At 35.7% G+C, this 118,838-nt stretch overlaps 4 protein-coding genes across 8 annotated transcripts; 3 read left to right on the top strand and 1 right to left on the bottom strand.

Annotated features, from left to right (window-relative positions):
• The first annotated feature begins 15,905 nt into the window (after window positions 1–15,905).
• On the top strand, window positions 15,906–59,199 carry LOC126975111 (uncharacterized). 2 transcript variants are annotated; one of them, XM_050822937.1, is made up of 3 exons: window positions 15,906–16,103; window positions 35,653–35,832; window positions 58,905–59,199. In XM_050822937.1, exon 3 carries the CDS (start codon window positions 58,984–58,986, stop codon window positions 59,197–59,199), a length of 216 nt encoding a protein of 71 aa, XP_050678894.1. In that variant the 5' UTR covers window positions 15,906–16,103; window positions 35,653–35,832; window positions 58,905–58,983. The 2 variants fall into 2 exon arrangements, with proteins under 2 accessions (XP_050678894.1, XP_050678895.1); XM_050822938.1 differs by lacking the exons at window positions 15,906–16,103; window positions 35,653–35,832 and adding an exon at window positions 48,034–48,272.
• LOC126975078 (probable inactive tRNA-specific adenosine deaminase-like protein 3) lies at window positions 16,193–19,724 on the top strand. The gene is made up of 2 exons (XM_050822888.1): window positions 16,193–16,280; window positions 17,283–19,724. Exon 2 carries the CDS (start codon window positions 17,380–17,382, stop codon window positions 18,457–18,459), a length of 1,080 nt encoding a protein of 359 aa, XP_050678845.1. The 5' UTR covers window positions 16,193–16,280; window positions 17,283–17,379; the 3' UTR covers window positions 18,460–19,724.
• Window positions 37,098–40,638, bottom strand: LOC126974850 (uncharacterized). Its single transcript, XM_050822520.1, has 3 exons — window positions 40,530–40,638; window positions 38,225–40,187; window positions 37,098–37,127 (listed from the first exon to the last, which is right to left on the bottom strand). The coding sequence occupies exons 2-3, from the start codon at window positions 40,175–40,177 to the stop codon at window positions 37,098–37,100; spliced, it is 1,983 nt and encodes a 660-aa protein (XP_050678477.1). The 5' UTR covers window positions 40,178–40,187; window positions 40,530–40,638.
• A 53-nt stretch (window positions 59,200–59,252) lies between the features above and the next one.
• On the top strand, window positions 59,253–117,044 carry LOC126975053 (transcription factor CP2). Of its 4 annotated transcripts, none has more exons than XM_050822852.1 (19): window positions 59,253–59,478; window positions 74,342–74,453; window positions 74,906–75,029; window positions 75,771–75,846; window positions 77,100–77,195; window positions 77,737–77,833; window positions 78,300–78,444; window positions 81,581–81,682; window positions 82,557–82,664; window positions 82,987–83,121; window positions 83,897–84,016; window positions 87,541–87,611; window positions 107,669–107,730; window positions 108,683–108,728; window positions 109,458–109,545; window positions 109,880–109,995; window positions 110,384–110,458; window positions 113,395–113,530; window positions 114,189–117,044. In XM_050822852.1, the coding sequence occupies exons 1-19, from the start codon at window positions 59,253–59,255 to the stop codon at window positions 114,330–114,332; spliced, it is 2,079 nt and encodes a 692-aa protein (XP_050678809.1). In that variant the 3' UTR covers window positions 114,333–117,044. The 4 variants fall into 4 exon arrangements, with proteins under 4 accessions (XP_050678809.1, XP_050678807.1, XP_050678808.1 ...); XM_050822850.1 differs by having other exon boundaries at window positions 109,455–109,545; XM_050822851.1 differs by having other exon boundaries at window positions 109,455–109,545; window positions 113,395–113,533; window positions 114,192–117,044.
• The last annotated feature ends 1,794 nt before the right edge of the window (window positions 117,045–118,838 follow it).

The following is a 118,838-nucleotide window of genomic DNA, read 5'->3' as shown; positions in this document are numbered from 1 at the left end:
ATAAACCACCATGGCAAATAAGGTTAGAAAAGGATATAGAAAAACTCAGAGCAGACTGTGGGCGACTCACCCAGTACATCAATAACAATAGATCCATCATTAAGCATGTTAAAGCAATATTTAAAACAGGAAACACACACACTAAACATGAAAATAGCAACATTAAACCGGAAGAATTCTTAGACACTTTAAAACAAAAATTAGCACTCAAAGTTCATAGACTTAAAAGATACAAAAAGGCACAGGAAAGGAAAAATGATAACACAATGTTTAGCACTAACGAAAAGAATTTCTACAGAAACTTACACAAACTAAAAACAGATACAGTAAACAATCCTAATGTGCCCACACAAGAACAACTGGAAACGTTTTGGTCAGGCATCTGGGAACAACAAGTACATCACAATGATAAAGCTGATTGGATTATAGAAGAAGAAAATAAATGGAATGCAATTGAAGAAATGGATTTCACAGAAATAACTGAGACAGACATAAATAACATTACAGCCAGATTGCATAACTGGAAATCACCAGGGATAGACAAAATTCATAACTTTTGGTATAAAAAATTATTTTCTTTACATAAAATCATGGCCAAAAATATTACAGATATCATTATTGGTAAACAGAAAATTCCAGATTTCATTGCTACTGGAATAACCTATATGCTTCCAAAATTACAGATATCTCCACTCCCTTCACAATATAGACCAATCACATGCCTACCAACTATATATAAAATATTAACATCAGCCATAACAACAAAAATCAATAAACATGTTGAACATTATAATATAATAGCGGAAGAACAAAAAGGATGCAGGCGAGGCCACATGGGATGTAAGGAACAGTTAATAATTGATTCTACTATTCACAAACATGCGACTTCAAAAAATAGAAACCTACATTGCACATATATAGACTATAAGAAAGCTTTCGATAGTATCCCACATTCTTGGTTGATTAAAATATTACAAATATATAAAATAAACCCAAAAATAATAAACTTTTTACACGATATTATGTCTAGATGGAAAACCACACTTTATTTGAATACAAATCAAAACACCATCACAACTAGAGAAATAGCCATTAGAAAGGGTATCTATCAAGGCGATTCCTTGAGTCCTCTGTGGTTTTGCCTCGCCTTAAACCCCCTGTCACATTTGCTGCGTGATTGTCGTGCAGGATATCGCCTCAAACACGATATACAAGAAACAATAGTCTCTCATCTCATATATATGGATGATATTAAGTTATATGGAAAAACAGAAATGGAAATGAAAAAATTAATAGATACTACAGCACAATTTAGCAAAGATATTAATATGGAATTTGGTTTGGATAAATGTAGAACACTTCACATAAAACGAGGCAAGATACGGCCGGGCGATTATGCAGTTAATGATATCGATATAATTAGAGCCATGGAACAAACCGAACTATATAAATACTTAGGATATAAACAACTTAGAGGATTAGATCACACAGAAATCAAAAACACTTTAACAATAGAATTTAAAAAACGAATTAATGCTCTTTGTAAAACTCAATTAACAAGCAAACACCTTATTAAGTCCCTAAATACATATGCTATCCCAATTCTAACATACTCATTTGGTATCATAAAATGGACAAAAACAGACATAGAACAAATAGAGCGGACGATTCGCACCACACTAACTAAGCACAATAATCTACACCCAAAATCTGCAATAGAAAGACTTACTATCAAAAGAGAATATGGAGGAAGGGGCCTCATTGATTTGAATCATCTCTGTCAAAAACAAGTCGGCAATTTAAAAGATTTTTTCCACTTAAAATCACAGACCAGCGAAATTCATAAAGCCATTGTTAAAAATGATATTAACTTTACTCCACTTAATTTACACGAAGACATAAGCTCTCAAAACACTCGAAGAAACGATCCCCAAATACAAAAACTTGACAGCTGGAAGCGAAAAGTGTTACATGGCCGCCATCCTCACGACCTAGAACAATCTCACATAAACACCGCCGCCTCAAACAAATGGCTTAAAATAGGAAACCTATTCCCAGAGACCGAAGGATTTATAATAGCGATACAGGACCAAGTTGTCAACACCAAAAACTACAGAAAATTCATAATCAAAGACCCCTTAATATCAAACGATAAATGCCGCAAATGCCACGTTCAACCAGAAACCATCCAACATATTACCGGAGGATGTACAACACTCACACAAACAGATTACACGCATAGACATAACCAAGTAGTCAATATCATTCACCAAAAGTTAGCACTCAAACACAAACTCATACAAAACACAAACACACCTTATTACAAATATAAACCACAAACAGTTTTAGAAAACGATACATATAAACTTTATTTTGATCGCGCGATACTTACAGACAGAACCATTCACTACAATAGACCAGATATAACGCTCAAAGATAAATTAAATGAAATAACCTACCTTATAGACATTGCTGTTCCAAACACTCATAACTTACAAAAAACAATTTCTGAAAAAATCAACAAATATACTGAACTGAAGGATGAAGTGGCTAGAATCTGGAACCAAAAAAAAGTATACGTAATTCCAATAGTCCTTTCCACCACAGGTGTTATCCCAAACCATCTGTTACATAGTCTTAAACTACTAGAACTAAAGGAAACTCTTTACATAACCTTACAAAAAGTCGCCATCTTAAATACATGCCGAATCGTTAGAAAGTTCTTACAAATTGACGAACACGACATTTCACCCTACACATAAATTTAACACACCACACGCTGCATTTACTTGGTTTCGACCCGTAAATGCAGGCAAACCAGCGAAAGGCTGAGAAAAATTATAAAAAAAAAAATAATAATAATAATAATAATAATAATAATAATAATAATAATAATAATAATAATAATAATAATAATAATAATAATAATAATAATAATAATAATAATAATAATAATAATAATAATAATAATAATAATAATAATAATAATAATAATAATAATAATAATAATAATAATAATAATAATAATAATAATAATAATAATAATAATAATAATAATAATAATAATAATAATAATAATAATAATAATAATAATAATAATAATAATAATAATAATAATAATAATAATAATAATAATAATAATAATAATAATAATAATAATAATAATAATAATAATAATAATAATAATAATAATAATAATAATAATAATAATAATAATAATAATAATAATAATAATAATAATAATAATAATAATAATAATAATAATAATAATAATAATAATAATAATAATAATAATAATAATAATAATAATAATAATAATAATAATAATAATAATAATAATAATAATAATAATAATAATAATAATAATAATAATAATAATAATAATAATAATAATAATAATAATAATAATAATAATAATAATAATAATAATAATAATAATAATAATAATAATAATAATAATAATAATAATAATAATAATAATAATAATAATAATAATAATAATAATAATAATAATAATAATAATAATAATAATAATAATAATAATAATAATAATAATAATAATAATAATAATAATAATAATAATAATAATAATAATAATAATAATAATAATAATAATAATAATAATAATAATAATAATAATAATAATAATAATAATAATAATAATAATAATAATAATAATAATATGTTTAGCACTAACGAAAAGAATTTCTACAGAAACTTACACAAACTAAAAACAGATACAGTAAACAATCCTAATGTGCCCACACAAGAACAACTGGAAACGTTTTGGTCAGGCATCTGGGAACAACACGTACATCACAATGATAAAGCTGATTGGATTATAGAAGAAGAAAATAAATGGAATGCAATTGAAGAAATGGATTTCACAGAAATAACTGAGACAGACATAAATAACATTACAGTCAGATTGCATAACTGGAAATCACCAGGGATAGACAAAATTCATAACTTTTGGTATAAAACATTATTTTCTTTACATAAAATCATGGCCAAAAATATTACAGATATCATTATTGGTAAACAGAAAATTCCAGATTTCATTGCTACTGGAATAACCTATATGCTTCCAAAATTACAGATATCTCCACTCCCTTCACAATATAGACCAATCACATGCCTACCAACTATATATAAAATATTAACATCAGCCATAACAACAAAAATCAATAAACATGTTGAACATTATAATATAATAGCGGAAGAACAAAAAGGATGCAGGCGAGGCCACATGGGATGTAAGGAACAGTTAATAATTGATTCTACTATTCACAAACATGCGACTTCAAAAAATAGAAACCTACATTGCACATATATAGACTATAAGAAAGCTTTCGATAGTATCCCACATTCTTGGTTGATTAAAATATTACAAATATATAAAATAAACCCAAAAATAATAAACTTTTTACACGATATTATGTCTAGATGGAAAACCACACTTTATTTGAATACAAATCAAAACACCATCACAACTAGAGAAATAGCCATTAGAAAGGGTATCTATCAAGGCGATTCCTTGAGTCCTCTGTGGTTTTGCCTCGCCTTAAACCCCCTGTCACATTTGCTGCGTGATTGTCGTGCAGGATATCGCCTCAAACACGATATATAAGAAACAATAGTCTCTCATCTCATATATATGGATGATATTAAGTTATATGGAAAAACAGAAATGGAAATGAAAAAATTAATAGATACTACAGCACAATTTAGCAAAGATATTAATATGGCATTTGGTTTGGATAAATGTAGAACACTTCACATAAAACGAGGCAAGATACGGCCGGGCGATTATGCAGTTAATGATATCGATATAATTAGAGCCATGGAACAAACCGAACTATATAAATACTTAGGATATAAACAACTTAGAGGATTAGATCACACAGAAATCAAAAACACTTTAACAATAGAATTTAAAAAACGAATTAATGCTCTTTGTAAAACTCAATTAACAAGCAAACACCTTATTAAGTCCCTAAATACATATGCTATCCCAATTCTAACATACTCATTTGGTATCATAAAATGGACAAAAACAGACATAGAACAAATAGAGCGGACGATTCGCACCACACTAACTAAGCACAATAATCTACACCCAAAATCTGCAATAGAAAGACTTACTATCAAAAGAGAATATGGAGGAAGGGGCCTCATTGATTTGAATCATCTCTGTCAAAAACAAGTCGGCAATTTAAAAGATTTTTTCCACTTAAAATCACAGACCAGCGAAATTCATAAAGCCATTGTTAAAAATGATATTAACTTTACTCCACTTAATTTACACGAAGACATAAGCACTCAAAACACTCGAAGAAACGATCCCCAAATACAAAAACTTGACAGCTGGAAGCGAAAAGTGTTACATGGCCGCCATCCTCACGACCTAGAACAATCCCACATAAACACCGCCGCCTCAAACAAATGGCTTAAAATAGGAAACCTATTCCCAGAGACCGAAGGATTTATAATAGCGATACAGGACCAAGTTGTCAACACCAAAAACTACAGAAAATTCATAATCAAAGACCCCTCAATATCAAACGATAAATGCCGCAAATGCCACGTTCAACCAGAAACCATCCAACATATTACCGGAGGATGTACAACACTCACACAAACAGATTACACGCATAGACATAACCAAGTAGTCAATATCATTCACCAAAAGTTAGCACTCAAACACAAACTCATACAAAACACAAACACACCTTATTACAAATATAAACCACAAACAGTTTTAGAAAACGATACATATAAACTTTATTTTGATCGCGCGATACTTACAGACAGAACCATTCACTACAATAGACCAGATATAACGCTCAAAGATAAATTAAATGAAATAACCTACCTTATAGACATTGCTGTTCCAAACACTCATAACTTACAAAAAACAATTTCTGAAAAAATCAACAAATATACTGAACTGAAGGATGAAGTGGCTAGAATCTGGAACCAAAAAAAAGTATACGTAATTCCAATAGTCCTTTCCACCACAGGTGTTATCCCAAACCATCTGTTACATAGTCTTAAACTACTAGAACTAAAGGAAACTCTTTACATAACCTTACAAAAAGTCGCCATCTTAAATACATGCCGAATCGTTAGAAAGTTCTTACAAATTGACGAACACGACATTTCACCCTACACATAAATTTAACACACCACACGCTGCATTTACTTGGTTTCGACCCGTAAATGCAGGCAAACCAGCGAAAGGCTGAGAAAAATTATAAAAAAAAAATAATAATAATAATAATAATAATAATAATAATAATAATAATAATAATAATAATAATAATAATAATAATAATAATAATAATAATAATAATAATAATAATAATAATAATAATAATAATAATAATAATAATAATAATAATAATAATAATAATAATAATAATAATAATAATAATAATAATAATAATAATAATAATAATAATAATAATAATAATAATAATAATAATAATAATAATAATAATAATAATAATAATAATAATAATAATAATAATAATAATAATAATAATAATAATAATAATAATAATAATAATAATAATAATAATAATAATAATAATAATAATAATAATAATAATAATAATAATAATAATAATAATAATAATAATAATAATAATAATAATAATAATAATAATAATAATAATAATAATAATAATAATAATAATAATAATAATAATAATAATAATAATAATAATAATAATAATAATAATAATAATAATAATAATAATAATAATAATAATAATAATAATAATAATAATAATAATAATAATAATAATAATAATAATAATAATAATAATAATAATAATAATAATAATAATAATAATAATAATAATAATAATAATAATAATAATAATAATAATAATAATAATAATAATAATAATAATAATAATAATAATAATAATAATAATAATAATAATAATAATAATAATAATAATAATAATAATAATAATAATAATAATAATAATAATAATAATAATAATAATAATAATAATAATAATAATAATAATAATAATAATAATAATAATAATAATAATAATAATAATAATAATAATAATAATAATAATAATAATAATAATAATAATAATAATAATAATAATAATAATAATAATAATAATAATAATAATAATAATAATAATAATAATAATAATAATAATAATAATAATAATAATAATAATAATAATAATAATAATAATAATAATAATAATAATAATAATAATAATAATAATAATAATAATAATAATAATAATAATAATAATAATAATAATAATAATAATAATAATAATAATAATAATAATAATAATAATAATAATAATAATAATAATAATAATAATAATAATAATAATAATAATAATAATAATAATAATAATAATAATAATAATAATAATAATAATAATAATAATAATAATAATAATAATAATAATAATAATAATAATAATAATAATAATAATAATAATAATAATAATAATAATAATGGTAACTTCATAAGAATGCGATATGCATCATTATATTGCACCCTTATGGTGCTGAAGGACGCCCTCTTGTATCGGTACCATAACTGGCAGGTATAGAAACACTGGCAGTATGCCCTGAAGAGGGTGCCCTTCACTTCACCACTGCATTTAGCAAATCTGCGCGCGAGCATGTTGCACCGAACTGACAATGACCGCCTTTCCCGCTCCATGTCGAGATCGTCCTTGCGATCGTCAGTGACAATGTGTCCAAGGTATTTGAACTGCTCAACTACCCGAACCTGTTCCATTCAAATACACTTCGGGAACTCTCTCCGGACCCTTTCCCGCTTTGAAAACAAGCATTTTCGTCTTCGTGACATTGTACTTCAGTCCGTGAGAGTTCACATAACTCTCACAGACTAACAATAACTTTCTGAGACCTTTGATCGACAGGATAAGGAGCACCATATCGTCCGCATAGCTCAGGTTGTTAAAGCAAACACCATCGATATGGCAGCCAACTCCAGTGCTCCTCAGCCCGCCTACCCGCCACCCTGACGAACCCCGCATTTTGACCTATAGGCATCAGAGGTCGTGTCGCCCCACCTCACATGATTCGTTTGTCCCCCGTACCAGTATCTCAACACCTGATACAGGAACACCTGAGGCACGCAATTTGGTCCAGAGGATTTCATAATTCACTAGATCAAAAGCGCGGCTCAGATCCAGAAAGCAAGCATAAACAGACGTGCTACGGCTCACATAATAGTCAACTGTGTGCTTGAGGCTGACGATGGCTGAGTCTGTTGAGACGCCGGGACGGAATCCAAACTCATCTATACTCACTTTCTGCAGCAGTTCGGGCTGCAACAGCCGCTCAAACAACTTGCCCACTACGGTGCCCAGAGAAATAGGCCTATACAATGATCTTCCTGAGGATCTTAGGGATCCTGATTTAATAAATTCACATTTTGTGAATGTACCTGGAAGCCAATATGTACCGCTTTCGACTCTTTATTATTATGAGAATAATAGGTATAACCGTAGTGTATTTTTTTTAAAGCCCACGAACGAAATACCTGTTTTAAAAATAACACGTTCGTTACATTCTAACGCTGTTGATCTTGATGGAATTCCACTTGATATGCTCCAATTATTGTTACCCCACGCTTTACCAGTCATCACTAGCATAATGAATACATCCATATTATCTGGTGTATTCCCTACAAGTTGGCAAACAGCTTTGGTGAAGCCCCTACCAAAAAAAGAAAATATTAATTTAATGAAAAAGTTACAACCAATCAGTATATTACCGTGCCTATCGAAAGTATTAGAAAAAATTGTTTATGATCAACTCACAGAATATTTAGAGATAAATAACATACTACCAAAATTGCAAAGGTTGATCAATGATTCAATTGGATAAATTGATTGATTTTTATTGTAGACAGCATAAAATAATGATGCATTCCATTGAATAAAGAAATTTTCTCCACTTTTTCTAAAAATTAACATTTTTGCAAAAATAATTAGTGAGGAAAAAAATTCTGAAAAAAAAACATAAAATGTTTCTTGATTTATGACTTTCCTCAATATCAAGTATGCCGTCCTCGGTTACTAATGCATTCTTGAAGCCTAGAAGGTACACTCTCCACCAGGTGTACCACTGTTTCTTGAGGAATTTGTTCCCAGCTTGATTTCAGAACGTTTATAAGCTGTCTTTCATTGTGCACGGGTTGGTTTGTGCTTCGAAGACTGCGTTTCAGTAAATCCCACGTGTGTTCAATGGGATTTAGATCCGGACTGTTTGCAGGCCTGGCCAACCCCCGTATACCAGCCTCCTCCAGGGCTTCTCTGGTGGCCCTAGCTGTATGAGCGCGAGCATTATCGTGCATCAGATGGAATCTTGCGCCGATTCTCTGTGCATATGAGGCCACATGGGGTCTTATGACCTCCTCGATGTAACGTTTAGCTGTTATTGTGCCTTCGTTTAGAATTGCCAGCTCGGTTCTGCCTGACATAGAGATTCCACCCCATACCATAACATTGCGGCCCCCAAATCTGTCACTTTCATGGATGCAAGCATCCGAAAATCGCTCACCTTCACGCCTCCACACCCTAATGCGACGGTCATCACTAAAATATTTAACTTTACACTCATCCGTAAGCAATACAGTCCTCCAATCATTCATATCCCACGCCAGATGCTGCCTTGCGAATGATAATCGGTTTGCACGATGAGCACTTGTTAATGGTATCCGCACTACACGTCTCCTGAAGAACTGCTGGTCCTCGTGTAAACGATTTCTAATAGTTTGATCACTAACACGTGTACCGGTCGCCTGTTGCAAACGGTTTTGTAACGAACGGGCTGTTATACAGCGTTCTCTACGCGCAGTCAAGCGCACGTAGCGGTCCTCCTGTGGTGTAGTTGCTCGAACTCTGTCCTCGTCCACTTCATCCCCGTCTCCTGGTTAGTCTCCCAGTCTCTTGAAAACGATTCCAAGCATTTTGGATCGCTCGCCGGGAAAAACTCTGCTGCAACGCCACAGAACGCTGCGAATGGCCTTCTTGAAGCAATGTTACGGCCCTAGTTACGGTTGGCAAGTCCATATGACTTCAAATTCTCGGCATAACTTTTTTAAAATGTTAAATCAGCCACTAGTCAAACAAAACTTACAGTGTTCCTGAGAGAATCGTCAACTTGACTGAGTTGAAATCCGTTTTAAAATCGGGTAGAATCAAGTGGTTACAATAAATTATCTAAAACTACCCACTTTAAACAATTATGCGGGTGGAATGCTCAAAAAAAGTGTGTAAACAAATAAGGTAACTCTTTAAAGTTAACTCAATAAAGTATCAGCTACTTGAGAATGCATAAAAAATAAATTATCGCTAGCGAGGCCAAAAAAATCAAGTGGCCATTATTTTGTTTTGACTAGTATATATTAGATGCCCAAGATAAGGGGGCGGGTACAACCTTGGTCTTACTAGACTTCTCGCGTGCCTTTGAAACTATAAATAGATCTTTATTAATATCTAAGTTAAAATTTTATGGCTTTAGCTTGGACACCCTTAAATTTTTTCTAAGTTACTTTGAATATCGTAAGCAAACTGTGGAGCTTACAGCAATTGATGGCAAGAAATGTTTTTCTGAATTTACTCCTGTCAATCGAGGTGTTCCACAAGGTTCCATCCTAGGCCCTATAATTTTTGCACTTTACTGCGCAGACATTGTAGAAAGTATTAGGCATTGTAAGTTCCACTTATATGCTGACGATATACAAATATATATATATCATGTAAGCCTGACGATGTTAGTAGCACTGTTATGAAACTAAATGAAGACTTACAACAGAGTGGTCAGAGTCACATACTCTATTATTAAATTCCGATAAAACGAAGTTCATGATATTAGGAACTAAAAATCAGATCGATATTATTGGCCAACAGCATCCATTACTTCAAATAAATGGGAAAGTATCGAAAGAGTTAGTGAAGCACGTAACTTGGGTTTATTAATGGACGAACAGTTAAGATTTGAGAAGCATACGCTCACTACCGTTCGAAACTGTTTCTATCGACTTAAAATTTTATATAATATTCGGAATTACTTGAATACTTGAACACGTATCAAGCTTTGTGAGAGTCTAGTTCTATCTAAATTAAATTATGCCGATGCAGTTATAAGTCACAGGCTCTTAGCAAGAACTAAAAATCTTATTCAGCGGGTACAAAATGCCTGCGCTAGATATTGTTTTAAAATCCCGCCTCGTGAACATGTCTCACCATATCTAAATAATGCTAAAATGCTTAAAATGGAATATCGGAGACAATTGCATTTCGCTACTCTTCTTTTTGAGGTTATAAAACACAAAATTCCACAATATCTTTATACCAAGTTACGATGGTCTGCTGACACTTGCAAGTATCACACTAGAGCTTCTCCTTACCTGCTCTGTGTACCACCACACCGGTCAGCGGAATTCGAAGGAGGCTTTTGTTATAATTATTATTCTAAAATATGGAATGACTTACCTCCTTTCCTTCGTAATAAATAGTGTTTATACGTTTAAAAATATATATAAAATGTTTTTTTTTACACTTCAGTTGGGCCTCTCAAAATAAATCTTAACATGTAGATAAAAAAAATTCACGCCGCAAATCTCGCAGAAAGTCACAACAGCGGAATATTCCATCAAGGAATTTTATAGGGACGCAACCTCAGCACCACCAGCCTTCTAATATCGTAAATCGTCAAAATATGTCTATACCCCCTACACCTAACTTTAAGAGAAACTTAGGTAATTTTAGGAATAGTAACAGCGCGAATTCTAGGCAATTTAATGTACCTCAAAAACAGGTAACACCTAAAATAAGTTCCGATGTTACTATGCGGTCCGTAAGAAAACCGGATACGCCCCATTATGCTGCTCAGAACGTTTTCTATACTCAAGGTCAACCAGTATTATATGGCAATGAATGCCATAGCAACTACAATGAAGGTGAGTACCCATATTATGTAGTACAGGAACCTGAAGAGGAGTACCAGCATCTTCCTCAAACACAGAAGATGCTAGACCAGACCTAGTGAAAATAAACTTGTTGGTCAGGGATGACCTCCCTTACGTAGAAATAGATTTAAGCTTACTAATTATATAAGATAGATTAGAAATTTTAGAAGACGCAATGAATTTTGCGCAATTAGGAGTAATGCACCCTAGTATTATAAGTCCATACAACCTTTTAAATGAAATTTCATTAATTCATAAAAACATAAGTTTTTGCCAGTAGCAGATATAAGTTTAAATAAGATTCATGAGTTGGAAAAATCTATAAAAGTAAAATCATATAGTACGGAACATTCTTTGACTTTTATCTTAGAAATCCCTTCCATTGATTCTAATATATATGACCTCATCCACATGTACTCCATCCCTAACTCGTCAAACCTAACTATTATTCCAAAATCCAAATACCTAGCACTTGGTAGCGATGAGTACGAATACCTGGAAGGCAAATGCAGAACAATCAACGGAAACACGCAGCTCTGCGAGATGTCCAACACAGCATCCACGAGAGCATCGGAAGATTGTATTATATCGCGAATTCAACACCGCACGTCAAACTGTACATACGCGAAAATGGAAATTAATAAAAGTATAGTGCAGAGGATCAAGGACAATACTTGGATAATTGTCCTGAGAGAAGAAACAGTCATCCACATCAAGTGTTTAGCAAAAACTACATATAAAAAGGCTTCAGTTACATTCCTACTTACCCTTACAGAGGAATGCCAAGTTGAGATACTGAACAAAATAATGAACTCAAACCCCAAAGGAATTACATTTAATGAAGTTGTTCCACTGCCTAAAAATATTGAAAAGATTGTACCAGTACAGTATCATATAAAATTGGAAAATATAGAACTGGACAACCTGCAGCACCTTCTGGAGACAGCCCAAGATATATCTGTCACAGAGGAACTACACTGGACCACCATCATGACAACACCAAGTTGGACTACCCTTATCCTATATGGCTTGCTGATTGCTGTTGGAGTCACAAGGATCATTAGCTGGAGGAAGTCGCATGCAGCCAAGGACACCGCTGTACAACACAGTGAGGACACTGTGGGAAGCTGCCGGGTCAGCTTCCAGCTTAAGGAGGGAGGAGTTACGCAGGCCCAACACGGCTAAACCTGCATACGTTGCCACCCCGTACCCCGACGTAGTGCTGATCGAGCACCCATTGTCTTTTACATTTCTTTAGTTTAATTATAATATTGTTTAATCAGTCTTGTTCCAATTTACCTGTGAGTAACATTAAATATTGTTAAATAAAGTGCTTTTTAAAAACTCAATTCCCGACGCCCGATACATAACTCACGATTTCACAAAATTATGTTTAGGCCATTATCGTTGCATAAAGCAGCAAGTTACAATAACGCATCTATGTACTCATATACATATTATCTCACCCTTATCTATGGCATCGAAAAAAGCGCGGTAACTCTTGATTGCTTAGGGCGGTCTTTTTAACTATAAAATTAAATATTTCTATTATATTGTATATAATACTCATATTTTTGAAAAGTATATAAGTATTTGTATATGTTAATCATTTAATTTGTTTAGTATAAGTAAAAGTCTATATATTTAGTGATTTAGGTTTGTGCTAAGAAATGCTGAAAAGGCGGAAAAAAACCAAGCCGGAACGAGATAAAGGTGAGTCTATTTTAGATTCCACCTCTGAAAGTAGCGAATACTCAGATTCGCGTACAGTTTTGGAAGAGGACTTACATTTGCCATATAGGGTGGCCGACTATTGTCGCCGATATCCGGAAGACGCAGGTGCCGGTCATGAATTTATAGTCTTCATAGAGAGTGTCACTGAACAGCCACTTGGTAGTCGTCACATGCTAACTCTTAGTAGCTACTAATCGCGCTTCATTAAAGGCATTAAATATCTTAAGAAACTCAACAAATATAAGATAGGAGTAGTGTTTGAACGACCCAATTTGGATAATACATTCCTAGACAACACGACATTTTTAATGGAACAAAATATTAAGGCGTCCATCCCAGCTGGTGCCACTGAATTGTCTGGAGTGATTTCCTCCGTACCCATTGATATGTCCAACAAAAAAATTTTCAAACCTTTGTCAAGTACAAAAAAAAATATTTCTGTTCGGCGTATAATGAAAAAAAAAACAAATCCGATTGTGTTATATTACAACCTACACAGGCAGTCATTATTACTTTTGCGTCATCTACTTCACTCCCAGATTACGTTCACTTAAAGATGTGGCGTCTACCAGTGCGACCTTATGTGCCGCCAGTTAAGCAGTGTTTCCGATGCCTTAGGTTTGACCATTTGGCTAAATTCTGTAAGAATGCTCAGCGTTGCTCCATCTGCACTGAAAATCATTCATATAAAGAATGTACTATACCTATTGACAAAGCAGTATGTGTGCACTGTAAAGGTAACCATCTTGCAGTATCAGGTCAATGCCCTATAAAACAAAAAAAGATATTGGATAGTAAAAATAAAAGTAATACACCATTATCAGATTTATTTAAACATCCTACAAACTTTCCATCACTCAATAAGACAGAGAACACACAAGACATCATTAATTTAATTTTATCCAATCCAGCAGCAATGAACCTAATCACAGAATCAATAATAAAAGTCATTACACTAAATAAAAATTTTACACCACAATTTGTCGGTTACGTCTGGGACATTCTCGTAGTGGTGCTCATTTATTTAGGATCGGTGTTTTAGATTCTCCAACTTGTCAATTCTGTAATTTATCCATCCAAACTCTTGATCACATTTTCTTTGACTGTCCCCAATATAATCTTCAAAGATTTACATTGATAGACTGCTTCTTAGATATTTATAAGAATGCTGAAGACATCCCGCGCTCACTTCAGCAGTTATTGAAATCTTATGACTGCTTCATGCCGATTTACAAATTTATAGTTTCAACGGTAGGCGAAATTTGAATATACGGCTTGGCTTTTGACACAATCCCTTACACAGACTTAAAACATATTCGTCCATAAATTATTATTGGACTTGTGTTTATAATGTAAATTTTAACATTTCCGCATCGGACGTGCCCGCGGGCAGTGGTAAGTCAAAAAACAATGAGAGCGGCTGTGCCGCGGGGCACTCTTTTACCTCATCCAGTTTTCACCCTTATTAGGTGTACAAGATGGTTTATTTGCCTACGCAGTTATGAACGAGTGAATTCCCAAACACATTTCGATCCGTTACAATTCAAGGCCACCAATATTCGACGTCATAGCTTTACGGACAAAGCACTTATGTGTCCACTTGTTATAAATGTAAATATTATATTTGTAGTTATACCTTAAATTAGTTTCATATTATCTTATAATTATATTCAACTAATATTCATCATTATTACTTATAATTCATGTATAATATATTTCTTATAACGTATATGAGATTTATATTTTAGTATTATATCATAAAAGTTTATTATTAATAATAAGGGGCTAAGCTTGATCTTCATTGGAACAAGAATATTATCAATAAAAGACTTGGTTTCGGCCTTTCATGCGAACCTATATGTATATGAAGAAAATGAAACATGAAGAACACGAAATACTACTTTTATGGGAAATTGTACTATTTATGTTTGAAGATGAAGATTATATAAATACTTAGCTTGACTTTGAACAAGCTGTGTAACGTGAAGAATAGAAAAATAAAAATGAAGACTTGGCTGTATGGGCTTTTGACCCCTTTGCCTGTCCAGATGGACGAACAGAACCAAAAAAAAATATCTATGGCATCGTGAAAATTGTCACTGTCAAATTATAAATTGACAGACAGATGTCTGTTATCAATTGTCTAATTGATGTTTTCAATTTCATGTTAATGTTATACAAGTAAATGGCGCATGCTTATAACAATTTGTAAGATTGTGAAATTAAAGTTAACTACGTATTATTGATACTATTGGACTACCACAAATGCATTAAATGAGTTTAGCGCATTTATCTTATTTGAAATTTGTTGTCTCAAAAATATATTGGACTGCAGTTTAAGTGAAATCTCTTCGGTCCTATTTGCACGGTAAATATAATATAATTTATTTATACTTAAGTCTTATCAATGAGACGAATTGGAAATGTGTGATTGTATTACTTGAGATAAGTTTGAAACGCTTAGACTTAAATGATGACGCTTAGAATAATATAACTAATAATTTGTATATTATCCTTAACAGTACGGTCCTGTTAGATATTTTGAGTAAAATCTAATCATTTACAATAATCTAGCGCGCTTATTAGAAAATCTAGTGCTATTGGTGTTGATAGTATAGTGAACTCCTACACAGTAGTGTAATTTAAAAAACAGTGTTTAATATGCAAAAGGTAGCTCACCCAATGGTGAGGAAGATTTAATAATAATATTGAAATTGCTAATCCAATTAGGTCTGCCTACTGAGAAAGTTTTACTAAACTAATTAAATAACATCCCTTCAATGAAACTTCTGTTTGAAACTAACAATTTGATGAAATTTTCTTTGATTTTTTTAAATGAAATTCTTCTTTAATTTATTTACTTAAAGGGTGCAATAGTAATCACTCTTATATTAATACTTAATATTCTATAGTATTTTTTACTATACACATAGTTGGATGAGACTAGCTTTTAGCCCTGACTCATTCACAGACTTTAAAATTTTTATATAGATACAGTAATAATAATATAATGTACTTTTCTGTATCCATGATAACATTTATGTGATGATTTTTAATGCTCAGTTAAATATTTAAGCTTTGAGAGTATAAGAAACTAACAATCACATTTATATTATAAACAAGTGCTGACCAACTAAACTGAATGGAATAATACCTTTGCCATAAGATGCAGCTTGTTTCGGAGATGGTTTTAGATTATGGTGATTACTTAACCTGTACCTATATTTTTACTATATTTAATTTATTGTCGTAAGACAATTCATACACTGAGAGGGTGCTTGATACTTAATTTATATGGCACAACAATGTTTACAAATTATATAATAATAAATAAATGTTTTAGAGTTAAGAGTTACATACCCAACATTTTCATAAGAAAAGCCTTACTCAAACAAACACAATTGTTTCCATTCTTCCCTTTAAATTTGACTTGCAGAGGTTCTATTGTAGTCGTTAGTATTAGTAATAAATTAAGTATAATGTACTTATTTATTTTAACTCTATCCATAATCTACTTCCTAAATTCTATATGTTACATTTGGTACAGTGATAGTGTGTTGTGAATTTGTGGCAAAATCTATTTCCAGCTTCAAAAGGCTGCTTGGATATAAAGAATATAATATTGAAATACAAACTTAAAATAAATGGAGCCGCAAGTGAAGATACCAAGACTTATGGAGTCAAATACCATGAAAATTGATTTGTATATTAAGGATATAAAAACAGAGAAACCTTTAAAGGCTGTATTGAGTGATGAAATAACACAAGCAATAAGTTTGATTAAAGTCTTCACCGGCCATTTAAGAGATGTAAAAGATATCTCAAAAACTGTTCTGCTTCTAAATGAAAAATTGCCAATCAAAGAATTGCAGCATTTAAAGAGAGTGAAACAAGGGGAAATTGTCATATGCCCAGTTTCTTATTTAGAAGATAATTGCTCTATAGAAAAATATGTGAATCTAATTGATGAGTATCTAACAAATGTATTTGATTCATTTCAAGTTGTTCAAGTTCCGCTAAGACCACCAAAGTTAAAGATGCAATATGATGATTCAAGAAAATATTGGCCATGTAATTTTCATCCGGACAAGTATTTGGAGAAGTTGGTAAGCAATGAGTTCTTTATAGAAAAAGAGATTAAATTGCATAGAAGGTATATGGAACTGACTTTTGTTATAGCAAAGTGGTATATTCATAATAATAACTTGAACGAAGAGGATTTATTAGACGGAATAAATACAACTGTTGTTGTTGATCCGAGTATCAACAGTGTTGTTGCTGTATCTTTTGATAATAGACAAAATAACCCGATTCAGCATTCTGTTATGTTGGCGATAGATAATGTATCTAAGACACAGAATGGTGGAGCATGGTCAAATAACATAGAAGTTGACAATGATACATTAATTGATTTAAAACTTCTAGAATATTTAAAAGAAATGTTTACTGATATTAGTTTTGGATATAGGAAGTTCATAAGTAAAGGTGACATAGATTTTAATATCTCAATGGAAGTTGATGGGCCGTATTTATGTACTGGATATCATGTCTACATAATTAAAGAGCCTTGTGTCATGTGTTCAATGGCATTAGTTCATGCAAGAGTTAAAAAGGTGTTCTTTTGTATTGAAAATAGAAGAGATGGTGCATTGTTGTCAAAGGCGAAGTTGCAAACATTGTCATCATTAAATCATCGTTTTGAAGTTTTTACCGGATTTTTATAGTTTAATAAATACCGCGATATTGTATATGTAGATTTTATTGAAATTAAAAGAAACAAACACTAAATATTATGTAAGCTTTGTGAGGAAGCATTGAATGTTTGCACAAAGAAACAGAAAAAAGTTCTAAATATAATTTTTGCCTTAAGCCTTGGTAACCTTAGCAAAAGATGTACCTATAGCAAGCCTCTTTCAGGCTAATACGCGCGGCAGCCTCTTCATATAGGCTATCCTAAATCCTAATTCACCGGCCCAGCTGATAATTTAGAAGTAGAGAAACATAAAAAAAGGAAATCATATTAAAGGTCATTGCTATCCAAAATTATTTTTTTAAGTTTCCTAAAGACGCTGAATCAATCTAATTTAAAGTGATTATTAGTATAATGAAAATACCTCTAATGATAGCTACCTATTTATTTCATATATTAAGTAGATTTGACTATGTTGTGGTATTTTAACTCATACATTACTATCTGCAACTAATGTAGGTTTGACAACGAAATAATATTGATATAAAATTACGATTAGGTATAGGTACCTATTTATATTATAGAAAAAACTGAGCAATTTTTTTAAGTTGACCATATACTAGGTAGGTACAGTTTTAGGTAAAGAAGACAACCCTAATGTCGTCCGAAGAAGTAAGTGTCACACGCTAGAAAGAGACACAACTTCTAAATGAATAAAAATGTATGTTAATAGTGCTGTGTGCACCTAAATATGCTAAATGCACCTTATTGAGTGGCCGCAAGAGTCCCTATTTCTTTAATTTTTTTTTGTGGAGTGAGACTTTTGTACTTGAATAATATTTCAATTCTTTGTTTTAATTTTTATTTAATATTAAAATTTTTGAACTTCTGTACTTACCCCGCCACCGCTCATTGTATGCATAAGTAAGCCTTCTTTGTCAAAGAAGCTTATATATATATATATTATATCTTCTATATATATATATAAAAGAGAATGTATGTTTGTATGTTCCCTAATAACTCCAAAACTATTCAACCGATCTTAATGAATCTTTTGTAATAGATTCTATGAAGCTCAAGGAAGGTTTACATATATAATTTATTATATACTAATATAATATATTCTAATTCTTTAATTTAAATCATTCAGTAAAGTCGGATTCAATCATTGACGTAAAGTAAACACCTAGACTCACAACCACACTAAAAATCTGTCTGAAGCAAAATCTGCCTGTTAAGCAGAGTTTTCGTTCAGTACGACCGCGCTTTTAATACAACGCCACGCAATAACAAAGTGTTCAGTGAACAACAGTGTCGTATTTCAGGTAAGCGCCCCTTTAAATTAAAAAATTGTGTAACTAACTTGACATTTTTAATCATTTTGCCAAATAATTATATTTCAATTGTTAAAACAAAATGCTTTTGCCTCGTGTTCGCATCCGTCTCGCACGTGACGTAGTTTTACTACTTCTATTAAAATTCTAAGCGTATACAATAGATTTTGTACACCAGTGCCACGACTGAATGTTTTAATGTTATGTGTATAAGTTAATTTATACGTACATACGTTTTTACGTACATATATACAACGCCGCTTGGTCATTTTTGACGACCTTTTAATAGGCGATTGGGAGTCCAGTTGTTTGTTTTACGTTAATGTATTCAATACATATTCATTCATACATATACTTACCAGCCAAAGTCATTCAAGCATTGTAAAGAGTATCAAGGCTGAAGCACTCATCTGTTAAGTTCACACAATCAATATGGCTAATTGTGTTTATTGAAAATCGTACCGACGGAAATAACAAAACGACATAAAAGTGTATGTGATTTACAGTAATAAACATTATAAAATATAGTAGAACTTCTGTTAGGTCGGGTACATCCCTACTTAATATTATAAATGTAAATGTAAGTTTGTTTAAACAATTGGTTGTTTTTTTAAGTGAAATCCCACACTTCTAGGATTAATACACAAATAAAATTTGAATACATAATTTTATGAACGATGCGGGACTAGAACCCGCGACCTCTCGCGTTCCGCGCGAGTGCTGTTCCAACTGAGCTAACCGTTCGAGTGACCTGTCGTCATAAAATCTTGTATGCTTTGTTTCTTAAGCTTTTTTGTTACGCTTTTACGCTCGAGCTACTGAACCGATTATGATGAAATTTGGTACAGCGATAGACTAGAGCTTGGAAAATGACATTTTATCCCGGAAAAATCCACGGTTCCCGCGGGATTTGTTAAAAACTGAAATTCACGTCGATGAGCTATATCTATAGGTAACAATAGTATGTTTAGTTTGCCATAGCAATCTTCCTCGAGATAAGATTCATGTATTATGTTGGGATTGGGAGCGAAAACGGAAACCGGAACTGGAACGGCACATGAGATAATTTTCAATACCAAACTTCCTTATTATTTTTTTAAGAACCCTATATATCTACGCGGTTGAAGTCGCGGGCATCAATTAGTATAAAACATAAGGACCGACGCTACGGTGAAAGAAAGAGATGTACTGAAAGCGACGTCCTATATGATGACTAACTAATTTATATATGAACAGTTTATTATTTATTACTTTCTATGATATATTTTGAACACGATGTATATATTGGATGCCCCTTACAAACTAATTTTTTTTGTATATTACAGCCATTATAAATTAATAATGTATTGATTTAAAAGAGTAGCCGTTGAGTTTGAGATAGAGTCTCTTACTGTTAGACAACCGATTTACGGCCGTTTTCAATAACCTATCTATCCTTAGTTTAACTTACGGATACATTGCTGTCACCGTTTAATGGCAAGATCTTATCTATCCATAGTTATGTCCAATATAGTTATAGTCCAATGCTATCTGTCAATAGGTTATTGAAATGTAAGTAAGCGTAAAAGGATAGATTTGTCTACGTCTAGTATGTTAAACTAAGGATAGATAGGTTATTGAAAACGGCCGTTAGTGTGCGTGACAAGTTACGTCTTACACTCGCCATTTGTACGACATTTTGTTAGTGTGCGTGAGTTGCTCCAAACAGAGGTTAGTTCTAACCTCAATTTTTCTACGTTTCCACAGCTGTCATAGTCTACCTAGACGTATGAATGATCTAAGAAAACGCTCTGCCCTGCAATCCGTCGGTAGCCTGTGTTCCTTGCGTCACTACCATTTCAATCAATTTGAATGTATGAACTTAAACTTTAAGCCGGTTTGAACAGCAAATAACCAGTTCTAAGCACAAAAAATACTGTTTTTAATTGCATAAATCAATTAAATTAGTAATCGAGCATTGATTATAAGGAGACCGAACAAAATAGTTATGATAGTAGGGTTGACATAACAAGTATGCAATATAAATTCTAGACATCAACAGAGGTGCCACGACTTTTTTTTTAATGAAAATAATGGACGAGAATAGTAGGATGTGATGATACGCCCTGCCCATTACAATGCAGAGCCGCCCACAATTATTGAAAAACCCAAAAATTCAGTAACAGCTGCAGTCGTTACCTTGAGACATAAGTTGTCTAGTCTCATTTGCCCAGTAATTTCACTAGCCTAGCCTAGCCTAGCTAGACATTACTGCTTCACGGCAGAAATAGCCGCCGTTGTGGTACCCATAATCTAGCCGGCATCCGGTGCAAAGGAGCCTCCAAATGATGACACGACTTTCGTATGTTTAAAAAAATACTTTTGTGGTTGAAATATTGAAATCCAGGTGTATATTGTAAATGTATTTGAGCATAGGTACGCCATTAGATGTTTACTTCACCTCAAAGGGTGTGAGAAATCAGACTACTTTGAGACTACTAAGTTGAGTTTTACATCATAATATGTACAGCTTGCGCGCTAGTTGAATGCAGTCGGGACTCGGGCCCCAAGGTAGCATCTCCCCCGACCTCGACCGCACCCTCGTGCCGCGCCTGCCGCGTAGTGCTGTGCCATAGTCGTCGCTTATCGTTTTATCGCGTTGATACTAAAGTTGCGATCTCTTGTTCTTTTTCTGATTTCAATACTTTTAAGGGACGATGAGCAGGACATCCAGCTGATTTCATTCATAGCCAATCACGATTAATGGCAAAAAATGTTTATGACTTGTGTGTTGAAGAAAAGTAGAACAAAAATTTGTGATTTAATTATAAATAAAATGAGGTTAAAATGGTAAACTTGAAGCATTACTTAAATATATCGACACACTCATGATATATGGTCATCAATTATAATTATTAGGTCACAGACAGCACTATCTCATTCCTGCACTCTGCATTCAACTCGCGCGATATCTGTACATATTCCTAAAAAGCCGACAGCACTCCTTTGATTCCAAGTCACTTGGACACCATAGTGTTGTTCAAGTGACCCGTACGCTCGTTTGACCTCCTCTTCCAGAAGAATAATCCTCAAAGCTTATTGCTTTTAACTAATCGATGCAGACAATACTGACATTTTGGCGCGCTTGTTGCATCATCAAATATATTGATGTAGGCGCAATTCTCAATTAATGTCTTACAAAAAAAATGTTTGACTCGTATTTAAAATTTTAATTATATATCGTATTATTTACAGTGCACATCCTCTTTGTAAAATATATTTGACTCCTATCCAAATTATATTATGGATACATTGTATTATGCAGACTGGAGCTCCTCTTTGTTACAAAATGCTCTCACTTCCTCCAAACATCAAGTTATCCATCGGCTGCACCAATTGTATTGGTCCCCTCATTGTGTCAATTTGTCTGGCCTACCCATAATCATTGTGGATTTCTGTAACGCCGCGGACGCTTGCCTCTGATTTAAAAAAAAGAAAAGTTTTTTTAAAACAAAATGGTGGTCATTTCTTTACAAGTGCGTGTCGTCGCCTTCGATGATTTTTGGTGAGTCGTTATTTTTTGGATTCATTAATTAATAATATGTACATAACTGTTTACTGGATGTTTGGCTTGTCTAATATATAAACGCCGACAGTGAATATTTATTACCTTGGTACGTATGTAAACTAATGTTTTTAAATCTTAAATTCCAATAGAGGTAATAATAATATAGTATTTAAAAAAATAATATGCTTTCAACTAAGATTGTGTTAATGAAACTGGTTTTATTATTTTATAAATTTGTTCGAAAGCCATTTGAAATTTGTAAGCAAAGAAGTAAATAAATTATTGTATGAAATATGCTTTTAATGTTTTAAGTTGGTTAGTGACTTAGTGAAGTACCTATGGGCAAGTTATAAAATACTGTAAGTGTATATGTTCTCTGTGGACTCCAAAACGGCTGGAACGATTTTAATGAAATTTTCGTACATTTTCAAATTATCATATTTTAAGGGGTTTTCTTTGAAATAATGTTGTTGGGCATGGTCTATTGTAAATGATTAAAATTAGCCTCAGTGAAGCTTGTGCGGGCTTTACTTACTTAAAATAAGTTAAATAAGTCCCCTTCTAAGAACATTGCGCGCACTGATAATGGTGAGATTTGGCATAGTAAAAGTTTACACGGAGAAGAAGTGCAGAATGAACCATAAAAATTGTATAAATTAGGTATTCAATCGTTGTTAAAGTTCTATTAACAATATCCAACAAGAGTCATAACGTCACATGACAAAATTCAATAATGAAGATAGAGTTAGAATATACTTACTAGCGTATAGATGACCTGACAGCCCGATAACGCGTGCCAATTTTGATTTTTCAATGTGTGCGTTAGCTTGTAAGTGGTTCAATATTAATTTTGTTATGGAAAATAAGGGACGAGACGAGCCGGATGTTCAGCTGATGGTAATTGATATGCCCTGCCCATTACAATGCAATGCCGCTCAGGATTCTTGAAAAAACCAAAAATCCTGAGCGGCACTACGATTGCGCTCGTCGCCTTGAGACATAAGATGATAAGTCTCATTTGCCCAGTAATTTCACTAGCTACGGCGCCCTTCAGACCGAAACACAGTAATGCTTACACATTACTGCTTCACGCCAGAAATAGGCGCCGTTGTGGTACCCATAATCTAGCCGGCATCCTGTACAAAGGAGCCTCCCACTGGTGGTTCATAATACTGAGGAGCTAATGCCAAGCGTGGCGGACTACTTCGAACTTGTCAAAATCGGTTATAGTAGGAATAGATTCGCTTTCATATTCTATCTTGCTGTCAGAGGTGTCCATATCATATAGGCAATAGGAACCTCGTTATGAACCGAAATAAATGTAGCAATAGTGTTAAAGTTAATTTAGTTTTTTTTTAAGATAAGAGACGAGACTAGCAGGACGTTCAGCTGATGGTAATTAATACACTACAATAATTGCGCTCGTCATCTTGAGACATAAGATGTTAAGTCTCAGTTGTCCCAGTAGTTTAATCTGGTTCAGTTATTTTACAACCAATCTTCTATTTAACACCCACTCATAATGTTTTTCCTTAAGCTAGATACTAAATAATGTTTTCATATTCTCAACTACGACTAGTTAGATCCACAGTACGGACTGCCTGCTATATCTACGTTACAGATGTTTCTATCATCTATGGTCCCAACTATCACTATTCACTTATCAACTCTAGTACAGTCCAAGGTTTTTTTTTTTCTTTTATGTTTCCAAACAAAAATATCTGTATCAACTGTATCAACTGTACAAAAATAAATGTAATATCTAGGTTTGGCTAGGTTGTATACTTTACATTAGTATGGATGTTGTTCTGAACATAATTTTTCATCAAGCCTGTGTATATTGCGTTCGTTTTATATTAATTTTGTAAAGAATCAGGCAATTAGTTTAAAGTATTAGGTTGCTAAACAATTTGTTGTTTTAAAGTGATAACCCTCAACTGTGGGATTTTTTACACAAATAAAATTTATGACCGATGCGGGACTCGAACCCGCGACCTCCCAGAAGGTGATCGGTGAGGGTCATCACTTTAAAACACAACAAATTGTTTAGATTTGCAAGAGCGACCATTATTGAATTTCCTAATATGCATTTTTTTTTTATGGAATAGGAGGACAAACGAGCGTATGGGTCACCTGTTGTTAAGTGATCAATTAATATTGGGGTTGAGCAGGTTATCAACTGTAAAGTAATTCCTGTAGATGAAGCCACAACCCGAGAGTTGAACAAAGCATACAACATTTTATGACGATACGTCACTCGGACGGTTAGCTCAGTTGGCAGAGCACTAGCACGCCAGACCAACCCACCCTGGGTTCGAGTCCGGAATCGTTCATAAAATTTTGTTTTCAAATTTTATTTATGTGTTAGGTTACTTAGCTTTGATACTTACTCCATTAAAAAAAAATTTTTTTTGTCGCTCTTGTTACCAATAGTATACTTACTCAGTTTATTATTTATGCTTCGAAACATTTTTAATTGTGTCATGAAACATGCGATACAAGTACTAAGCCAGCACTTTGAAAATGTCTTACGTGACGACTAGGGTTGACTCCTGTAATTCTGAAAAATAAATAAAGTACTCGAAACTTATATATTTTAAAGGATTTAAAAATACGCAATAATAATTAATTACTTTAACTGTTAACTGTAACAGTCCAATCTTCGCCGTTTAAAGGTATTGTTAATGTTATATAGCGACCTGTCAAAAGTTTCAAATAAATATTCTATATTGACTTGATAGCTTAAAATCTCACTGCTCTATTCTGCAGTTATGTGTGTTTTTGATAAAATTAATTTTAAATAGCAAACATGGCTTATCGTAAATAGTAAATATATATTTTGTATTAAAATTTAAAAAGAAACAGGTGACTGTACGCAAATAAAGAATTTGATTGATTGATTGTAAATAATCAATAGTATTAGGTATACCTGTTTCCAATAACCAAAAACCATATTTTTCAATTCCTTACATAATTTCCTTCAAACTGACTTAAAATTTATTAAAAATACATATAGTTGCAATTTGTATCAGAAAGTAATTTATACTAAAATTAACTACAGGTTTTATTACGTCCAATTTTTATAAACAATCTGTCGCATAATCCCACAACCTTCATTTAAATTTAATTTCTTAATAAAAAACACCTGCATAATCGAGCAGTGGGTTCGTGTAAAATATGGGGCACACTAACCCCCTTATTCATAAGTCTGCTAACTTAAAGCATTGCTAATTCTCACTCTGTCTTCTTCTATTGACCTAAGTCTGAATGAGAAAAAACACTCTTTAGCGTTAGCGGACCATTATGAATAAGGGGGTAAAAGTTTTGTACATCTAGCTAATCGGTACTATTTGAATTTCGAATGTTATATTTTTTGAAACGTTGTAACCTTCTTAGTAATAAAAAAAAACAAATGGCGGGAAATCATTTGTCAATTATTTTTTATCACACATCAAATTTCTACGTCCGCAACGAAAACGGAATTAAGGCGAAAAAATTTTACAGCCATGATTGTTTATTTTAAAAGTTCTCTCGCAAGACTGTGCCGCTCGTCATCAAATCTTTTGGGAGAGAAGCACCTGCTTGTGAGGCGATGCTTTGCTGAATTTGAGAGAGGTCGGGTTTCTTTACATGGCGAATTTCGTGAAGGGCGACTTTCAACTGTCGTGAACGAAAATAATGTGGCTGCTGTTAAGCGGCTAATTGAAGAAAACCCGCGGATTACCTATGAGATAATTCGAGGACTATTGGGGATTGGTATGAGCCAAATTGAGAAAATTTTACACTAAGAATTGAAAGTTCTGAAACTTTGTTGCTGTTGGATCCCTCATGAACTGACAGCGGAGCAGAAACGGGCTCGCGTGGAATGGTGCTCACAGATGCTAGTGAAGTACGACCACGGACATTCTAATGCTGCTTATGACATTGTCACAAAGAAGGCGAAACGCGGATTTATTGTTTTGAACCTGAAGAAAAACAGCAATCTTGTGAATGGGTGGTGGAAAATGAGAACAGCGGGCCTACCATGAACTCTTATTGCGCATTGAACTAAATCGCAATGATGTCAATTGAATGTCAAAAATGATATCAACTGAATCGCAAACTGATTTAGTTCGTTCATTCATTCGTACCATGGGGTGTTATTTCAACCTAAACTGGATAGCTTATTTGTCAAAGTGACCGATTCGAAAAAAGTTGCTACATCCTTAGAGGAAAGTGAATCGTGTTATTAATAACTTTTAAAAAATAGTGAAAACAGAAAAGAAAAATTTTATTGATTAAAGATGAGATAAGAATATTTTATTGGACTTTTTTGTAAAACAAAATACTGAAAATAAATACCAAAAATGAAAATAAAGACGAGGCAGTAAGGGCCCGGGCTATAGTCTGTTTGCAAGAACGAATTAAAAAAATGTACTCTGTGGTCCTATCAAATCAAACATCAATGGGGGTGCGTTCATAACTCGTTATTTTTACGAAAACAAATAAGCAAACATTTAATTTGTAATTCAAAGAACTATATTTATTTATATTACTATTATTTGGCGGACTACTTTAATTTTATTTCATTTTCTACGCAAAAAAACAGCTAAAATCGTAACATTTTAGGTTTCGTAACGCAATTTTATTTCGTTCATTCTTCATAAGCGATCCAAACGCCATTCAGTAAAAGGCACTTCATGGTACGAATTTTAGTGATTCAGTTTGGGTACCTAAACTGAACTGCATCGGATTCGCATCGCTTATTAAAAGTTGATGATAGGCCCTCTAAATTATTGCATTTTTTTTCTTAGCTCCTACATAATGACAACGCTTCTTCACACACGGCCAACAAAACTAAGTCATTTTTAGCTTCCGAAAAAGTACAACTCGTCACCCATCCTGCACATAGTCCCGACCTAGCACCCTGTGATTTCTGTTTTTCCCCAAAATCAAAGATTTGGTGAGAGGTTTCACTTTTACCAATTCCGAAGAAGCAGTGATAGCGTTCAATCAGCACGTAGACAACATGCCTTCAGATCTGTGGTCCTCCTGTTTAAAAAAATGGTTCGATCGCATGAAAAAATGTTTAAAATGTGAAGGAGAGTATTTTGAAAGGCATAGGCAGGAACATAATATATTTTTGGTTAGAACATGTTGTTATCATCGAAATCATTGCTAAAAAGGCAACAAAACCAACACTACTTTTTTCTATTTTTCAGTGATTTTGATTGGCAGCCCTAGTGATAACCGGGCCACACTAGCTGTGTTGTTTATTCTAACTCGCCAGCTAGATTTTATATCACGATACTGATTGACCAGCTCGATTATATTATATCCGTACGTGAATGTATTGATCCCCTCGGCTTGCCTCATTTCTCATCATCTCGTTTGAAATAGGAATCCTTTTTTGAGGACTAACGAACGTACGGTTAAGACAGTAGTGTGGGCGGCGGTTTTCCTGTGACATGCCAAGTTAGCTCCGTCACACCGTCCTGTGACTCCGGACGAATCACTGATGCGTTGCCGGCCTGTTATATACATAATTATATCTAATCATTTTACTAGAAACCAGCAACGGCCCACCTGCGCTTGAATTGGCCTAGAGTGAGTCTTCGCGGAAATTAATGGACACTTGAAGTGGTTATTTTATGACAATAAAGGATGAGACGAGAAGGACGTTCAAATGGTAGGAAATTGGTACACCCTACTCATTACAATGCAGTGCCAAAAATTCTGTACGGCACTACTATTGCGCTCGTCACCTTCAAACATAGTTTGTTAAGTCTCATTTGCCCAGTACTTCCACTAGCTATACGGCCCCCTTAAACCAAAACACAATAATGCTTACACATTCCTGCCTTACGGCAGAAAAAGGCGCTGTTGTGGTACCCGTAATCTAGCTGGCATACTGTGCAAAGGAGCCTCCCACTGGCTTTTCTTCATAATTTCTTGAGTCGGCATTTGCTATGCAAAAGAATTAGCCTTACTTTACGTACGTATATAGTATATGAGCTCTCAGTGAAACTTACCAAAAACGGTCCAGCGCTTTTGGATATTAGCCCACAGGCAATGGGCAAATATAAGTAAGAGATTTATGTTTAGTTTTACAATGCATTTATTAGAAAGCTTTTATTTTCCATTTTTCAACTGTCAACCATGGTTTATCGTATATGGTAAATATATAAAACTTCAATATTGTATTAAAAATACAGGTGACTGTAAATAATCAACAATAATAGGCATATTCAAATTCAAATATTTTTATTAAAAATCACTTATTGAACGTCAAAAACTACCACCCATTCAAAATAGACTGCCTCAGATCTGAGAAGAACGGGCGCATGATATACCCGTTTACACCCGGCAACCCTAATGTTGCGGCCCCACTGAGAGCTGAAAACCATATTTTTTTATTTCCTTACATAATTTCCCTTAAAATGACGTAAAATGTATTAAAAAACATATAGATGCAATTTATATCAGAAAGTAATATATACTAAGATTAATTACGTCCATTTAAAATAAGTTTTATTAAAAAGTACCTGCAGAACCGGGCGGTTGGATCTTGTACTATTATGAGCACTACTTCTTCCTGCATTTCATGAACTTCTGAGCCGTTTTTTTGTTGAAGAATGGGTAGCATGCTGTTCGATGCATCGTTTCTGATGATCTTCTTCCACTAATGTCGCTAATTTAAAAAAAAACACCTTCCATGTTTTACCATTGTCAGTATTAGTTTTGAGTTTGACGAATGCAGGATGATAAAATACTGCCAATGTACTGCCAACGGTCATCTTTTAGTCCTCCTCGCCAATTTAGTCCTTTACGCCTCGTTGAGAATTGCAGTCGATATCTCCTTTGGTACTATTTGGCACTGTAGACCATTTCACTTTTCGCCCATTTCCTTGAGTATTTCTAGATAGATAAAAGTTTCCCTGCGATGGTTCAGGAACATTTACGCTATCCTCGGACTCTTCGATCTTGTTTTCCGACTCATGGGCACTATGTACAACAATATCATTTGCAATTTCATCTTTCGAGGTATAATCCCCAACATATTACTCTTCATCCGACAACAATACCAGCCACTGCCGTATCTGTCTTTCTTGATTCGTAATTACAAGTAAAAGAGTAAAAAAAAGACAAAAATACATAAATCATAGTATGCAAAACATTAAAATACTAAAATAAGTAAAAATAATTTTTGTATCGAAGCTTTTATACCGAGCGTCTGGCCGTCATATTTTCAAACATTACACGAGAACGTTAGATTTAGGACCGTTACACGATATAAATATGCACAGTGGCAGCTGCGGTGCGCTACCCAAAGGCAAAACGTAAACAGTTTTCGGTAGGGAATGACGGTTTCGAAAACTATCGATTAAGCTTTCCACATCCACAAGACCTTTCCAATGTTTTAGAAGGTGCCAACAATGGCCATTTTGAATAACTTGGTTTGGTTACATTCTTAATCACGTGAGGGGCGAGCGGGTTGTTAATACAATACATTTTTTATGCACAACTAAACCTACTTGTCTACACAAACTTAACAATATGCGGTGCGGTAACTTTCATACAGTCCGTATATTTTTCCTGTTAACTGTTTGTCCTTCAACAAAGGCCTCCTTTAAGGTCTTCTGTTCGATACGATTTGTCGTCATTCTAGTCCACAGTGGTCCTCCTAGTTGTTTTAATTCATCCTCCCATCGTAATAACTGCCATCGTCTATTTCTCTTATATACTCGTGGATACCATTAAGTTATTATTCTAGTTTTGGTGTTTCATCTCTCATAATACCTTGTATGCTAACCGTAAGAACATGTCATTATATTAATTAAATTTGTATACCAAAGTTTTATGACGATGTGGGACTCGAACCCGCGCCTCTTGGGGTCGAAGTCCCAGCGCATGTCTCATGTCGCTTAACCCAAAAAAATCTAAGTATGTTTTATTCAACTTTCGTGTTGTGGCTCGGACGGTTGCCTTAGTCCCGATTTCACCAATGACACTTCAAACTAAGTTCAATAAAACTCAATTTTACGTAAACGAGTTCAAATGCCAGTCTTGATCTCGATTAAACACAAAGCGATTTTACCAATATCCTATCAGTATGTGGACGTAAACCGAGCTTACCTGTTATAAACAATAGAATGTATCAAATACCTGTCAAAACTGTTATCGATAAGTACGAATAAAAACATTTTTTTTAAATGTCAATGTTTCTATTACTAAAGCGACAGTGACAGCTCTTGACCGTCATCAAATATGTTGAGCGTCCAAAATTCGGCGATCAGCATTTAAAGGCTATATCTGAATCTGAGGTGAAATCAGAATTGAATCTCTTAACTCGTCTACAAGCGTAAGCTTAGTTCTAATCGTGTTTTACTGCAATGGTGAAATCGGGCTTAGTTGGTAAGATTCCTGGGACGAAACCCGAGAGGCGCGGGTTCGAATACCGCATCGTTCATAAATTCTGGTTACAAATTAAATAATAAAAAACATGTCATTAATTACAGCGCCGTTACATAATACTCCATCCTCTATCACTCAAATACCGCGCGCGTCTTGTCTTCACCAGTTCGAACCGAATGCAATAAATTCCACTTGTTTTATAATGAAGCCTCTTATGTGCGTGCGCCTTATTACCGCGCCGGAAAGTACATTTCGCCGTGGCACCGTGTAATTGAATAGTCAATTGGTAAATAAGGGTCTTCCTTTGACGTTTCAGAGACAGCGATGCTCGTGTGTGATTCCTAAACCTATATTGGACGAGGTTGTCGGAATAGTTACAATATACTAGCGTAAAGACTAGCAAAGTGTGCGAAAGAGAAGTGCATCTAAAAAATGTAAAATTTTGATTGGCAGGTCGTAAATGGTCAGCCACGCTTGGCATTACTCCTCTGTGTTTTGTATATTAAACCACACATTGAAATATCGCTAGCAAGTTGTAAGTGACGGGCTGCTGTGTCGTACGCTGTGCGGGCGGGAGACCTGCATTCTGCATGTAGACTAACAAAATTTATCAGAATTATCACTAAACATATAGGAGTAAATACATACATACACTAACACATACACTCACCTCACACTCAAACACAACCTCTCTGTATTTCTCTTCTGTAGTAGATTAAGTAAACTTGAAGAGCGAGGAATTCCGACTACAATTGTCCTTGACAGTAGTCAATACCGAGGCTTTCCAGTAGGAAAGCCTCGGTATATATAATCTGTAAGATCTATTAAAATAAAAGTGTTTCTATTTTTAAGCTATCTATATCTTTATTCTGTCCGAGCCCTCTTACCAACTGAGCCAACCGTTCGAGTGACGCATGAACCGAAATCTCGTTCAACTCTCAAGTTGTGGCTCCATTGACAGGATCCATCATCTACTTTACAGTTGATAACATGCTCAACCCCAATAATTGCATATTAGGAAATTTACTTGAGATGTCGCTCTTTCAAATCTAAACAAATTGTTAGTTTTAAAGTGATATCCCTCACTTTTAATTTAATTAAATTTGCAAGCAAAATTTATGAACGATGTGGGAGTCGAACCTGCGCCTCTAGGGTTCCGCCCGAGCGCTTTAACCAACTGAACGAACCGTCCGAGTGACGCATCGACCGAAAATTTGGCGTATTGTATTGATTGTATGACGATTTTGAGAGTATGTCGGATGATAGTGCAGTAGGTAATATGATAATTCCAGATAATATAATATATATGTATATATATATATATATATATCATGAAACTACAGTCCATTTGATTTTGTTTTGTTCACTTTGTGCTTACATAACCAACTTAAAGTACTTACAAACAAACACAATATATTCAAATTGACGAGTAAGTAGGTACAGACGTATCGAATGACAGTTGACATTCAACTAGTTAATCGAATCGATGACAGTTGAAAGGCTTCAATGTGGTTGGAATCGTATTGAACCGATATTTTGTTTTGCGGAATGGCTATCCTTGATGTAGCAGTAGATCAACACCAGGTACCTAGGACTTTGAAGATACTCCTACAGAATTTATTGACAGCTTGCCTGAGAATATCCTACTAGAGAAACCAGTAAGAGAAAATTAAAAACTAAAGTTAAGAAATATTTGTTACCAACGCTGCCTTAAAATGCGATTTTTACAATATTGGTATATTGGTTACACTCGTATTTAAAATAATGTTTATATTATAAGTGACAACGGACTTGATTCTGCAGACAAACTGTCCACAAAATAGAAAAGGGTTAAAACTTAGTATTCCCTAGCACGAATTATGAAGTAAAAAATAATGTAGTTGATAGAGCTTTAGTACACGATTATAATGATACCACTCTTATTACAAGGTTATGCACCGTTTTCAAGAAAATAACGAAAAAAATTAACAAATTAGGGAGGGGGGAGGGTAGACTTTTATTTTGGTTTTTCTTGAAAACTGTGTATTACCTTGTAATAAGAGTGGTAGCACTATAATCGTGGACCAAAGCTCTATCAACTACAATTAATTAAAATTGGGTAGGTTAAGTTATGTTAGAACAGTTAAAACAACGCATGAGCCGAGTGGAGCGTGCCGCGCCAGCGGCGATAGAACTTTGGGGATTGATGAACATGAACAATAAACCCTTTTATAAATGTTTTCCTTTTATCTAAAAATAATTATTGATGAAGCCGTCTAATCTGTCATAGACTTTTTTTTACATTTCGTTTCACTTTTTTTCATACAATTTATGGCTGTATTCGCTTGAACCCTTTGCCTGTCCTAATATTTTACGAAGAAACCAAAATCATTTTGTGACAGTTTTTAGCCTTCCGTCGCGATGTCAGCGGTCAAGACCTCTTGTAGTGTTTATTTACGTGATTTACTTGTTTTAGGTTAGAATTTTTTCCGTTATATTCTTGAAAATGGTGGATTACCTTGTAATAAGAGTGGTATGATTATAATCGAGGACTAAAGCTCTATCAACTACAATATTTTTTACATCCAAATTCGTGCTACAGGATATTTATTTACGTGATTTACAGGTAAATCAACCTGACACAGGTTTCAGGTTGATTTTTTTTTCGTTATTTTCTTGAAAACGGTGCATTACCTTGTAATAAGAGTGGTATCATTAAAATCGTGGACTAAAGCTCTATCAACTACAATATTTTGTACATCCAAATTCGTGCTACAGGATATTTATTTACGTGATTTACCTGTTTTAGGTTAGATTTTTTTTCGTTATTTTCTTGAAAACGGTGCACTACCTTGTAATAAGAGTGGTATCATTATAATCGTGGACTAAAGCTCTATCAACTACAATATTTCTTACATCCAAATTCGTGCTACAGGATATTTATTTACGTGATTTACCTGTTTTAGGTTAGAACTTTTTTTCGTTATTTTCTTGAAAATGGTGCATTACCTTGTAATACGAGTGGTATCATTATAATCGTGGACTAAAGCTCTATCAAATATAATATTTTAAACATCCCAATTCGTGCTACGGGATACTAAGTCCAACCCTAGAAAAGTCCTCGAATGCCGTCCGCCCCATAAGAATGAGTTTTCGAATTTCAAATTTATATCTAAATTTATTCGATTGTAAAGTTACTACAAAATTAAAATTACTTCTCCCTGTCATGTAATTCTATAGTGGCAAAGATTAGATAAAGACAAAAAGTTTTAATTTAGATTAACTTAACCTCGCGCTTAACATATTGTGAGATAACCTAGACACACTTGAAGAAATTCAATGCGTGTGTGAAGGTGTGCTAACTCACATCAAAAGGGCTTGAAAGCGTTTTCACTCAAAATAGGCGCATTAGCCGTCCAGTTGCAGAAAATACCCGAGTATCCTATCAATCCTATAAGTGCGGTTTTCAAGGAACTAACAAAGTACCACCAAGCTGTAGAATAAGCTTCCTTATGCAGTGTTTCCAAGACGATACGACATGGGTGCCTTCTAAATAAAAGGCTGGCAACGTTCCTGTGATTTCTCTAGTGTTGCAACGGAATGTGGGCGGCGTTATTATAATCTATTATCATTTTTTTTCATGATAATAAAGGACGAGACGAGCAGGAATTTCAGCTGATGGTAATTGATACGCCCTACCCATTACAATTCAGTGCCGCTCAGGATTCTTGAAAAACCAAAAAATTCTGAGCGGCACTACAATTGCGCTGGTCACCTTGAGACATAAGATGTTAAGTCTCATTTGCCCAGTAATTTCACTAGTTACGGCGCCCTTCAGACCGAAACACAGTAATGTTTACACATTACTGCTTCACGGCATAAATAGGCGCCGTTGCCTCCCACTGGTAAACTGTTCTTCACATCACTTAATTGTTCCATTTAAAAACCTAACCAGATCAAATTTCTTTTTCAGAGATCGAATAAATTCGGCTTGAGTGGGATACAGCCAGATAGTCCAAGAGTGAGGGACGCATATACTTCTGTCGAGGATTCTCCTTTTAAGCCTTTTTATGGGCCGCTCGCTAAGTGATGAAGGCACTCCTAAGTTACAGCTGAAATATTAAATACTTTTTGCGGCGCTTCTTAATTAATGGTAAGAAATTTTGTTTATATATTTGTAAATTTAAACTAATTGAATAGATCTCATTTAATTTGATTGAAATAGAAGATACTATTTCTCATGTATCTGGCGATCTTATTCTATTCTTCCAATTGTGGCTTCTGTGGAAGGTATACCATAAGTTCGCCAATGTAATAAAGTAGACCACCTTTTATAAGTATACGTAGAATTAATAATAATATGTACGGAACCCTCTGTGGGCAAGTCCGACTTGCACTTATGTTGAAGTGAAACTTCTTTGAGCGCATGAGGATGAAACGCAATAAAGCAACACGAAAATGTGGGACGTTTTTGTCCAAGTAGAGGGAGAGAGCTATTGAGACCGATTGAGAAAGAGTGAGAAAAGGCGAACGTAGCATGAAGCATATAGCCATAGAGCGAGAGTAGGGAGAGAGCGAGGGAGAAAGGGAGATTGAGCAAAAATACACGCTATTGGTTGATGCATTCGTTTAGTAGTTGAATATTAGAAGTATGGATGGCAATTCGATCGCATAACGTCTTGTACTACAGTCAACGAAAAGCTTTTTTTTAATCTTGCTACAGTTTAGTTTTTTACGATACCAACGATAATATAAAATTATCTTGCAACAGCTCCGCTGTGTCTTTGCCTCATAAACCACAATACATAGAGTATGGTTATTTGAGCCACTTTTGGGCAATTCTTTGAAAATGCGCATATTGCCTCATGTTAGGAGATTGCATAAAAGTTGTGACAAAACGCATTCTTTGAGTAAATTTTACATTTCTGCAAACATACACTTAAAGAAACTGTACAAGGGAACCGTTTTAATCTTTTACTTTTTAACTGACAGGCGTTTAAAATTTTCAGTGAACGGTAATGATATTTACAGTAAATGTTAATTAGAAAATGGTGAAGGTAATGAGAAATGGTAATTATAAATCAAATAGCAAGAAGATAAAAGTTTAAACTTTTATTTAAAGATATAGTAAATCCTTTTTTTAACAAACTACATATAGATATCTACTTATCAGTCGTAACAAATTATAATTTTAATTTTTTTTAGAATTGGCCGAAATGACAAAATAATCAAGATAAAAAACACAGCTTAAATAAACACATGTTTTTCTTTATATTTAAATCAGTCTTGAACATAATTTCTTACTTATTAGGTATTAAAAATGTTATAAACTTAAAAAAAACAAAATGCAATGAACTTCTTGGTAAGGCGTTGGAAGTAAGCGGTAAAAATAACAAAAAAATACACTTAATATTAATCTTAGGATTTTGTTTTAAGCAAAGGTTCATTCTGCAAAAAAATCTTATCTTACCTATTATCTATCGATTAAATCAACGAAAATCAATATAAAGAAACAAAAAACAAAAACGTCTTGGTTAGTAAATGGAAATAAGCATCCAAGCCAAAAAAAATAAACACTTTAAAAAAAATAAACCAATTAAAATACACAGAGTCACAGGACTAGCATGATTATACCTTTAAATAAAAATATTTCAAAACTAATTAATAATGAGTATCTATCATTGAGAGAATGTTCATAATTTACTTAAAATACCGTTTTTTGGCCGGAAAAATATCAAAATCATCATCAGAAGAACTCATACCATTATTTTTGTAAACAGGTGGCTTATAGTAATCTGTTTCGACCTCAAATCTTTTTTCTATATTTATTCGGAAAGTCGAGGGAGTCTGCGGGTCTAAGTAATTCTGATCATGTCTTCTCCAAAAACTCGAGCGCTGTATTGATCGTAGCTTCAAATGACTACTAGTTGTCTTTTTAGAACCTGATGACGGGATTAAATCACAATCAGCTTGGGAATTTGCTTCACTTTCAGATAATGTCTCTTTCAAGGTGCTTGTATTAACAAAGCTGGTGTTAAATGCAATTTATTGTCAGGCTGCATGTCAGAGAGCTTTGTAACATTATTATTTTCTTGTACAGGCTTGAGTATTATATTTGATGTTATTTTGATATTCTCTTGGTCATTGTTACGTCGTTGAAGAAAAGCAGTGCGCAATGGTTTACTCAGCAACATTTTCTTAGGTTCCACTCTGTGTATAAAAAAATCATCTACGTAATCACTATGACTGATTTTAAATTCAGAGCGCAATCCTGTAACATTACCTTGATTAATTCCAATCTCCTTATCTATCAGGACCCCTTCACAGGTTTCTTCATGATTAAGCTCTCCGACATGTTTCACATGACTGCAATAACCGCTCAAACAAATAAAACAGCTTACCTCTCTAAAAATCAAACTTGGGTAGTCTTTCTTCCACAATACCTGGTGCACCTTATTTGTGCCCTTTGATGGCTTTAGTTTGTCTGAAGGAATCAGTAAATCTTTTTCAAAAATATGATAATCATTAACAATTTCCAGTTTGACATTCTCCGCAGATTGTGCTACAATTGTCATAAAATCATCAATATTATCAATATCTTTACCTTTAGCCACCGCTGCGTCTGCGATTCTCTTGACGGTACCATCTACTCCATCAGCTGCTCCCTTTCCATGTCCTGCTTCACTAAAGTTCCAGGTTACCAGCTTTAAATAGGGGAAGTTCCAGTAAAGTTTGGAAATTATATAGAACATAGTTTTATTTCGATACTGACTGCTTGGTGAATCGGATAGGAAATGTAGCTGATTTACGTTTTTGTTGGTGGTCTGAATGTATTCCAGAAGCGGTACTATGTGGGCCCATATGGCGGCAGCGTCATGACGCATATTTTCACTGACCGTGCATAATGATTTAGCCGTTATTTGGTCATCTTCATTAGTTAAATATATAACTGCAGTATGTAGTGTCAATTCTTTCCTGCTACCTCCAAAATGAAATGACTGGACTTCAGAGTGATATTTATAGCCATAGTTCTCACTAAAGTCAATGTGAACTATGGCTTCACATTTCTTCAAGTTAGATTTTAGATCTTTCAAAGCAGTATATTGCCATCTTCTTGTACCTTCATGCTTCAAAAATTCTGGAATCAGACTTTCAAATATTGCAACAGCTTCTTTTGGAGGGGCAGTTACTTTTACCTTTGCGATAACTCTTTTTGTCTTTTCCACACCCTTTGTGACGTACGTCTCTTTCTTATGTTCCCATTTACTGTATGTTATTGCTTCATCTATATCTAACAAGTATTCAAGCTTTTTATCTTTACAGGTACCGCATCTACTCAACAAGCATGATGTATTGGAACAACATAGTCTATTGATAACTTCTGCAGAGTTCTTTTCTTTGATTATTTTACGAGAATGTAATACTACCAACAATAGTTCTATGTTCGCATGAGTTTTACACAAACATGTTTCTCTATCACTGACATCTGGTATGAGTACCCAAAATGGCCTTTGCTTGCAAAAATATGAATAACTAACTTTGGTATTTTCTGCTTCAAAAAGTTTATGAAGATTTTTCATAGAATCTAATAAATATCTTCGTTGTTTTTTAGTCTTGTCCCGGGATATACATTCTTTTTTTCCAGCAGTCATTCTTGAAATATCGTCTCTGTCAAAAAAGGTTACAATATCCTGCTTTAACTTTTGATAATAGTTTTTTTTTGTTTCCTCGTTTCTAATAAAGTGTTTAGTTTCAGACAAGACCTTATGCTCTTTTAGTATTGATTTTTGTTGAAGTATGTGGTCACTAAATATATTTTTTTCGTTTTTTGATTTCAGCGCCTGATAATTAGTCTCCAACGTTTTTTTCATAGCTTCACCAAACAAAACCTTTTTCTTGACGTCATTTATCTTTGACTTGTCATTTATTAGTCTCAGAGCTCTAGAATTTGGACTTTCTACTCGTTTTTTCAGTCTCTGACAAAGTTTTCTGTAGTTATTTAGTTTTTTCTGTAATTCTTGTTTTTGTAATGTATACATCTTTTCTTTTTTCTGCATCATGTACTTTAGTTTTCTTATCTTCTTATATAAATTCTGAAAAATCGAATTGGCCTCGTCATTTCTTTGTTCTCGTTCTGGGTTTGTATCGTGGTCTCGAATATCATGCTGTTCATGTTCCTCATCATTATCATTTCTTAAGGGGTCGGTTTCAGTATCACTCGGAGTATTAACATCCATAAGTTTTTCGCCTCGTTTCAGTAATAGTTTCCTTTGGTAAAATTTATTGAAATCTCTCCATTTTTTCTTTTGTAACTTTTTAGCTTTTGGTGTCAAATCTTTAATACTTAAAATTTTCTTTCTTTCTTTTCTTTTTAAGTACCTCTGCCGTTCCTTCTCTTTTTCTCGGGCGTATTTTTCTGGATCAGACTTAATTTTAGCGTATCTTTCTCTCCGAGCTAATTTAGCCTTCTCTAGTATCACTTCTTTAGTGCACGGCATTGTGAAATTCCTGTCAAAAAATAACTAATTTGTTTAAAATTTTCGCGGCTAAAACACATTGAAATATAAGAAATCATACGGTTCTAACGATTAAACGGATGCGATAGTGCACAACACAGGAATCACAATAAAAAATTATTATAATTACCATTTCTAAAATTTACTCATTACCATTTAATTTAGAGTAATGGAAAATATGGTAATTATGCAACTGGTAATTAGGATATCAAACATTTTGTTGAATAAAGAGTTATTTATAAGGATTATGAAATTTTTACCTGCTTTACCTAAAAACGGAGTTATAACAACTTAAATAAACGTATCAGTTTAAAAAATATAATCATCTACTTACCAAAAAAATTGAAAATGGCGATTAGACTATATTTCGACAAAAGCAAACCACGACGAGAAATTTTAATATGGCGCCAAAAAATGCGGTCTTTGATGCGTGTAGTTTGGTCGGGCGCCGAGCGCAAACTGGCGCAAACTTGTTAAGGCAGTTAATGGTATGAGTTCTCAAATTTTTAGGTAGTAAATTAACGCGAATATTTTTTAAACGGTAATTATAAAGTTACCCGAAGACATACTTTGAGAGCATTCTTTCTACTTAATTTATGTTATTTATGTAAAACAACTTGTGTATAGGGCTAAGGAAACTATTGCTATTTGAGAATATTGATCTATAATTACATTATTTAAAAGGGATTTAGCTATATTGAACAAAAACTTAATCAAAATGTAAAATGGGACACGAATGGTAATTAGAATCTGCATGCTTGGAACCAAATTTCTCTAAATTTAATATACAAAATATGGTTTCTAATAGTCTAGTTTAGATCTGTAGTACTTATATTCATATGTAGTTTTATCAAAATTCAAATATTTGCACTGAAGAAGATTCTTTTCCATCCGCCGCGTAATATGCACATTCTTAAAGAAATGCCCTTTTCCGAATATATTTATATTATCAACTAGCTGATACCGGTGACTTTGTCTTCATTTACCAGTTCCAATTCTGCCACATGTATATAGACAAATTAATCATATATTTCGCATCGCTAAGGCAATTGTTGCAAATCCGACTTCCACTTTTCGCGTCTTTTCATATTTTTCATACAAACGCTCGTTAGTGATTAGGGGTCATCCATAAACTACGTCTTAATCCATAAGCTTCCTTGTGCGGTGTTTCCGGGCCGATACAATATGGGTACCTTCAAAAAAAGCGCGCACACCTTCCTTAGAGGTCGGCAACACTTCTGCGATTCCTCTGGTGTGGCAAGAGAATGTGGGCGGCGGTGATCACTTAACACCAGGTGACCCATACGCTCGTATGTCCTCCTTTTCCATAAATAAAATAACGACACACGTTAAGGGAGGGGTAGGGCGTCGACCAAGTGTGACTCTGTCCTGTGTGTGACATAGTGTGACAAGGGGCAAGGAGGGGCATACCAATATTTGTAACGTCACATTATTTCAAAATATAATATTTTTTATCTAAGTCGGTATTACGACACAAAATTGAAACTATGTACAAACTGTCATAACCACCATCTATTTAGATGTTTATTTTGTTAACTTATTTTTGTTATGTAGCTAGCTGATCCGACAGACGTTGTTCTGTCAAAAAAAATAACATAATATATTTTTTAATGAAATTAGAAAGAAAGAAATATATTTATTTGTAACAAACACAATATTTACATAATATTATAATAGAAAAAAGATTTATAAAAAAATTAAGGGACAAGACGTACAGGACCTTCAGCTTATGGTAATTGATACGCCCTGCCCGTTGCAATGCAGTGCCGCTCAGGATTCTTAAAAACCCCAAAAATTCTGAGCGGCACTACAATTGCGCTAGTCACCTTGACACGTAAGATGTTAAGTCTCATTTGTCCAGTAATTTCACTTGCTACGGCGCCCTTCAGACCGAAAAACAGTAATGTTTACACATTACTACTTCACGTGCGAAGGAGCCTCCCACTGCTAATGTAAGTATTCGGGAATAATGTAGTCTAAAAGCCATCGGATGTGTAATAACGTATTTCGAAATTAAGAATTAATCCTATTTAAGATACACAATTCCACCAAACATTATTTTGTTATATCCAAAAGGGTTAAGACAGTGTTTTCGTTTAAAGCTCACAGGACGCAGACGGCTTACTTTTTTCCGAAACATTTAATAAATATCAACTAATATAAACATAACAACTTATGCACTAAAACCTTCATCGAGAACCATGCTGTGTATTGGTGAAAACAGTATGAAAATCGGTGCAGTAGTTTTTGAGTTTATCGCGAACACACAGACGCGACGGAGGACGTTTTAAAACATATAGTACCTACTGTTTGTTTTCTTATAAAATAAAATACCTAAGTACTAAAGACTACCACTACAAATTAAATATCTTAGTTGTGCTGTTTTGTGAATTTTAACTTATGAAACACTTTAAGAATGAACAAAAAAGTGATTTAGATAATATTTACAGGAAATTATATGAAGAAAAAGCAGCAGATAAAAAAACAAAATGTGCAAGAATTTTCATTCAAATAAACGCCTTATTTCGTGGCAGTTATGTTCAAGGTTAAGTCTCTGTCAAAACTCTGCCTAAGGCCCCTAGGCAGAGTTTTGCTCCAGACAATTTTTATGCGTCTAGTTGTTTATTGTATGTCAGTGCCCCAAACCTATGATTTTCGAAAGGGCTACTTATAAACGCCTTCGTCGACTTAAAAGCGTTTATCCCCAAGGAACCCTACGTACTTTAACATGTCCATAAAAAGCTTAACGACCTCAGAGTACAGAGTCTGTCGTCATACCAATTAAAGAATATGGTTTCAATGAATACGCGTGGAGTCATCGCGGGGTCTAATTGGTATTTATTGTACACAATTAAAGTGCTTCTTCTCATGTGTCTAACGATTACGCGAATTATTTTACACAAACTATAACGGTCAAGTGCGGGACTTTGATGGTTTATACGTCTTTTACCAGTGGAAATCTCCTTTGCACAGGAGCTTTCGGGCATCTTTGCCGGCTAGATTATGTATACCACAACGGCGCCTATTTCTGCCGTGAAGCAGTAATGTGTAAGCTTTGTTGTGTTTTGATCTGAAGGGCGCCGCAGCTAATGAAATTACTGGGCAAATGAGACTGAACATCTTACGTCTCAAGGTGAGGAACGCAACTGCTGAACGTCCTGCTCGTTTCGTCCCTTATTTTCATAAAAAAAAGTCTAGATAGAGCCTCTTACTGTTAGGCAACGCATGACTCCAGGCCAGATTTATAATAATATAATATTGACACACTTTGACACAAATTATCTTGCCTCAAAATAGGCATAGCCTGTACAATGGATACTAGACAATATATATAAACATCTATGACTCGGGAAAAAACACCATTATTCATCATATAAATTTTTGATCTGACCGGGATTCGAACCCGAAACCTCTAGCTCAATAGGTTTGCCAGTCACTTTGTATTAGTGTGCGTGCGTTGCTGAAAATAGAGGCGATCAGTTAGTTAATAGAAGGACCAGAAACCTTCCCAAATCAAGAGTGCCCCAGGACACTAGATTTTTCAGATACACCAAAACCGAATGTGCCGTACGGCACCCTACTTCCTTACCACGTACTTACCCTTATTTTGTGTATAACATGGTTTATTTTGCATGGCCTTATAGTTTTTTCAGATACCTTCATTCACTGAAATCATCCTAATTACAAGCAATCTAATGCTACACGTAAAATAATACGAATTGACTGCGCGAGCGATCGCGCCGATTACACAGAACCGCGCGCGGGCCAGAGAGCGCCGATCTACACAGAACCGCGCGCGGGCAAGAGAGCGCCGATCTACGCAGAACCGCGCGCGGGCCAGAGAGCGCCGATTCGCTTGGGACAGTGGTCGGCAAAGTCCGACTTCAGAACCGCATGTAGCTCCAAAAAGTGCCTAACTATATATATTTATTTTTTAAATTATTTATTGCGTTCGCCAGTCATGAGTATGTGGGTAACGTGAACCCACAAGATTTTCCCCTATCATGCCCAAAAGTGTCACCAGCGCTACCTATCCGGCACTAACTTAACTATGTTGCTGTGGGCTGAAGGTTCTCGTGTTTTAGTTGTTTTTTTATTCAAGCAGGCATAACATAATTTTATCATATTTCTTATTTACAATTCTGAGACAAACTAAGTAGTTTGTCGGCAGCAGTTTTTGTTTATCAATAATGCTACTTACATTGACACATACATTCTCTTTTATAAATGGATTACGATTTATGAACTTCTTTTCTGAAAATAATATTCAGCATAATATCATTATATTATATTTAACTAGGTTACAATACGACTTCTAAAACACTATTCCAAAACTTTAGATATAATATGCACTAAAAAGTATGAAAATAATTGCGTATTTTTATACAATCTAATTATTATAGTAACGATTATTGTTATTTTTGTACTCGGTGTCCTCTCGCCTCGGCCCCGCTTTGTTACTCAAGCACATCTCACCTATAACCAAGGGCGAGCATTTGTTTTCTATCAAGGTAGGCACTGTGGATCTAACTAGTGGTAGTCGAGCTTTGGAATAAGCAAATATTGCTTACCGTAAGTATTTAGTATCTAGCGTAAGGAATAATTCTATGAGGGGGTGTTCAATAGAAGTTTGGTACTAAAATAACGGAACCAAATTAAACTAAATTAACTTTAACACTGATACTATAGTCCATAACGAGGTAGGCACTGCCTAATTGCCTATATGATACGCACGCCACTGAGTACCTACCTTGGCTGACACCGACTAGTCACTAGACAGACACGGCGGAGGACTTTGTTTTATAAATATGTGGGGGATTAATCGCTTTCTATGTCTTCTCTTGTCGTTGACCATAAAAACTTAAAAGAATCAACACTAAAGATATTTATTTATAACATTTAAATAATTACGGATTTCCGGAACATTCCTCCTAAAAGTGTATTTATGTATTTATTTTAGATTTTTGAAGAAAAAATTCTTTAAGGCACGCTGGAAACTCTTGTGATGGGGGAAAAGTAATATGGGGGAAAATGATATATTCGTACTGTATAGATACCATACCTAATCCCAACGTATCATGTCTTTGAACATAATGATAATAATTAGAGAGTTGTTGTTAGTATGGATGTAATTGATCTGATAAACTTGATATGTACTTATCTATAAATTTTGTTGTGTTGTGTATACAGATAATAATAGCACTTTCATTAAAAACAATTTGTATAATAATATATAATAATAATTATAATTTCACGTTGATAAAAATGACAGAAATACTTCATAAAATATTAAGTAGCAGCCCTAAAATAATGTTAACAACTTGTAAAGCTAAGAAATTTTACTTCAATTATACAAGTTTTTTTTACATAAGAAGGTGAAACGGGCCAAACGTTAACTTGATGTGAAGTGGTAAGGCAACTGCCCTTGGAGATCCGCAATACCAGGGCTCAAGAGATTCAGTGCCGGTCTTTAAGTTGGGAGAGTATGATAAAACTTGAAGGTCCCTGAGTCGCTCTCGGCGGGAGCTTCTGTGGGAACAAAGTCTCGAGGTTCTCACGCTCGATAACGTGGACGCACAAGTAACTGTTGCGACAAGCTTATATTTTTAATTCTTCTTCTTCTTCGTGAAACTCTTGGCAGAGCGGTCGTGGTCATCACGAAGTAACATCTTTTGGGGCAGATGGGATTCGCCTCACAAGCATTCGCCACTTTTCTCTGCTGGCCGACAGCCTGGCACACTCGTTAAATTCGACCGCCCACGGCAGACTTAATTTGGTCGGACCATCGCATGGGCGACCTTCTTCGCCCTCTAGTGCCCTCCACTCCACGACAATGCGCTCGATGGACTCACTCTCGCGCCGGGAGACGTGTCCGAAGAACTTAAAATGCAATTCTAAGAAATAAAGCTCCAAGAAGTTCGAGGCGTTGCAGTGAGCCCTAAAGGTCGGAACGCATTACAGCGGCGCTGGACGGTACCTACCGCACTACACCTGCAGTAAGCGGCAACTCGCGTCATATCTATAGCAGTTTGCGTGCGAGCAACATTAAAAGAGGAGCGATAGTGACGAAGATTAGGTCATTATTTCTTTATTGTGTGCAGAAGAAGAACCTATTAACGGATGAGAAAAAAAAAATAAGATGTCAAAGTCAAATAAAACTTTTTCAATTAGCCTTTAACTAAGCGCTTTTGAATCGTCACTATAAATATTTCTTTTAAACTACTGAATCTACCATAATGTTTCGGAAAAAGTAGAGCTCTTGAAAAGAACATACAAGAAACACAACAGCCACTCTTTTCAATCAATAGAGTAGTTTACAATGGCTGTAATATACAAAATAAATTAGTTTATAAGTGTATGCATCCAAAATAAATGAATATAATAAAATTATTAATTTATTAAATTAAACTAATAATTAAATTATTTTTATTTAGTTATTAAAATTAATAATTTAAAAGACAAAATTCTATAAATTTAACAATTAACAGTATCCATTCTGAAGCGACGCGCCGCTCTAGTGCGACATGTTCCATACAAAATGGGTGAAATAATATTATGACCCTTAGTGCCGCGCTAATGCGTTTAGGCCTTAAAACTGTGAGAAAAAGACTGAAATCAGTGGAATAAACTCACATTTGCTTGCATACTATCAAGTTAATTTTGCACGTAATCATGAAAATTAGATCGACGAATCTTGGGAGTCAAATTCTATTCACAGATGAGTCCAGATTTTGCTAAAAGCCAGATGATAGGAGGATTAAAGTGTGGGACGCCCTGAGAAGAGGAACGCACAGTACAACATCATTGGAAAAGAGGCATATATAGTGGGGGGTCAGTTATGCTATGGGGAGGTATTTGTATAGAGGACGTATGGAACTCTGCATCATTGAGAATGGGACATTAAATGACACTTTAGAAGAAATTGTAGTACTATTAGCCCTTTTATAAAAGATATGTTTTTATGCATGATTATTCACGCCCCCATTCTGTAGGCGAAGTTGTTGAATACCTTCGTAATGTGGATATCAATGTTGTGAAGTGGCCAGCACGCTCGCCCGACTAAAACCCCATAGAGCATGTCTGGGGCAAGCTCGGGAGACAAATCAAACGAAGTAATACTACGAGAGAAGTACTCTACATGAAAAATGGACTGCAATCTCTCAAGATTTTATTTATAATTTGATAAGGGGTCAAGGAGATTGGAAACATTTCGAGGATGTATAGGAGGCAATACTAATATTAATAATATTACCTCAGCATAACTTTATTTATTTGATTCTTGATCGCCCCAGCATCAACAGCCTTCGTCTTTTACCAGTGTTACTAATTAACTTAATGAATAGTCCTCGATGTTTTCAAACTGTTCTAAATCTTAAACTTTATTAAAAGGGAATTATCATATTATTATTATAGAACATAATATTCACCCTAAGGGTCGGTGCTAAAATTAATAAAAACTAACATGTTACACACTCTTTATAACTATAGTTCTTAAATAATTTAATTGGAAATTGTCATTAATCGAAATTATGATTTCATAAATTTTGTTCTAGAAATACCGTATTATCCATATCAGGAATAATGACTGATGAGTTAAATCTTTCAATAAACGTCCAAAAACCAAGGTCAAACCAATTGATTACCAGACCAATTGTGCTGTACTGAACCGTACTCCAAACAAAAGGACCCCTGCCACATCTCAAGTCCATGTGACCTATCAACTGAACCCAATTCTGCTTACAAGCCGACGAATACGATTGGCCAGGGAATTAACGGCACTTAGTGCAACTGCCTTGGCTATCATCAATTTAGCAAGACTCCAAGACTCAAAGTCACATACGTGGTCAGAGAAATTCGCGAACGCTTGTCCATTCCGGAAGTGAGCTTTTAATGGAGCGGTATAATTTGGCCAAAATGGTGGACTGATGTATTTGAGGCCACGGTCTAATAATGGCCTCCGCGTTTATTCGCCAATATGGCCGCTGACGTGTGAATCGTGCGCTAATAGGACTTCTCTTGTGTGTTTCTATGTTTTATGGACAAGGGCTATTTAAAGGTGAGAAATGTGCTGGATTTTGCCGTAAATCTTTGAAGAACTCGTGAAGAATTTAGGAATTGTCGGGGTAGAGTAATATAGCCTAGATATTTACTGGCTATTCAGCTAAAAATTGGGTAACGCTTTTAGCTTTTTCTGGTGAGATTATTAGAGCTGTCTTTTGGGGATACTCCTCCAAATGTGGACGCGCATGTAAGGATTCAACTTATAAATTTACTACCTATATTGCGAACAAATTTGGAAGGCCTTATATATAAAATTCTCGGGGCCCGGTGCTTGTTACCAAACTCCTCCAAAACGGCCAAACCGATTTGTATGAAATTTTGTGTGCATATCGGGTAGGTCTGAGAATCGGCCAACATCTATTTTTCATACCCCTTAATGATAAGGGTGACCCCACCCCTACATATTTTTTAAAAATTTTCACAAAAGATTTTATTTTATTATGATTCATAATGTCTACGTCTACGATCACCTATATACACATTTTACACACACATATTTTTGTGTCGCGTTGTTTATTTTATTCTGTTCTATCCACAGATCCTCAATAAGGTTGCAAGATGGCAGTCGAATATAATAATTATTGTAGTGCGATAAATTTTATGTACGATATATTTGGTAGGTTGAGAATTGGTCCTCATCAATTTTTATACCCCAAAAAGTTTAATTATTGATTTTTTTTTAGTTACTTTATATGGTATTACAACGTTTGCTGGGTCAGCTAGTTATTGTATATACATATATCAATATATACTTCAGACTGGGAATGGAGCGATCGGCCTTAAGCTATTTAATTATACGTTTTATGATACTACATAATATATTGTAACTAAATTAAAGATAAAAAGGCGGCTGAGTTTCCTGCGCCCATTTTTCTCAGGTCTGAGGCTCACTATTTCGAATAGGTGATAGTTTTGGACGTTCAATAAGTGATTTTAAATCCTATTTTAGTATAATTAAATTTTAATCTGATAATTATACACATTAGAAATAAAAATTGCCATTTTAGTATTTGTTGAAAGCAGTTAGTCAGTTAGTCAAATTTCTTTTTTTTTTTAATTATTCCCAGAACTCAGAAGTGACTCATCATCACTAGAAAAATTAACAAATTGTTTAGATTTGAAATGACCGACATCAAAAGTCATTTCCTTTCCTTAATATGCAATATTTGGGGTTGAGCAGGTTATCAACTGTAAAGTAGATCCTGTAGATAAAGCCAAAACCTGAGAGTTGAACAAGATTTACGATCCATGTGTCACTCGAACGGTTGACTCAGTTGGTAAGAGCGCTCGGACTGAAACCGAGAGGTCGCGGTTTATTAAATTTTGGTTATACATTTAATTTATATAATTAATTCCATAATTGAGGGATACTACTTTAAAAAATAACTATCATTGTTGACTTTACCAAAATATTTACAAACTCAAACAGAAATATGCCGTTTACTTTTTTCTGGTTTCTATAATAGTTTGGTAGTCAGGTCTCGTTTTAGGGTTCCTCAAAAGGAAAAAATGGAACCCGTATAAGATCCCTTTGTTGTCCGTCTATCCGTTAAGAGCCTTTATCTCGGGGACGCGTCGAGGAGGAGATTGAAATTAAATCGCTATACTCAAATATACAGTCTCTTAATGCTGTGAAATAATCAAACTTCTAAAGTAACGTAAAAAAAAGATACGGCTGTTTATGCCGACAACAGAATCAAACATTTATAATGTACTTTCCGTTGACTTAGAACTATGAAAATTGGCAAGTAATAACGTCTTATACTAGACTTCTAGTACTCGTACTTATACTGACTATATTCACCTGATCGACACCAACAATTATGTTAAAAATAATTTATATTTGAGAAAAGGTAGTTACGACCTCTCAAACTTTTATAAACGTCAAGTAGCTGTGTCAATGTCTTACTACTTTAGTATAACAGCCAGGAATTTCGCTAACCAGAAAATGCACACTATTTGTTCTGAAGAGATTCGTGACAATCTCACATTGGAAGCTATCCCAAGAAATTTAAATTAGTTTATAAGACAACAGAGGATGTCTCTAGCATTAATAAGCTACAAAATAAATTATTTAAGACAACGGAATTATCCTCTAGCAACATCAAAACAAATAACAATTTATGTAATATTAGAAGTAGCAAAGAAAGAGCAATTATACCTTTAGTACATCAAAACATCCAGTGTTTAAGAGGCAAAGATTTAGAAGTAGAATTATTTTTGAACAGCAATGATATTGATATTTTATGTATTACTGAACATTGGCTAAGAGATTATGAGCAAATGTTTAATTTTAGCAATCACATAGTTGGAAGCTCGTTTAGTAAAACCAACTTTATTCATGGTGGTTCCTTGATTATAGTCAACAAACAATTTCAGTGCAAAAATCGTAAAGATATCAAAGCATTATCTGTTGAGCGTGTAGTGGAAATATCTGCAATAGAGATAAAAATAATAATAATTGTATGTGTATATAGACCGCCGCTGGCAAAGTTTGAAATATTTGAAAAAACTATGGAAGATGTGTTATCGAAACTATCTCAATCGAAAAAGAAATTAGTGGTATGTGGCGACTTTAATGTTAATATTATAAATAACTGCTGCTTAAGTGTGCGATTGCTGAATCTGTTTAAATCATTTAATCTCTCTCATTTGTTTGCGGAGCCTACTAGAATATCTGCGACTAGCACCACGTGTATACAATATATTCACTGACATTATTCCAATAAACAAATGTATTATTAGTAAATTAGACTCAGACCATTTTGGTCAACTAATAAAAATTAAAGACATCAGATCTATTCTGAAAAAACAAGTTAAATGTACTCCTGTAACAAATTATCGTTTAAATCAATTGAAAAATTGCCTCAGTTCCAATTCTCTATTCCTACCTCAACTTAACTTAGATGACAATGCAATGTACAACATATTTTTTGAATCATTTACTAAACTGTTTAACTCTATTTTGATTTCAAAATCATTTATTCCAAAAAATACTTTATCTTTTAATGACTGGGCTTCCGTCGATTTACACAAACGTAGACAAACATTGTATAACTATATAAGTTAGAAGAGAGGCGATTTAATACAAGTGCAAAATTTAAAAATTATGTAAGGTTATATTCTAAAGAATTCAAGAACGATTGTAAATTAGCTAAGTCTCACAACATAAGTTTAAAGATTAAAAATAGCAATGACAAAATAAAAACAACTTGGAAAATTATAAATGAGGAGATCGATAAAACTAATAAGATAAATAATGAATTCAAATTAAGGATTGGAAACAGAAACATAAAAACAGATTCTGAAATTGCAGATACATTTGAAAAGTTTTTTACTGATATACCGGTCTCTACGACAAAATATTTAAATTCCTCACCTATACCTGCAATGAAACTGCTACAGAAAAACGTATCTTTATGTAATACAAACTTTAAATTTAAGCATGTTGATCGCATAGAGATTATTAAAATGTTTAGACTAATTAGCGTTAAGAAAACTTAAGATCTCTGGGGAATCTCTGTTAACGTAGTGAAATCTGTAATAGAAATTGTAGCCAAAGACGCTTGTAGCAAAGAAGCTTTTATTTTCAATAAGTGTGTAGATTGCGGTATATTCCAAAACCTAATGAAACAGAGCAAGATCACTCCTCTATTTAAGTCGGGAGATAAAGCTGACTCCACCAATTTTAGACCCATATCAGTACTACCAACCTTTAGGAAGATTTTCGAAAAAATTATGTTAACGCAATTAATTAACCATTTTTACAATAATAACCTCATGCATAATAAACAATATGGTTTTACTCAAGGCCTTTCAACCACAGATGCTGGTATCGAGTTAATAAGAAATATTTTGGATGCTTGGGAGGATTCATGTGATGCGTTAGGAGTGTTTTGTGATTTATCCAAGGCATTCGACTGCGTTCATCATGAAACCTTACTTCAAAAATTTCACCACTATGGTGTTAGGGATGTTTCACTAGATTTAATAAAATCATACTTGTGTAATAGGATTCAAAGAGTAGACGTTAATGGAAAAAGATCAACTGGCTCTATCATATCGATGGTTGTACCGCAGGGCTCAATCTTGGGTCCTTTTTTGTTCCTAGTTTACGTCAATGATTTACCATACCTTATTCAAAATAAACATGATATTATACTGTTTGCTGACGATACATCTTTGTTATTTAAAATAAAACGCCAGCAAAAAACTTTCTGTCAGGTTGACGACGACATTGCTGAAGTAGTAAATTGGTTTAATGTTAATAACTTACTTTCAAACGAAAGGAAAACAAAATGTGTAAGGTTTACACTTCCAAATAAAAAGCACCAACCAACACCTATAAAAATTAATAATGAAAAACTTGATGTAGTAGAAACGACAACATTCCCAGGCATTACATTAGACTTTAAGCTACAATGGGGTGCTCACATAAAAAACGTATGTAATCGACTTAGCTCTGCAGTATTTGCGATAAAAAAAATTAGACAGCTGACACATGTTGAAACGGCTAGACTTGTATATTTCAGCTACTTTCATAGTGTCATGTCTTACGGAATTATATTGTGTGGTAGGGCTGCAGATATTGAAAACATATTTGTGCTGCAGAAAAGAGCAATTCGAGCAGTCTATAAAATGCGTTCAAGGGATTCATTGAGAGAAAAGTTTAGTGAAATAAATATTATGACAGTACACTGCCAGTACATATACGAGAACCTCCTATACGCCCATAAAAATATTAGCCAATTTAAAAAGAATAGTGATGTACAGTGTCAATACTCGAAACAAACATAAACTCGCAATTCCATCTACTAGGCTCCGTAAAATTGCTAAATCTTTTAAAATGGATTGTGTTGCATTTTATAATAAACTCCCAAATGAAATTAAAATGTTACCTATTAAAAAATTTAAATGTATCGTAAAAAATAAATTAACATCTAAGGCCTATTATAGCGTGAAAGATTATTTGAATGATAAAGATAGTTGGAATTCTAAATTTTGTTAATGAATATTGTTATACTCATTTGAATGATATTGTAACTTTTGTACTTCATCCTGACTTGCACTAAATAACTTATAAAGTTTAACAGTGAATAAAGATTTTTTGAGTTTGACTATAGGGAAAAGTCTGATAACTATACATTTGTAAATAAATTAAAAGACAGTTCCTTATGTAAGGAACGGTGATTCAAATTTTGAATTAAGTAAACCGTGTCATGTGGGATATTGTATGAAAGAGCTTCATTGGCACAACCTTGATTTTGTTATGTATAACACTTAATGATAACTCATAATTTAACACACCACACGCTACATTTACATTTAACCCGCAAATGCAGACAAACAAGCTATAAAGGCTGAGAAAAAATATCAAATATAAAAAATAATAATAGTAGTTACTTAATCTTCGTGCTATCATTGCGAACGGTCACCTGTTTTGTGCGGTTACTCGTCGGTTACAATCGGAGTGCGTGTCTGACTCGTTGCCAGTGTTTCTCAAACTTTTGTAGCTTAGTACGTGCATTAATTAAATTTATTGCTATCATGGTTATGTGCGCGCGCTGTGGTTAAGACGCCAGGGATACTGTCCAATGTAGCTGTTGCTCCAAATTTTTGGACTTTCAATGCTCCGGAGTGACCGAAACGGGATATCGGAAACTTGGGGCAGATCGGCAAGCCACGTGGAAGTGTCTAGAATGCAAGTCATGCAAAATTACACCTTGTAGCCTAACTTCTTCTAAATTCTCAAGCTGGTCAAAGCGGATCTCCCAAACCGGTTACTCTTGAGCAGGTTATGGAAAAATTAAATATTATGAATTTAAAAATCGGCACTATATCTGAAACTGGTGCAGAAGTGAGTACTATCAAGGCAGAAATTTGTGATTTAAAAGACTTTGTTGGTCTTTACTTCGAGAGACTCAAGGCTCTGGAAGAAAAGGTTCAAGTGATTGAGCAGTCGACGCAAGACAATGTTAAGCAGCCAAAGGACAAGCTTTCCCATTTGGAGCATGAGCTGATTGAACAGGATCAATGGATGCGGCTTAAAAATGCTGAAATTAAAGGGGTGCCCATGAAGGACCGTGAAAATCTTTTTGAAGTACTCACAAAAATAGGAGCCAAGGTCCAACACTGCATCACCAAAAAAGACATTAACTTTCTTGCTCAAAGTATACTGATGCACCTAAACCAATAATTGTGTTTTTTGTAAATCGCTACATGAAAGAAGACTTTATTGCGGCAGCTCGAGCGTTCGGAAAATTACGACCAGTCGATATTGACTTAAGTGGATCTCATAATATCTTTATAAACGATCACCTGTGCAGTTGCTAACAAGATATTATTAAAAAAGGCCAAGGACATAAAAAACGAACAGCGCTTTCATTTGGGTAAAAAACGCCAAGATATTTGAATTGTATCAGCGGGTCCCTGATACAATTCCTGCTCTTCTTTTAACCAGTTGCGCTAGAGAACTTTCAGTCCCAGTCAGCATACTATTCCAACGTTCATTAAAAGAAGGTTTAGTCCCTCATATGTGGAAATCAGCCTATATCAACCCCATCCACAAAAAAGGTCCAAAAAACGTGGTTGAAAACTGTAGACCCATCTCTAAGCTATGCTTATTAGCGAAAGTTTTTGAACGAATCATTTTCGATCAATTATAAAATGAAATTAAGCACGTATTTATTCCACAGCAGCATGGTTTTCTCAGAGGTAGGTCTACAGTCTCCAATCGAGTCGTTTTTTGTGACTTTGTTACTGAAGCTATGGATAACGGTAATCAGGTTGACACGGTATACACTGACTTCAGTAAAGCTTTCGATCGCATTGACCACAATTTGTTATTAGCTAAACTATCTGCGTTAGGTATTCATGGGGATCCTTACCGTTGGTTCACGTCATATGTCCACAATAGATCCCAGTCAGTAGTTTTAAATTGGTATTCATCGACCTGGGTTGAAATTCCATCTGGAGTACCTCAAGGGTCTTTATTGGGGCCTCTTTTATTTGTAATATTTATAAACGACATCAACACTTGTTTTCATCATTCTAAATTTCTACTTTTTGCTGACGATATGAAGGTCTTCAAATCTATTGGTTCCACTAGCGATGCTTTTCATCTGCAAGAAGATCTTTTGAGACTTGACCAATATTGTGCTCTCAATAGATTGGACCTTAATGTTGCGTAATGCTTTTTATTAACTTTTACTCGCAAACAGGAACCCATTCAGTTTCACTATGAGATTAAAAGCCAAAATGTATCTCGTGTTAATACCATCAGAGATTTAGGTGTTACCTTTGATACAAAATTAACATTTAGTGAACATATTAATGATATTACTGAGAAAGCATACAAAGCATTAGGATTTGTTATCCGGTCATCTCAGGACTTCAAGCAAATGAAAACGTTGAAAGTTCTTTACTGTGCTTATGTGCGAACCCACTTAGAATACGCGTCTGAAATATGGAACCCTTGTTATGTCACATATATAAATAATATAGAAAAGATTCAGAAGAAATTGACTTGTTTCCTCTGTTATAAATTCAGAGTACCTAGAGTTGAATACCCTCAGCGCTATCAGAAATTTCATCTGTTACCACTACAGCTTAGAAGAGACTCGACTGATATTTGTATTGGTTTCTTGTAAAAATAGCCCAAAGTGTGGTGGATTGTCCTGAACTCCTCAGCATGATTGCGTTACGGACTCCAAATCGAACATTAAGAAAGCATGATTTACTTTACGTACCTACCAGTCATTCTCAATATAGAATAAACAGTTACATACTGCGCGTCACCAAACTGTTCAATATGTATAATTGTGATAGCCGATTTGATCTTTTTAGTGGTAGTATAAAAAGCATAAAAAGTGCGTTCGCAAATGATTTTACGAAATCAAAAAATGTATCATAAGTGTATCTTTATATCTGTATGTATAAGTATTTCTATTTTAAATCTATTGTTATAGTTAGACTAAGCAAATTTCTTTCTATATGTGGAAGCTTGTAATTGGCATTTAGAATTATGTTTACTTGACCGATTTGTAAATGTTGCTGTAAGCTCCCCAAATAAAATAAAAATAAAATAAGTTTTGACCTTTTAGTACTCGGTAAAACTTGAATGAGTTTATGTATGTACAAGAATTATTATATTTATATGTAATTTGTTAATTATACATAAAATAAATAAATTATTTGATTTATGACGAAGAAAAAAAATTTTCCTTTTTTTTACAAGTATAGGTACCTACCTAATAATATTATGTACGGAACCCTCGGAGTTGGACTCGCACTTGTCCGGTTTTTTGATGTCTGTATTATTCATATTATCTCAAAAATAAATTTATTTTCGTGATAGCAGAATTCTTAAAAACAAAAGCTTGACCCGATGATCGGGCAGTTATTGCTTGCCGTTTTTGGCAACGTTGTCATAATGTAGATACGCCATTAAATATAAATGTTTATTTACATTTGAAATACGTTACAATTTAAATTGTACACTTCATTCAATGTATTCGGCAAAATAATGAGCAATCATATAAACTAGGAACTTAATTGGTTATAAAATATCGTATGTAATTAATTCTAATTTCTGTGTAGGAGTCGGTGAGTCGAAAAAGTTCTAAAGAAACCATTAACTTCGTTATGTAGGGCCAAAATTGTTTTTAGTTCTAGTTAAAAAATAACATTTTATGATCTTTTCGGAAAAGATGAGCCTGGAGAGAAGGAACAAAAAAGCTCCTAGAAATTTGCAAAAAAAAAAATCAAACATCTATAGATATCCCAAAGGGTTAAATATTAAACTGTTCACCGAAGTGGAGAACAAACGAGGGTATGGGTGATGTAACACGAGATACTTATACACGCTTTATTGTTTTGCGTGCTTGTCGTTTGAAGTTCATTACGTAATTTGATATTTTTTTAAGAGTCTTTATCTTAGAATTAACCAGCGTATAGCCGACTTGACAGCCCAATAATGCTTGACCAATAGTTGTTAATTTGTCAATCAAAATCTGTTACAGTAACAATACATTCACTGTCCTTTTGTATCTTGCTGTGTCTTCATTAGAGAGGTTCGCCTCTCTCGCGCGCTTCTTCTTTCTTCGCGTTGGTCTATACGCTAGTGATTTGTGTCTATGGGTAGAACATAGTGACGTGTTCCATTGTGATCATTGCGTGGACTAAATTGAGAGACGAGTGCTGTTTCCTCTTGCTCTATTAATTTATTGCCACAATTTGCCTCGACAGTTAAATGGTTTGTGATGATTGAATGCTCGGGTCTCAAGCTGTTTGGTCCATTTGAGCCTTCCATTAACGCGAGATAAATATATCTTGGAGGGTTGGGAGTTTCTTATCAGTTCTTCTCCCCAAAGCCCCTTTATGAACTCATGTAGCTTCATGTCGTTTACTAAGTGTTGCAATATGTTATGGTATTGGCAATATGAAATAGAAAAGGTATATAATATATTATATTCTAATCCTAACTTTATTTATTGGAAAAGGGTAACACAAGAGGGGTTCGGGAAAGGTTTTGATAGAACTTAAAATCGAATATTCCTGGCCATGAACCCGACCAGTTCATTTTGTTTTTAAAGTCGCAATTTGATAGTGACGCACTGACTAAGGATCCTTCGACATTTGAACGTTCTATCATAAATTTTGAAATAAACCCGAATCGCACCAACGATTAAATGAAAAATGTACTTGACCATGGCCTTCGGTTATCCGTAAAAATTGTGTGTGAACAATAATGTTTAAGATTACGTTATTGTAAAAGAATAGCGTATTATATATTTACTACTTAGATCATTTATACATCTAGATAGACTGTGACAGCTGTGAAATTGTCGAGAAAAATTAAGGTTGACAGTTAACCTCTATCTTGAGCAATGCACACTAACACAAAGTGACATACAAATCGCGAGTGTAAGACCTAGCTTGTCACACACACTAGAGTATTAAACCTGGCCTGTTTTCATTGGTTGTCTAGCAGTAGGAGGCTCTAAATAAGACCACACGTCATGATTTAATCGACATCCTACTAATATTATAAATGTGAAAGTTTGTATGTCTGGATGTATGTTTGAACTTCTTTAACGCAAAATCTACTAAATAGATTGATGAAACTTTACAATAATATAGCTTACACACCAGAATAACGAATAGGCTATAATTTATAAAACTGTAGTGTGAATTATACAAAATCTAAAAGAAGTGTGATTGTTACTCATGAATACAACTAGCGCCATCTCTTATCAACTAGCAAGGAAAAGATCAATACAATTTATATATGGCGAAAGAACGTTTGCTGGGTCAGCTAATTTTTAATAAATCTTTAAAAATTTCGTATTACATATTTTGCTTAGCACATTTTCTGGGGTCTTGTTGTGGAGGCATATATATCGCCCAACAAAAGACTCGACTTAGCCGAGTAGTAGGTATAACAAGTTTATGTTTGTTCTTGTTGTTAACATTATGATAATTACAGTTGCTAGAAAATTATCAAAATTATATTGAGAGTATATAGTTTAAATACCTGTTTCTTTAAAATTTACGCTTTAATCTCTCGCCTCTTTAAGATCTGAATTCTTATGAACAACATTAAACATTTTACCTTCTTTGTTTCCAGGAGCCGTAGCATTAGCCTCAGCTCTCGAGGCCACACCGGGCGTGTAAACTCGACCACAAAAGACAGACTCATCCCCTCCATGGAGGCCATTCCCAGCTGCCTACGAACATATCTAATCGGCAATCGCTTCACAAAGAAAACCTTCCCCGGTCTGGTGCCCCACGTACAGTACCACCTCTGCAGATCCAGCACAAAGATGCTGTTGAAGATCGAGAACCAACTGTTGCAGCGTCACCGACAGCGGGAAACCACTGGCATCAAGAAGCTATACAATTCGTTCTTCGTTCTATTTTAACTGGTCTGTGCCGTTCAGTAACTCTAGTGTAAGTGCAGTATGGCTAGGATGTAATGGAATTTCTCGAGAGTGACAGGGACAATATTATGAATGAGAGTAGAAAAGAGGAGTACGCTTGGGAGTCCACTGTGAGGCTGTCGCTGGTCGGCACGGAAGACTTCGGGATGTTTCTGGAGGATCGCGAGGGCAGAAAGCGGAAGTGGCAGGAGGGCAGGATGCTGCGGAGGGATGAAGGGGAGGAGAGGGAGCAGAGGAAAGTGCCGCCAAAGAAAATTATGGGTGAGTTAGTTTTTATAATTAGGAAATTAATTATAGTTTAAACAACGGCTTTAATAAAATATTCACTTGAATCAGACTTCACAAGTATAGTATAAGAATCTGTATATGTCAGTTTTTTATTTATTTTAAAACTTTAGTAACTTTAGTATTGAATTCCCGACAAGAGAGAACTGAATCAAATTACTTGGAAATAAGGGTTCTTTAAATGGGTGGTATACCGATGGATTAAAGTCGGGAATTGACGTTGGCTGTAGAATCTTCGGAAAGTGCCTCAAATTTGGCAAATCTGTCAACTTGGGAAATCTTGCCTCCGTTTTCCAGTCGGAGGTATACGCCATAATAGAATGTGCGGAAACCATCCTTAATAAAGGCTACGCCGGCAAGTGTATTGATATCCACACAGATAGTCAGGCGGCTCTGTCCGCTATAGACTCAAACAGAACAGTCTCAAAACTTGTAGACAACTGCCAGACTATTACTGAATACTCTAACAGGCTATAAACAGAGTAACACTTCGATTGGGTATATTTCTTATAGTTTAACAGTATATGTCTTATAGGACAGACAGACATACATGACGTTTCTATAAGGCTTCCGTTTTTTGCCATTAGGCTACGGAACCCTAAAAAGATGGATTGTTGTCTTCGCAACGAGTGCAAATTTTGAAGTAAATCGGATGTCTGGAAGTGAATAAAATTCACGTAATCTTTCCAATACGCACCATAGATACATACAGGCTCAGGCACATGCGATTGTTGATTAACAGAAATATTTTCAAAAAATGCAAAATTAAAATGAGCTTTGTGTATAATGTGTATATTATGGGTTTTATCATATAATATCGCTACGCCTACGCTAATGATTGGTTATGTTAATTACGTTGCATATACAAAATAAAACGTAGTTAGTGTACTTAAAATAAGGTAGCTGCAATGTCAATTATTTTTCAACACACTTGCTCGTAAAGTGAGCCTTATTGCATCGTTGTTATTGCCATAAACCGAACTATAACACACAAGTGCATAATAGAATTATCCCTACAAAGTTAGTACCTAACTGCAAATTATAGAAGAGTAAACAGAACATTTTCAATTTAACCGGGAATGCAGTTTTTTTTGTAACAATAAAGAGGTTTAATGCATAAAAAAAAAGGCATAAAAAGGCATTTATTTTCTCAAAATTGATTCCTTTAGAATTCTTTTTGATGTCATTTCTTATACTACTAGATACTACTACCGCTTCGGAAACAAATGGCGCTCTGAGAGAGAAGAAGCGGCGCAAGAAACTCTCCAGCATTCTTTTTTTTTGCGCTCTTTTCAATAAAAGTATACAATATTGTACAGTTGCTATAAAATAATCACAATCTAGTCCCAGGCTGTCCGATCATTTAGATATTCAGCAGTGGAGTAATAGGATTTACGACAGAGCCATTTTTTTATAAAACATTTAAATTTATTTATAGACAATGCCTGAACAGTGGCTGGGACTTTATTGTAGAAGTGTATACATTTACCCTTAAAGCTATTATGTATCTTATGAAGCCTACTAGAATTAGTTACAAGCAATCCCTTATTTCTAGTGTTATAATAATGAAAATCACTATTAAGAGCAAAAAGGTGACGATTTTTGTGAACATATATTAAATTTTCATAAATGTACTGACAATAAACAGTCATAATATTTATTTCTTTAAATTTTTCTTTGAGAGACTGTCTATAACCAAGCTGATATATAGCACGAACAGCTCTCTTTTGCAGAGCAAACACTATATCAATGTCAGCAGCATGACCCCATAGTAATATACCGTACGTCATGATGCTGTGAAAATAACTAAAGTACACTAATCTAGCGGTCGCAATGTCGCTGAAAATCCATTTACATTTTTGGAATAAATAAATGTGTTCCTGATTATGACTAAAAAATATTTATTACTATCAAATTATTTATTATTCACAATAATTTGTTATAAAATATATTATATAATTAAAATTGTACTTTTGAAGTAGGCTGGATGGCCATATACCTTACATTTGGTGTGTGTAACAAAAAACTTGCGCGCCAGTTCCCATTATTTAGATATTCTGTAAAGATTTATGCAATTATACATGTTTGTTATTTTCTCGCGTATGTTGAACAAGTGCGTATGAAACTCGTGAACAACTTGCTGACTAGACACTCTGATTTACGCCCTCGCCAACGGCTCGTGCTGCAACCCACAGCCTCGTGTATAATGCGCAACTTGGCTCACTTGTATCATAATATTCTAATACGAGCCGACCTTTTTTTAGCACAAGTATTGATACACCTACAGCCACACATCTCTGTGCTACTAATGTAATGTTAAATGTTTGTTGATATAATTCACTTGGGAACGTGACTATCGTCTCATCATAGATTATGCTGACGCAGATATTCCAGTAGCGTTCTGGATATTGTGGTAATGATTTTGCCATGACTCATAATAATTCTTCTAAAACTAATCTCCTCTATGTTTTAATAAGTTTCATGTTTTAAATAAAAACCTCTCAGTTCGCTGCTACAGTGAGTTAGTTTACGCACGCTACGATCTACCCGTACTTGGTTATTGGGTACTAACCCAAATGACAGCAGAATGCGCTAGCATAAATAGCAAAGATATAATATTAGGATATATAACAGTGAATGGATAATGAGAAAAACTTTGAAATAACACAAAAGATATATAAATTAGAGCTGAAAAATAAATAAATAACAAAATAGAAGGATTGTAAAATATGTATTGTTTTGGAAACGAACACTGGAATAGAAAAAAGACTAGACGAGAGATGAAATTATCACATTGTGCGGGTAAAATTACTTGTAATATTTAGTCGCACATACACCAGAAATTTGGAAACTTGAACCAGAAAGTTGATAAATTGCATGTAGTATTAAATACCAATGAAAATTAACTAGTAAAAATGCAACGTTCAGAAAAATCCTTAATTTTTTTGGGGTCCCAGTAACCTAAAAATTCTATTTAGAACTTCGAAAAAAATCTTAGATATTGTTAATGACAGCATAAAACAAACACAAATCATTTGCAAATAACCACACCAACCATGACGTTCCACACAATGGCGAAACTCAAAACGGGAGTCGGAGGAGACAAATCGAAATCTTAACAAAAATTAAACACAAACTAAACAACAAATATACAAAAGCCACAATAAACTATAAATCGTTATTACTGACGCAAGGTCACTTGTAAACTAGAAACGAATTAAAAAATTAGAACACACAAAGCTGTAGAAAATATTAAATGGGACATGTTAGGTATCTGTGAAACATGACAAAAATTTATACTAATGAAGAAAAGGATAAAGAATATTTCCAACTGTTTTGTTATGGAAAAACAAAAGACAGAAACGGATTTATGGTTAAAAGTAAAACAAATATTCAGGTTGCACATTGGTATATCTGAAAGAGCGGCAATATTTCAGGTAGATATATATATACATGGAAAGGTGCACTCGATAGTGCAAGTATACGCACCCATTTCATGCGCAACCTATTATTGAACAAGAAACATTTTATAAAGATTTATTCATCATTATAGTGACTAGCAAAAGAAAATGGAGGAGGCTTGTTCGATTTTAAGAATGGACTGTAGATTATTTGGTAAGCGCAATAAAACAACCGTGAAAAAAGTAACAATGCATATACCACCTACCTTTACTGCTCCTCGCCACACAGCATCCACCGGTGCACGGCACTACAGGAACCCACGTGGTTCGAGGCTCGAGGGGCGGCCCAGAACGTCTCGGACGGCACCTTCTCGTACGGCGGTCGAAGCGGAAGAGAGCTTGTATAGGCTTTTCAGTTGCGGCCACACATACGTCACGCGATTGTCGCGACTAGCGCCACCGTTTGCTACCGGTTTCAACTTAGGGTTGAAGTACAGTAGCGATAGCTGGCACCTTAGCAAGTTCGATCTCCACAGTTGAAATTAATTGGCACTTTACCAAACAATATACAATGCAAAGAACGAACCAGGCTTTTACCGTTAAAGGCTGTTCTTCTATCGATAAAAATGACTAATTAAATACTTTTATTTAAGCTGTTCTTTGTTCCATACATGTAGATTTAAAAAATATTTATTTATTTAAATCTACATGTATGGAACAAATATATAAAGGTTCTGTGTTCTTGTTGAGATTGTTATATACCACAAAATAGGGAACAAATTATTTATTTATTGGTAATCAACTAAATTAACAATAATTTGTTCAACTGCCTCTTGTGCCTCTGAGGGTTTGCGTGTGTACGGTATGTATTTTTCTGTAATACCGGATAATATTTTTCAAATCGATGTTATTTGTATTATTTTGGTTACAGCGTATAATTAATTATTAAAGTAGATTTTTTAATAAGACCAGTTTATGAAGCTTCTTATTGTTATTACGTAGGCATAAAATGTACTGAAAGCATCTGTATTTTACTCTTTGGTGATAATAGATAATGATATGTCATAATATAGATGTAAAGCAGTAGTTTAATGCGGCGCGGTAAGACATAGACACGCGTCTGTTATTCGCGAGTGTGTTAGTGGCTGGATTGCAGTACCTTTTAGAGGATTTATATAATTTAAACTTTCGGATAGTCTTTCATCTTTGCGATTTGAATAGTAGCTCAAAGCGACGCTAAAGATGTGCTAATTATTGCAGTATGTCAAAGATTAGGTGTATTTTTCGTGTAATATATTCTTGAAGTGAAAACTTCTTCAGAGGCGCTGAGTACCTTATTTTGTTGATATTGAATGAGACAGAGCTGTCACGCTCGGCTATGTAACAGTGGTTTGGGTAAAGTCGGTTCTAGTGGACTAAAGGAGCGTGATCAGTTAAAAAAATGTTACTAGAATAATTTATTAATCTATATAAAGAGCAATGACAGAGTAGACATTAGATGCAGACATTTAGTATTTGTGCAACTTTATAGCGTCCACACCGACGACATCCCGGTGGAACTACTGAACTCTATAAGTGGCTCTCCTGAAAGTAAAAAATCCGCGTGCAACGCAGAGCTGCTCGAATTGTCGGAGAACCAGTGTTATGAGAACAGCTAGATCACTTGGCGTTGCGTAGAGAAGTCGCTTCATTGTGTCTTCTACCGCATTTATCACGTCCAAAGAGCTGTTTCACCTGATTCCTGCCGCCGTATCCCACCACGACATGCCACAAATTAGGTTATCATACCTACCATCTGGATGTGTGGCGTTCCTCCACGTGCGGTTTTCAATAAACTTTCTTCCACCTACAACCAAGTGTAGAATGTGCTACCATGTGCATTGTTTCCGGGACGATACGTCATGAGCACCTTCAAAAAAAGCGGGTACACCTTCCTTAAAGGCCGGCAACGCTCCTGTGATTCCTCTGCTGTTGCAAGAGAATGTGGGTGGCGGTGATCACTTACCATCAGGGGACCCGTTCGCTCCTTTGTCCTCCTTTTTCACAAAAACAATCACTATGCATGTAGTTCAAGGAAATTACACTTATGAATGTCAATAGTTTTCTTTTCTTTTTACATTTTTCTATTTCGCTCCTTTGCACAGGATGCCGGCTAGATTATGGGTACCACAACGGCGCCTCTTTCTGCTGTGAAGCACTAAAGTGTAAGCATTACTGTGTTTCGGTCTGAAGGGCGCCGTAGCTAGTGAGATTATTGGGCAAATGAGACAACATTTTGTCTCAAGGTGACGAGCGCAGTTATAGTGCCGCCTAGAATTTTTGGGTTTTTCAAGAATCCTGCGTGGCACTGCATTGTAATGGGCAGGACATATCAATTACTATCAGCTGAACGTAGTTTTCGTCTCGGCGCTTATTATCATAAAAAAAAATATATCTCAAGCAGTAGGTATCTGAGTAGTTAATCATAAAACACGTATTATGAGGATGTCTATTGGTTGCCCTCACCACTTGCCATCACTTGAGCTTGTTGCCCGTTTGCCCTCTCTATAAAAAAAATATATGCAAAGGAATATTTGTCATGAAATTGATTTTCGAACACAATAGGTTAATTATAGTGCGCGTGTCGCTAAACGCATTAAAATTAAATTAAGTATATCTTGATTTAAAAAATAATACGGCTTCGCTGAAACTACAGGTGTCTGTTCACCAAGTGAGCGGGGACAATACTTCTAGTCGTACTACAGACTTGCGCTTTATCAGCCGCCAACATTTTGAAGTCCCATCGTATGACTTTAGCCCAATATTCAGCAACAGTTTTATATATGTCTTTATGACAATAGGGGACAAAACGGGCAGGACGTTCAGCTGATGGTAATTGTGTGTAAAAGCAGCGCCGCTCAGGATTCTTGATAAATCCAAAAATTCTGAGTGGCACTACAATTGCCCTCCTCGAGACATAAGATGTTAAGTATCGTATGCCTAGTAATTTCACTAGCTACGGCGCCCTTCTGACCGAAACACAGTAATGATTACATATAACTGCTTAACGGCAGAAATAGGCGCCTTTGTGGGGTACCCATAATCTAGCCGGCATCCTGTGTAAAGGAGCCTCTTACTGGTTTATATTAATGTCATATTTTAGAAGTTTTTGTTAAAATAAATTTGATGCATTATATGCAATACAAGGAAGCTGGTCATATAAGTCAATATAAGCTATTTATATGTATATAACATGTTTTCCAATATACACTGGCCTGCAAAAGTAAGTATCACACTTTTCAAATTAAATTTTTTTCTTAACTATAAAAGGTAGAAATTTAAGATTAAAAACGTTTTGTTGCAAATTTTATAGGCTTTAATTCTTAGAAACTAAAATTATACATTAGTAACATTTTTAACTTAAAAAAGATAAAACAATGAATATTGACATTTTTAGTTTAGTGTAAAAAAATTCAACTAAAATGTATTACATGTTATTTAATTTTTAATAACTGGTATTGCCTCCTCGAGCTCTGATTACAGCTTCGAGCCGGTTTGGCATACTGAACACTAGGTTTCGGAGCCGATGTTGGGGAATATCCTCCCATTCTTCTACCAGGGCCTGCTTTAGTGCCCTGAGGGTAGTAGGTGGTGGTCTGCGATTTCTGACTAGCCTCCCAAGCTCATCCCAGGCGTGTTCAATCGGGTTGAGATCAGGACTTCTTGATAGCCAAGCCATCACGCTGATACCTCCTGAATATACCTACACTTTTACGATATGAGCCGTGTGTGGCCGGGCATTATCATGCATCAGCATCGATCCATCACCCTGACCCTGATACGGCCCTGCATACTCATTGAGAATCTCTTGAGCATATCTTTGCCCAGTGAGGGTGCCATTTTCTATGGCTACTAGCTCTGTGCGACCTTCTGAAGATATGCCAGCCCATACATGCACACTGCCTCCACCGTATTGGACTCTTTCTGAGATGCAGGCTTGAAGGTATCGCTCACCAGGTCGCCTGTAAACACTTCGCCTTCCATCAGAAGCGTAAAGGGAGAATCGAGACTCATCTGCAAACAAAATTCTAGACCATTCTTCTTCATCCCACTGCATGTGTTCACGGGCGTATCGCAGTCTCGCTACTCGATGCTGTCTCTCGAGTTTTGGGCCACTCGCTGGTCTTCGGGGATTCAAATTTGCTTCAGCAAGTCTTCTTCTCACTGTACTGTCACTAATGTAGTCGCTCCGGGTCTGAAGTAGCTGTTGCTGGACTTCAACTGCATTTTGGTGGCGATTTCTTAACACAGTGGAAATAATATAACGATCTTCTCGGGCACTGGTACACCTGGGTCTGCCATTAGAAGGTCTCCTCAGATGGTGTCCAGTCTCTTCGTACCTTCGCTTTACCTTCTGGACCGTTCGTACCGTCACACCCACCATTCTTGCAGTGCGACGCATACTGATGCCTAGTTCCAGAAAAGCCATGATCCTAGCATATTCTTCAACTGAAAGAGGCATGATAAATAAATGTTATGTGCTTTTTAGCATAAATTTTTAAAACAAGACCCATCGATCTTGAAAAAAATTTAAAACAGAAAGAAAAATGTGAATGGTAAAATTGTAATTCGGAAACGTCCACTTTGAAAAAAGAATGGTTTTGTTTTTGAAGTTTTTTTTCAGCCAATTCTTAAAAGAAGGTTACCGACTATAAAGTTTTTATGTACAAAATTAAATTCTCTTTGGAGTCCTTTTTATTTCGAAAGTATATCTTGTTAACTTAAAACGTTATCCCAATTTTAAAAGTGTGATACTTACTTTTGAAGGCCAGTGTATTATATTCTAGGAATTAGGATCAAAAGGGGTTGTTAGTACAAAATTTAATACCTACCAAAATTCAAAAATAAGCGAATATCTAAATAATTAACTGAAAAAATAAATACAATAATGTTACAAAAATATTAAAATCTTCAGCTTCTAAGAATAATTTTACAACGACAAATTCATATTCGAAAAAAATTTTGCAGAGTTACGCCACTCGTTACTCGTCAACGGCAGAAGCAGAATTGTGTTGATGTCTTTTTTTTTGCGCTCAAACAAAGGTAAAGGGCTACCCTACGGGATAACGTCGGGACGGAGGTGGTGAATGTTCATGCATATCAACGCAGCCTAAGTCTGCGTTGGTTATGTGGGACTCACGTAAAACCTAGGTGCCTACCCACTAAACACCACCTGAGGTTGGCTTTGGGCAGGTGCCTTCATCGATGGCGACCTTCTCTTGGGGAGAGAGAGGCGCAAGCGGCACTCCCTATGGAGTATCCGCTGAGATAAGTGTGTTGATGTCAAGGAGACATAGCTTTTTATAGACATCTTCACTCTCTTCTCTTGTCACTTTCTACAATATATATTGTTGGTAACCATGGATCACAATGGTCGGTTCCTTTTTTTTTGTGTGATAATCGTAAGTTTCTTTAACTATAGGTCAAAGTAATCATACAAGAATATCTCAATAGGCAAGGAAAATTGCTATCGTAAATCATCTTTTCTTAAATACAAAACGATTGACGACGCGGATGGCGCAGTGCAGCTAATTTAACTCGGACAGCGACCAGTCTCGGTGGCGTACAGCGTGGCACTCAATAGTTTGGTCTTCCCAAGATTGCTTAGCGGTCTTGTAGATCATGTGTATGTGTGCGTGCGTCGATTAGAGCTCTCTATAATGAAGTTAAAGTACTGTTCTATTACTGTATTCTGATATTGTCACAGATTACGCTACTTGTGATATAAGTGTGTTAGTGCGGCTTTTAGTGTAATGATTAGCCACGGCGGCAATTTTATCTTGGTGGAAATCGAACCTAAATACAATGTAACATATTAAAGTATTATAATATTATTATTGGTATTTGGATAACATACTGTTTGAAGACAACATCTTTATCGGTCTCCACACGCCGTGATACTTACGTTTTTATTAAGCGTTACATAATTATAATGAGCTGTAGATATACGAGTGACCTAAATGCCTAATCAGACTTGATTCTCCAATAAAATAATAAATGATACTTTCATTAGTTCATCCATATTTACTACAATTGTGATATTATTATTGGATATCGAGATTTGATGAAATAAGCGTCGATTAAAGTCAGTAGACAATTATTATAGGTCGGGGAGAAGTTTTTCACATATTATAGTTTTGACTGGCTGCTTTTCATGACATTAAAGAGGTAACATTAAAAAAAAGAAACAATTTGTAAAATGTTCTTTCCATCTCTTTTTTATTTGTTATTATTTCTGTCATGATGAAAAATGCAAAAATTGAAAAAGGAAACTATCCAAAGGAAGCCGCGTAAGAATTGGGAAATTTTCGACCTAAAATGCTGCATCACTTACAATGGCACAAAGTTGGTGCGTTTTCGATCCGGGAATTTTTCTTTGTAAAGACGAAATGAAACCGAACTGTTTTTGAAGAGATTGATAACTGGTGGGTATGAAAAGTGGATCATGTACGACAAAAATGTTCGAAAAGATCGTAGTCAAAGATCGTTCAAGCTTCACAGACAGTGGCAAAACCGCCACCGCCTGCGGTAGATAAAACCGAGTGGGTATGCGGTAATATTACTGATCAGACTCAAGCGGATGTCACTATCCTTGTGGATAGAATTCCGCGTGGTTATAGAGTTTCGCTCACGAAGGTGAGAAGTTTTCGCCAGATAGTAATTTCTGTGGCGTTCTCGTCTAGGGGAATCTATTTTGCTCAAAAGTGGAACAATGGCAATGCGGTACTATGGCACCAACTATTCCGCACCACCCACGGAACTTGATACTAAATACCTGAGAGAAACCCGCGCGGTATGCACTTCTACCCGCAGTGGCAGTAAATACCGCTCATGTTTGAATTGGCCTTAGCTCGAGTAAGCTTTGTGTATGGTGGGTTTGGAAGGGCATTGTATATTTTGAAATAAGTAATAAAGCCCTGACCTTTCTTCAACTTCAGAGTTCCTGCTGTTTCGGTCTATTCAGAATTCTTTAGGCAGTGTCGAGTTAAAGTTAACTAACTATGTGAAGTAGATTTGGCAGTCCTCTCTGAGAGGTTTTTTCCAAAAAAATAAAGTGGCTTTTGATATAGAATGCGAAGAAAATACCATTGGTAATATTTCAATGCTAGTGCTACTATCTGTTGCTTTAATAAATTTAGCAAACAGTTTTACCCACAAGAGTAAATATATTCTGTCAAAGATTAGAATTATTTGCTGTAGATGAGTGTATTGATTCTTAAGATAAAGGCGGCACACTTTCTACCTAATAATTTGTATAAAAATAAAATACAAGTATTTGTTTTAGAGATACAAGCTTAGACTCTTTTATTTTAAATAACTTGAATAGCTATATTAAGCACTTCATATATTCCATCTGAAGTTAGAGTCGTTAAATTATTAATTTGCCGAATTAAATTACGCCGTTGGGGGTTTTGTGAAAATCATGTATAATTTAGATTTGTTCCAGAAAGAACATATAAAAACAGAAATATAAATAATTTTTATTGACAATTTGACTATTTTTCCATTTTTTGTATATAAGAATTGATGAACGGAAAAATAATACGCATGGAGTGGAGGCGAAATTTTGAGTCACAGAGCGTGCAGATGCTACAAGTTGAAATTATTGGTTCTCTACAATTCAGAGGTACAAAACTACAAGCGCAAACCGATTGCCGCATCTGTTTTTTCCATAATCACCTGTAGTCACGTGCAATTATCTTATGTGACGTAAAATAAATATTCGGTAACGCGTAAATTAACGCTAAATAGATATTTATGTAACTTTTGCTAAAATATTTGTGGCTATCTATTTATAAACATACTTGGATAAAATTGCAATATTGAAACCATATACTGTTATAAAATTTCTTCAATTTCGGCTTATTTATAAAACTGATTTTAATATAAATATTCTTCGCGGACTTCTACAAGCAGAATATTTTTCTTCTTATGTTGCATGTATGTGTGAGCGGCGCTTAACACGAGCAGGTGACCCGTACCACAATACAGTAATAGAACAGTAGAATAGCGCGGAATGCTAGGATTGGTACATACAAAAACATTGACGATTCAGACGGTACGGCGCAGATAATTTAACACAGCGACTAGTGTCGCTGGCGTACGGCGTGGCACTCAATAGCTTTTTTTTTCCTCAATAGATTGCTTAGCGGCCGTGGAAATTTTGTGTATGTGTGCGTGCGTCGATTAGGGCTCTCTAAGTACTTTTCTATTACGGTATTGTGATGTTGTCACAGATTACACACAGTCTCGTTATATCATAAACAACACAAATAAAACTATTACAACGCATACGCGTAAAGGTGAATAAAAGGTATTGGGCATAAGATGACAAAGGACTACAGTGGACTATTAACAAAGCCGTACAGTGTTATGTCCGTGAAAACATACCGGTGGACAATAATATGTTGTAGTGTTTTCTGACGAAAGCAGCAGTAGAAAACTAAGTTTTTGAGAATAACGTCATCTGTTGGTGAAAAAACAGAACACGTTTACGGTAGTTTATTGGAACACCTTCTGCTGTCACGAGTGAAACAAAGTAGAATACCAGCAAGTTACTGTGATCTTTGTCTTCTAAATTAATTGAATATTTTTAAACTCCGCTGTCATCTAAGAATATAGAAACCGCCAATACTTAGGTGTTTACCTGCAAAAAGTCACGTGAAGGAAAGTAGCAGTTTTGTGAACTGCGCCACCTATTATTCGAAATAGAGACTGCGATGGTTGAAGACACGGACGTGCAAGCGGACCGCGTGTCAGCGGCCGCTGTGCTACAGTTCGCAGCAAGGGAAGTTCGCGAGGGACGGAGGTTCTTCTCATTTGGATATTCTTACGATTTTGGCTCGGCCGCTCAGCGTAAGTTGTGATCAATATCTTTTTTTTTTTCTTCAAAATTGTTATTTTTATTTAGCTTAGTTTGGCTTATTTTCTGCTGCATCTGTCCCGGGAGTGTTCGAGGCGTCTGCTTAGAAAGTTGGATGGTTGTTGAATCAAGGTTGTTATTACATGGAGCATTATTTCTCTAAACCACTAAGTACAGCGATTGCTACTGCTTCGTTGACCTATGACCGTAGTAAGATTATAAGGAATAGGGGAGATCCCTTACAGAATGCTATGTCTACAAGTTAATATTTATATGCTATAGTAGAATAATATCTTCCTTTGTTTCTTATTATAATAATAATGAGTATCCGTCCCATGTCTATTATAAAAGCACTGTATCCCGATACTAGCCAAAGCATTAAGGGAAGTGTTGTCGAAGAGCGGTAATACGACAAATTGTTTTTCACTTCCGGCTTGAAAATTTAAAAAATTGGGAGTTAATGGTTTTCTCCAGTTTTTCGGAAATCGATTTTTCATCAGATCTCGACCTTTCAAAGTCCTATGGGAAGCTTCCCTGATTATTCCGGCAATGGGCGTCCGTACGTCTGTATGTGTTTTTAAACGGCTCGAAGGATTCCATCGTGGTTGACGCCATTCGAAAGGGCTTGACCAAACTTTGATTTTGAATACAATTCGGACCGATGCGGACCGGTAGGTTTTGGGAAATCTCAAAACAAATACGAAAAATACATTTTCTGAGTGTGTTTTTTTTTAATAGTTTTTAAAAGGCTTTACCGATCTACTGAAAACTGAGTGAAAATCGGTTTATCCATTCAAAAGTAATTGCGGTTTAAAAATTTATATAATAGGGTTTTATGTAACTTTTATCAAAGTTTTGCAAAAACATATAACAGCTTACTCTTTGGGATCGAAGAGCTCAAAATCGTCATAAGTACAATTCGAAGCGTTTAGGTATGGAATTAGCGGGAAGTTGCAGGGATGGCCTATAGTTTTCTCAATTTTTTTGTGGTAAACGCGTAAACTTGAGTCTTCTGGATGTTAAACTGGACAAGGTCTATATTCCGCGACCTTTTCTATCGAGGTCTCGATACGAGAGCCGATCGACACAAGTTTCGTCCGGCACTGGTCTACGATATCCCGATAGAGACCATCACCAGTACTGTCATCAGCATAGCAATTTATATAAAAGGAGTCCAACATATCATTGTATATCTTAAAGATGAAAATAAGTTGCTCTTTGCAGTAATATCCATTACTTAATTACAAAGTAGGTACTTACCGAGTAGTCATGGCACGTGTCATCAAATAGAAATGTCTTATGAAAGCACGCGAATCGGTTATGACTAGTTCTATCAGTACCAGACGGGGCAAAGTGCCAGATAACGAGTGTAACTGGTTCATTATTTGCGAAACGACAGATAAGGGGCCAAGGGTGAATCCAAGATGGCCGCCGTTGTTGTGTGTTTTTATTAATTATTGCGGTGTAATGCTGATGTGAGGCAACATGATAAATATCTGGAAAAATATGATTTGCTTGATGTCTTTTATTTGATTAATACCTGGCGGGCGCTCCCCAGTACCAGCTTCTTCCATTTGACCGCATACAACAAAGAGCGGCTCGGATCATCGCCGTTCAAGTCATTTCCGATCGGCTTGCTTCTTTGGCGTGCGTAGAGATATGGGTTCTCTCTGCATCTTCTACCGCATTTCTCACGAGAAGTGCTCAGAGGAGCTGTTCGGGTTAATAACAGCGGTCGAATCCCACCACCGGAAATCACGTCAAAATGCTAAATAGGTACCACCCGCACCACGTTGACGGCCGGCATTCCACAACCGCGCGGTTTCAAGTAATTTCTTGCCTCGCACAGCCATACAAGCATACAGCATACTCCCACTAAGGACTTATATGCTTACAAACATTTATATTGAAAATATTAGGGAATCGACTTAAGAAACAATTTGGATTTTGGCTGAACGACAAAGTAATTGTTTTTATTTATTTAATTATAATTTTGTACAGGTTAGAATCATTAAGTATGCACAGGCGCTTATTCCGTAACATAACAGATATCAAAAAACTTTAAGCTGATATCAAAAGTACGTTACCTTATCAGTAAATCGGGTCAGCTAGTTTTCCATAAAATAGTGCTCTCCAGAAATGCCAGACGGACCGTAAGAGCGTTTGTGTGTTGTGTTTCACAAATTCTCGTGTCACAACGTTCGTTCCCGTACTCCTCCGAAACCGCGTGACCGATTCTCATGAAATTTTGTGAGCATATTGAGTAGGTCTGAGAATCGGCCAACATATATTTTTCATACCCCTAAATGTTAAGGGTGGTCCACACGAATTTTTATATTTTTGGACATTTTTTTTTAAATTTGTTTGATTATGAGTCAGCATTAAAAAATACATACAACTTCAAATTTTCACCCATCTACGATCAACAGTTACTTTTGTATCGCGATTTTAATATCGGCAATACAACGTTTGCTGGGTCAGCTAGTAATAATCTATAAATCCATATATAATAAATAAGTGTAAATATTTTTTTCAGCATCTCTTGTCGATATGGGGGGGAGTGGCACCAGCTCCTCATCCTCCCACATGTCTCCAGGATGGCAGGTCAACGATCTGGATTTGGACTTGCCCGGCGAGCTGTCCATGAAGTAAGCATTTATAATCATGGTACAATGTTTAAATCTAAACATAAAATAGAAATGTTAGTTTCTAACCATTCGGAGCTCCTTCATCAGGGTGAGTGTATTGTTCGCAATCAAGCCCCGGCTCGCACTACGGTTTTGCGCTCGGCGGGGGCGCGGGGTGTTCTGCTAGTGATGACACGCACGATTTAAATAAATAAAGTTAATAATGTGTGACTAAAGGTTTATTAATTTAATATATATATTAAATACAGGCAACTCACATCAATAAAATGGGAAAAAATATATAAAGGACGATCTAATCTACGTACAAATTTGTGTGGAACTATCGGTGTTTGAATCTCTTTTTTCAGTTTATGTGTTTATTTTGTTGACAAACAAAAACATTAGGACATTGTATTATTTTTGTTGTGGCCTATTTAATATCAAAACTGTATAAAAGTTTAATTAATTTTCAGCGAGGCTCTACTATCGCTGCCTGCATTGGCAAACTTCAAACAGGAGGCGCCGTCCCCCACGGGGGTTGTGCTGTCCCCCCCTGTGAGGAGGCAGTGGCCCCCTCGCAGGAATGATGACAGACAGGTTAGTAAGCTATCTGATTAGTATTACGCAGTGCTTCGTGTAATATAATAATAAAGACCAAACACACGGTCGGATTTGGTACGGTCTGACCATCGCACGGTCCGGTGAGTGTGGGTGGACGCTTTGCATCTATTGGTCTGCCGTTATACTTGGTACGGCCCGGAAGGTAATAATAATAATTTTGTGCGACAATTCGACATACCATAGAATACGGTCCGGTATCAGACCGCATCTGATAATCCGGCCAGACCAAATCTGACGACGCATTTAGGCTATAAACGGTTTCTTGCTTAGTAAGTTCGTCCACCCACTTGGTACAGCCAGCAGTATGTATATTAATTGGTATAATTGAAAGTAATATATATGACACTAATAACCACCCGGTCGAATGGCAGTCACATGCTAAATACTTAGGACTTAAACTCGACCGGAAACTTTCCTTCAAGCCTCACATAATGCTCGTTTTAAGGCACTTAATTTCGTGTACTATATGTACTTATTTACTTTAGTTTTAAGTTCTAGTCATTATTTTTAAGTTAGGTTCGGTGATAGTAAATAGCCAGGTTTTCCCAGTTTCCTGGATTTTTCCCCACTTGGATGTATTGGTTATAAGCATTATAAAGTTTTATTTCTCGACACGTAGATAGGGTTGTAGAAATAAGTTTCTGAGAATTGTATTGCTTAATAAATAACTGGGGACACCTACAGATTTTAGTTCACTAAACGGTTATTTGTTTTCAGATCACTAGTATGGTTGTAGACAGCCGTGACGCGATAGAGCAGTCTCCGCCGCATAATGGCCTCATAAGTCAATACTGTGAGTACTTCTTACATCCATCAACATTATCAACATCAGCCGGAAGACCTGCTTGGCAAAGGCCTCCCCCAAAGATTTCCACGAGACTGCCCTCATCCAACCTATTCCGGCGATCTTGACCAGATCATCGGTCCATCTTCTGGAGTAGGCATCATCACTGCGTCTTTTGGTACGTGGTCGTCAGGCCGTGGACTTTACTGCCCCAACGGCCATTTGTCCTTTGAGCTATCCCACTACCATTTCAGTTTCGTAATCCGGCTATCTATCGGTGACTTTGGTTGTTTTATGGAACTCCTCATTTCTGATTCGATCTCACAGGGAAACACTGAGCATAGCCCTTTCCATTACCCTCTGAGCGACCATGAGCTATCTCATCAGGCTCGTGCGTGTGGTGTCGCACCATAATAGTACCACCCCATCTCTTCGCGTGGATATTGTAAGAGGCGAATAAGGGACACAAAGAACGGAGGATAGGCAGCAGCATCCGAGCATCAACATCTACTGCGATCGCCAACCTGGCTGCCATGAAAATCCCTCCCCACAATGACTGACAGACTTATATTATCTGTATACAAATTAACATTATTATACTATGGCTTTTATGGGCCTAAAAATTCCGTGAAGGTTGTATTTGAATTTATCATCCTAAGACAGAATGCTGTCTTAGTCCTATAAATATATTTAACGTTTTGATTGCCAACGTCCATACTATGTTGAATACCCGGTGTGTTCTACTGAAATATTACGTTACGTACGTATAGAATCATATTTATTTACCATAGAGTCACAAAAATATACCTACATCAGTTTGTATAGGGGCTTTGACATGGGGAGAGAATAACTCATAAGTAATTGCCAGGACATCTTTTAAATTTTATTAAATAACAAATTTACATACTACACTTTTAGGTTGCCTGCACAAACCCAGTCAAGAACCATGCATTATTATGTTCTATGTAATCTGCTATTCTATAGAAGGCTTTCTTAAGTCATATTGTATATTGATCGATTTTTTATATAAGAGGGCAAACGGGCAAGAGGCTCGGGATGTGTAGTGTTGTTGTGTGCTCGGGATGTGTAGTGTTGTGACAACCGCACATTGACATCCGCAGCACCAGGTGTCAAGAGATGTGTTGCCGGCCTTTAAGGCTGGAGTATGCTTTTTTCTTGAAGGTCCCTAAGTCGTATTGGTTCGGAAAAACAGCAGCCGGTAATTGTAAATAATAATTAAACTTGTGTTAATGATTTCGCAGCCAGTAGCCCCGAGAGCATGCAGTGCCAACCGGCGATCCCCACATCTATGATCAATATGAACGGCTACCACTCACCCACTGAACACGATAATAAAAGTAAGATATACTTCCATTTTTTTCGAGAGCAGGAACCAGTACATTGAGATACAGGTAAGTTACTCTTGAGACGTTTTTGCGTTAGTGGGTGTACGTGTACGGTCAGCAAATAAATAAATAAACCAATACTTTTATATTTTTTTGTAATTTTTATACCCAGGTACTTTATACTGAATTAATCATATTAAACAATATTAAAATGGTGAATTTTAATTTTAAACATAACTTTTAATTTCTTCAACTCCAGACCTCATTTCGAGCTCATCCTCATCCTAACATTCATCCGATGAATCATTTGTGTTAACTGTAATTATTATATCTAAAGTCTCATCCGTGCCTTGAAATATCTAATAACTTTACAATAATAACTCTGAACAATAAATATTATAAACGTATACCTGTACACGGGCGGAATGTCTACAACTCGCTTACAATTACCTACACACCCGTTTATCACACGACGTTTTTAAATAATCCATGATTGAATCGTACATGTAAATATTTTATTTTTTGAATTGAATTACCAAATGTTAATTGGTAGATGCTGGTCTGTTGATGTGTTCTCCGAGCTCGTTCGACGGCTTCTTGCACTCTCCAGTGCAGCAGCGGACTGATGTGGTCTACAAGGATGACTCCAGGTAACAAAACACCATCGACTTTTATAACAGAGTAATCTTCTTAAATATCTGCAATGTAAACAACTCAACCAACTGAGGTGAGCGGATACTGAATGCTCATTGGTTAGGTAACGATCATAGCATATCGTAAAGCAGTGTTTTTCAATCTTATTTATTTCGCGACCCCATTACAGCTTGAAAAATTCTGGCGACCCCTTGTCAGTCAGATACAGAATTTATAATTCAGATTTTATATATTTATAAGACTGAAGACGTCGCCTTGCGCCCGTGTTCATGTGAATGAGGCCATACAAGTCAGTACATTACTGCAAAGACTGTTTGTTGCTCGTCAAAACCATGTTAATGGTGGATAAGCACGAGCTACACTCGGTAGCAGAACGGTCGCCGTGCCATTGTAAAGCTGTCATATCGAACGACAATCGTATCGAATATTTTACTTCTTAGTGACTTAAAATTTACTTGACAGGTTTCAATACGTGCTAGCTGCGGCTACGTCCATAGCGACAAAACAAAACGAGGAAACACTCACATATCTGAACCAGGGACAGCCCTACGAGATCAAGCTGAAGAAACTGGGCGACCTCTCGCACTCCAAGGGGAAGATATTTAAGGTAACGAGCACAGCGTTGCTCTAGATAATAATAGTATGAGCTAAAATAAAAAAGCAATTGTGTGGTCATATGAAAGCACGATGCAAGTGAAACTTTTTTTCCCAAAAGAACATATTAAAAATAACAGTAAAATAACCGAAAGAAAAATAAATATTTTTTTTTGTATGGAAAAAGGTGGACAAACGAGCGTATGGGTCACCTGGTGTTAAGTGATCACCGCCGCCCACATTCTCTTGCAACACTAGACGAATCACAGGAGCGTTGCCGGCCTTTAAGGAAGGTGTACGCGCTTTTTTTGAAGGTATCCATGTCGTATCGTCCTGGAAATACCGCACAAGGAATTTCGTTCCACAGCTTTGTTACTACAAAGCGTACGTGGAAGAAAGTTCCTTGAAAATCGTATTGTGCAGGACCGCAACACATCCAGATGGTGGGGATGAAATCCTAACTTGTGGCGTGTCGTGCGAAGGTGGAATTCGGCGGCAGAAATCAGGTGAAACAGCTCTTCGGAACACTCCCCGTGATAAATGCGGTAGACACACAATGAAGCGATGTCTACGCAGCGCGAGTCTTCTGGGAGTTAAACTGGACAAGGTTCAATTTACCCCATTCCGCGACCTTCTCGAGAGAGGACTCGATAGAAGACACAAATTTCTCCCGGCTTTGGTTGGCGATTTCCCGCAAGAGACCTGCATGGCCCGTGTATACGGCATCACCAATGCTGTAGTCTGCATAGCAATGTATGTTGGAGGTGTCCAACATATCATTGATATGCAGAAGAAACAGTGTCGGAGATAGCACACAGCCTTGGGGCACTCCAGCGTTCTCGGGCTTGGAATTCAAGCAATAACCGTCGATAATGACATGTATGCTGCGCCCAGTGAGGAAGCTGGAGGTCCACTTGCAAAAGCTCTGGGGAAGCCTAAACTATGGAAATTTTGAGAGGAGCGCCTTGTGCCATACACGATTAAAGGCCTTCCCCTTGCTTTCGATAGCGGCCGCCCATCTATGCGTTGGGTATACCAGAACATCACCTGCCGATCGACCATGGCGAAAGCCGTACTGTCGGACGTTGATCAACTGGTGACCCTCTATATAATAGGTATACCAAGAGCTGGCGGTTAATTATGCTCTACATGATTTTGGAGAGCATGGAGGTAATCGCTATAGGCCTGTAGTTTGCCGGATCCGAACTGTCTCCTTTTTTTGTGATCGGATGGACAAGGGCTGACTTCCATGAGTCAGGGACTACGCCTTTTGTATGTGAGTGTCGGAATAAACGCGTTAGCACCGGCGACAACTCGGTGCACACGTTCTATGCACGATTGGAGAGATGCCATCCGGCCCGCTCGACTTCCTGACGTCCAACGAAAACAGAGCTCGCTGAACAGTTTTCTGTTTGAAATGTACTTCAGGCATGGAGCTCTGACACCGTGGGATGGTTGACGGTGTTTTTCCGTTGTCGTCAAGAGTCGAGTTGGAGGCGAAAAGAGCGCACAGGAGATCGGCTTTCACTTTTGCCGTATGGGCAAGGGTGTCATTCCTCATGTGCAACGGCGGCATGGACGGCTGGCTGAAGTTACCAAGAGCAGCTTTCGACAACGACCAGAACTTGCGTGTTCCGGTCGGGTAGCTGGAAAGCTGCTCGCCGATTTTGACGACGTGTTTTGACTTTGCACGGGCGATTTGCCGCTTAAAAAATCTGGAAGCACGGTTGTATTTCTTCTTTAGAACTATGCAGTTCGGATCCTTTGTGCCCAGCGCCGCAACCCAAGTTCGATACGCCTGTTTTTTGCAGTCAGATGCTGCTTTAACTGACGCATCGAACCAGGGCTGTGATCTGCCACCGATCGGTACCACAGAACTTGGTATAAAAATATCCATGCCCTGTAGTATCATCAGCTACTGCAACGGCGCAGGCACTAGGATCATCCGAAGGGAAACAAACCTTGCCCCAAGGGTAGGATGCAAAAAGGAACGCATCCTATCCCAATCTGCTGACTTGTAGTACCAAACGCTGGCGGGTCGCTGGTGGTCTGCGACCAGGCAATGGTCGGATGTTCCGAGAGGGGCGTCGACAGAGACCTCGTTACTATCGGGATGTGTAGTCAGCAGAAGATCTAATAAAGACGGCATGTGGCGATCCACATCCGGGAGCCGCGTTGGCGACTCAACCAATTGGGACAGACCATACACCAGTGCAAAATTATGCACAGATCTCCCTGCGTAGTCATTCGGCATTGTGCCCGTTGAAATCACCCAAGACTACGATTTCAGCGGAAGGGATCTGTGCAAGCATGTCTTCAATTGCCGCTTGAATGCAGCCCATATATATTATGCTTTACTTATCAAATCAATATGGCTATTATAACCGAGATTTTTGGAAGTGTCGATTCAGATTATGACATGATGATATATTTGGAGATCCAAGATGGCGGATGTGAGTTTTTCAATTATATTAGTGTGGGTATCATTTTCGAGGTTTTAGGGAGTCTCAATTACAAATATGACATCCATTTTGAGGTCCAAGATGGCGGATGTGACTTTTTGAATAATATCAGTATGGATATAATTATAGAGGTTTTAGGGAGTGTTAATTCCGTATATGACATCAATTTTGAGATCCAAGATGGCGGATATACTTTTTTAATAAAATCAATATGTTTACGTACACATATGGGTACAATAAAGTCAACAGGTCCAAAAATAATTGGGAGTTTTTTCCCTAACATCTAGCAACATTACACACACAAAGATGTACGTGTCGCTACAATGACACTACGCGTACATGAATATTACACGACTACACCTTGTTTCCTTAGATTACTACATCTGAGTATATTTTGTTAATCTGTGGTTACTATTAATCCGTTATTGTTGTTTCTTTTTGATTTTTGTTATCATTGTGAGTAGTTGTTGATTTTAAATATGGAATTTTAGTCTGGCACCTTAAGACTACTACTAATACCTTTGAAATGTATAAATTTTTTCCAATATTTAAAGACATCGATGAAAATGTTTTAAACCCCTGAAACTTTGTTTACATTTTTTAACATATCTTGTTGGTTGGCCTTACTGGACAGCCAAATTATTGTGAAATAATTATAATTACATCTCTGTAATTTTGTATCGGTAGAGTGTGATCAAGATCTGTTTCCACGAGCGTCGTCTCCAATACATGGAGCGGGAGCAGATCGCGCAGTGGCACGAGCAGAGACCTGGAGAGAGAATCATTGAGGTAAGTGGAGGTGGGAAGAGGGGAGACAGATAGTTTCGCAACATTGGCAGCTGTTTAAGACGCCATTTTGTGTTTATTTAGACCTTAATTTGCTTGCTTCACGTAGCAGTATAAGAAGAAAACTATTCTATGTTGCCAAATTTTTTGTTAGTCGAAGCGGATGTACTAGTTTGGCCGGTCTGATATGTGTTCACATATTGCTGACTTAAAGTGACGTCTGTGTTTAATATCCACAATGTGTTCTTAAAGTCGGCTTGAGATATTGCGTTTGGTTTGCCCAATGTAAGACACGCCACAGTCACAGTCCAGTTTATAGACACCCGCATGCGCCATTTGGGTGTCTACGATTTTAAGCTCATAAAGACCTTATCAACAATATATTATATACTATCGGGTTTGCTGACGACTAAAACTTCCAACGCCGTCTTTTAGCCTTATACATGGTGTAATCGTTAAGTGTGACCAGGCGATTATTCCGTAACTATTACATATATAAAAAAACTGATACCGAAAGTTTTTTTTGGAGAGGAGGAAAATACATTTACGTATTGAAGACGCCGAAAGGGGCCCCTATGTCGGGCTCCGATGTAAACACCCCCTACCGACTAAAAACCTCATTAGTGCTGATAGCCCTAAAGGGTCTTACAGTGAAGCCAGGCCGGGTCCTTGGAGGCCGACAATATAGAAAGTACGTTACCTAATCAGTAAAATGACATCAATAACTTTATAAAAATCAAGTGAGGTTACACTTAACGATTGCACCCTGTATAGATGATTTTATAAATTCATTTGGAAGTTTGTAATTAAAAATTTTCGAAATGAAAGTAAATAAAAGCTGTTTTTATTTTTCTAATAATTATTGCTATATTACCAGGTGGACGTGCCTCTATCATACGGGGTGACTCGTGTCGAACAACCTTCAACCCTCAACGCGTTGCATGTCTTCTGGGACCCCACCAAAGATGTCGGTGTTTTTATCAAGGTAGGGATGATAAAATCCTATCTCAGATGGGTTGTTACGAAAATTTACAAATACTTCAAATTCGATTAGTCACTTTCACTGGACGTTCCCAAAGAAATATTATAGAGCTAAATAAATATCACTTTAAAAATTACAAATTATTCAGTAACATAATATAGTATGTAACGAATTATTAGTACCTAGTGAGGAGTATATAATATACTGACTGCTATAACGTGTAATAATTTACTTGCGGAATTATACTAATGTTTTCCGAACCCTGTACTCCTGACTCCTAACAATACTCTATGGGTGTGGTAATAATGGTGTCCTGTATCATCAGGTGAACTGTATCTCCACGGAGTTCACCGCCAAGAAACATGGCGGAGAGAAGGGTGTACCTTTCCGCATCCAGGTTGAGAGCTACCTGGGGAGTGATGAGAACACCAGGCTTCACGCTGCTGCCTGCCAGATCAAGGTATTTATATGATCCCGGGAATTAGTCGTCCTGTAGCGGCACATCCAGCCATGTTCACTTTGCAAATAAAATAAAAGAAATGTATGTTTGTGATTTGATGAATGATTCTTTATTTAACTAATTAGTGTTTAATTTTAGCAATAAAATACCAGTTGTTTTGACTTCCAAAATGACAAGTACCAATAGTTAAAGTACAGATATCAGCAAAACAGATATGATGTAGGTAATTATTCATAGATGGCGTTGTCATGAATTCAGTTTGCTAATAGAATTTGGTGTTTCTAATAAGATTAAAATACAATAAAAGTGTTTTACTATAAGGGATATAAATTTTCAAGCGAGATGTAAATTAAAATACGTGCAAAGTTGCGGGTCCCTTGTGTCCTTGTTAACGTGCTTTTATAAGATTTAATTCTTACGTTTTCTAAAATGTAAAAATTCTAATTTTAACAACTCCACATTATATGGTATGGATCAAAACAATTTTGGAAAAATGATTGAAGCATGATAACAAATTTTTACTTTCTTTTGAATTTTTTCATACAAAATGTAGAGTATTAGTTTCCGTGTTATTTGAGTACCTACCAAAAATCAAAACATAATACCGTGTCCACGTGGAACGTTTCGAAAAAAAAACTTGGGATCGCAACTTTCTTCTCGACGACTACGACACAGCACTACACTGTAGGTGTCCGAGTACTCTTCCCTAATTGTCATAAAAAAAAAACTATTATTTGTTTTACCAACTGTCATTTTATGAATCTATTCCATGCAGGTGTTCAAGCTGAAAGGCGCAGATCGCAAACACAAGCAGGACAGAGAGAAAGTCAGCCGGCGTCCCCCTTCCGATCTGGACAAATACCAGCCGGGGTGTGAAGCCACTGTCCTCACCACGGTATGTAGCGCTGTGACGTCACCGGGCTGAAGGTTTGCCTGGACCAATACACTTTCAATACTTAGAGACTTACTTAATAGACTTTCAAGACTTATTATTATGACGGAGATTTTTTGTTAATTTATAGATCCGATACCGATATTTCGATCCAATTGAATGAATCGTGGTCACGGCGGAACTGCGGAGGCGGTGAGGAACTCTTGGCACATTGACACGTGACACTAATAGTACATTAATTTTTTCCACGTGGCGTCTAATTCGTTTCGATTAGGGATTAGGAAATCAAAGATTTCCTCATTCACGACACACTACTAATGACGTCCAAACTTTCGGGCCTTTTTGTTGCATTTGTACTGTAAAGTGAGATCACGATATTCCATGCCTGCGCTAGTCTTAAACCATCCCCCTTATTAAAATTCTTAGGATGTTTTTTAATTTCGATACTTACTAAAAATTTGGCAATTGTGGGCTGTCAGCTACAGCCTGGTGAAAGAGCGTTCAGGCGTTCAGGCACGTAACATATACTAGCGTATATATAGCTGCGGTAGCTAGTGTTTTAATATCCAAAACACCATAGAGCCAAGTATGGCTGACTGTTTACAACTTGTCAATCAAGATCGGTTGGAATATAATTTAAGATTATTCTGTGTTTGTACTTATGCCTATATTTCTTTTGTAATATCGAAAGAGTTTGAAAAACAAAATTTTATGAACGATGCGGGACTCGAACCCACGACCTCAGCTGGCGTTCCATACCAATGCTCTGACCAAGTGAGCTAACCGTTTGAGTGACGTATCGTCATAAAATCTTGTATGCTTTGTTCAACTCTCAGGTTGTGGCTTCATCTACAGGATCCTAGAAGTGAGGGTTGTCACTTTAAAAATGTAACAAATTGTTTATACCGAAAGAGTTTATCATAGCATAGTAAGTAATATGTATAGATCTGTACTTACCTATTTTAGTGTAAAATTCAAATAAAACAACTGCCAGTAGGAACTGATGCACTTCTTTGTGCGTATCTACAGCTAACTAAATAGACTCAGTGATACCGTCAACAACATGTGACCGGCTCAAGCGACAATAGCTTGTCGCCAGCCGCACTCTCACTCACAACGTGCAGCGGGGTGGTATCGTATCGCTCGCGAATTTGAAATCGGTTCGCGGTCCGCTGACCATATTCTTAGGCCCGGTATCCACCAAAGCGGAGAGGAGAGGAGACGAGTTAAGATAAGCCGTGAAGCTGTCAGGTTATTTCCACCAGAGCGGTGAGGGGATGTGATCTGTATTTAGTGTTAATAGCATTTTTTTCGAATGTGCGAGGCGCAGAGAGAAGGCAAAGGAGGCAAGGAAAATTCTATAGACAAATGAGACATCTCTCCGCTTGATCCGTTTCCACCGAAGCTAAGCGAAAAGGAGCTGTGGAAATAACGAAATCTGATTGGTTATCAAAATTCATCTCCTCCCCGCTTTAATGGATACCGGGCCTTACTCCCGCGGACCACAGGTTAGGGACCACTGAGCTATACAAACCCTACTGTTGTATCGCGCGGGCAAAGTGCAAAAATTTTATTTTGCAAATTCATTGAACGCTCAAGATGTCCGATTTAATTGCAAATTTGCTCACTTATTAAGGCGCTATAGTCCTAAAAAGTAAAGTTTTTAAAAATCTACTTAAAATACTTCTACAAATACTACGGTACCAATTTTTTGACATGTTTATCTTCATTTCTTTATCTAAATTTTTGCAGTTTCGAAAATACGATTACGAAAAAAAATCTGGATAGATTTATTTTTTGAAAAATAGGCTTTTTTATATGAATTGTTTTATATTATCATAAAACTATGATGGCTATAAACACAAAACTTATTTTACTCGATAGTTTATTAGTATTTATAAATATTCATCGTGGGTTTTATCAATTCGCTTTGTGAATTATTTTATATTAATTTTTTTCGTAATAAACCAAACGCGACGCCTTGGTTGCATGCTCGCTCATGCCAGCAGTACGCCCGTGACCACGGTCAAGAATGGCACTGTGTTCGTTTCTCTCGGGCTCACATTACGTAAGATTTTAGCAAGCAAGTACAAATCGGGAATCATAGTAAAAAAATGATGATGCGACAGCATATTTGTTAAAATATATAAGTTGAAAAGTACTAAAATAAAATGTACGTAATATTATTTTGAATATTATGCCACACGGGATTTTTGTATGTATGTACTTTAGGGAAGTTAGATAAATCCAAGATGGCCGCCGCACAAAATTATGATCTTATCAATATGGATATCGTATCTAAGGTTTTCGAGGGTGCTGAGAACGAATTTGGGATCATTTTTGAAATCCAAGATGGCCGCCGCGCAAAATTATGATTTCAGCAATATGGGTATCGTATGCGAGGTTCTTGAGGGTGCAGAGAACGAATTTGTGATCATTTTTGAAATCCAAGATGGCCGCCGCGAAAAATTTTCATTTCAACAATATGCGTATCGTATCCGAGGTTCTCGAGGGTGCCGAGAACGAATTTGGGATCATTTTTGATATCCAAGATGGCCGCCGCACAAAATTATGATTTCAACAATATGGGTATCGTATCCGAGGTTCTCGAGGGTGCAGGGAATGAATTTGGGATCATTTTGAAATCCAAGATTAACTAGCACTAATTTTGCGAGGCGGCCATCTTGGATTTCAAAATGATCACAAATTCGTTCTCTGCACCCTCGAGAATCTCGGATACGATACCCATATTGATGAAATCATAATTTTGCGCGTAATATAACATTTCTCTCATACGTCGATAAAAAAGATTTACTTCAAAAATGCATAAAAAATATCACAGTAATTCCAAACTCTAGCGCAACTGTATTACGCGGTCCTTCCGGGTAATATTTTTGACCCGCATCGCTCGGTTCGTTCTCAGCCATGCCCGACGCCCGTGTCCATGCGTACCTATCGAATCTTACGTTCGAGCGATTTTTACCTAGTGTTGGGAAAACCTCGCCTTAAGTAGGACCGATGACAATTGAATTTATTCCAAATTCAAATTAAAATATTTTATTGAAAATAGGATATGATATCTATCGCTTATTGAAAGTCATAAACCCATTCGAAAAAGTATGCCTCAGACCTCAGATGAACGGACGCTAGAAACTCAGCGGGCTTTTTTTATAATAATATGGTTACAATGTATTGTAATTCTTCGTTAATTTATACGTCTAGATAGAGCCTCTTGCTAGACAACCGATTCTTTTGAATTTCGTATTACGTTTGTTTGGAACATTTTCTGGGAACATGTTGTAAAGCATCGCCCCATAAAAGACTTACTAACTCGACCTAACGGTAATAGGCATATGTTTGTAACTGCTGATAACGTTATGTTTATCACAGTTGAACACATGAGCACTCATGAACACGCAACATTACCAAGAATATATTGAGAAATAACTGTTTGTTTATTTCTTTAACTTCTTGCGTGCGTACAAAAGTACAAACATATTTTCTTATATATTTTTTCTCTTCAACAGTTGTCGAGCGACGCGGTGATGCCCCCGCCGTCTCTAGTTACCACTTCGCCGCCCTATTCGCCAGAGATGTGGTAAGTTCTATTAAATAACTCGTAACCGGCTAATGATCGCTTAAATGTCACTGCTTGTGGCGGCGACGTGGGACGGGCAGTTCCCTTCCCTAAAATATGGTCGAGGGATGCGATGGCTGGCCCACGCGTCATGCTCGTGAACGGGTGCTACTTGTAGTGGCAGTATGATCCTGTAGGTCTACTCTTATTCAACGAAAAACGAAGTTTGGATTGAAGTTTCGGCTGTTTCCTACTACGGTTCCATTCGTTTCGAAGTTTCGTCCCGAACGTCATTGATTGACATTTCGAATTACTAAACCTACTCTAATTCATTTACGTGCAAACGAAAATTTGAATATGACAGCTGTTTGTTCGGAATTTTAACGTCAACTTGACGAAACCAAAGTTGTTACCTTTTGATTTTCGTTTGTGTGGATTTTGTTGCTAATTTGCTTGAAATGACTTCAAGAATGCTTTTAATCGAGGCTGCTCTACTTGAAGATCATCTAGAACGTAGAGCGCCGCTTGCGCAAACAATTTAATAGTTAAATTCCCGTCTTGGAGTTGTAGGAAACTGAAATAAATTGTAGCCTGCTGTGTTTTACATAAAATAAGTATAAGGAGTGGTATTGATATTCCCGAGTTGCCTCTGTCTGAACTCCATTCTGAAAGAAGCAGGCGGGTTCCCTCTTAAGCAGCAGCTTCTTCACCTCAAGCTCTACAGGCAGGTCGAAGGGCATGAGCTGCATTAGTACAATTGTTAGAAAGGATAAAGGTAGAACTTTATCTTACTTATTAGTATCTTAGAGTAGTGGTATTCCTATTTTTAGTGACATTTATAATAAGTTTAATTTTTATTATTAATAAAAGAACAAAATTTATATTTTATTTAATTATAACAGGAAAATTTACTTACAGCTAAGAGTAGGTACTCAGACAAATTAAAAGGTAGGTATAGCTTCATTATCGTATGTGCAGACATTTGAAACGTATGTAAATATAGTCCTTCTATATTATTAGTATATAGTAGAGGCGGTATTTTAAGTCAAAAAAAAACAAATAAGTATGGAACTGATATTTACTTAAAACTTACTGATGAGTACCGCAATTGCGAGATGTGTTTAAAATGATTTATTAGCACCATGATCGAAAACTATTTTTAGAAAACATTTTTAAGAATTTAAAGAAAAAATCAAAAGTGATATGTTTACATTGCGTGTGTAATACATATATTTTTGGTTGTCATTAGTTACCAATCGTTGTCATGAAATAGTACTCTTCAAATTAGTCGGATAAAATAACATTCATTTCAATCGTTCACCATTTGTTCACGAATATTGTCTATGGTTCCAAACTTCGTCGATGTGTCCGAAAACAAAATAACGTAGGGTCACTACCGAAACTTCGTTTAAATTTCGTTCGTTTACGAAGTTTCGTTTCGGAGAAAGAGAGGAGACCTGAAACTCTGCTTTGTGTTTTTAAAATTAAAATTTTTATATTTTTTATTATAAAATGCTCGCCAAACACCTTTATTTATTTACGGTGTGTGTGGATTGATACATCTACTGTACTCAATAACTTATTTTACGTTTTAATTTACATTTACTTTATTTGACTTACTCGTGTAAGGGATTGAGTATTTGACGTTTGAGTATTTTTATTGCATCACTTTACATATTATAAGGTAAATGAAATGATTTGTGAAACGATATGCTGATTTAAAAGAGTGGCAATGCGTTTCTTGTGACTTCTTCTCATTAAAGCTCAACCCTTTCCGATGTTTTCAATCCTAATCAGAGCCTGCCGGATTTCGTTCAGCTTTCGCTATATACAGAATATTAAAAACTTTTTTGTAAATGTCCTCATGTCACTAGTGCAAATCTGCTATTATCTAGTGTTTTTCTACAACCCGTCGAGTGAAGTGTGTCAGAGTGAATGTATCGATAAAAATTATTAATTTTACATTATTCATGCCCGGACACACCGTATATAAAGTCGATTGAATTTTGATGTTAGACGTCCATCAATACCAATTATCTAATTCGGTGCAGTTGACTCCAATAAGGACACTCACATGACCGTTCACCAAATAAAGTGGCAGTTACATCATAGCACAATGGAATATAGCTCGTATCAAAATAGAACGCTAATTTGCATCAATTGGATGGACGTTAGACGGCGAGGCGGTTTCGTACTTTGGTTGTGAATGTTATTTTACAGTACGTTGGCACTGACAGTTCTCATGTTAAGTGTTAACCCACTAGAATAGTTTGGTTCCACTTATTAGTAGCCAGATATAGACTACTCAGTATTTATTGCAAAAGACTTAGATATTTTTTTTTACATTTTTTGGAAAACTTACAGTTAGCTTAAAAATATAAGTTACATACATAATTACAGAAGGACAATTAAAAGTTTTCACAGATAGGAATCGATATGTGATGTAAGTTAAGTGGACAACAAATACGAAAATTATATAAAATGATAAAGAGACAAAAAAAAATTAACAAAATAACTCAAATTTACAATTACACCTGATTGAAAAAGTTCTCAGTGAGGAGCTGTTTTACCTGCCTAATTGGAGTGGTGAACAAATCCAGGTCTAATAGCTTAGACAGACAAGTCGTTGAAAGACCGACCAGCCCGCAGTAGATAACTATTTTGTCTATAATTAGTTCTAGCTCCGGAAACATGCAGGCAGCATGGTCTCCTGAGTGAAGCAAACGGAACCTGAAGACCAATGCGCGCGAGCAGTTCAGGACAGTCGACCCAACCCCTCGCTATATTCATTAAGTAAGAGACTATGCTTTGCAAAGTCTCGGAATGGGGCCGACATAATTTAGTCCAATTCAACCCCAAGAAGACACAAGTTTGTGCGTTCACCACTAAAAAGTTTCTCTTTGTCGTATCCCCTCGATTTGAGATCACTCCTCTAACTACCACAGCCTGTATTGGCATACTTGGCGTCGATATATCGAGCGACGTTCAGTTCCGTGGTCACTTGGAAGAGAAGGCCAAACTGGCCGCTAAAAAGCTTGGTGTACTCAGTAAGGCGAGACAGTACTTCACTAAAAGCCACCGCCTGCAACTTTATAAGGTGCAAATTCGGCCTCACATGGAGTACTGTTCTCACCTCTGGGCGGGTGCTCCCCAGTACCAGCTTCTTCCATTTGACCGCATACAACGAAGAGCGGCTCGAATCATCGACGATCAAGTCATCTCCGATCGGCTTGATTCTCTATCATTGCGTAGAGATGTGGGATCTCTCTGCATCTTCTACCGCATTTATCACGGGTAGTGCTCAGAGGAGCTGTTCGGGTTGATTCCAGCGGCCGAATTCCACCATCGGACATTACGTGCAAAGTACCATCCGCATCACGTAAACGTCTGGCATTCCACAACCGCGCGTTTTGTTCGAAATTTCTTGCCTCGCACAGCCACTGTGTGGAATCAACTACCGGCAGCGGTCTTCCCGAACAGATACGACTGGGACCTTCAAGAAAAAAGCATACTCCCACCTTAAAGGCCGGCAACGCATTTCTTGACACACCTGTTGTTGCGGATGTCCATGGGCGGTTGCCTCACCTCCCGTGAGCCTCTTGCCCCCGTTTGCCCCCTCTCATAAAAAAAATAAAAAAATCCAATCCAATGGCAGAATATGGAATTTTTGACAGCGCTTACTGTAGTTCGGAAGATATGCTTTTATTTTGAATTGAAGATGACGCTGAAACCGTTTTTGTAACGCTTCAATACGTCTAATGTGCGTATTCAATGTGACTTCTAACATATGCACAGTATAATATTTTTATGGCTTTGATGGAATTAAATTCTGAAGACATACGTAAGATAAAACCTAAGGATTTCGATGCCTTACTTATAATCGAATTGATGTGATCGTCAAATATTAATTTATTATCAAATACAATTCCTAGGTAGCGAATCGAGTAGACTCTTTTTAAAAACGAATATTTTAATCTATAATTGAATGTAATGGGAGTAGATTTTCTAGTATATGAAGTTATATAACATTTATTAACATTTAAATCTAATTTATTTTCTAAGCAATAATGTTCAAATCTATCGAGATCATCCTGAAGGTGTTGTGCACATTCAAGTGATCTGATAGGAGATAGTATCTTCATATCGTCAGCATATAATAATATTTTTGAATCAAGAAAGCATGAAGAAATATCGTTTATAAGTATATTAAAAAGAAGGTGACCTATAAGTGATCCTTGAGGAACTCCAGATGGGACCAGGATTGTTGACGATGCGTAGCCTTGTAGTACGACGGTCTGGCACCTGTTTTGTACATATGATGGAAACCATCTGAACAGATTACCACGTATACCTACAGACTGGAACTTACGCAATAACGTGTGTTTTAAGCAATCATATAATTGCTTATAAACAACTCTCTCTAAAATTTTGGCAAATAAGCATAATTTGGATATAGGTCTATAATTTGTAACTATATCTTTAGGGCCTTTTTTTGTATCGGAGTAATGTAAGCCGTTTTCCAAATTTTAGGTACCACTCCCTCTGATAGAGAGCGTTTGAACAACAAGGTGAGGGGAGTGACAAGACTCCTGGCACAATTTACAACAAACACTGCAGGGATGTTATCTGGGCCAGCAGATTTGGCTAGATTGAGTGATTTTAATAATTTATACAATTCCGGGGGCAAAATTTCAACATCATGAATGAGATATTTGTAAAAGGAAACAAAATGCTTAGCTAATGCTAAATATAATAAAATCGTAACAAAGTACCAACTGTACATGGAATATTTATGTAAAGAACACTCGCTATGTGTTCTACAAACAATACCGAACATATAAAAGTAGTTAATAGAGTATAGCTTTTTATTTAACATTTGCATGAATATTACAAGACGTCGGGGCAAAATATAGGCTATATATAAGCCAGATATAGTATGAGCTGCTTAAAGCGGCCACGCGAACAAAACTGCGGGCAGCTACACGTGTCGTTATCACCATTTGAATAATTGGCGTTACTCCACAGTGACGTTTTCAAAATTATGTGTAGGTACAAACAAACTATAGAATGTGGCTTCTTGCGCGGTGGCGAACAACATATCGATAAACAGCGATGTTGATACCGTCCTAAAACGGTAACACTCCTTTTCCGATTCCTCTGGTGCTCTGGAAAATGTGGGTGGCCGTAAGTACTTTACATCAAATGACCCGTAAGCTCGTATATCGTACTCTTTCAGTTCTAATGGAATTTGTACGAGTTGTCAATATAACACGACTGAATTAAAAGTTCTCTATTATCGATTAAACGGTTTGAATGTTTTTCGATTTCTAAATCTTGATTTGAATAGTGAATACGAGATGTAGTGTTCGGTTTTTTTTTTTAGTAAATGACTGTATATTTTATTTATTTATTTCTTATATAAACCTGTAAACTTACAGTTTTACCCAAAGCGTTTACAAGCTAGTCCCAAAAATAAAATTAATTAATTTTGAGTGATTTAAATTATAGCTTTGTACTGAAGTGACTTTATATTATTTATTAATATCTTTATAATTTTAAGGAACGCTAAAAATTAAATACGAATGAACAAACGAAACTAAATTAGTTTTGATCGCATTCAACAGGTTTTATTAAAATGATATTGAATCCGTCAAAAATTTTAATTATGTACATTTAACATTTATCGTTGAGAACAGACACAGAACATCACTAAGGTCGTCTATATATAGAAAACAACTCATGCTTTAAGTATGGCTTGTCAAACGTGTATTACGGAATGTAAACAAACAGTCACAGGCTATCGCGGGCCATCTCAAATAATAGCATAAACACATTGCCGGATTTTGTACGGCCGGATCATCGGATGGGATGCGGACGGACAGTCGAGTCATAGTAATAGGGTTCCCATTGGTTATCTTACGATACTCATAAGTCACAAGCAAGGCTTCGCAAAGAATTAAGTATAACTGGTCAACGTTAAGTACATTGATTTTTTCAAATTTTCAATTTGAACTTTTCATTAGGATTAAAGATTTCACCAAAATTATACGGGTTTTGGTTATTTAAGTTCAATGTAGAGATGTTGTTCAAACCGGTTGAAAGCGGTCTATCTATTCCATCGCCGAGTCATTTGTCAGAGCACATTATCTATTATTTGTTTAACAACACCGTACGGTGGTTTAGATTCTTACTGAAATAACTGGTGTAATGAGTTAGTAGTAGTACTGTCTCGTTATATTATAGTCTATTATTGGTTTATGGTTGTAACGTATAAGTTAAGTGTCAATGCGTCACTCTGACATTCTGGTTTTCTTGCTTAGTTGTAAGACTTCGCGGCTGTACAATAAAATGTTGTGCGGTTGGCTTTTGGTGTTTCATTACTACAACATTAAACTGGTTATTAAAAGGGTTATGTAGTAGAGAAATAACAGACACAAACCCACTTTTAACTGTAAATAACTGTTAAATAAGAACCGGTTTAAAGTCGTGCTTGTCATTTTTCTCAAAATCGATTCTTCGACGATTTTTTTCCTTGTCGCTCTGTCGATAGTGCTCTGAGAGAGAAGAAAAGACGAAAGCAACTTTTGTTTTGCGCTCTTTTGAAAATAGAATCATGAATATGTTGTACCTAAATACATTAGGGTAAGTACGAACACTAAAAAGTTCAGCCGCTGCCAATGTTAGTGATGGTTCCAGCTTCACAAATGATCTATTTTTAGCGATCGCGTCCGTTAGATGCCAATGTGAACTCGATTGAGGGAGTTCAATCTGTTAACAACAGATCACATCGATAACAATGGTGATGATTTATATATTTTTAGGGTACCGTACCTTTAAAACCCCTCCATTTGGGAACACTACTGATGCATCCTATATCGATATACTTGGTATGATAAATATATATATCAAGTATATTCCAATTACTGATATATAAGAATAGCTACACAGTACAAGAAAAAGTTATTTAAAGCAATTTAATACCGTATGGCTCCTAAACGAAAACTATTTTAAATAATACTAGTGGATCCGACAGACGTTGTCCTGTACACACGTCTTAAATTTGAAAAATCGGTCCAGGTATATTAAGATATGGACGGAATTGAGAATCTAAACCAATCTCAAGTTCACTGGAACACACAAAAAAATCATCAAAAGCGGTCCAGCCGTTTAGGGGGTAGTTAAATTATGAATCTAAACCATTATCAAATCCACCTGAAGACACACAGAAAGTTTAATTAAAATGAGTCCAGCCGTTGAGGAGGAGTTCATTTAAAACAGACGCACAAAAGAAAAATATATATATTAAGATGTGTTCTTCCCTTCCTAACATACGGATGCAAACATGGGCGATGAAAAATTCAGGGGACAGGCCATGCTTGGAGATTAGGAAATTAATTGACAAACCATAACCGAATGAGTCGTATGCGATGATTCTTGCAAAAAAGGAGGGCGGGAACAGCACTGGGCAGACGACCTGGCAAAATTTTCGGAGTTCTATGTTAGCTATAGAACGGCACAGCATCTGCGAAATATCTAAGGCCTATGCGTCAGAGACCATGCTGATTGGTGACCAGTGTCTAAAGTTTTTTCTGTAATTTGTTAGTTTTGTTTTTTTTTGTATGAACTTCATACTACAGAAAAATTAACGGCAATAACACATAATCACACATTTGCCAACGAATCAGTTCAAGGCTGTAAAAATAAACACTAAGAAAATATCTAAAGATAGCACGCCCACTAACACTAATCCATCTTCGAAAATTACGCTTTGACGTGCGCAGCCACCTTCCCAATCTCACGTGCAGGTATCAATTACCCTTGATAATGTTAAACATTTAATAAAGGAAGTAATGGACATTGTGCTAGCCAAAATGGAGAAAAACTTGAGCAAAATATTAGAAAATAAAACTAGAGAAATGTTCCAAGAAATGAACCAAATAAAAGACTCCGTGAATTTTATAAGCAATCAATATGAGAGAAACGAGTTACAAGGAAAATTAATGGAGGTCAAAGAACTTAAGGAAGAGAATAACAACCTGAAGTCCAAAGTTAAGGACCTTATTAGTCGAATAAGCATCATGGAGCAGCACTCGAGAATGAGAAAAAATAAGGACGATAAACTCAACACGAGTCATGTCGGAATAAGAGGCGACAAGAAGCCAATCTACGTTGTCGATCACTTGACCCCGGAACTAAAGAAAATACACGCTTTTGCCAGGATAACAGCTAAGAGGTTAAAATATAAGTATGTATGGGTAAAGAACGGACGTGTGTTTCTGAGGAAATCGGACACGGCTGAACTTATTGTTGCGAGGAATATTGAACAGTTAGACAACATCTTAATAATATTTCTTTCGTCTAGTCTCTTGTTTTAATTCGTTTAAAGTTCGCCAATCTAAATATATACTACCAGAACTTAAGAGGGATAAAGATTAAAATACCGGATGTTAAACTTAATATTTTAACTCATGATTTCGATGTCCTCATATTCACTGAGACATGGCTCAATGACGGTGTATTTGATGCAGAGTTTATTGATAGTCTCTACATAATATATCGTAGAGATAGGAAGCAAATAAATATAAACAAAGCAAAAAATTGGAGGAGGAGTCTTAATTGCGGTTAAAAATCAAATTAAATCTAATCGAATACCGCAATGGGAGAGCAATTGCGAAGATCTGTGGGTGACAGTAGATGTGCTGATAAAAAACAAACCAAGCCATTTGTCTATCTGCGCTGCTTATCTACCGCCACCGATCAAAAGAGATACACTTAATGATTTCTTGACAAACACTTCCAAAGCAATTTACAAAAACGAACAAGTTCTTGTTGTAGGAGACTTTAATATGGGTAGTTTAACATGGTCAAAACTGTCCGAGTTAAACGACTTATATCCATCGTGTTGTTGCAGTCTGGATTCTATCATTGTAGACTTCATTGAAGAACATGAACTCAAACAATTTAATTCCATACTCAACACCAACGAAAGAGTACTCGATCTGGTCCTGTCAAGTACTACCCAAATCACTGTTAATAATGTTGCCAACCCCATCAGCATAGTTGACGATCATCATCCACCGTTATCAATAAGCCTCAAATCAGATGTGGTAGGCAACATTAAGGTTAGGCATGTTGAAAAGTATAATTTTTATAAGGCCAGTTACGATGCTATTTTTAAAAATCTAGAAAATACACCATGGGTAGATCTCTTTGATTGCTGTGACAATGTAAATGATATGCTTGATATTTTTTATGATAGACTTAACTTAATAATTGGAAAAAACGTTCCTAAGCTAGAGATAAAAATTATCCTATATGGTACAGCAATAAACTTATTTCGATATTAAAGCTCAAGAATAAGATAAGGATAAAACCAAAAAATTACAATAATCCATTACACAAACTTAAATTCGAAACCTTAAGAACTATCAGTAATAGCCTTATTAAACAATGCTATAATCATTATATAGAATCAATCGAAAACAACTTGGCAAATAATCCAAAATATTTTTGGACTCATCTAAAAAATATAAGACAACCAAACACGTTTCCATCTAAAATGGTCTATAATGACAGGGTAGCTACTGATGGTCCAAGTGTATACAATTTTTTTGCAAATTTTTTTGCTTCAGTTTACGATACTATACATCCCCCAAACGTCAAAATTTATGTTCAACCTAAATCTGATAACTTTCTGTGCCGTGTTTACGTAACAAAGAAAGGAAGTCATCCTGAAATTAAAAAGACTTGACACGAAGAAGAAGCTGGCCCGGATGCAATACCTCCGTTTCTGATCACTAAATGCGCCGTCCCACTTTCAGTACCAATCTGCATGATCTACAACAAATCATTACATACTGGTATTTTCCCAGACTAGCTAGCTGGCTAACGATCTAGAATTGTCCCAATCTATAAAAAGGGTGGTCGTGAGAATATTACCAATTACAGGCCGATCTCGATTCTGTCAACTTTGTCAAAAATATTCGAATCTCTGGTGCACCCAATATTGTCACGCCATGTTCTTCACGATCTCTCGGAAGCCCAGTATGGATTCGTCGCTGCCAGATCAAAATTCAAAATTCAAATTCAAAAACACTTTATTCATGTAGGTCACAGAAATGACACTTATGAATTGCAAAAAAAATATATAAATATTGTTTCTTATTGAATTTACCGCTACTTCGTAAAGGGTTGAGCTAATGAGAAGAAGTAGCAAGAAACTCATTGCCACTCTTCTAAGTCAAGATTTACATTTTAGTTGTTTTACAAATCATTTCAATTACAATATATGCAGTGACGCAACAAAAATACTCAAAAGTCAAAAACTGAAAGGCTTATATGAGTAAGTCAAAAAAAGAAAATATAATTAATACTTATTAACACAAGAGTTATTGAGTATAGTAGATGCATCAATCCACACATACCGTAAATAAATACAGGCATTATGTGAGCATTTCATAAAATATATAATAACTTTAACTTTAAGGGAAATAATAATAATAAAAAAACACATCAAGCATCCCGGTAATAAGATCATCCAGACCCCACGAGTAGCACCCGTTCACGAGCATGACGCATGGACCAGCCATCGCCTCCCTCGACCATATTTTAGGGAAGGGAACGACCCGCCCCACGTCGCCGCCAACTATGACTAACCTGTCGAATTTTATTAGTTCCGTTGTAGCTTCTGTTGACTGTCGTAGACAAGTCGATGCTATTTATACAGATTTCTTGAAGGCTTTCGACAAAGTTAATCATAGATTGCTAGTTGCAAAGGTTTCCTCCTTTGGCTTTGGTGGATTAATTTTATCATGGCTCTCATCATATCTCGCGGAAAGACGTTCATGTGTTGCTTTAAAGGGCTATTGTTCTCAACCATTCAAAGTAACATGGGGTGTTCCCCAGGGATCAATTTTGGGGCCACTCTTATTCAATATTTTTATAAACGACAATGTATTACAAACGACAACAATTAATGTTCCATTATTAGCTTCACTCGTACACGCTCAATTGAACACAAATATACAACTAGCAAGTGCCCGCTGCAGAAACTTGAAACTGTACGTGATCTAGGAATTACACTAGATGCAAAACTACGATTTAATGTTCATGTCGAAAACACTTGCAGATCAGCGCGCAAGATGCTAGGATTTTTGTTCAGAAACGCGAAGCCTTTCAAAAAGCTTAAAACGAAAAAAAATTGTTTTCTACGCTAGTTAGAGGCAAACTTGAATATGCTACGGCAATTTGGAACCCTGTCTACCAAGTTCATAAGCATCGGATCGAAAGCATCCAAAGGAAATTCACAAAATTTTATTCCATTGGAAAAGACAAGCAGCTACCATATATCATGCGGCTAAAAACTTTCAAATTGAACTCACTGATAGATAGACGGAAAATACATGATATGGTATTTTTATTTAAGCTCCTCAACGGCAACAAATAACACTGATCTTTTGAGTCAAATATGCATCAAGGTTCCCCCCCGTACTCCACGGCATCCTATTTCACTTTTTACGCACGCAACCCACAGGACCAATCTCGGTCATCATTCCCTAATACCCCGATTAAGTAGACTATATAATGAATTTATTAGTAAAGATAAGTCAATTGATCTGTTCAGTGATAATATAACAAAATTTAAAGATAAATTAATTAAGACACTCGATTCTGCAGCGGTAGATATCACATAGATATTAAAATTGTGAATATTTTTTTCTTTATTATTATTCTTGTATTTTTATTTTTTATATACCTCTCATTATATAAATTTAACATTTACATAACTTTATTTAGCCTTTACTTATTATATAAATTTTAACTTTTTGTACGACTTGTATCTGTGTACATGCTGTAACTGCCTATAAATATAATTATGTGTATCCCTAGCACTTAAGACTTGTATAATGTTAATGTATCACATGTAATTCTAAATAAATAAATAAATACTATGAAGTAAATAATAAATGCTTAGTTGTTTATTTACACTGTGTTTAAAGGTGTCATAAAATCAGACCAATCCAAAGATAGCCATATCTTATAAAAAGCCATTTTTAAGCCTAATCTTGTAACACTTTGGTTTATCAAATGGGAATATCTTTTTCTATTTCTGATTTATTCAATTAATAATAAATGAAAAATCTGAATACTTAATACTGTTCATATTTAGTTTTGAGTGTTTGTGACGAACAAAAAACAATCGACTGAATCGAAATTTGTACGTGGAAGAAAGTTTTGGAAAACTGCCGCGGTGGCTGAAAGCCACACATCCAGACTTTGAGGGTGTTTTTAGTTGTGCAGGAGGGTGTAACATTTGATGAACGAAAATCTTGTTTTTCTCATATTTTCTTACAACAAAGTGAAAAGTAAATAATTTAATGTATTTTTCTTTTTCTAAACTAACATCGCTTTAATATATGTACATAAGCATAATATAAGGGCCTGGATAATCGAACTCTGCTTTGTGAAAACTAAGTTAACTAGTGAGCTAGATCGGTTTTTCGCGCGGTTTTTAGCGCGATACGAATTTTAGGTCGGCTCCACATAATATTACGAAAGACAGCCTTAGAAATCTATGGAATAAAAGTAAGTGTGGTGAAGCAAGGCGGGCACTAGAGAAGTTAGATGTTTATCTGCTTTCGTTCTTTGTATATGGACAACGCGTAACGCGAACGAAGTCACAGACAAGTACCTACAAAATATATAATGTCATCTGTGTCTCGTTAAGAGCTAAAGGGTATAAGAGATTTGATTTCGACTGACTTAAACTGTGTCGGCTGCAAACATTTAGCACCTTCATCAAACATTGCTATTACTATAACTACGATTACATAGATATTTTGCTTGTCCGGCGGGGTGTACACTGTCAGAGTCTGCTCGTACGGAGGGCTACACAGACGCTATTCATACAGTGTAAGGACGTGATTATATTGTTCTAATCATAGAAACTTTTTTATAAAAAAAAGTTATGAGACTAACAATGCAATTGTTAAAACAATAGGAGATGTTTCAGAATACTATCGGCTTGGAATTCAATATAAATTACTAGAAATTTTAATTAATTACACCTAGTTTCTGTGTTCACAATTTTTTATATAGAAATAAATCAAGGCGACATTTATAATTATTTAAATATGGCGTTAATGTGTCAGTTGTCATGGTTACTGGCCGTTATTACTTTAGTTACTTAACGGCCGTTTTCAATAATGTATCTCTAGTTACGGATACATTGCTGTCACCGTTTAATGACAAGATCTTATCTATCCATAGTTATGTCCAATATAGTTTTACGGCCGTTCCCAATATTCTGTCTATCTCTTACTTGAGATAAAAATCGTAACTATCGTTGGCTTTTCTGTCCCAATAAACTTATCAACGGTAACTCACCTTACCCGTACACGCTGTCTGTCAATGAGACGACGTATAGCTTATCAGCGATAGAAGTTTGTATGGAATTTGCAATTCACGCGTCCCAATATAAGGCGATAAAAATGACTAATCGGGTATATTGGGACAGCTTCAGATTATTGACAGCTAATTACTGACAGTAGAAGGTAGTAATGTTTCTCTATCTGTAAATAGTATATTCAGAACCGTTTGTCAAATGCTTTATGTCGATAGGTTATTGAAATGTAAGTAAGCGTAAAAGGTTAGATTTGTCTTACCTCTAGTAAGTTAAACTAAGGATAGATAAGTTATTGAAAACGGCCGTAAGTGCGTAAGCATATTATAATAGCTCTATGGTGACATATTTTCTTTTGTTTCCATGATAAAGCGACTAGACGCGTGAAACTAATGATGTGCAACAGCCAATTATTATATTGCCAACAACAATTCAATGATTGAATTTGAATACGACAAATATAATAAATATCAAACAAATAGTAATCATAAGTTTTTTTGCGTAATCTGACGCTATCTAGTAAACGTACAAAGACCGGCCCATTTAGAACAACTCCTTTTTCAAATCTTTTTTAATTTATTTACAAACATACAAAAATTATTCCGATAATTTATTAGGAATTTATACTCATTGTCTTTACATGTTTCGCATTCGAAGGCAGAGTACCGCCTGGACCTAGTAATCGGTCCGATGCGGCTTAAACACGTACTGATCGCACCAAAAGGTCCCCGCACCCGGTACGGTCCGGACAACCATCGAATCTGCTACTAATAATTATTTTATGCGATGCACAATATGACGTACCATCGAATATGTTCCGGTACCGGACCGCTTCCGATGGTTCGGCCAAAACATCAATCCAAATCTGATCATGTGTTTCAATATAGCCTACAATTTCGAGATTATTACCATATTTTCTTATCTAAGCGAACTATCAATTTTCAAATTAGTATTAAGCTTAAAACACTTTTTAAATGATTTTGATTCTACAGCGGTAGCTACAAACGAATTCCAATATTAATTATTTTCCACAATCTTTCCAGAACCTTTTATGTTTGTTGCTAAATAAATTTACAGTGCCATTTGAGTTAAATTTATTACATACAGAATTACGCACAAACAAAGGAAAATATCGTTAAACATTATTATATAAGTACCCACTATATGAATCTATACATAATTAATTCTATATCTACAAATACGTAATTTATATATCTGGCACTGCGTCAGATATGAGTTATTTATATATAACTCAATAAGTGATGTAAGAAAGTTCATCAACTCATTGTTGTCTAGGGTCGCGTCTTGCTTTTATCTCGTACGAGAATAAGGGATCTGGGCGAACGCTTAAATTATAAATTTAAGATTGATAACCGGTAATGGTCTACAGACATCCTGCTTAAACCAATTGTGACTCAATTGATCAAAACTGCATAGTGACTGTAGTTGTATCCGGTTAAACACTGCCTGCAATTGAAACAAAAAACATGTCCATTGCTAGCTGAACAAAACTATAGTCCATCGTTGTATAATAATAAGCTTCAGTATTATGTTAGCGAAATCCTTCGATAGAATTAGTTCATCGTTTCCCCTCACTATTATTGTGACGTCACAACTGATGCACTAACGTGAGCTGGCTCGGCTCGACGCAAACCAATTCGAACCGGTTTTAATCCAATACACCAGCGCGCCTCGCTTTGCAACCAATCAGCGCCAGCGGTCATTCATTCGTTCGTTCCATGATCCATCGCTTGTCACGTACACTAGATACACATTTTTTTTCTTGTATCGAATAGAAAACAATTTGCAGTTTGCACATTATTTTGTTTATTACCGGTGTAATCTTGTACAAGTCTTTCAATTTATAAAAGCGAATTTAGTTCATTGTTATAAGGTGTACAAAGAGTGCCCCGATATCATAGTGAACGGACTTGTTAAAATAATGTTGGATAAGTGAACAGTGGATGAACTCGAGTCTGTTAGTTGCCTTGCACTTAAAACAAATGGTGGTTGAGGCGTCCCGTGCTCTAGCTATGGTGTTTGTGGGCGGAGTAGCCTACCGTGTTAGATCTGGAGCGTTTATCTTCTTCAACCTGACCAGGCAGGACTATAGCTGACGAGAAATATGCTCGTCCTCGAGCAGAGACTAAGTGCAAGAAATGTCGGCCGTGGTATTGTAGTCCGTGCCCGAATGTTGCACGGCCTTGAGGCTCGAGGCTGGCGAATGAAGTTCTCCTTGCTGAAAGCAGAAGTGGAAGTTGACGCCGATCTCCGCACTTATATTGAGATTGCGAAGAGATTGAAGGCCAACAATGTGATAGTCAGACCTTCGCGGCTCAGATTACAGTAAATATCTAGTTTTTACCGATTTGATCCACTTTTAGGAGATATTTTTTCTGGTAGGTGTGATGACAATGTTGATAAATACTGAAATGTTATGCAAATACCAACATTCGTCTCTACATCTTATCCAGGTGCAAAAAAAATTGTCAAGTGTGCTATTACATTTGTCTGAAATAGATACAGTCGGTACATAACTATTTCATTCTATGACTTTGGGGTGGGCTTTACATTTGTTGTATAAATTTCTCTTAGTCAGTATGAAGGAGTGATTCAAAATAAAATTTCTCTGATTTGTGCTTACAATACAATATGGCAAAATTAATAATTTCACAATCTTAGACCTTGTATATTTTGAATGATAACATTTGTGTCATAACCAGTTTCATCTTTTTATATTTTAATGAGGTGTTATTACATAAAGTTAATTAAATTATTATCTTAGGAATAATAAAATTTCAATAATTCAATCACTATTATTAAACAACAATGTATCTGAATAACAAAGGGATATTTTTCTGCTATTATTTTTTATATAAAGTGGTATTTGACCATGTAGTCCCCTGTCACATCACTCTACACACCAGTCACCATTTGACTTCAGATCAACCTCAGAAACAACAAAACTAGCACACAATTTTTGTTCCTGAAATGGATGTGGTGGTAGTACTTCACAGACAGATGAACTGCTGTTAAGTAAGACAACCAAACAGTGGAATGAGTTTTCTCCCACTGTTTCCAGGATAATATGGCATGAGTACTTCAAGAAAGGGTCCTTACCACTGCCTGAAATGGAGGCAACACATGTCCAAAACATCAGATTCATCTGGTTGTTGGAAGTGTGTGCAGGTGGCAATGATCTCTTACTTTAGATGTAAACATTGCCTCCTTGTCCTATAAAAAAATATACCTGTAAATAACTTTGAAACATCTGAGAATCCTTGTTTCCATACACTAAATTATATATTGTGTTATGGTAAAATGATTTTCTTTTAAGACAATTAGGGATGAGTTGAGCAAGTTGTTTGCTGGTAATTGGTGCACCCCACAGTGCCACTCAACATTCTTGAAAAACCCAAAACTTCTGAGTTGCACTTCAAGTGTGCTTGTTGTTTTAAGACAAGATATTAAATCTTGTTTGCCATTAGCTCATTTAAGTAGCTGTTGTGGTACCCATAATCTAGTTGGGGTCCTGTGCAAAGGAGCCTCCCACTGATATCTGAAATGTAAATAGTGTATATTAATTATAATTACAGGGACTAGTACACTTATTGGGAAATTATATTATTAGTTAATTTTTGATACATCAACGATTTATTTGATAGAAATATGCACTTAATTTATTTTTGTTAGTTTCTTCAGTTAAAGAGAGCAACATATTTTAGTTTGACTGAATACTGGTGTGTGTTTTCCCAGAAGACTCCTTCAAACAAGCTCAGGCCATTAAAAGTTAGTAGTTAGTTGGTACAGTCTACTGCAGATATCTTTTTTTTATTATTTACACACAAAAAAGATATTATACAATATTACCTACCCAAATCTAAGTACAACCATAAACCCATTTGGGTGTTGCAGTGTACTGCAATTGTTGAATGTTATTAATATTTAATTAAGAGAAAATAACATCATAATTTCTAGAATATATGTATAATATATTTCTGATTATAATTTTACAAACTTCTTCTTACCACATACTTGTTTACTTGTACATACATTCATTTTTTTTATGGAATAGGAGGACAAACGAGCGTACGGGTCGCCTGGTGTTAAGTGATCACCGCCACCCACATTATCTTGCAACACCAGAGGAATCACAAGAGAGTTGTGCCGGCCTTTAAGGAAGGTGTACGCGCTTTTTATGAAGGTACCCATGTCATATCGTCTCGGAAACACCGCACAAGGAAGCTCATTCCACAGCTTTGTAGTACGTGGAAGAATGCTCCTTGAAACGGCACTGTGGAGGACCGCTGCAAATTCATTTGCTTTTGTATTATTGTTCTCTGTTGAGGGTAAGGTAGTTTTGCAACAACATATTTTACAGGATGTGTGTGTTTATATTCCATACTATATCATGTATCTTTGAGAGACTCTTAATATCTCTGAATATCTGAGAGGGACATTGTCATCTGAGGATTTGTGCCAGTAGTTGGGTCATGCTGCTGCACTCCAAATGTATATTCATCATCATCCGGAAGACGTCTACTGCTGGACTTTCAAGGAGGCCTTTCCTTGAAAGATTTCCATGATGATCGGCCCTCATCCTACATACTCCGGTCGTCGCTCCAACTCTTGGGGGGCCTACCAACACGGCGTCTTCTGTCACGTGATCGGCATTAGAGAACTTTGCTGCCCCAACAGCCATCTGTCCGTCGAATTGCCCTGCCCATTTGGCTTATGTCGGTGACTTTGGTTCTCCTATGGATCTCCTCTTTTCTGATTCGATCTTCTTTCGAACTCCGAGCATGGCCCTCTCCATTACCCTCTGAGCGACCATGAGCTTTCTCATCAGGCCCATAGTTAGCGAAATATGCATATGCTTTGTCATTTCATCTGCTCCATGCATTACCTATGTGAAGAGCTGTCTGTCACATGTATAGTAAAAAGGATCTTGTGTAAAAATAGTGTACGTTTTTTGTTACCTGACGAATAACTAATTGAAACCCTGATACTAAGACCTCCTTAACTCTCAAAAACCACAATAGACAGCAGAAAATTTGACAGATGGTGTATTACATTGACTTACAAGAAACTAGGGTACCAGGGTCCAATATACTGGTAACTAGACAAACAAAGTATGCAAGGGAAAATTTCATCTTTAATGGAGTTCTAGCAAGATAGAAAAGGTTATAAATTGTTACTGTAACCAGTTTTGCTTGACAAGTTGTAAACAGTCAGCCACACTTTACAAGCTCTTAAATATTTTGAATATTAAACCAGTTAATACACACATTAGCAAATCAAAAGTGGTCCATCACTAATGGGCTGGTAGTTCGTCTATAGGATAGTATATTCTAAGTCTGGCGTATTACTATGCTATTACATCAAATATTTGTATAATGGTACAGAACCCTTTGTGTATGAGTCCACTCACAGTTGGCCTATTTTTATTTAGATAAACTACCTGTTACCTGTGACTTGATACACATTTACCAAAGTAACAATATTAGTTGGTGTTCCAAGCCTTGCCACACACTTATATACAAAATAATCAAATAAAAATATGGATTACAATGTGATATGTGTACAATAAACATTTATAATTAAAGAGCCTGATGGTGTTCACTTTATTCCCAGTCCATGGTTTCATTAAGAAAATCGTTTATGCTATAGTAACCTTTCCCACACAAACGTTTTTTAACAATTCTTTTAAATTTCGTAACAAATTTGTTTTGTACATGTTCTGGGATCATATTGTAGAAACATCTATTTTAATTGTAAAGTAGTATAGTAATAAATAATAATGTTCAAAGTCTCTTATTTAGCTCATATTGTCAGTCTTTTTATTCAAACATGCTCTGCTTTAATTATAAGTGTAAGGTCATGAACATGTTAACAGTTCAATATAACAGCGCATTTAGAATATTTATGGAGCTGCCGCGTTATTGTAGTGGTTCCTTAATGCTCTATTTTGAGCAATGCACCCACACCAACCTGTCATACAAAGCGCCAGTGTAAGACATAGCTTTACACACACATGACACACTAAAGTATTAAACCTGACCTGTTTTTATATCGGTTCTCTAACAGCAAGAGTCTATCTAGACATATAAATTTTGTTTTAAATGTAGTGAATAGTTTTAATAATGTAATACATAGACATTGGCTTCATCAATTAATGTGTTGAAATAAATGTATGTGATACATGTTACTTAAATAAGATTTTACCTACTTTATATTGGCTATTTGTAATCTTAAATAAATGATATTTTAATTATTATATTACTTAGGTTCTGATCTGAGAGTTCTTTACCAGTGGGAGGCTCCTTTGCACAGGATGCCGGCTAGATTATGGGTACCACAACGGTGCTAATTTCTGCCGTGAATCAGTAATGTGTAAGCATTATATATTGTGTTCGGTCTGAAGAGCGCCGTAGCTAGTTAAATTACTGATCTTATGAGACTTAACATCTTATGTCTCAAGTCGACGAGCCAATTTGGGGTTTTTCACGAATCCTGAGCGGCACTGCATTGTAATGGGCAAGGCGTATCAATTACCATCAGCTGATCGTCCTGCTCGTCTCGTCCGTTATTGTCATAAAAAAAGAGACGTAAGAAAACCTTGAACTCATTCTTGACGGCTACAGTTTTTGTATTAATTAAAAAATATTTGTTACAGTACTGCACCTAAATCGATCGGCAGCCCTGGTTTGACAAATAAACCTGTACTGAGCCAGCCATGTAAGTAAGCCATGTTTTTCCTGTTATCTCTTCGTTCCTCCACAGTGCGGTTTTATGGAACTTTCTTCCATGTTCAACCATGCCGTGGAATGAGCTTCTTTGTGAGGTGTTTCCAGGACAATACGACATGGGTACCTTCAAAAAAAGCGCGTACACTTTTCTATAGGGCTTGCAACGCTCCTGTGATAGTTCTGGTGTTGCAAGAAAATGTTAGCGGCAGTGATCATTTAACATCAGGTGACACGAACACTCGTTTGTCCTTTCATAAAAAATCTATAAACATATATCGTTATTCTTTATCAACAACAACAAAACAATTATTAGAATATGTTTTAGCATTTTATTCCTGAATAATAGTCTAGTATGGAGCTAGCTCGACAAATAAATAAAAATAGAGTCTGAATGTGACTCGCAATTTATTTAACCATGATAAAATTGTATAAAGTTAAAAATCCTGCTTGAGTGTTTAGTACATATGTTTTTAAAGTATTCAATATTATATATATCATAGAACTAAATTATTGTTTGAAGTTTTGAAAAAATGTAACAATTATTATTTATAACGTTTTTTGTACAGGATGCCAGCTAGGTAGATTATTGTGTTTCGGTCTGAAGGACTAGCTAGTGAAATTACTGGGCCAATGAGATTTAACATCTTATGTCTCACAGTAATGTCTTTCTCTCTTACGATGCCGCTCACAATTTTAGCGTCAGTCGTGTATCTTGAGCGACATTGCATTGTAATAGGCGGGGCGTGTATATATATGCGACTTTTTATCAACAAACTTAAATTGCCTGAAAGGAAAACTTGAAAGAAAATCGATCCAAGAGTAGGCCCCTGCGGTGCTCCCAGACCTATTGAATTTGAAAAATGACTACTAATACCTATGAGACATACCTACTTTGAATCTATTAGACTCACATTTTATTAATGAATGTGTTTTGTTTTCAGCTATCATCACATCGACAAATCAAATGAAGCCGCTTTATCGCCAAGAGTAAGTATAATAAATAGTTGCAGTACAATGTTTTTCATCTAAGAATTTTTCACCATAGACAGCAACCTCGTAAGAGGCGACGAAAGACGTTTACCAGTGGGAAGCTCCTTTGCACAGGATGCCGGCTAGATTATGGGTACCACATCGGCGCCATTTTATGCATTGAATCACTGATGTGCAAGCATTACTGTGTTTCGGTCTGAAGGGCGCCGTAGTTATTGAAATTACTGGACCAATGAGACTTAATCTTATGTCTTAAGGTGACGAGCGTATTAGTAGTTACTCTCACAATTTTTGAGTTTTTCAAGAATCCTAAGTGGCACTGCGTTGAAATGGGCAGGGCGTATTACCATCAGCTGAACGAGCTGCTCGTCTCGTCCCTTATTGTCATAAAAAATACCTTTACAAAATAATATACATACAAAGGGTTTAATCGTGGGAAACGTGGTAGAAAACACCACAGTTTGAACGTCACACGTCTACATAGTAAGTAAAGGTTCTGATGAGGACACGCACATAGCGCGACGGACAGATGGCCGTTGGGGAAATAAAAATATATGACATGTTCAATACCAGCAGGAGGGGCAACTGTAACTGTACTCAGAATGTTTTCGTTTTATAAATATCCTTTTACTAATAGCTACAGATGGATATTTACTTACAAAAACTTGTAATTTCTAAGTTTGTTGCTAAGGCAGTATTGAATTGCAGTTATTATGATTTCAGCAGCTCCGAAGTGAAGGTCCAAACACCATCATGCCACTCCCCTGGAGCTATTTTGCCCGACTTGCCTGCGAACAATAGTGAAGATGACAAGGTAAGGTTAACACTGTTCCGCGGCCCAACCGGTTACTGTATAGAAGGATTTGTCTTTATATACTTACATAATAGTTAAATGTATACACGTTTATAATAGTCTTTTTAAAAAATGGCTCTGTCGTAAATCCTATTACTCCACAGCTGAATATCTAAGTGATCGGACAGCCTGGCACTAGATTATGATTATTTTATAGCAATAGCAATCAGTTTTGAGAAAATAAATTCCTTTTATACATTGTAAGTTTTTGTAAGATTATTATATTTTTTTTATTTAATAAAGAACTTGGCCCATTGTTCATATAAATAAATGTAAATTAATCGTTTGGTTACAGAACAATGGTTTGTCGAAGGACGCGGGTGCCAACGAGACGCAGAGCTGGCTGTCTCGACATCGCTTCGGTCACCACACCAACACCTTCGCGAACTTCTCCGGGGCTGACCTGCTGAGGTATACCTACGGTCACGATTGGAATGAATTAATGACGCCAAACTCTAGCACGAGACTCTCGTGTCGAATTGATAGAAGACAAATATTGGCCGAATTAACTAGTGCTAAGTTAAAGAAAACTTAAATATTTGGATAATTATAGATTTCTGCAAAGTACTACTTCAATAAATTTTCGTAATGCAATAAATTAACATAATACAGGATATATATTCAAGCTACATTTATACTGTTAGATATATGCACAAAAGAGGAGATTAGATAGTAAGCTCTTATGAAAATATTTAATAGTAAATATAGAAATTGGTAATTTGAATTTGTTTTTTATTAATAATATTATTTAAGGTGCGCTTCATTCAACATAGTATGTTTATTATATTATTTGTCGCAGACTGTCCCGAGACGACCTTATACAGATCTGCGGTCTGGCCGATGGAATACGTTTGTACAATGCCCTGCATGCCAAGTAAGTTTCAACTATTTGTTTTTACTTCTTTGTGACATACTAAGTATAATATGAATGTGTAGCACAAATATTAAGTTTAAAGATAATTAATGACTTTGGTCAATTTTGTTTCGTGATTCTGAGATTGTTACAATAACATTATCAAAACTGTGCACGTCATGAATAGCATAATTCTTTATCTTAAATGTGGCTACAACGGATTAAAAAAACCTTCACAGGTTATGGGTGGTTATAATAATACATTTTCTTCAAAAACGATGACCAGAGTAAAGTTTGACCATCGTTTCAGGAAAAACTACGAGATATATTGAGACAAGACAGACGCAGCTAAACAAATTTAGTCATTTCAATTAAACACTTAAGGACGCGTTTTTAAACGCATGCGTTTTAATCCTTTAAAAGTGTTTAAATAATTACATGTAACTGTAACTGTGATTTTATATTACGCCCCCCTGAAAAGTAGATCTGGAAAGGTCTTGAATCGTCGGTTTAACTAAAATAAAAATACAAATACGCAAAAATCGAATGTAAAAACATGCGTTTTAATCCTTTAAAAGTGTTTTATTTAAATGTGTAACACTCGCGTAAATCAAAGAAAATACTAATGACGACACATCTGATTTTTGCCATAGTCGCTCTATACAAATATTAATTTTGAGAAATAGCGACAGTATCTAATAAAATAAAAACAAATGGTAGTTATAGAGAATGCCGCTCTAAACGTGCCGAACACTTGGAACATTTAGTATTACGAGGGCGGCACTGAAAATTTCGGGAATCAAGGAAGTGACACAACATTACTATTTAAAAATGTATTTATTGCTTTTCGAAGTATTCTCCGCGAAATTTGACACATTTTTCCATACGATGGACCAATCATTGAAGCAACCATTCTATTCGGAAGTTGGGGTCTACAAAATGGCCGTTTTGTAGGCGTCCACAGCTTCTTCAGGTGACGAAAATCTCTGACCACGCAATTTATTCTTTATTTTAGGGAAAGTATAGAAATCATTAGGGCTTAGGTCGGGGCTGTACGGCGGATGGTCTAGTAATTCTATGTTTTCTTACTCTAAAAACTCTTTTGTTCTGTGCGCGGTGTGAGAACTCGCATTGTCGTGATGGAGGATGATGCGGCGGTTGCAGTTCTCTTTACGGAGTTCAGAAACGACCTGTGGCAAACAAATGCTAGCGTACCATTCTGTATTAACCGTTCTTTGTCCCTCAAGAGGAATAGTCGCAACATGGCCGGTTTTGGAGACAAACGTGGCCACCATTTTTTTGCAACACTCCGTGAACGAACAATTTTTGTTGGCTTTAACTCATTTTCGAACACCCAAACTCGTGACTGGTTTTTTGTTTCGGGTTCGTACGCGTATATCCAGGATTCGTCACCTGATACGATGTTGTATACATAATTTTAGGATCCTGCGTGGAATCTTTCGAGAGTTCTGACGCATCAAGTAACGCGAGCCGCCTTTTGCTCTTAACAGAGCAAATACGGTATCCATTGGCAAAACAATTTTTTTACACGTAATTGTTCATGCACGATTATTTGTATTTGACTCATGCCAATGTCTAAAGTTGCCTGAATTTCGCGGTATGTCACATGTCGATCTTCCTCAATCAGCTTACGCACAGCATCAACGTTTTCTTAAGTGACTGCAGTTTTTGGACGACCTTGACGGGATCATCACTGAGCTTGACACGTCCACGTTGAAATTCAGCAAACCAGCGATAAATCGTGGTTTTAGATGAGGCTTCATCACCAAATGCAGAAATCATCCGGTCAACACACTGTTTTTGTGTTAAACAACTTCGAAAGTCATAATAAATCATCGCTCTAGAATTTTCTCGAGTCAATTCCATTTTCTCAACGACTAAACAAGTTTGAAAAGACCTTGTGAAAAGACCGAGAATCTTGTTTTAAAGAAATAAATGGTATTCGATTTATAAAACCAAGGAGTTTTCAATTAAAAAGATTTTAATAAGACAGCCCTCGTAAAATTTGAAATTTCATAATGTTTAAAAACGATTAAATTATTAATTACAATTTTTTTTTACTTATTTTCAATTATATATTAATCAAACAAAAACTGTATAACTAACACTGCACAGTATATACATATTGAACTTTGCACTAAATCCATTCAATTTCACTTAAAATAATATTGCATAGTAGTGCAACATTAGTAAATGTTGCACAATACGTCAGTTGTACAGCTACAGATATACTGCTATAAGCATTTCGGTGACGCGAACTCACGAGACTTCACACATCCAAATAGTATCTAACTATATTTTTTTTTATTATTTTTTATCGCGTGCGCTAGTCATGAGCATGACAGTGACGCGAACCCATAAGATTTTCCCCTACCAAAAAATGCCCAACGCGGCTAAGTTTTCGCTTACAAAATTTGGCCAAATACCAAATTATTGTATGATTTAAGTTCGTTGACCTAGATTTCGTTTTCATTCGCATGCAATTATTACAAATTTGTATCACGACTACCTAATGCAGCTGCGGCATGATTCCGACTGTTAATGCCAGATGCTGACGTCACAAAATCACTGCAATCATGACAATGCCTTTTAAATAGATGTCAAATTGATGCAATTGTGTTCTTTGTTGTTATAGTAATAATTATGGTGTTAGTATTTTTGTTTATTATCTTGTCATGCCAATGAAAGAAACAAATCGCGACTAAGCTTATGTTACGAGACGAGCAGGACGTTTAGCTGAGGGTGATTGATACGCCCTGCCCATTACGATGCAGTGCCGCTCAGGATTCTTGAAAAACCCAAACATTCTGGGCGGCACTACAATTGGGCTCGTCTACCTGAGATGTTAAGTCTCATTTACCCAGTAAATCCACTAGCTTCGGCTCCCTTCAGACCGAAACTATTATTCTGACACATTAGTGTTTGTATCTTCACAGACGCATTGAGCCCCGCCTGACACTGTACGTGTCCGCCGGTACCGCCATCTACAGCGCGCTCTACCTCGACGCGTGCCTGGCGTCAGAACTGTTGCACAAACTCCACCAGCTGTGCACCAACAATCCGGCTGCCAAGGTACTTATTATATTATATATATGACGGGGCAACATCGGCCGCATGCTCAGGATCTTCGTGGTTGTCTATTGTTGGGTGTTTAACACGACTGCAAGTAAAACACAGTCTTATAAACACACAGCATAAAAATGTTTTTGTTTGTTGTGTTTCACAAAGCTTTTACTTTACTCACCGCTATAATAAATAGAATGTGGTTGTGGCACTTGCACAGCACGCCGGTTACATCCGAGCTAAGATGATAACAGAATCATGTTCGTACTCGCTCCTTGGCTCGCTACTACTACGACTACTACTATGACATATATAATATATCTTGTAGTAAAATTGCCAAAACGTGTGGTGTTTAATGAACAGCACTTGTGTTTAGGTAACACAGACTGAGCCTACTTTGTGTGACGGAGTGGCCCTAGTTTTATCCTTCAAACAAAAGGTAATTTATTAAATCAATATTACCAATGACGTCAGGGGACTCAACTGTAACCATTCAGGTGTTAGTACTGTATGTGGCCACAGAACAATTTGAAAGATTTTGAAGTGAATTTTCTTTATTGAAAGTTATAGCAAATCGTCACGATTTTCAGTTAAGCGTCATGTTGTTTTTGTTTTAAGTACTGACTGACACCTCTGTCATTTAAAGTTTATTTATAATTTTTTCTAGGACTGCGAGACTGTGCTTGTGAGTGGACCGAATGGAGCTAGAGTACGATTGACAGACGAGTTGGTTCGTCACCTGCCGGATACATCTACCTACAGACTTGACTACGAGGATAACTCTCTACTTCTCACTCCCACCAACCACTAATGGCAGGAGTCGATCGTGAGATACAACTAAGTTTTTATAATTTTGATGTATAAGCAACTCACAGATTGTATTCTTGTTGAAGTTACAAGAATACAATTATACAGATTGTCTTTGATAAATTCAATTCAGGCAGCGTACAGATATCGCGCGAGATATATGCAGAGTTCAGGAATGCGATAGTGATGTGACCGGGAAAATTGATGACCTTATTATTACATGAATTTATCGATAAATCTTCAAACAATGCTTCAAGTTTACCATTTTACACTAGATTAAAATAATGGATAATATTTTCATCATATTTACCCAATAATTAAATCTCTAAATTTTGTTCTGCCTTTCTTCAACAGAAAACTAAACTAAACATTTTTCGCGAATTCTCGTGCTTGATGTTGAATAAAAACTCATTTTTTTTAATGGAAAACTGATGGACTCGGATAAGTCATTATTAAAATCATCTTTATCTTAGGCCCCGATTGCATTCAACTCGCGCGATAACTGTAGATATGGCGACTTTGGTTTCAGAAATACCCGACAAAAGTCGATTCGTGGATAGCTTACTAATAATAATTGTAAGAATGCATCGCAACAAATAACAAACAGAACTATTACTTTGTTAAAGCGATAAAATAATATACTCAGAGAAAACTGCTAGATCTTTCTTGAATCTAGATCTATTATGTCTTTAGCCATGGCGTTCGTTTTACATAGATTATTGTATTTTTATAGTTTATTATAAAATAAATGATATAAAAATATGTAGAGATATGAGTATTACAAAATGTTTTTCCCGAGTAGCGTACCTTTTATATGTACTAACTCTCATCTCATAGATATTAATTAAATGTGACTAGTTTTTATTATGTTTAGCTATACAAAAACAATGTCACACTAATTCATTATATTTTGGACGATTCACTTACATTTGATAGACTCCCCTCTCCTTCTCAAGTGTGAGCATGTCGTATATTCTACAATTTTTAATCTGGAACTCATTTAAAGCGGTGTTCCACAATTAAAAACTTTTCCTTTCAATTTATTTATAAAGTTCATATTTCGCGTTTAGATTTTAAATTGCACGTCATGAAATTTTTGTCTCTTGTTATACCTCTGTATGGCACCTTATTATTATGAAGTCTGTCATCCTGTTGTGCTAAGTACAGAGTTGGAGAGAATGGGCAACTAGTTTATTAGAATGGGACCAAAGTGTCACAACATACATTAGGTATAATCAGCATATTATATTATAAAATCAGCTGGTTTTTAGAAGCATATTATTGAAATATGTTGAATTTAGAGTATCTTCTTAGTATAAAATGAGATTATTTTAGGCACACTTGGTGTATGTGCCACAGACAACTGTTACATAATATATTCCAAGTGTGACGAAGTACAGTATAAGAATTCTCTTTATTTTTAGTTGAAAATTATTATTAGGTAAAGCTGTAACACATTTTGTTATTGGTATTGCCATTTGTTCGTCAATTACCATTATAATTATTAATTAATTATAAGGCTTTTTATAATAGCGTATTTTTGTCGTGCCTTTATTAAAAAAAATCGCCATTATTTGCTAAGTTTTATCCGTAGATTAAATTGTTAAATTTTGAATATTTGTCTAAGTAATTGTGCTCGAAAGGCAATTTTCGTTAGACAACATTATTGTTGTTATTACAAAAATTAAAGGTTGTTTAACGCTAAACAACACAAAGATACGAATTTCTACAAGAACTTTTTTAAAACGAGTGTTCAACACGAGTTTTACTTTTTTGTAATAACTCAGTATAGGTTTTACGTCAATATTAATTATTATATATAAAGTTTAAATAAGTAAGGCTTGTGTGGTAATAATAATTCATTTTAACTTGTGAAGGTGTTATATACTCCGTGTACGAATGTCAGTCTCACCAAGTATCAGTGTTATGTTATTATTATAGTTGTAATTATATTTTATTGTATTGTATTTTATTAATAAATGCCTTTGGAAGTCTATTATCAACTACAAATTATTTCTTATTTTTTTCTGATTTATGTTATAGTCAAACTTCAAAGCTCTGGTGTTTCCAGGTTTAGCTAATCAATCAATGAAAGCCATATAGCTTGTTTAAGGTTTTCTTTATCGAATTTATGTCTATTTCTAGAAGTTGCGGATTAAGACGGACAGAATCAATATAGTCAAAGTGGTTCCAGTCTAGAACTGACCAGCGTGTAAATGACGTACGTAGATAATTGACTTTAGTTTAATAATAACTACTTCCTAGTTATACCTGAGCTGAACATTGTTCTTTGACTATTACATTTAAAAATGCAATATATAATATGATAGAAACAGCTTTAGATGTATGTACTTTAAAGTCAACGAAACATCGAGATATTCATCCCAAAATCATTATTTTGTAAATACAGTTGCGCTTACGTAGAGATAATACGAGTTTTATTTTTTTTTAATTTAATAATTTACCTTCAATGTTTTATTTAGTTGTCAACTTGTAATAAAACGCAAAAATCTCACTAACTTGCAAGTCTATTGAATTATTTAGTTTTAATAAATAATTTTAGATATGTATATTTAAGCAACACCCGTGTGAGCCGGTGTTATAGCCTTACTATGTGCCTTGTTGGAGAACAGCGCTTATTGTGTCCGGAGTTTTATATTAGTTAGTGTTTAAGTGTTACTTATGTTGTGTAGTGGCAATATATGATAGTAATAAATTATCTTTGTTTTATTTATACAACACTGCAGATATTAACACCCAAAAAACATGGCAAACTCCAAATATAAAAGCACTAGACTTGCTCAATTGTCTCACTCACATGTGGGAGGCTCCGTTCCACAGGATGCCGGCTAGATTATGGGTACCACAATGGCGCCTATTTCTGCCGTGAAGCAGTAATGTGTGAGCATTACTGTATTTCGGTCTGAAGGGCGCCGTACCGTAAAGTGACGAGCGCTGTTGTACTGCCCCTCAGAATTTTTGGGTTTTTCAATAATCCTGAGCGGCACTGCATTGTGATGGGCAAAGCGTTACAACTACCATCGGCTGAACGTCCTGCTCGTCTTGTCCCTTATTGTCATTTAAAAAAAAACATGGACTGGACTGTAATTATTGAGCATGTTATGTCACTCACCTAAAGTGATCACCGTCGCCCACATTCTCTTGCAACACCAGAGGAATCACAGGAGTTGGTGGCCTTTCAAAAACGTGTACTCGCTTTTGTTGAGGATACTCGTGTATCGTGCTGGAATAACCGCACAAGGAAGCTCATTACATAGTTTGGTTTGTATGTGGAAGATATTTTGAAAACCGCACTGTGGAGGAACTCCAGATATCCAGATCGGGAGGATGATATCCTAATTTGTTTCGTGTCAAGTGGAATTCGGAGGCAGGAAACAGGTCTTCGGGGCACTTCCCGTGATAATGCGGTAGAAGACACAATCAAGAGACGCTTCTAGACAACTTGAAGTGATCTAGCCGTTCACAGAGCACTGCACCGCGGACAATTGAAGCAACTGTACGATGCAGTCCATGGTGCGAGCATTACTGACGTACGCCAGACCAGATGGCTACTAGTGGTATGTACTTCGAAAATAATACTGGACAATGCAAAGCATGCAAGTTGTACACGGGTCCGAAGAGAATTGCGCGATCGGGAAATTACGCATAGGCTTTTATTCTCCAATGATGTCGTATACGTAGTTGTAGCAAATAATAAAATTCTCTGACCTATTAAACGTTTTTTTGGCTTTGATTGGATTCCAAGTTCATTGCAATCCGGAATTGTACGAGCCGAACGATTGGATGATAAAAATCGATTTAACACAGGCTTACTATCACTTGCCAATAGCACCGTCTCATCGGTGTTTACTAAGATTGATTTACAGAGGTCATCTCTTACAGATTTGCCATTTGGTCTAGCAACTGCTGCCAAAGTATTCGCATCATAATATATCAGCATAAAAGAGTTAGAATGGATCGTCAACACGTCTGGTATGGGATACGAGGAACAACAAGAAAATTTTGCCTGGCTCGCAGTTCCACAGGGTCGATTACAATTCCGTTATCTCAAGGCACATTGCAACTCTCTACTTCGAAACAATGTCGAGAGGAAAGCTCCACTACCAGTACAGGTAAGTGGTGGAGGCTGAGTTGCAACAAGTCGTCTCGACCTTCCACCTCTGACTCACTTCTTAAAAACGGGACGCAGCCGGTGCCGTGTGGGGAGCAGAACTGGACGGTGTTCAAGTGAGAGGCGATTGGTCGAAATAAGAATATCCTGTTCATTCGAATCAAAATGAAATGTTGAGCATACTGAAAGGCCTTTACCAACGTTTATTCAACGTTAAACGTCAAAACTTATGTCCGGAGCCTTATTTGAGGCCTAATAAACAATATTGAGATGATATCTTATGTTTCCGGCCATCTAGAGTCGTTCTAGTTCCTTTAAATTACAGATTTAGGTACCACACTGTCAGCTTACCATGCTCATATTGCATCTATCTTGAGA

The sequence above is a fragment of the Leptidea sinapis genome, chromosome 34, assembly GCF_905404315.1.
Source record: "Leptidea sinapis chromosome 34, ilLepSina1.1, whole genome shotgun sequence".
Lineage (NCBI taxonomy): Eukaryota > Metazoa > Arthropoda > Insecta > Lepidoptera > Pieridae > Leptidea > Leptidea sinapis.
The sequence above is the reverse complement of the archived record's forward strand: the minus strand, read 5'-3'. Positions and strand labels throughout refer to the sequence as shown.

Excerpts from the sequence above, each read along its gene's own strand:
- LOC126975111 (XM_050822937.1), top strand. The coding sequence starts at position 58,984 with ATGGAGGCCATTCCCAGCTGCCTACGAACATATCTAATCGGCAATCGC.
- LOC126975078 (XM_050822888.1), top strand. The coding sequence starts at position 17,380 with ATGGAGCCGCAAGTGAAGATACCAAGACTTATGGAGTCAAATACCATG.
- LOC126974850 (XM_050822520.1), bottom strand. The coding sequence starts at position 40,177 with ATGCCGTGCACTAAAGAAGTGATACTAGAGAAGGCTAAATTAGCTCGG. Across the intron at positions 37,128-38,224 it reads TAGCACAATCTGCGGAGAAT|AATGAACCTTTGCTTAAAAC; the intron begins GTCAAACTGGAA and ends ATTTTTTTGCAG.
- LOC126975053 (XM_050822850.1), top strand. The coding sequence starts at position 59,253 with ATGGAATTTCTCGAGAGTGACAGGGACAATATTATGAATGAGAGTAGA. Across the intron at positions 78,445-81,580 it reads CCAAGGGGAAGATATTTAAG|AGTGTGATCAAGATCTGTTT; the intron begins GTAACGAGCACA and ends TTGTATCGGTAG. Across the intron at positions 109,996-110,383 it reads TCCGGGGCTGACCTGCTGAG|ACTGTCCCGAGACGACCTTA; the intron begins GTATACCTACGG and ends TATTTGTCGCAG.